At 38.4% G+C, this 120,286-nt stretch overlaps 1 protein-coding gene across 1 annotated transcript; it reads right to left on the bottom strand.

Moving 5' to 3' along the window:
- Positions 1 to 14,385: 14,385 nt before the first annotated feature.
- On the bottom strand, positions 14,386 to 82,388 carry spon1a (spondin 1a). Its single transcript, XM_053319127.1, has 16 exons — positions 82,157 to 82,388; positions 81,011 to 81,117; positions 76,396 to 76,529; positions 66,538 to 66,611; positions 65,943 to 66,065; positions 60,710 to 60,858; positions 30,520 to 30,584; positions 25,035 to 25,236; positions 22,352 to 22,492; positions 21,264 to 21,339; positions 20,984 to 21,166; positions 18,146 to 18,316; positions 17,852 to 18,019; positions 17,383 to 17,547; positions 14,651 to 14,917; positions 14,386 to 14,549 (listed from the first exon to the last, which is right to left on the bottom strand). The coding sequence occupies exons 1-16, from the start codon at positions 82,386 to 82,388 to the stop codon at positions 14,386 to 14,388; spliced, it is 2,421 nt and encodes an 806-aa protein (XP_053175102.1).
- Positions 82,389 to 120,286: the final 37,898 nt, after the last annotated feature.

The raw sequence follows: 120,286 nt of genomic DNA, 5'->3' as shown, positions 1-120,286 counted from the left end.
ATCCTGTCTGTGTGTGTTTTATTTCTGCACAAGAAGAACAGTTTATATTAGGGACTGCAGAAGACTAATTGCCTGTCATTTATCTCCACCTGTGTGATTGGCAGAATGCAAGGTGCTCAGGGAATAAGATGTGTTGCTCTGCTAGACTGTGTGTTTCTGCAGGAGGGAGCCTCCTAAAGAGAGGTTAACACCTGCTAAACCTGCTGAGGCTCATGGGAGGATGCTCCTATAAAAAGGATTTAGTTGAGGGAGAGAGTGAGAGATTGGACACACACACACACACACACACACACACACACACACACACACACACACACATTCTTCAGCTCCACTGATCTACTACTGTATTGGGCAAAGAAAAAATGAACTGGCACATCCATACGTGTGGTCGTAAGAAGGGGAGATACAAGGAGACCGGCCGTTACACAAGGAGATCTGGACAGGGCTGTAGAAGGGCATCAACCCAGCAGCGCGGTACTCTGATTGTTGTTAGGTACTGGCAATGATGGTAAATGGACTGCACTTAGAGCTTTTCTAGTCGTTATGACAACTCAAAGCACTTTTACTCTACGTCTCATTCACCCACACATTCATACACCGTTGGCAAAGCAACTGGAGAAATTTGGGGAAAACGTGTTGTAGACAGCTGTCATTCAATCTTGTTAATATCTGATCAAACACATGATGATGTTGTACCACCCCCATACTGAATCAGAAGGGCAATATTTTTTTAAATGGCTTGGGAATACAAAATTAAATACAAGTGTTACATTCAGTAGGAGGATGGTTACACCTTGTTAACAGGGAGCGTGACCACTTGTTTACCGTACATAACAATGTTGAAATGTTTTGTGGGTTGCAGTCTTCAATTGATTATCTATGAGTGATATCCATATCCTGAGAGCAGTTACTGGTGTGAGCAATGTGATAACTATCCTCTCTGTTAGTCTGACACATTCACAGAGCATCAGTGAGTTGACTGCATCTTAGTGAGAGAGCTCTGTAAGTAGACTCAGGGGAGCATGGAAGGGCTTAGGTTCACAGTTGTGTGTCTGTGTGTGCGTATGTGTGCAAGGATTCATCTGTGTGTACTTACATATACTGTATAATGCATATTTCTGGACTAATTTATATTGAATGTACAGTATGAAGCTAGGGAGAGTAAGTTATCTCATGTTTGTGAATATGTTTCCATGTCAGTAATAATTCATAGGCTAGAATCTGTAAAGCTGGATGTGTATGTTGCACATGTGTCCCTTGGGTTCATAACATACACAACATGCTTTACTGCCTGAATGTTCCAGACAGGTCAGCGCAGCAATTAGCAATTATACAAGTATATGCAGGATATTATAGACTTATAAATATTTAATCTATACATAGTCATGTATTAGAGGCAGTAGTACAATTATACATTTATTTGGTATGTCTCTGTGCCTAATCTAATATTTTTTTATTACAGCAAAATACAAACAGATTGTGACTGGTGCATAACACTAAATATAAATGGTTGAAACAGTTGAGATTTGTGATACAGAGAATGAACATTTCTTCAACGGCAAATTTTGACATGGCTATTATGTAATAAAATCATACATGTTTCTTTTCAGACTTTATGTGATTATATCAGTATTTAAGATGTCTGATATATAAAATCCCATCATTCCATCATAAATCTGCTCAGATTCCACGAGATCAACGTGGATTGAAGACCACTAAAACACTTTCTGTGTCTCTCAAAGAGCAGAACAACCAACCAAGCTGAACCATTGCACCAAACCACCAACAGCCAATCTCAGAGAGCTGATGATGATGCCCCCCCCCCACCCCCCCACCCCACCCCCCGCACAGCCTGTTGCCCTGGCAACAGTGCAGCAAGTACCTCCAGCTCTTATGTCTCTGGTTATGGCTGTCCATTTCCATTCTTAGATGGAGGGATTGATCACTATTCTGCTCACCGAGTGTCAAATCAGGGTGGCACTGGTGCAGAACAGTTGGGAATGGCCTGAATAGACACTACCTACCAAACCACATGAGAGAAAAAGCCTGATGAAACCACTCATTCCTTTTAGGCTGGAAAGCTGTGCTTTCCACATGGAAATGGGCCATGTGAATACTTGAGAGATATTACCAACCAGTGTCTCATCATATTTTGAATAAAACATCTCTAAGCTTTTCTATAGTTAACGGGAACAACTGGCATCCTCCATAGCCACACTATACACTATGTATTACTGAGGTGGAGTTATTGATTACAAATTATAATTTTCTGGCTCCTTCTGTAACTGCTGGTACAGTTGAGATTGCTTAGCAACACATAAGTAGGCTGAGCTAATTAAGAAATGGTGTGTTTGGGGCATGGCTGTGAAGCACAATGTTATCATATGATAACAGTGTTAGTCACAAGTCTGGATGCAAATAACCACAACAAAAGGCACCTACTGTGTCTTTCCTGACAGTAAAATAATAGCTGCTATAAAACATTATATCAGCATTACATAGCCATTTGTACTGTAATTACATTTTGTCAGTTGATTACATGATTTAAGAAATATGTTACTTGTTCCCCCAATTTCAGACTGCAAGCAAGTATTGTACATGCATTTCACAGCAGCATCTATACTGTATCAATGACATTCAAAGGCCACTTGCTGCTTGTGTTGTTTGCACTTGGAAAGGCTTCTTTTCAACAGACACAACAATGTATCATAAGATAGACCAATCTGTTGTTTGGAGTTGTGGTGCACGCTCACAGTGCGCTCAGAAGATGCTCCATGTCTGAATAATTCATTCCACCAATTCTATTGAAACCTTCTGGATCTGACACCATGGTCTGCAATTCCATTAAGTTCTCCTCATGCTTCATTTGCACCTGCACACTCTCATTAACATCATAAAATACCTCCACAACATGGAAGATTTAAAGAAAAAAGGAACATAAGCCACCATGTATTCATAAAGATAGATTAGCTTACATCCTAACTGCCAAAAGTAGAGCATTGAGATCCATCATTCTATTGATGCTTAAGATATTGTTCCACTTTATTGGATACTATGGGAAAGATGGAGTACACTGTGTGTATATAATGAAACAGAGCCGGAAGCTTGTTTGCTGATTAGTCTGCATCACCCAGCTGCTTTGTCCTTATGTCATATACTTCAGCATATGACATAAGCATACACATGCTAGCCAACATATCCAGTCACAGCCAAGAGAGAGAGAGAGAGAGAGAGAGAGAGAGAGAGAGAGAGCATAAAACATTTTCAAACAACACAACCATTGAATTGAAGGTTGATTCTATAAACCCACATCTCAGAAGATCCCGTACAGATCTCAAGATGTGATGTGCAGGATATTACGACAATGTTTACAGCTTTAGCAGTAGCAGTAGAGTAAAAGCCATTAGGTAAGTGTTATTTTAATAAACTCCTGGTGTACTTACAAACTTTCCAATGCATCAATTTATGAGTAAAGACCCTATTTGTACTATTGTAGAAGTTTGATAACAATCCAGGCATTATTAGTGGGTTAATTTACGAGATACACTGGTGGTCCCGTTAGCGCCTGTACTAAGACATTCGGCTGATGGCTCTAACTCCATTATTTTGCCACCAAATGAAAAAAAGGGCTGCTATGATGGTAGGTTGAAATTACACCGAAACATCGCTTTAAGTAAAAGTAAAATTACAGATTTCTAAAACTACTTTAAAAAGTACAAGTACACAAAAAACCTACTCAATTACAGTAACGCAAGTAAATGTAATTCGTTACTTTCCACCTCTGTAAACAGGTCATTCCTCCACTGAGCTCTACTCATTGATTTGCACATAATCTGTTTTAGCTCCTCCTGCTCACACCAAACTGAGTACACACTGGTCAGAGCTACACTACATGTGCTGCCAAAAATATCTACTCTGTCACTTGATTCAGCACTCAACTAATTCATTTCCTAGAGCAAGAGGATAGACATTAATGTGTATTTTAATTCATGCAGATTACAATGTATCATAGAAAATCAGATTTGACAATTAGCATCCCAGATGGTGAAGGGAGGAAAAAGCTCCTCTGCTGCTGCATCACACCATAACAGCTTTGGTATCCTGTCAGGTACAGTGTAGGGTAGCACAACTGCTAGGTGTGTGATGCCTTTGTGCTACCAGCCACATACACAGTAATGTAATCTGTCAGAAGACATGCTTTTATCTGTCTATCTCACACAAATCAGAAGAGCACAACAAACAGATAATACAGACTATTGGAGGTGTCACGTCTTCACTCTGAGATACAGCACTTCATCTGAGGCCATGACCTGAATGTTTACACCTTCAGGTGGGTTGATGTTGTACAGCCACAAATTACAAGAAAGTGAGTGCAAATACACCTATAAACATTTTCCCCTCTGCTGCCTACGTGAAACTATAGATGGGATTTAGTTTTTAAAAGTGCAACAGACAGTTAACACACACAAGAGAACAAAAGAAACATAATTGCTACTTTCTTGTCGTGGCTTACTAGATGTAGAACAACAGCAACAAATTCTCAGCAACACTCAGGTAGAGTGCTCATGACAGACACTACTGGAATTATGGCAAGATGACAATTTCTGTACTCCGGAGCAAAAGCTGCCAACCATCTCCCAGCATGGGGTCAACAAAGCCCTGCTTAAATGGAAAAAACCCTTTATTCCCACACTACAGCAGACACCACACACAAGCAACATGTAAACATCTCACACGCTGCTCACAAAGTCCTCAATTACTATCTACATCTTGTTTTAGGACCACAAAGTGTACACAGCTTTAAAGAACTTCTTCTTGACTAGAAACTAGTCTAGTCTAGTAACCTTAATACAACAAAATAATAAAATAATTTCTATAAACAAAGAATGGGGTAGGTGTAATCAGCAATTCATTGGCTGAACAAGGTGAGACTGTAGGGTGGCAGGCTAGATCCAGTCATAAAATGTTTTGTTTTGAAGTGGTACAAAGGAGAAAATATTCTATGGATTACCACAAAACAACTCCTGAGTTTATGAAACATTACATTGCTGGTGTACACAGTTATATATCCATCCCATCAGATGTTGCCAGACAGACATTCGCCTGAAATGCGTCCAATGTAGACACCCTGTAATATGCCTCCAAATCCACAGTGATCCCCTGCCATCCAACCTGGCTTCACAACCCTCTTTTATACCTGTGTTGGACTGTGCAGTGGTGAGCAGGCATTTCTGCAGGATAGGAATTGAACATTTATTCTGTGTAATTCTGTTGGTATTCTATATGAAAGTAACAACAGAGTCAGTGTATGTGACAACATGATCTTTAAATGAGGAAACAGGGCTTTGTCACAACCCTAGGGTCTCACAGCTTTTGGTGAGTCTTGGCAGCAGTGAATGGAATGAGAACTGTCAGCGGATTACCAGTTGAATACATTATCCCACAGTCAACTTATAACGTCACAAAATCCTTTAACATCCATTGCAAGAACCCATAAAAAATAATTAGCTCTGCAGTGGAGGTGATGTTTTTGTCTGAAAAACTTGTGTACAGACTTCCATGAAATTCAGTAGACAGATAGGCCTCAAGCCATGGAATAATTGATTCTGTTGTGGTGGTGAACTAGATCTGGGATATGTATCCTGAAATGATTACCTTATTTTTGCATGACTATCAAAAATGTTGTCGAATTAACAGATAAAGACATGATTCCAAATCCTACGGGTGTGTTTACTGGGTGAGAAAACTATTGAACCTAACATTTCAAAAAACAGTAGTGGCATTTGTTGGCTGCAGCCTCAAATTAAAGAATTGTCCAGTGTTGGCGGAGCTTTTTACTCATGTGGAGTCTTTTAATTAACCTGATTTTATGTTCTAATACTTTGGCTGACAGCAATAAGAAAAGAGATGAGAGCAGATGGATGTTTGATGCTGGTTTTCTCTGCATCTCTCTCTGATTCATTGTGACCCAGACCAATCTGGATGGAAGAAGGAATCAACAGCTCGAGCGAGAGAGAAAGGGGTCTGAGCTACTCTGAATGTAGCAATAGAAACATACTGTATACACACCCACATATGGACACACCAACAAACAAACAGCATAATCTCTGCTGGTTTAGAAGCTGTTGTGAGGAAAAGCCAAAACAAATGAGGTTTGTTTAATTATTATTACACAATAGTGGCTCATGGAAAAGGCTCTAAAGAAAACAGGGTTCTAAGACGAATAAGCAAAGACTTAATTACTGATGCAACATATACTACATATTTTAATAAACATTATACTACACAATGTCTGTGAATCATTAGTTCCAGGGCTGCAATTGTCTTTTTTTTCTCCATTAGCATAGTATACACATTATATGAATCCAAACTTTCAACCGTTTTTAATGTGCTTTGAGTGAAATGTTCATATTTAACTGTAGAGTTTGTTTAACAGTTGTTTAAATGTTAACCAATGCTGACAGCAACACTAACCCTGACATTAACTCCCCACTGATCTTATTTTGTGGAAGGTTATCTATTGGTGGTGGAGAAAATCTTGCTTTTGGCTTGAAGATGTCTGTGTCACTACTGATGAAATGCATTTTTTAAAGGCAGTAAAATCATTGAGAAACATGTGAGCTATCCCTTTAAAGATCATATGGTAATTTAAGAGGTCCAATTATTGTGATGGCTGTGTTGTCATGGTAACAATGAGACCCAAAAGCAACATTTTAACACTGAAAAGTGTTTTCCATCTTCTCCCCACTGATACCTGGTGTGGCAAAGGAGAACACAGTATCTGTATTCAATACAATATCAGGAACACACTGAATTTAAATTTAAGCAATTTGCATGTTAGTACTTTGCCACCACTTTACACACACAGGCCCACTGTTTGTGTTATCGTTATGTTTGGTGTATTGCGAAGTTCAAGGGCAGTATTTTGGACATCACTCAAGCGTGCCATCAATACAGAAAAAATCTGAAAAATCCACCACACTATGCCCTAAAGTTTATATGGATTATGGGTGGAAGACTATGAGCCTACCTACATTTTCAGCACATGCCATGGTGCATGAGGGCTGTTCTAAAATAGAGTTCTCTGTAAACCATAATCTTAACAAAATAAAGATCTCAAAGACAAAGTATTAGACTAAATTCAGAAGACTAATAAAGTAGTAAGAAAGACAGGTAATTTGGGATTATAAAACCTAATGTATCTACCAAAATCATATATCAATCAGTGTCCTGTTTTATTTGTGTTGTCACCCACTCAAGCTTTAATTTACAATGACAATCACACCTCATAGCGAGTCTGTAGTCTTGCTGTGGAATGCCAGTCAATTTCTTTTGCTGCTAACAGAGCAGCAGATTTGAGCTGGAAGGCCATTTCCACTGCCTTCGACAGCAGCAGTTTCTCCCGCAGTTTGGGGTCGGTCGTGTGCTCTGCTAGCTGGTCTCGAATCATCTCCTCTTCTAAATTGCCAAACTTACAGAGGCTCGCCAGACACCGGAGGTCGGTGATGTAGTGGTGGACCGACTCACCCGGCCGTTACCGCCGCTGGCGGAAGGCAATCCGCCGTACCATAACACTCTGTGGAGCAGCGAAATGTCCGGCTAGTAAGGTGACACAGTCCGCATAGGTTGGCATGGGTCCGAGAGTGCTGAAGATGCGCTGTCCCTCGCTGCCCAGGCTGTGGATCAACATAGCCTTTAGCCTCACATCGTCATCCCCGGCTAACCCGATAGCCGCTATGAATGTCTGGAAAGACTTATGCCAGCGGGACCACGGGATCGGTGGCTCACCAGGTAGAGCTAGGAACGAAGGCAGAGGTGAGAAAGGAGGCTCCATCCTTGTCATCAATGTTATGTCCAATAACACACGGACAACGACTGTATGCTCACTGTTACCCCTTTTCCACCAAGCTGGTGCTGGTTCGGAGCCAGAGCCTGACTAAGCACTAGTCTCCAGTCCCGAGCCTCAGAATGGGAGCCAGAGCAAGCACCAACTCTTTGCTGGTCTAAAGCAAGAACCAATTACGTCAGCGGACTGGGGGCGGGGCTAATGTTTATGAGCCTGCTAGCGAGGTTAACGTTTATTAGCCGGCCAGCGGGGCTAACGTTTATTAGCAGACTAGCAGGGTTACCATTCATTAGCTGACTAGCGTGGCATTTACAGAGGGTTAAAGATTTGTTGATTAAAAGATTGATTTTTTGCCAGAGCTGTCGTCTTCTTGTTCTTGTTCTTGTTCTTGTTCTTGTTCTTCTTCTTCTTCTTCGTTTCCGGCAGGCTAGATGCCTTGCGCCATGTTGCTGCCTCTCACTGGTGAATCATTGAAGTGCTTCAAAGGCGCACACTGGCTACGTTATACAGTGACGTAATCACGTGGCTCCTTGCCGGTGGAAAAGCAACAGGTTCGTAAGAGGTGCTTGGATTAGCACCAACTGAGCACTAGCTCCAGCTCGGTGGAAAAGGGGTATAAGTCTTTATTTACATCAGCGGCCATTCATACACTGAACTCAACTGCATTTACGCTTTACGGCAATGGCATCACACTGTCGTGACTTTCCTATGTTGTGGCATACAGCCGTATGCTACAGATACCTCCTGTTCCAAGTCTTAACAGGTTATAAACTCAGACCATTGATTGTTGAGGTGGTCTATAAATTTGTGGAAAAGAGCCTTTGCAGGGTTAGCCACCATATCGATTTTCCCTCTGAGGTTTATTAGTTTATGAAATCCTATATTTCCTCTGTCTCTCTGTTCAGCCTGAGGAACTGCTTGCGAGGCCAATAAAAAGGGAAGCTATTGTACATGTATTTCCTTCACCATTTTAAAAAAGTGAGCTGCTGAAATTGTATTTATTTCACCCTCCCTTTTGTTTTTCCAATGAATAGATTGATCCTGCCCCATTCAGAAATTGCTCACAGGCAAATCAAACCAAAGCATAATTTACCAACTCAATCCCCCATCATAGTTCCTTACAGCTTTTCTACTATGCATCACTGCCTTTGCAAAGCCAAAACCAAATGTCTGCTGTCAAAAGGAAAGAAAACAATAATATTAACACACTTTTTCTAAATTAACCCTACTCAGCTGAGGTTTTTAACTGTCACTCAAAATACTTTAAAAGGAGACAAATTATTATTTAAACTGCTCAAGCAAACAGAAATGAGAGCTTGTCACACTATGAGACAGATGTCACATTGGTATGGGGCATGCTTGCAGTAAGCCTATTCACCATGCAACAATGTCAACAACCAGGATTTGTTTATATGGACAATGTTTAATAAAAATGTATTATTAAAAACAACAACAAAAAACATTGTTGATATATTGAGCTTCATTAACATGTATATTATAATGTAAATTACACAAGGGGAAGGGGGCAATTATGTATCATTATTAAGAGCTATTAAGAGCTTAAATACTTAAATTGCTTCATGATGATATAAATTAAAGGTTACAGCCACATTCCCCCAGGTCATAGGGCTTTCATATACAAAACTTTACCTCTAGTTTATAATAGAAAATAAGATATACTTACAAACAAAATGGCAAATGATGATAAGAGTGCAAATAAGCAAATAAGTAATCATAACTCTGTGGTGGGTGTTTAAACCGTAGTAGTGTTTAAACATAGTGTTTTATTTCTTAACTCCTGGTTTCTTGGGAACTGTTTCAGTCTAACATTTCCATTAATCTAAAAAATGCTAAAAGGCATATTTGCCAAAAGGCAAGAGGTAATACAGCCAATACTGACCATTGAATATGACCATGAAACTATGACAAAAGCAGTAAATTGTTCACTTTTTATTATGTTTCATAAAGAAAATGTTAAATATCTATAATTTATCATTACTAAAATTGACCATTTCTTTGGGTAGTCTATAGCCTCCTACACATCTCCTACATTGCCAATTTTAACCTTTTCTGGGAATGCAGACAAATGTTCAGAGATGATGATCTAAATCCAAATATTATAGGGGCTAAAATGTTTTCTGCAAACATTTCATACAGTACTGTCCACCCATGTAAAGTGACCAGTACTTCTATATTAACATCCCCAGGACCCTAGCCCCTGAGAGCTGAGACAATGGTTCTCCCTGGAACTTGAGTCGCTGGATGATGTGCTCATTATAGTCAAAAAGTTGAGTGTGGAATGCTGGACACTTATTACACTCAATTAACCACCAACCTAACAGAGATTTTAAAACATGTACATTTGTCACTTTATTAAGTTTTAATATTTTTTTGTCAGGCAAGAAAGCAACCATGTAGATTTCTAATATGTGGTCAATTTATCCAAATAACGCCTGTTTATAAATCTGTTGCAGAGAGATGTTTCAGAGCCACTGGTCAAGTGAGACCAGTCAGTCATCTCAGCTGCTAGCAGCCTGACAATGTTTGTCATCTTCCCTTGGAGAAAATGATCTGATAAACTGATATACCATTGATTTACTGCTTGCTCTAATGCCTTCATAGCATTTTGATATATGCTATAATTTCTTTTGGAAGATAAATTGGTCTCACAGATAAAATCCAACTATTGTAGCTGCCACATTAGTTTGTCTGTATGTAAAGTGAAGCTCCACGTCTTTACTAGACAGAACAACAGTGCTGCATCTGGGACTCTATGCACAAATATCTCCCCATTTCAATTATAGTTAACAGTTTTTATAGAGGACTTATTGTGCTCATTTTCCAACTCTATATTTTTACTTTTGGACTCCACTAGAGTAGCTTTGCATGATTCATAGTTTGAAAAACGCATTTATCTTACACTGAACCATTATGCAGCCCCTAAGTTCAAACCCTGTCTCTCACAGGCAATCTTTGCTCCTATCTTTGTAAAGAAAATAAGGAAAAATACAGTAGGTCCTCCATAAATGTCATTTTATTTTATATAGCTATATAACAGTTTGGATTTTCATTATAACTACATTACAGACTAAATAACATAATTTTCTGCATCTCTCTGTCAATCTCTGTCTCTGTCTGTCAGTGGAGTTTTGAGTTGAGATTATTTTGTGACAGTACACTCAGGTAGTTGTGCTGAAGCTGGGCATGTCCATTTTTCATAAAATTCCAGTGGATAGAAGTCAAGTCATATTTTGGTGGATGGCAATCACAGTCTAATATTATATAACAGCATACTATTCCGTGTTAATGTTAAGAAACTGCATACTACATACTACATAGGCTACTACACACTTCTATAGCCTACTACTGCATACTTCCATCCTACACACTACACACTAAACAACCAGTTAGTAGGCAGACCGTTTACACCGTAGTAAACTACACAATAACCCACAATGCATTTCGTCCCTACCCGAGCTGAAGTCAGCAGGCTGAAGCTGATTTCATTTTAGCTCTAACTCTGTAAATATACCACTTTATCGACATTTCTTACCTTTAGATCCACAATGTGACGCTAATTTGTCCAAATAACACCTGTTTAAAGTTTTGCTCCTGCGAACTCGGAGCCACTCAAGTTAGCTGTAGCGCAGTTCCGGTCACTTTTACAAAAATAAAACACCCATTGTCTTTTATTATTAAGAATACCATAATGATAGAATTGGTGCTTTTATTTTGAAGACAGGAAGCGAACATACCCTCGCTGTAGTTAACTTGAAACCACCGAGGTGGTGATCTGTGACGTTTGTGTTTGTTTGTTTCTTCACAAGTTATGTTGCATCTTGGGTAATTTGAGTGTGAGTAGTCAGCTCTTGATGCATACTCCGCATTTCTGGCAAATCTAGTACACTTCTTGCATACTCTAAATCGTATACTACGCAGTTGAAACACACTACATAATTCACATGATGTCAGAGTTAGTATGAGTAGTAGGAAAGTATGCGGTTTCGAACAGACCCTTTGAGATTCCAAGTAATACCAAATAATCTACTCCACAACCAACACTAATTTCTTTGACGAACCCATTATCATATACAATGTGTCAGTTGGCATTACAACCCCACAACAGTAATTGTTCTTGTCTGAGCTCCTAAACATACTCCCCAAGAGAGGAGTAGAGGGAGAGCAGGGAGACATAAACAAAGGAGAAGGTTCTATTTTTATTCTCATTGATGTAAATGGGTTGGACAAAGTATAAGAAACACCTCTCAGTGCAATACAATACAACTCAGCAGAAAGCACAAACGGTATTCTTCGAAATCATTGAATCATGGAATCAACACCTATTTAAGAAAAGTTGAACAAGAACTGTATCTTCAAATTTTAAGTTAAGGTGTATTGTAGGGCTATTGTTCCACACTGGATTAGTTTGGTGTACCCAATGAACTTGCAACGGACTGCACACAGATAGCGCATATGTGTCATGAGAGCCATCTATTTGTCCACACAGCTCCAGTACATCATTGGATGTGCACACAGATGTTCACAGTTTGGAAAAGAAATGCTATGCAGGTCTTGAGGCTAGGATATGATCAAGATACAAAACCTGAAATCACTTCATATTCTACAGATTTAGAGACATAGAATGTTGAAGGTTTTATAGATAGCCTACTGTAAGACCTCTTACAGTATGTGTAAAGTGACTGTACATTGCTTTGACCAATATTATGCCTGAGGCAACAGAATACTGCAGTCGCTAACATGAAACTCACCTCACAAAATTGTCATGCCACAAAAGTAAAATCTATCACAAAGGTGATGGTTGAGCTGAGTGAAAAACATTAATGTTCATCAATGTAACCACAGAGGAAACTTATTAAAAATCATTCAGAAATCAAGGGTCTACATGCATAATTGCATCTTATTTCCTGTGCCAACAGCCTGCACATCACTAGACTGGATGAGCTCCAGAGGAGCTAAACACAAAGAAAAGCAAACACACATCCTTCGTCCATTTTTTTTAACTCATGCACCTTGCCACAGTTGTTTTGTTTCCATCTCCACAGCAATTTCTGTTTTATCTGGTCAATCACAGCTGTAATACTTCATCCTCCATGCTTCCATCGCCTGTAAAGTGTATAGGCTTCCCCCATGTGTGGTTGTGTTGGCATGGAAACAGGAATGGCATTGTGATGTGTGTATTGAATTTTTCACCCCGTCCCCAGAGTTTCACATGGAAAGCATGACACCATCCCTTCCCCCCACCTATTACACCAGAGGAGAGGGGGTGGAGGGATTCTTTCAAGATTTCAGCAGGCACATGCATGTGAAAGCTCCAACCTCTGTCTTCATTTAAAGTGAAAGTACACCCTTTTATATTATAGGAAGACTGGTTATTACTGTCCTATTTCTGCCTAGGCCATTACTGACAATTATTTTTTGTTGTTGTATTGCCTCTGACTAGAGGCTGTAAATTTCACAGTTTACTGATAAGGTGCCACATATTAATAGCTTGAATGTATCTTCCATTTACCGTGCTGCCCCCTTGTGGCTTCTATATACATTGTGACATAAGGGGGCAGAGCAAGAAAAGGAATCAGCTGGCCCAGCATTACATTCAAAAAGCAGCCTCACCAATGACCACTTTGCTGATAAATGGCAAAGGATCTAAGCTAGTTGTCACCATCTAGTGGCAGCAAAAGTGAACACCATTAACTGCTGACACTACACCCTCTTTGCCTTTGAATAAAAAGACAGATCCAAGTTGTCACATTCACTTTTATTGTAAAGGTGATATTATTCCAAAATATTAATATGTTAGAGGAACAGAGATAAAGAAAAGGAGGGGAAACATCTAGAAAACATCTACACAAGACTTTGGTAAGAATCCTGGGACACATTCTTATCAAAAAAATCCACAGCAAAAAAATAACAAAATCTTCTAATAATGCTCAAAATCATAAAGATCTCAATTGTGGTGCATCTACATGTACAACAATATAGACGGGTAAAAAGTCAACTGGGCATTTTGTGTCCTAGAAACAACTGAACTTTTATATGAAGGCATATAAAACACTGGAATGGCTGGGCACCTGTGCTTAAAATTCTGGAATTTAGTATACTACTAAGGATACCACAAGATATAACAAGTCTTTATCTTATTCAATCAATTCATATTTCATAATTATATTTTCAAGATATATTATACCACAACAAGTTTACAGTAATCTTGCAAAAGAGCTATACGTGTATTAGAGCTCACTCAGAAGAATCAGCCTGGTTCAAATCCAGAGTTTTCCAGAAATATTTGTACCCCTTAATGACCTGAAGGTGAGGGATGAGTGATGGAAACCTCAGAGATCCATAAACTTCCCCTTACCAGCAGGGCTCTGGATTAAACCAATACAGATTCAGGGAAGTGCCATTTCAGCCCTAAACGGAGTGCATTGGATCATTGTGTGACAGTGTGTATGCCCTGCCCTGTTCCCAAACCAACCATCATTCCTCACCGTCCCTCCCCTTCACACCTCCCCTACTCCTTCCTAGCAGGGGTGCACATTACAAGCTCTGATCTCCTTCCTGTCCTTGCAGCTGGACAGCTGGGCAGTCTTAAACCTCTGCTTCACTGTCATGAGCCGTTCTTGAATACCTCCACCGCACAGTTTGGTACAGTCTGTCCAACTTGACCACGGCCTCATTTTACATCCTAGAAGATTGAGGGGAAAGGGTAGTTACAGTATATGGTGTATAATTTGTGCTGCTCTCTGTGGACCTTTCATTCTGAATGTTACTTGTAGGGAAACCAACCTGGATGCTCAGAGGCGACCTCAGCCCTGCCCTGTTTGCTCCTCCTTTTTTCACGCTGCTCCTTGCGTCGTTTCTTCTCATCACTGTTTGCTTGTCCTCTACTGCACTTCCTGATCTTACATTTCTTCCTCTGGATGGCTTCAGGACAGTGGTCTCCACCAAACTGAGGCTCCAGCTTCACCATGCGCGTCCGGATTGTATGACCTTTCCCGCAGGACTTATTACACTCTGACCACTCGCTCCACTCGGACATGACACAGTCTATGGCTGAGACAAGTGGACAAAAAAACAAAATTGTGAAAGAGTAGAAAACTGGAGTGAGAGTGGTAACTGGTGAGATGGTAGGTCAGATAATGTAACACAACACAGAGAGTATTCCTTTGATTGGCTTTTCTCAGATAACCATAAAGCATCCTTAGAGGTTTTTGTTTTTACTTTTATTTTTGAATCATGGCAAAATTTGACCCATCCTACACAATAACATACTGTAGATTTACAAATTTAGATTTAGATTTATAAATTACAATTCTTCTGGGCGGACACAAAACATTTTGTGAACATCCTGCTTCTCCAGGAGTAGAAAAGTCTTCTTTAAGTTCTCATTTAAAAAAAAAAATCAAGGCTGAAGACTTTTAAGTTTGATGCTGCCTTTTATTAAATCTAATTTTAGGTTTTTGATTAATATCTTGAACTGTAGTCCACTGTAACTTTCATTCCTGTTTTACTTATTCTTACTTTTATTTCCAATTGACCACATTTTAATTGTATTTAAATGTATTTTTATATTGTCTTGTGTTGATTTTACATTCTGTCTTAATGCCTTTTAGGTTTTATGTAATGTGACACTGGGGATTTTTGCGACGGCCTATAATTAATAAAATGAAATGAAATGGTGTCCTGACCATAGTTTTTCAACTTTCACTAAACTTCATGACTCAATGGTCACCTCAATTTCATTTTATAGGAGAGGTTTGGCTGCTAAGACAGATAACTTTGTATCCATCTTAACAGGACATTTCTGCCATGTAAATTAAATGCTTACTAACTCATCAATTTGTGAAACTGTACATTACGATTTGTCATGTAGCCATCCTGGTTATTATTAAGTGTCTTGTAAGCCTGCATGGTTTCACCAGAAAGGTGCAGGACACTTAAATAATCAATCAATCAATCAGTCCAGTCTGTGCTTAGGTTTTCATGTGTTTTGTGTCCACTTCCTGCTTTATTTTGTAGAGATTTTTTTATGTATTTTTTAAGTTTGTAAGTTACTTCTGATCATATTTTCAGTTTCCTGCCAGTTTTCCTGACACACCTGTGCCTTGTTTGTAATTAGTGTGTGCCCACTTACCCTCTGTCTGATTGTCATGTTTGTGTGTACAGCGCTCCAGTTGTTTTCTTATCATGTTTGCTTGCCTGGTTTTTTTGTCTCTGCCTGGATTAATGGACTTTGATTTTTGTGCTTTTTGTGATTTTTATCATACAAATTGTTCTTGGTGTCCTATGTTTTCCTCTGTGTCTGAGTACCAGTTTTGTACTGAAACGTTACATGTAGAGCACTTTGAATTGCTTTGTTGTTGAAATGTGCTATGCAAATTGCCTTATTTCTCCCACGACAGTCAGATAAAGATGACAGCAAATTTCACATTCAAAGAATATGCTTCTGCATGGATTGTGTTTTGATGACCACACAGCTGGAGTATTGTTTACATAATCTAACAGTGAGTGTGATTATAAACCATAGCAATATTTATATTTGAGAGTAAAAAATCCTGTAAGAATATACTAACAGTTAACAGTTAGAAAATAAACTTGACTATTTAATGAAGGCACTGTTTCTAAATTACCTCCAACATATCTTGCATGCATGCATTTGTGTATATATGCTAGTTCCGATATATGACAATGACGTGACACTACTTTTTTTCTTTCCATGTGGTGTAGTCAAATATAAGGGGGTTTAAATGTGAAAATAAATGCATGAATACCTTACATTCTTTTCTTGTTGACTGAGTATAACATTTCTGCTTTTAATCCACTTTGAGACAATATATTATGGGATTATGGCAAAAATGTCTAAGTGGTGTACCCATAAAAACTTGAACCAAAGAACTGCACTTGTTTAAAAATGCTCAAATTCTCAATAAAACACCACACCAACTAGTTTGGCATAATCTTACATTATTACTGTTTCATATTAAGTAAAGGTTAATGGAATACAGTTATTCCATATATTAAATATGATTTGGGGAATTGTGTCAAGACATATATGAACCATTTATTTGCTGGGCTCTGATAAAAAGATATAATTCTGATTAGGTTGATAACACATTGCAATAGCTTACAACTCCAACTAACTTCATGTTCATGTTCTTTTTTCAGATTTTGATTATATTTCTTATAACCCCTTCCTAATGTTAAACCTGTCATTTAACTCTTTTCATATGTGACAAATCATTTTCTGCACTTCACTAGGAGTTTTAATTCCAGCAAACATATTCATCTTTTACCTCTTAAAAAAGCCAGGATGAAACAAACTAATGCAAATTTGGACAGAAGCTGTCGATTTCCTTTCTCTGGATTGTTTGCTGTTAGGTAACTTCCATTAGTAGTGTGTGTATTTGCATCAAGATGCCAGGTTGCAGAATAACAACATTATCATTAATTACCATAAATCACGTGTATGTGCATACATGATTGTGGAAGTATGTAGATATGTATGTTAAATTACTTACGACACTCTGGTAGCATGCACTTCTCCACCTGTTCTAACTCTTCTGTACACTCTCCCAGCTCCACTGGAGACTTGAGCGTGCGTTGGCGCGTCCTTAAACCCTTCCCACACGTCACACTGCAGTCACTCCAGTCAGACCATGGAGTCAGCATGCAGGGGATAGTGTCTACACACAATACAAATTACACAGTAACACATAGATACATTATTCAACGCATACACGTGACATATTCTAAACTAGTGTGAAACTGATTAACCGCATTTCTAAAAAGAAAAAATGTATGACAAGCCTGACTACAGCGAATAGACCATGTCAATTTAGTCATGTAGGTAAGAGGGTTAGAAGATTAAAAGTTTTAGTTTTCATTGAGAATGTATTATTTGGGTGTTAAATCTGATATCTTGTTTAAAGTTGAGTTTCTAGACAGTTCCTACAGGACAGTTGTGTTCCTGGTAATGCTACTACTCACGACATTCTGGCATCATGCATTTCTCCACTTCCAGCACCTCTGCTCCACAAACAGAGCCATCTGCAGGAGGCATCTTGACCATGCGCTCCCTCCTCTTCATGCCAAGACCGCAAGTGGCACTGCAGACATCCCATTCACCCCATTCTGTAACCAAGCAACTGCTGGGAGCTAAGGCCAAGAGGGAAATACAAGGTAAATTTAAAGTGCTCCTTAAATTAGATCTAACGTATAAACGGATACACTTGGGTGTCAAAAGAAATGTTTGATAAAAGGAGGGGAAAGAGGAGAGCTCACAGCATTCTTCGTTGACCACACAATTTTCGGTCTCCTCTGTAGGCAGGGTGCAGACTGAGCCATCATCTGGAAACTGCTTAACATAACGCTCTCGAGAACGGGTGCCCATCCCACAGGACAAACTGCATGGAGACCAGGTGATCCACTCTGACATCATACAGGTGGATGCATCTAAAGTGTTAAAGGACAGAGAAGTATATGTCAGCAAGCTACAAGAATGGATAACCCTAACCCTAACTATAGAATTTATTTTGTGTTTGTTGAAATTTTAGCTCAGTTTCAAATTAGCACTGACTGCATTGTATTCAACTAAATTATACCTAAGACATAAATTATTCTTGCACAATGGCTTGAGCTCATAATCACTAATCTAATTACATCTCATATTTGTGTATATGCATGTATATAGATATGTAGTATATGTTTATATGTTTATTAATATATGTGTACATGTATATTGATAATTGACATATTAGTATATAAATATATATATGTATTTTTAATGTATATTTAATTCACCGGGACTTGAGTATTGTATTTCGCTCTTTCATGTACAGTACCTATATGGCTGAATGACAAGTAAAATCCTTGAGTCCTTGAGTCCTTGAATCCTTGAATAGTGGTAAATCAATTGAAATCTGAGGTCCCAGTTTTTAGTCACTACAGTATCTAAGAAAATATAACCACTGCTGTCTCAGATACAAATAAATGTATCTATGCATTCATTACAAGTAAGCTTGATTAATGTAGTATACTGCACTCAGGTCTCCCAAACATGACTTTGAATCCATCAAAGCTTACATGAGATGGACAATTTCTGTTGTAGAGCTTGCACTGGCAACCGGTTAGGCTAAATTAATTGTTTATATACTACTATACTTTTTTTAAAGATATGCTCCCAGATAAGTCACTGGTAGAGTGTTCAGATTGGTCTCTCAAGTGCCCACTGTACCAGGAAATGAGAGACAGACAACAAAGATCACTGAAGCTGTCTTTGGGACCAGTTTCCCTCTGGATCTAAGGACAGCAGATCAAGACTGCTAAAAAAACTCACCTGCTTTAATTATTAATCACAATTTCTTTTTTCTTTTTTTAATATTATTCGCAGGTATATCTATTTTTATTTTATATCTGTATATTTTTCAAACTGTATTTTTCTCTCAGTGTAAATTACTTTCTTGTATCAAATCTAAATGATATTTGTGTGTATTTGATACAGCTCACTAGTTCATTTTGTTCATGATATGATCATGAACTATTGGGTAAAACTCAAAAGTTTTATACTGTCTTTTAATCATCATTGTATGGGCAGTCAGCCAGGCTTAACCAGAGATTGACATCAGTGAGCATAGTCACCCACAGTGGTAAGCAGGAGGCACTTTCTCAGCATACTGTATTGGAATAAATGGGCAGGGGACAACATCAACTATCTGTGATAGACTGAATCCACTTTTAGTATAATTCTTTTGCAGATTTAAATCACCCTGTTTATTCCACTCTCTTCTATCCTATTGCATTGTGGTGTATTTGATTATATTTATTTTTTCTGTTTCTGTACTTTAATTTGTCTGATTTTAATGAATGAAACTATTAAAATGTTGAAATCCCCCCCCCCTTCTAAAGCACTTCATTTTGTAAGGTTTTGTACAGATAAAGTTTATAATTAAGATATTGTTAGTGTTTCATATTTCTTCATCAGCATTCAAGATGTGTAATATGTCACCAATAATTAACATATAAGCATATAATCTGTCAACTATGAAACTGACAATAAAGTGTTCACTCACTCAAATAAAAAAATGTACCTCATCATAAAGCATAGGGGGCAGCTGTATTTGGATCCATCATTTAAATCTTTTAATCATCTATGTTAAACAATTAACATCATCAGTACTTGTCATGGACATGTTGGTCAATGGGAAAGTTTCACGTGATGGTGGTGCTAGGCGAAAGGTCAGGCAATCAGAGTCATTATGTTTTAATAGGATCTAGATTGTAACAAATAATAAGACACTCTGCTGCCTGTGGGGCAAAAATCATTTTAACAAGACAAGAATGTACAGTACATGATGAGTGAAGTTGACAATAAATCTTGAACAACCAGCTGACAGAGTTACCTGAGTGAACTTCTCTTAACGTCTTACAAAATACATTCAATGGCCTCATGCAATTTAACATGACTTTCTATAAAATTTTAAAAGCCTGCCTTATATACAAAGTGCTCTCTTGCACCTCTCTCCTCTTTAACTTAATTGCTGCTGTAGATGGTACCTTGGGTATTATCGATGGCCTTACACCATTAAAGTCTAGTTTTAAAACATACCCACGCGTCTTAGGCTGTCAAAACATTAATGGAAGTAATAATTTTAAAACTTTGATAACATTTTCAAAGTGATTAAATATGATCATAAACTTGTTTTAAATGGATCTGAACCTTGAAAACTCAATCTGAGGATAAAAAAAGATTGTTCTAGCTTTCTAATAATGTGAGTCCATGGTGTGGAGAGGCAATCTAAAAGACATCTGAGGCACCCTGATCATGAGTTAAAAATTGTTTATTGGAACATTTGACTGAGATGAGTCTTCGTCAGGGTGTTAAGTTCAATGAAGACAAGTGTTCATTTTGAAACTAATCAAGTGGTCATGTCTTGTTTATCCTCATGTGTTTACTTAGCCTGATTACTGAAGTGCACCTGATTTTTTTTACTTCAATACCAGTTGCCCAACCCAGTGCAGCACTCTTCTTTACCATTAAGATGTCAGTTCAAGGCTGGAATCGTTTGTTCTTTTCTTTTCCTATCCAGCATAGTGACCTGCAGTCTTTGTATACATACTTACCCTCATCACTGCATCCAGGTCCCATGCAAGGCTCAAAATCCTGTGTGTGCGGGCAGGGAACACTAAGGTCCAACTGGGCCTTTAGCATCCTCTGTCTCATTCGTTTGCCCTTTTCACAAGTGGCTGAGCTGCAGGCAGACCATGGAGACCAGTTGGAGTAGATGCATGTCTCAGGGGTATCATCTACAGGATGGAAAAAGACACTATAAAACCCATCCACTGTCACCTGCACTTTTAATCTTGTGTAAGGGAGAGAGAGAAATAGGAGCAGGATACAGACCTTCCTCTTTCTCCTCTTGGGCAATGTCTGCTACAATGTCATCTACATTGTCTGGTACAATGTTACACTGTTCACCCTGTGAACACACAGACACACTATGAGGTTGCATGGAAGTGTTCTTTTATTATGGTATTCTTTTTCATTTCACCAAGTCCTTCTCTTTGTCTCTGGTAGTTATCAGAAAGACTGAGGGCTGGTGAGTGGAAGGTCATCTTAAGCCTGCAGTTTACACATTCTATTAACTGTGACAGGCACACAGGCAAGAAGGAGATTACTGTATATATGTCCACACATTCTGACATTGTGTGTTGTTTGCATCTAGGGCAAGTTAAATAATAAGAAATGGGTTGTGACAAAAGAAAAGAAATCAAGCTGAAAATCTTCTAAAATCCCCACAACTGCCTCTAGATGCCACTGAAGGACTGCTAACCTTATATCCGTTTGCCTGAGTTTCCAAGGGAATATCTTTTCTCCTTCCCTCAAATCATAAGTATGGAAGTTGTTGAACTTACAGTAATAGTGACTGACATTTGATAACATAAATCACAACTGCATGTAGTACATTCCAGTATTATATTATTATTAGTACAGTCATTCACCTAATCTATGCCTTTTACACTTCCATACTTTGACTGCAAGGGGCCATGGACTTGCATAAAACACATTTCTAATTGCAGACATATAGACAGCTGATCAACTGCTTTATTGATGAACGGTAGTGATGTACTGTACCTGCTGCTACGCAGAGATAAAGACTAAGGAAAGGTCTCTCTCTCCCATTTCAAAGCATCTATATTTAACAATGATGGTGTGCAATGTATTAAAGGATTCCAATTTTGATTTCATGTAAATCTAATTTGGCTGTATTAATGTGGGATATAATCGATAAGTAACAACTAAGAGACAAGTGTATAACAAGGTACAAATATAGCAAGGATATCAAAAAAAGAAATCAAGGCTTGGTTATCAGTCACACACAGACTATGATGACCATCTGAATATATACTTTCAACTGAGGAAATTATCATTACCCCATCAAGACTATCTGATTTTGTAATTAGAACTGACTGATTTAGAAACAGACTAACCTTTCTAGCAATACGTTCCACCACAAGCCTGGCCACAGGAGTGATGGCACCCCCTTCAGGATCATAGAAAGGACTCTGTGGATGGTCCAGACTGGTCAGGGGCCGTATCTTTTCCTGGGGCACAGTGGGCTTGTTGGGAGACTAAAAGAAGTTACATAGAGACAGAAGAAGAATATTGGTAATGAAGCTGTGAGATCTGGGGATTTCAAAAATAACACGCTGTCAGGATTCATTTAAAAAATACATTTGCACAAGTACAATGAGCATGAAGTCACTCAAAGTTACACTAAGGACACATCACAAAGTCAGAGAGCAGCTGTGTGGAACACTGTACTGTAGTTTATATGGGAGATGCTCTTATTAGTCAACAGTAAAGGTCTGCCAGCATGGGGCTGATAGAAGCACCAGCGCCAGAGGCAGTCTGGAGGCAGAAGACCTGTTCATCCTTCACCTCCCACTGAGGCCATCCAGAAAAAACAGGGAAAGAGCAGTGGTTTTTGTGTTTGTGAGAGAGAGAGAGAGAGAGAGAGAGAGAGAGAGAGAGAGAGAGAGAGAGAGAGAGAGAGAGAGAGAGAGAGAGAGAGAGAGAGAGAGAGAGAGAGAGAGAGAGAGAGAGAGAGAGAGAGAAGAGAGAGCGATAGGAGAGGGGGAAAGAGTGGCCACTAATTAAAAGATACAGTAAAAGTAATGGGACACATGATGCATCTCATTACTCTGTTTCAGACTTTTGGCTTTAACATTTTTCGCAATAGGGAGCCAAAGTCCCACCCAAATTCCAGAATAACACCTGTTGTACATTATTCTTGGTTGAGAGTTTCTGTACTTGATCTTTCTATAACGCTGAAATGTGATACTAGTAGGTTCTGTCCATATTCCTGGCCAAAAAGGATATTAACATTTAAGTAGCTTTCGAGTCGAGTGGTTAGAGCGCAACCCTGGTTCGAATCCTGAATCCTGATCGGAGGTCCTTTGCTGCATTTCACACCCCCCTCTCTCTCTCATGTTTCCTGTCGGTCTACTGCTAAATAAAGGCGTCTATGCCAACAAAATCTTTAAAAAAAAATCTTAGCAAAGGTAAAGCAGTATTTAGTTTGTTGGTATTTTAACAAGTATACCTTTCTTGTGATTTTATCAAAATGTTATGTTTTTTTGTCGTTGTTGTCACCTGAGACTCAGATTAGTCCGCACTTTCATTTTTTCAAAAAGGTTTTATAAATTGTTCCTGTTTCCTGCTTTTCTTGTTATTAATAGAGATGGCAGCTGTTTGCTTGCTAAAAACATAAACAGAGAGGATCAGTAATTCCTTTCAGTCTCCAAACATAGGACATGTTGCAGTGAGTCTAGTCATTGTAATCAGTACTAAGCAGAACACAAACTTGAGTTTTACTTACAGAGTCTTATTTAGTGTGTGTGAGCTGACACTAAGCCTCCTTTGTGGACACATTTCAGACTAAAGACCAGTTATTGGAGATGTCTTGTCTTTGTGGGGACAAAGCTGTATACCCAATTGGGAAAAGGCTGATTTTCAGATCAGTGGTATGGTAAGGGTTAGGGTAAGGGTTAGGGAGTCTCCAGGAAATGAATGTAAGTCCATGTAATGTCCCCAGAGGTGACCTAAGTAAATGTGTGTGTGTGGGTGCCTAAGAGAGTGAAAGAGATCAAGTGAGAGAGGAAGAAGAGGAGGAAGAGTGAAATTATTATTGAAACTGGTTAAAACAAGCAAGAGAGCCCAGTTCAGTGGGTTAATCTGTGAGTTTTGTGATATCTGCCAAAGGTTTCACACATGTGGTCATAGAGTTTGGTCAAACAGGCACACACACAGCCTAATCTATTAGTGCTGAATGGAGACACTGAGCACGCAGCAGACAGCACCTTGGGGTGAGGGCGGGAGGGAAAGACGTTCAAGGCTGTTAAAGGAGAATTGGATGGGTGATGACACTTGAATTGTTGCAGACTGGCAGTATGTGAAGAGGTGAGAGAGGGAGTGACTGTGAATGTGAGCAGACAGGCAGATGAAGAAGAAGATGTTGGCATAATGACAAGGTCACAGTGTGAGTATGACGGGAAAACTCTGCTGGTGATCAGAGAGAGGAGGAAGGTTATCCAGGGGTTAAAGGTGGAGAGAACAATGGTTTGAAAAAAGACTGTGATTGCTGTGGGACTTTGGGGTTGTAACATGAGTTGAGACACATATTCATTACATGTGGACATTTCTGTTTTTGTTGCAGAGTTAGTAATCTCAACAAAAATAAGATACAGTCTAAGATACAGACTTTATTTTTAAGTATTTTAAAATAAAATATGAAATTTAATCTTGGGGAACAGGGGACAACACAGTATCAAAATATACTGATATAGGCCTATCCTGTCTATTTGGCTATAGGATGAGATTAGTGTAGGTAGATCAATCTCTAGTTTATGATTTGTTAGTTGTTGTTTGTTGTTAGTAGGGAAGAGCCTTGCACCCTACTACCGGCCATTCAAAATACAGAACACCAAAGTTGCCCTGTCGCAGACGCAGTGATAACTGATATATGAAAAAATTGTTCAGCCACTGCAGCTTTGCATTTCATACATTTTACTACCTAACAGAGTGTAAGTATGCTGTTAGAGTAAAAACTGGGATGATCTAATGCTTTAATAAACTACAATCTTTCATAATATTCAGAATGTTCTCATTGACCTCATATGTCACTCCACTGTCAGTGCCTGCATCCCAGGGGATAAGGTCCTGGACTACCCTCTGCGCCCAGCCACACTCCTTGGTGCACAAGTCCTCAGCAGACAGACCCACATTCCAATCTGGACTGGGCCCCAACATGGTCAGGAAGGACATGAGGTGACGGTTGCGGTCCACTGAGAATTCAGCTGAGGGTGCAGCCCGCCTGAGGAGGAGAGTGAGAGTTAATTAAGCTTTATATATTATGGATACCTCATTGAGATCAATCTCTTTTGTATGAGAGACCTCAGAAAAAAACACACCCACAAAAGACCTCAATAAGAGAGTTCATATTCATATAGTAAATATTTATATTTGACAAGCTACACATTTTTGATACTTTTTCTAGAAAAGGACTTAATCATCAAATTTGCTGCCGCTTAACTCTGTGTTGATTCACTAATTTATTAATCAAGTTAAAATTTCAGAGAGTGCATCTATGTCAAAGGCTCATGAAAGTTGTAAACCATGTTGCAGCTTTTCAGAATGATCAATGGAAAAAGACGAAAATTAACATAGTGAATTGGATGCTACACTAAAAGAGAAGCTTGCTTTACTAGTGGGGCAGAACTCTGGCTCTCGTTTTGACACAGACAAAGTGAAACTGCTTGGAGTGCTTACAATTTATATCGATAGTCAAGTATTTAGGTTTCTTGTCTGACTTTGTCAGACTACATCTGTCTCCACATTGCATTTTCTCTGTTCTAGCACAGGAGAAAAACACATGTCTGGCCATCTGTCTTGACCAATGATTGACAGCTAAACTTATTACAAGGATTTTCCCAGCCAATACAAGATTCATTAGTAGTGGGGAGATCCTTGTTGTAACCAGAATCCTCCCACTCCTAATTAATTAGCCAGTGATTCCTTTTCACCACTCATCATGCCAATATAAATCCAATTGACTTCAGTCAAGTCAACTCCTGCCCTTGCACACTCTGCTCTAATGAAGGCCTCTGAGGATGTGAAAAAGCCTTTTTCCCCTGGGAACGAAGAGCTTTGGTTGACTCTCCTGGATCTTTGCTCAGTGATCGCTGGAGGTCTGACGTTTATCTCACACAACCACCTGGGCTCTACGAAAAATGCAAGTGATAGAAAAGAAAAGAGCAGGCTGGTAGCAAATGAGGAAGGAATTAATCACTCCATATAACCTCATTTAAAATAATGTCATTCCAAATGTTTCCTGTGTGTTTTAGAGTGGTACTAATGATTTCACTATTTACTCACTCACATCTGACTGTTCCATAACAGACTCAAAACAAATATGCTCTGATTTGATTTTACTTGATGGGTGAGCTTTGGTTAATTTTAGGCAATAAAAACTACTTGGTAAAGGGTAAGAGAAATACTGCCTTCATGGTTTAACTTGCACAGTTAAGGGCAGGAATTTGTTCCGACTAGTTGAGTAAATACCTCCTGCTACAAAACATTAACAATAAAAAAAATTACTGCACCTAAAGTTTGACTGGATTAGAATAGCATTTTCAGTGCATTCTTGCTAGTTTCAGTTTAACACCTGCCGCTGGTGTAGCACCTTTCTGTAGCTAGTGATACATCTGTAAGTGTAGCATACTTTACTATCTTGTGGTCAGTAAATTAACTGACTGTGGAGTAATCATGGCATCCACTGAAATTATTCAATGATCAAGTAAAAAAAAATGAAACTAAAAACTAAATAGTATAAACATTTGTGTTAAATTATTTTGTTGAAAGGTGCAACATTTACTTTCCAGTCAATAGATACACTAAATACCACATGAAGTCATTGTTGTAGTGAGTGGATGGATACAACAAAGAAAGGTGCAGGTAGTTTTTCTAAGACTTGAGAATGATTTATTTGAACATGTTCTAAAGGAAGATGAACTGAGTAATTGGTGTGAAGATTATTTTCAGTCCAAAATCTGTTGTCTTTGTGTGAGTGACGAGCTGTGTGATGAAATGAGATTAACAAGTGTGTTTGAATTGTGAGTTTGGACAGTAAGAATCTGCCAAAACACCACCTTGAGTAAGTTTTGCTATTTAACAAAAAAAAGCAAACGAAAACCAAAAACAGCACTTGACAAACATTGTGCAATGTATCTAAAGAAGTGAAAGTCTGTGTCAGTGGTAAGGATGGGACTCAAGAACCAGTTCCAGATGAGGACGGTTTCCAAAATGACCAATCCATTGTAATCATATGCCTCCAGCGTAATCAATTCCTTTTATCAATACCAGTGTGTTTTTCTGATAGTTGCGCATTGCAAACTAATGACGTCAAACTTGTGTGTCTACACTGCTGGAGACTTGCAACAAGGAGTCATGGCAGAGGGGAAGAAAGGGTTTAAAACATGGCTTCATTTCATGAAGAAAGATGACAACAATGCTAGTTATATTGTCTGTTAAATGATCATTTCAAGTAAAGATAGAAACATCTTATTACACAACATGGGTTTAAATTCCAGGAATGCCATGTATTTGCGACTGCTTCCCAACCGAACAGCACATTCATTACCAAGGGTAATTGTTATACAATAATAGCGTTGACACTGACGCTGTAGGCCTACTTTTTTCCATACAGAAAATTGATTATTATCTGCCTGATAACAGAATTAATAATAACAGTAGCAGCATCTAATTGTGACATATGTGCATTCCTGCAACCTCACTGCCCTTTCTGTCCTTCTCTGTGTAGGCAGTCAGCGACATAACTGTAATTTAAATGTCAAGCTCTGAATAAAATTACCATCCCAACTTCACACTTCACACACCCCTACACTGTGGACAAGTATAAGTTCATCTGAAAGAAAAGGGCATTTTCTATGGGCTGAAATATGTGCCACCAGAAACTGAATTTGAATCATTTATATTTTAATTTGAATTGCTTAACTTGAATAATTGCATAATTACATAATTTGAATTTGTATTGTTCAATTTGAATCATTGCATCGAAAAAATGAATCTGAATTGTATAATTTGAAATTGAATTTATTAGTTTGGAACTGAACATTCAGTTCTCACAATTCCAATTCAGTTCTCAAAATTCTATTTCAATTATTTCAATTACACAGGATACCAATCAGCACCTACGTTTTTGAGCACATCACATAGTGGTCATTTGTTGCCACCCGCCATGAAGAACTACTTGACAAATAGACTGGCTTGACCATAGACCACGGATGAGAATGGGACAAATATGGAAGTTTACCATATATTTTAACAATCTTTTGTTTAACTGTTGTCAATGTTGAAGCTATTAGGTTTGGATCATGTGAATGGACCAACTCTCTCCTCTAACGTTATCGGTAAATCCGATCAGCATTGACATAGCTTGAATCTCACCATGGACTCTGATTAGTTGTTATTTATATTCGGACATGTTATGGCTGACAAGCTAGCCCCCTTTTTTTTAATCAAAGATACAGTCATGTTGGCTTGTCGCAAACGTTTGATTTTAATTCAAAAATAACTGGACAGTTTCATAAGCATAAAGTTAATAGTCTAATGTTCACCCCATATGCTACTTGTCATGCACAGCACCAACACTCAGCTGAAACAATGCTAACGTTATATGTTAGTGTAGTCCGAAGCTTAATTTAATGATCTTAATGTTTGCTGCCTTCCTTTCTGCTGCTTCATTCTCTTCTCGTCTCATCCTCATATTAGTTGGAAGCATTGAACATCACCCTTAAAAATTATACTCCCTGTTGTTAAATGAAAGCAAAATTCTTTCTTTATATTCTCTCTTCATAAGCAACAACAAACACTGAGCATTGAGCCACACAAATACATGCACAGTTATAACACCAAAACCACAAAAATCAAACTACAAAATATGCTGACATACTGTAAAGGTACATCTATGCATTTTTCATGCAGCGCATATAGTTCTCGACTCTTGTAAGGGTTAACAAGGTGCATTTTCCAGTCGGTTTAGTCAAATACATAATGAACTCTTCCTCTTCCTTCACTCTACCTTCATGGTGAGGACATTTCCATATAGTTAGCAACCAAAACGTCCTTTCCTTTCCTTTCTTTCTCATGTGTACGCAACTGCTGTGTTTAACAATTAATTGGCTGCTTATACAGCACAGAGTAAGATACAGTAATTAGCCCTGGTGCATATCATTGCTTCTATTCCTGGCTGTGCTCTTCCCTTTGGAAATTAAACTTGTGGCCCTCACAGAGGCTCTTTGGTTGAGGAAGGAGCGCTGCATAGGCCTTAACCACCAAAGTTCTTCTGAGCAAGCTGAGCCAACAAGCTTCTTGTTTTTCTCATGAATAAGAGATTAAATAGCTCTTGTGAATTTTGGAATACATGAGCATGCACACTGTATATATGTGGTAGCTGGCAGTTTCAGGGCACCTTTGAGCTGGGTTTTCATTGATCAGCAACCTTTGGGTCCAACTTAGGATACTAACTTCAGCAAAAAACCTAAGACCTATTATTTATTCCTATTAGGTGGTCCCACCACTCGTTGAGTTTTAGCCTCAACAACCAATTGAAGATGCTTTATAAAACTGTTAACCATTAGCAAGAGCCATAATATTTTTTATATTGATTTTCTACCCTGAAGCACATGTTGCTTTAATATGGTATGACAATCAATTTACAGAGACTTCAAAACTGCTTAGTAATTCATCAAAGCAGAAACATCTAAGGAGGATGCTGAATGTTTTCGGTGTTTTGCATGAAGCGAAAACTGTAATTCAAATCACATCAATCACAACTATCAAATTACAATAGTAGAAATAGTTGTAGATGACGATGATCTTAAACTTTGACTGTGAAACTTGCTGAAGTTTCTTCCTCATTTTTAATTTTTTTGGAAATGTGTGCAGGATTCGGATCCTTTACAGTATGAAGCTGTGGTGTTGTTTCCTGTGTGGGCTGGGGCATAGGTATACGCATGACACAATAATAAAAATGTAATTCATTCTACTGATCCATTACAGACCCATCAGATTTACTGATGCATTGTGGTCAAGACAGCTGAAAAAATATACCTTTGTAATCCCAGACTACACCTATATCAGGTCTACTTTGAACCAACATTTAAGCAACTCAAGTTGTGGTCAACAAACAACTTTTAGTCGTAGGGTTACTTACTGCATTTGACTCAAAATACAACATCAGAAGAGCCTGACTTTTAGCAATTTCTATTACTCCTGATGTGTGACTCTTACCTCCACGATACCAAAGACTAGAGGTGGGAGTTAAAGAGGAACTCATAATACAATAGCTTATAGCTTCTTTGTTATGGAAATTCTTGTGAAGACAACACAAGATGTTTAATACTTTTTAAGTAGCTCAAATTTAGAGGGTTGTCTCTAGTGATTGGGTGATTAGTTCTATATGGTCTTGAATGTCATGGACATGATAGTCATGATTGGTTTGATAAAATCAGCAATCAGTTTTTTTCTCAGAAAACTCAGAAAACCAATAATATATAGATACAGATATTATACTTACACATTAAGTGGTTGCCAGGCTGGCCATTGTGCTTTCATTTTGATGACTGTCAGTACATCATCACCCTACAGAAGAGAGACAGAGAGAAGACACAAAAATCTCAGTTGACATTTCACTCTTGAACCATCACTCTTCACAGGTGAATGTGTGAAGAGGATCCATTAAAGACTTGTTTTTCCTTTTCCACACTTTAAACTGCAAAATCATTATTGTGTGTGGCTGAAGATATGTGGTGTGAAAGCTGTAAAACCATCCTTAACTAGATAGGAAAAGTGACTAGGAAGACAGCTAAAACCCATACATGAAACTAAAGTATCTGGTTTGTATAATACTTTGATAAATTCAGAAAAAAACCTATTCTAACAAACTATGACAAGGAAATGTACATTTAAAGAAAGAGTCAATATTTGGCATTAAACTACAATAAACATACTCTAACTCTTATTGATTAATATCTTAGGCGCTGCATCTTCCAGTGGACTTCACAGATGTTAAAACATAACATGGAAGCAATGTTGACTTTTGTGATCAGATGAATACCCTTGATGCTAGACAGTGATAAGAAAAATATAACTACCGGTATTTGCTTGACAGATCATTGACACTTGCATTCCTGTGTGAAAGATTCCATTTGAAACAACTATACAGATAAACAAGTCTATCTTGAAGATAGTTTAAAGATCTTCAGGTACATGCTGAGCTTAATTAATTAATCATAGCCTGCTACACGTGCTCTGCTGAAGTTCACTCACTTCAACATGTATTATCACAGTGAAATGGTAATTATCAAATTAAATAAAAAAGATGTGCTTGCAAAGTTAACCCCTTGTCATTAAAGGATTTAATTAACTTAATTTTTGAGTTTGAGTTTTATGAAAATGTAACAACTCCAAAACACTGAATGCTTATAGTTGCCTGCTTACAAATAGAGAAATAAAGGAGGAATGTTTTAACTCTAATAACCCAACCTTGAAACAATTCTAGTGTCTCTCATCTGCCATTTCCATTGATGCTGACTGCAATAAGCTCTGTAAATGGCTCTAATCCCTTTGCAACTCATGACCTTCCCTGACAGCCTTTAGAGAATTACACATGAATACATTTTAGTGTCATGTTTTGGGAGATAGACAACATAATACCGTAGTATAAAGAAAGTGTTTCAACCATGATCCATTTGTGCTGTGTGTTTGGTTGCTTTCTGTGGTCCTCCAAATAAAAGTAATTGAGTGGACAAGTGAATATAATTGAACAACAACAACAACAGTACAGTATCATTAATTCAATCAAATATACCACGGCAACAGAAAGTGAATATAAACATTACAATGTAAACTTCACAAAAATAGGGTTTTTTGGATCGGTTTTGTAAAGGACCACATCATTTAGTATACATCTAGTGCCTAGTGTTCATCTTGTTGCACCAAAACCCTGCTGGCGGTATTTAGTTTTTTATAATTGTGGAAAACATAAAATAATTCCTCCTTTTGAGCAAGGCATGTGTAAACAGTGAAACATTAAACTGCAGTCACCATCAGGAACAGAGATAATATTAAGTAATAATTAAGTAATTTCTTTTCATGCAAATTACAACTTTTCATTAATAAGGTGTGTAAATATGCTCTTGATGTGTTCAATTGTTGTAATGATATCTATTACCATTCTTCCTTTGGCCAGTATGTGGTCAGAAAATAATTTTTGTTTCAAAGCAAAATGACAGCACCCCCATCTTTTTTGCCCATTATTGAATTTCATTACGCAAATCTGACCGGCATAGCAGACTAATGCTAGTTCAGACTCAAAGATGTTACTGATGGGCTGTGCCTGTCCTAAAGATTCAAATAGTGTATACTCATCCCTTCTGCGTGTTTCTCAAAATTGTGTTTAGGGTAGCCTTACGCTTTTGAGTAAACACTTCAGATGTATTACTTAGTAAGGCACTCTCAAACATAAAATGAATAGCTGAGAATACGTTGACACATTAAAATGAAAAAAATAGTCCTCAGGTGAATTTAAATAGTGAAAAACTGTTTGGTTTGTTCATTTGCACAAGGAAACAAATGTATCTTTTGTGAAGATTACGAGGAGGAGAAGCCACGGTGGTTGCAAAACTCATGACAAACATGAATGGCCCTCTCTAGAGACAGTGTCCGCTCTGGGCTACACTAGACAATTGGTGATGCAACATGGCAGGCTCCATAGAAGAGGACACGCTCACTACTGTATGTAGATATAAAGGGCTTATTCTAAGGTAACAAAAACACAACACAACAGTTCTTATTTTCAAGGGATTACACACTAATTAAAACATTGTTATGAATTTTATATTCCATGTCTGCCAAGTTTGTAATGTTAGGTGTCACTAAATCTTACACACTGGTCCATTAAATGTAACTTCAAACAGAGGCATGATCCAATTCCCAGTAGAAAAGTGAAGATAGAGAAGCTTAGGAATACAGTTCTGATGAAAATACAGTATATTTGCTATACATTTAGAGAGGCATATCTCACAATCAGCAGCCTCTACGACAGGGACAAGGATCACCACTGATCCAAAACAAGAGCTATACTCACAATTTAGTCTTTTGGCAGCCTTTTGCAGAACAAAATTGAACTGCTGAGATGTGACTCATAACTGCTGAAAAGGACACATTTCATATACTGCACCTGCAACCCCTGAAATGACATCACAGTATTCTCCCTTTCTCTTTCCCCCTATCTCCCTTTTAATTTTGCTGTTGAACACCCCATAATAACTGTCTGAATATGACTATACAATGGACATATTTCTTGGAAAAATACCCCTTTTGAATCAGCCTAGCCGTCAAACATTTTGTAAAATGAGCATGGCTCTGCTTTGAAAGTGAGAAAAGATGAGAAAAAATCCATTTCTCCAAGAGTGTGGCTGTTAAAGTAGTGCAACTCTCTCTGTACCTTTGGGATAAGAATATTTGTTTCTTCTTACTTGAGGACACTCTGGACTCTCCACTCCATTACCAACTGTCAGCAAGTCATGCTGGTGAGGGCACTGCATTAAAAGGTTATCAAAAGCGTGATATGCGTGAATGGATGTAATTGATGCCAACTTCTAACCATTTAAGTGATCAGCTAGCATGCTGTGTGCCTCTGATCATAAGTATACCACAAAAACGCTACTACTCCCCTGCAATATGGCCAAAAAAACTCATTTGCAAAGTGCACTAAAGTAAAACTAGAAAATGACTTGAAAATATTGATGATGGATTTATAATGAAGATGTAACGCATGTTTTTCTTAATCCTTCCAACTTTTTTGAGTTTAATGTGTTAGACTGTCATGCTCGTTAGCTACATCACACCCCCATCTTCAACGAGTCCTCCAGATTAAATGAGAAAAATACGTAATTTGTAACTGCTCTTTAGAACAACACATGCCAGACAGGCACAACATTTTGAAAATGTGTGTGCTGTAAGCTTTTAAACCTGAGGGGGTTTCATATTTAGAATTAAAACATAATGGCATTTTATTGTTGGTTGTAGGACATAATATATCAGTGTAAATGAAAAGCTAAAATTGAGTCTTCAGTCAACTGTAGAGTCTTTGTTGTATCCATACAAAGGATGTGATCCATTATTTTGCATCATAACTCACTAATTACCAGAAGCCTATCACTTAGAAACTCCCTCGACAATAGATAGGTAGACACAATAAATAATGAATTGCAGACTTGTCAGTACAGTGTCCACAGGCTGTGCTGCAGTCAAAGACTACCTCGTACATAGTTATATATATTTTTTATTTCCTTAAAATTCACATTATTAATGACTATATCTTTTGGTGGATTGGCAGCACCAAAAAGATAACTTTTAAATTGTTCATCCAAATTTATTAAATTTGTGTTGTAAGGTACAGAAATACCATAATCCTGGGAGAAGTGAGGGAGTGAGAAAAATCAAGGAGATCAAAAGCAGTTGAGCTAGGCTTGCCATGGTTTTAGACTACGTGGTAGCCAACAAAGAGGAAAGTAACATGCAGATTGAATGAAATTAGAACCTTTCTGTGTCTCATTACTACTGTGGTCAGTGTGTGACCCTCTTCTCTCACCAGACACCTGCACACATGGGGGCTGATGGACAACATATCCTCATAATTAAACCTCATATAAAATTACCTGTAATATTTTGCTTTCCAAATCTGTTACAAATCACTGTTTAAAAAATGATGATGTTCTATGGTGTGACAGCACCCTGGCTAAGATCTGGTTAGGTTTCAAAAGAAGCACTCATTTGTGTTCATTTGTGATCACTTGAAACATGGTTTCTACTTGCTTGAAGTTATGCAGCCTTCACCATTATGGCAACAGTTAACACCATGACAGTCTTTATTACTTTTTTTTTTTTTAAAGTCCTGACTCATGGTTGAAGACATGACACACACTGCTGTGCACTTACTGGAAACAGTAAGTGCACAGCAGTCTCCTGCAGCTAAGTCCACTCTTGCCATCTAGCCATCCACTCAACCAGCCTCCTCCTGATAAGGCAAATTGTTACCTTAAACTCATGTCATTTGAACTGTGTCACTTCCCGGGGTCATAATTACTTTGTTTTTTAAAATGTTAGAATGTCCTTAGTAACATTTTCTGTATTGCTCACCTCTAATTTGTATGCAACTGTGAATCCACTATTGGAATCAAGAGAAAGAAGCAATCTCTTACTGGGTCCATCATCATTAAATAAATATTAAAGGATGCTGCCATAAATAAAATCACTTTTAATGCTTCACACAACTTTGTCATTTGGTTTAATGACTGATATCACAGAGATGTATTGGCTTAATGGCAAAATGTGCAACAGATCATTACTTTTCCACAAAATCTCAAGCCTCTGAATGCATTTCTCAATTAACAAGTCTAATGTATTCATTCATTCAGTTAAAAAATAAGTCAGACTAACATGTCAGCTTGTTTTGACTGACTTTACTGACAGCAAGACAAAAAAAGAAACTCGAGGAGTAGAAAACTGAGAAACCTATGGGTGCAGCATCTCGAAAAATCAACAAGGCTGTTTTTCTATATGTGTACTTTTTATTGTTCAGTATTGACACCATACATGTTTTTTTGTTTGTATGTTTTTTGTTTGTTTTTTTACAAAAATGAATAAGCAAAAAACTCTGGAGATCAACAGTTAAGCTACAGAAACAGGACATTCATGTTCATGTTTTTGTTTTATCATGTCATGTGTCAATAAAATGTGTGATCTGTTAATTATTTTTTTCACTCAAGTTTTCAATTTTGTTAAAGCTTGTTCTGATTTGTGTTTTCTAGTAACCTTTTTTTAAACATGTGTGTTTTGTGTGTTTTCTATGTTTTTAATTAATTTGTTTTCTGAACTGTTTTGCACATCAGAATCACCATATTTTAGCATTTTCTCAAACAATAACTGTGAATAGATTGGTTAGATGATGTTAATTGGACAACTTATACAACTAATTAAAGTCTTACCACAGGAAGAATTATTTCTAAATCCATCCCCTGCTTACGTCAAAAGCAGGCAGAGGAGGGATAGAATTTCAAAGATTATGTGTAAGCAGACCTTCTGCTGCTCAAATGGAGTGTATTTCCACTAATGACAGAGATGTCTAAAGCTGAACCCTATTAGCAGTGAGCTTGTCCCTTGCTTCTCCTGCCAATCGCACACAGTAGTTAACTTTTCAGAGAGTCTGTCATTTCCTACTTTCTCCTTCTTCTAATTTAACATGGAGCAAAAGCAAATCTATAATTCTGGTGTATCCACTAAGATGGCAGCTAGGGGACAACCTCTCAGGAACTCATTAGATTGGACTTCAAGATGTGTTCTCAGTTTATATGTTTTAATACAGAAAGCCATTAGTTACTAATAAACCCAAATATTGCCTCTCACTGCTCTCACATTTCAAGGTTCTGATTTTAGTGCCTTCTCAATTTATTTGAATTACGAATCTGTATTATTGTTTAGGCTGACTAAGTTTCAGAGTCCCATCAACTTTCTTCAAAAATCATGCTGCTTCAAAACATATCACAGTCAATCAGTCTTGCATATACAGTATGTATTTAGGAAATATGGTAAGCTAAAACAAACATTTCACTATTTTGTTCAAAACTTTTCAACTTTTTTGTCATCTATACAAAACTGACCATTGCTCTTGTGCCTCTATCCTAGAAGAATGCAAATCTGTTTCTGCAATCAATCATACTGTAGTGGTGCATCATGTTGTGAATCACAATCCAACTGTTATTAATCACTGTCAGACCACAGCAGCCAGACACATCTGCCCAACTGGTCAAATGCCTTGGCTAAAAGAATGAAGCTGTGACTTATTAAAATATTCTATACAATAATACAACATCTGCTCCAAGTCAATTATCTTACAAGCATCCAGTGAAGCAGCAGCTCATTTGTCAATGTCAGGCATGTAATTTACTCCTTATGCATTTTTTAATCTTTGTAAAGCACTCCAATAAATCGAATGTTGTGTGGCAGTAAATTTAAAGATAATCCTATTTCATATACCAAAATTTGGTTTGAGTCCATGTGGCCAAGAATTATGCCAGTATGTATTACCCAAAGGTTATGAAATATAAAGTCACTAAAAAGCAGAAATTCTTGATGTTAATATCATTGCTGATATTTTATTTCTGATGAATGTTGTTAAGTTAGACAAACCACAGAATCATGCTGTTTAGTGGCTATATCAAACTAACATCTACTTAAAATTAAACATATATGTACCATGCAGAGGTTATGGTGGTGGGTTATAGTCAATACTACTTCTGTGTGATCAAGAGAATAAAGTGTCACTGTGTATTCAACTAGAGAAATATTGGGATTGATCAGATTTTGGTTGGATCATCTTGTAGTATCTCAGCAGAGCCTTTATTATAGTGATACATTAGACTTTATGTTAGGCAATGATAATATCATGACTTATCTCAACATTCCCATCTATATGGAGCCTCTAAAAGAACTCATTCAGGTTTCATCCCAACTTCAGCTCCTGTTAATTTAATTACATTTTTCTTTTCTTATCTTCTGATATAAGCCCCCTTCTTGCGGTCGGCACACTGCGGATGGCGGGCACGGCGCATGTGTCTTTGTTAGTTTCCACCAACGCAGTTGTCATTTTCTCACCCTGCACCCACGTTGTCTAAATAGCAAATGTACTTGCAACAGTCTGTGCGCCCATGGGCATGTTGGTCTCAAAATGAGTAGGCGTGTTGCTATTTTGAGGCAGAGGAAAGCGATTGCACTACTGACCAAAAAAAACTTGTCTGAAGTCACTGGCACATATTTCACTGTTATTTCAAGGGCGCATTATCAAGATTTTAATAGGGGGGTGCACAATGCAGGTACACTCTGCCTGTTACACACACAGGGATAGGCAGTGGCACAACATACAAACAAAAAGAAATACAAGTATGACATCAACATGTTAAAAAGTACATGTCATATTGGTTAGTCATAATATTTATCACATTTAATTAATTGTGAAAATAACAGATTCAATGAGAATGAGCCTTCCACTACTGTGTATGTTTGTTTGGACGGAGGGATCAGCACCTTGGAGAGTGCCACTGCAGACAGTCATAACAACTGTATGAAAGGTTAACATCACTAAAACAGTTTATGAACAATTTTTAACACTCATTCTTGAGATAACATTGATCAGGTTTACATACTTTCAACAATTAAAACCTTGCTGAGTTTACCTTTTACTCCATGACTGAACAAAACGATTTTTTAAAAGATTTAGAATTGTAATTAAAAGATAAGTAAATAAAAAAACAAAGCGCCACGGCGTCTGTGTGGTGCACTGCTGTATGCACAGTGACTTGACAGGAGGAGACGCGAAAATATGCAGCACAAAGTCAGTAGTTGGTGTTTTTGTGGAAAATGGATCTCAGAACCACGTCTGCTTCTGGAAGAAAGCTGCTCCACTGCCATTTAGTCATTTTATCAACAAGAAAAGCATCTGAACATCTGTTGAAACTGTGTTTAAAACATCTGTAATAATCTGTTCATGAATGTGGGTGATTCTTACAGAGTCTGTTATCCACAGCCTGTTATACTGTAGGACTGATGCTGCACAGAGCATAGTGCCATTACGCACAGCCACTCACTGTTTATTAAATCAGCTGATGACACCAGACTGCTGCAATATAACCACACACACCTCTACACTCATCAGACTGGTCAGTTATAACTTTTAAAGGGAATGGGAGATGACACTCCGATTGGTTTACTGCGTGTTACGCTCAAAACACGTCTATTATTAATGAGCGGACTTAAGTCCAACCCTTTTAGACCATGCGCCTGGCGCAGTGACCATTTTTACGCTGTTAAAATAGCAAAAGTGGATTTGGACATACGGATTCACGCCATGCGCAATAGATCGTTAAAATCTGGCCCTTAATCTTCAAGACTAGATCAGAAATCAATATATGCTTTTGAAGTATACAAACTGATGGATATTAACACTAGTCTTACCATTAACATTAATTTGCATTTGAATTTGCTCTTGACCCATAAAATAGCAACAATATGTACTGAAAGTGAGCCCGCTGTCAGAGGCCTCCTAACCCCAGAGAACAATTCTATCCTGCTGGGGAGGAATTGACCTGTTGCAGTCCCTTACACTGAGGAGATCAGCCATGAAATTGGCTCAAGGCGAGCTGATGGTGTACTCTTTAAATACTGCCTCAGTGAGATTATACCCAAGTAGTGCATGATTGTGCCAATAGCACAGAACACTTCAGCAACCTCCACGTCTTTTACTTTTCTTCCATTACCTGGACAACTGTGCAGGGAGGTTGTTCTCCATGCCTATAGGAACCTTTGTGCTTCTCAGACATTACCTTACTTTACAGTAATGTGCCAAGTAACAAGCAAGAGCATCTTAATGTAAGATTAATAAGAGGAAAAATTTAGTGCAAATATTTTTACCCTTTATTCACATTCCTTGTATGGCCCTCTAGTCTGACTATGGCAGTATTAATTTACTTGTAAGTTGTCTGTGATATTTTGAGCTTCTTTAGTAATCTCTAATTATCACAGCTGAGAAACATGCAGCAACATTATTGTAAGTGTTTAACATGTATAATTTTTGAATGTTTGGCTCATCTAGAAACATTTCTGTTTATATTCTTACATTCTTCTTTTATGAGTCTGCATGAAATTAAAGGATGAACTTTTTGAAATATCTGCCCACATAGTATAGAAGACTTTACTGTGAACATTTGTGGATGTAATGCTCCTTCTCAGGTGCCACATGTCAGAGTCTGGGCTATCAAAAATAAATTGCAAGACAACACTAATACATGTGTTGTCTCTGGTGCAGGACAGGTGTTCTCTCTTGAAAAAAGGCTGGGAAACATATTCTTGTCTGTTTGCATGTACAGTAATGTGCTTGCATGCATTGCCATATGTGTGCGTATGTGCGTGCATGCGTGTGTCTGTGTGTGTTTGCATGTGTGTATGCATTCTGATCTGCACCTGAGCCTTTTATTGTCAGGGTGGTGTGATTACATGCTTGCTCATGCATTCATTGGCTTTCATATGCCAACCTGGTCACACACTGTTAGTGATTCTGAACATCTGCGTGTCTGTCTGTGTGTCCACATGTGTGTTTGTGGCCTGTACTGACACCAATGCAAAGCACTACTTGCAGTGTCAATAATTACAGTGGATCACAGAAAGATGATGTGCTGCTGTCAGGCAAATAGACTCATCTCAACCATATTTTCAGGCAAGGCAGAAGCAATGTTTGCATTTGCCTCTGTAATTTTGACCTAACTATTTGGTACTGTATGACCATGTGCTTTTTAGTGGTTTATGCTAAAATGTATAAAGTACAACATCACTCCAAATATGCAGAGTTGCTACAGTAGCTGTTTGATCTGACATTAAAACTGTGTAACAGAAGTCATTTTTAAGAAGGTAGTCAGTGACAGTTTTTTATTCTGACATTATATTGTTTTGTCCAAATAAATCACACACAAGTGAGATGGAATATTGGAAATACCATGGTGATAAACCTACTCGCAACTTAATTTTACACAAAAGGGGTTCACACACCCATATAAATTACATATTCTCTCTTTATTTTATTTAAATTGTCAATATGTAAAATAAATAGAAAGTATCTAACTGAATGTGTGTGAATCCATGTTTTATGCTTTAGGCTTTGACTGTTTACTTGCCCTGTGTCTTTTGGTTGAATGAAATGCCTTTTCTTTTGAGCATTGTTAAGTTCAACAACAAGACAATACTGTAACACACTGAATAAAAAGATAAGTAATAAAAACAATATGTGCTGAAGTGAAAAACTGCTTTTAAATTTTTCCCTATGTTCCATTTAGTAAAACTCCTCCAAACACCCAGAAGAACTTCAGAAGATCAGTAGAAATCAGTACTGACTGTACCAGGCAGCTCTCAGTATGTGTAAATGTATAGGGACTACTACTAAGTTTGATACAAAAAAACCCCAAAACAAACAAGCTCATTGCTGCCATCATATCACAGCTACAAGACTAGACTAATTTCTTTGAGGAGATGACTCCATATGGTGATTTATCACTTCTACTCACCACATCTTGATTAAGAACACAGAAAAAGTGTGAGAAAATGTGTGATGTGCAGTGAAGATTGTGAGAAGCTGCATTGGTTGATATAAGAGGGTTGTTCAGTTTTGTTTATTTCTATAAGCTTAAAAATCTTAAAATAAATTCTCTGTGACCTCAAAATTATTATTAAACAGTCAGACAGACATCTGGCTGACACAAAGAAAAATGAATACTGCCAACTCATTAAACTTGAAGCTATAACAAGTAAAACAAGAGGGAAGCTCCCATTCTGAAAAGAGAGGTCAACGCTGTCAACGTGTCTCAAATCTGGATTCTTTATAATGGCTAGCAGGGGGCGACACCACCGGTTGCATAAGTCTAATTGTATGGAAGTCTATGAGAAAACGTTTCACACAGATTCACAGAGTATAGGGATAGCTGTGGCTATATTTCATGTGTTTTCAGTTCATGAAAGATAATGGTAATAAGCTGTTCAGTTTTTCCAGAAAGTACATTTTGTTTTGATGGTTTAGCATTAGCATTAGCAATAGCTATTAACCATAGACTGTAAATGCAAAGCGCAAACTAAGCCAGCAGCTCATGCTAGGGTCAGCTCCACCCTCTCATCCAAATATGATGACTTCTGGCTCCAAAATCAAGGATGGCAACAGTCCAATCGCTTCAAAACACAGTCCACAAACCAACGGGTCACATTATGGTCCAGTTTTTTACAGCCTATGGTTTAAAATCTGAAATTGTTCAACTTTGGTGCCCCCAGTGCAAGCATCCAAAAAGACGCAGTGGATAGTTTTTTAATGGATCCAAGGACATTAAGCTAAATGGACTGAAAACAAATTGTAAATTGTACAACTTAAATTTTTCAACAAAAACTTGCAATGATTTCAAAGATGATACAAAACATCTCCCTATTCAAATGCATCAACAGATATAGTTTGTCATATCTCCATATGGGAAGTAGATTCCATTAACTGTTTAATAGCCATTGGAATCCATATTTTTAACCCTCTAAAATGCCGTCTATATCACAGTTCTAATTTAAAATTTTCTTTAAAGTTCCACGTAAACGCCCAGTCTTTCAGTGACCAGTTTTGGAGACGGTCTGTCAAATCAACTGCAAATTGACTTTTCTGAATTAGATGGTGAGGGACATTGGGAATTTAAATAAAAAAGCATAGACAGAGATGTGAAAAGAGTGGACTATTGAAATATTTTGTGCCTTAGGCAGCAAAAGATGACAGTTTTCTTTCATGCGTCTGTCTTCTTAGACAGCCATTACCATCACAAGTCTAGGATGAAAAGGCAGAAAAGTCATTCTGAATTCTAATATCAAGCCACAGGTTTTCTATTCCAATACAAATACGTTTTAATTTTGTGCATGTGTGAGATGAGCACAGCCAATATCCCTGCAGATGAGCATGCATATGGAAGAGCAAACAATAATTCAGGTACAGACCATGATTACTTTTATTGACAACTTGACAGCCTCCACAGACTGATGTGTCTTAAAGCCTGTGGGCGTCAATCAATTGGACATAAGAGGAGAAGAGGCGGACATATAAATCATACGTATTATTCAAATATAGGCACCTACATGCACATTAAAAATGTTATTGATGATGTTTGATGAATTTTGAAGATAAAAGACTAAATATAATTCTTACTCTTATGATTTGCAGCCACTGATATGAACATTACATTCATTCAAGTGCAATTTTTTTTAATTAGGACTATTGAGAGGGACGATAATGATATTGTATAAAAGTCCGACTGTACATACTTACATATTAATTTAGCTCAAAAGGGCAAACGAAACTGCAGTCTGTGATATTAAATACAGTGACTTTTCACCACAAAATAATTGAATTGGTGACTCCATTTTTTAATGCTCATGAGAAAGAATCCACTTTAAAGGCTGCTTCCCCTCTTCTCCAACAATCATAACTGAAACTGGTCCCCAAGTAGCTCTTTATGTGGTTATATATGGCTTATGAGACTTGTTAAGTGCCTTACAAATTGGCAGACAAAAGGAGACTAACCATAACTATTAAAGCAACAATTAAAGTGCAAGGTCAAAAAAAGAGAAATAAAAGTTCAAAATAAGGCCTCATAAAAGATTATTAATTTCAGACAATGAACATTCCATGATTAAGCATGCTATTTTTTATAGTGTTAACAAAGGTGCAGCCACATAAAAGTCCAATCACACTTTACCTGGAACTTTTAATCACTAAAAACCTGAGGGACCATAAGGTATTGTGGAGGATCAGGAAATGAGAGACATGCATCTGGCAACACTACATCATCTGTGTAAAATAAATAAATAAATAAATAAATATTTTATAATGAGAGTTACACTGACTGCAGTGTTGTAGACAAGCTAGAAAAGGAAAATATGATGTCTGATTATGTTAGGGAATCTGCATTGTCTCTCCTCTCCTTTGTGTTTGGGTGTGGCCTCCCTGGTTCCTCTCTTGCCTGTTTTTCTCCACACCTGGCTTCAATCATCTCATCCACTCAACAAGCTGCTGCAGTAGTTAATACCGGTTCTTCACCCCATTCATCCCAAGATCGTCAGTTTACCTATGTGGTACATGGCTTGGTTGAAGCTAAAAAATACGTGCCTTAGTATTTCTGTGTTTTGGAAGACATCTGTTTAACTCGTGTTTGTCTCTACTCCAGATCCACCTTACCTTCCCGGTTGCTCTCCTGCTACACCCAGCCAGCCCTCAAATCCTGTTCAAGATTCCTGGTCCTGTTCTCCAACATCCACTCCAGCCCAAATCTGAATCTACACTCAACCCCAAACTCTGTTTGTACTGAGTTGGCTTATCTGTGGCTGTGTTCTGCTTAGTTGGTCCGAAGAGCGAAACCTTAACAGTTTTTATATCAGACAAGTAAAATAATGACTTTTCTCTGAATGGCTCTATATTTATAATAGTCATTTTCTACTTATACAGTAAATCACTTTGTAAACCCTCACTGAATGCATAATTGATACATGTGTCACTTCTGCTGACACAATTAACAAAGCTGTCATTTTTGAGAGGTAAATATTAAGATTTCAAGGTTATAAGGGGGAGAAAAGCTGTTTCTATTCAACTAGTAATCCTTTTGTCAGTGATTTTCCATTTAAATTGCCTGCAAAATAGATAAAGCTTCTGTTTTGTGCCAATTGTCCAATAACAAAGGCCCATTTATCGAAAATTTACAGCAGATGAACACAGAATGATGCAAGGAACTACACCATAAAGCAGGTTCAATGTCCACATTATGGACTGCTGGTCATTATGTGGACATTCAGAAAGGATACCTGTTGGCATCAAGGTGTTTTATGGTGCTGTTGTGCATCAGCCATCATCACCTCCAAGCTTTACCGGAACACAAAACACATTATGCTAAAATCACACATAAGAGAAATGGGTCCTTGTGACAAAAGTGTACACAAATATGAGTTGATGACCAGCGAGCATGAATGTACTTTCTTTAAAGGGATGTGACCTGTTTAATCAATTAAATGAAGTAGACAGGGCAAACAAAACATGACTGATAAACAGCACTTTGAAAAAATCATTTCGTTAAACATTATACAGAGTTTCAACATGACCTTCCCAAACATACTGCTCTGCCATTTCTGATGCATTCTTGCATTCATTAAATTAGATTATACAACCTCGTAACGGGATGGACATTTAGAGAAGGTAAAGGTTTATTTACCACCTGTGAGTTCTGAAAATCAGTGATTTCAAGTAAAGCATCAATGTACATTAGGCTATATGAAAATACTTTATTTGTAGGTATCTACTCTGTAGCCTAGCTTGAACATGTTTCTATTTCTCAGTGTGTTTGCTCACTCAAACAAACAGGCTTATGCCATAAAAAGCTCAGCAGAATCATTTTCAGAACAGAGAACTGCTTGTTTCCATTAGAGAAGACACATCATGCGGTGCAGATGACATACTCTCTCATCTTGGAGGGAAAAGATTCATATTGGATGAATAATTTCCATCTAGTACTGACAAGCGCAGTGAACCTTCATTTGCAATGCTTGATTTAGCTTTTGTAATTCCCTGTTAGGCAAGAAGCGGCATTTAAACTGTTATCATCACAAATAAGAAATGGTTAGTAACAGAGTCACAGTGTTAATATGGTTTAATGTTGCCTGCTTGCTCCACTGGCGCTTGTAATGGTTTAATATTAATATGGGCAGGAAGGATGCCATGGTTTATGTGCTTTCACACTGAGGCAAATAGATGAGCAGCTGGAAATATGGTGCCATCAATAAACCATCTTAAAACTGCACGTTTTTAAGTAGAGTAAAAGTACAAAATTCACTTAGTCATGTTAATTTGTTTCCAAAAACCTATGCCAAAAAGAAAAAAAAATCTACATGCATGTAAGTTAAGACTGGGACATGAGTACAGCTTTGGCTATTGTTACATTTAAGGAGCTCAAAATGGAGTTGCCTTACTAAGGATCTTCCAACTAATCTGCAAGAGGGGAATCGAGGCAAATAATGGCATCTTGCCTAAAATCAAAATCCATTTTAGATTATTTGTAATCAAATACCCGGTTGCAAACCATTTCAACATTAACTCACTGACTCAATGAATAGTGTAGTGGCATAACTTTAACCTCCGTTTTTTTTAAAGTGCACCAGACACTCCCTGTACACTTTACAAGTCAATAAAAACAACAACAGAAAAAAAGAAGCTCATCGTATGTAAATGTAAAAGTACACACAGAGGATACAATGTTGAGGTTAGTCATTTTAGAAATAGAGATCATGTGCAGGGTTTCTCCCAGAAAATGTTTATGGCCAGTGTCTTATTTTGACAGAGGCCCAGCGTGGGTCAGCGACTGGCTGATAGCAGCATTAAGGTAGGGCCATATAATTTAACAGAATTATGGACAAAATCTCAGTATTGAGACTTTAAAGAGCAATTACACAGATTGCACAGGAAATTAAAAAAAATATGACTACATAATGTTTTGTTTTAAATAAGTAATTTATTCAACACACATTTACAAAATTAACAGCTATAGCTTAAAATGTACAGTCTTAGAATGTTGTGTTTTCACAGTTAATTAAGTTTTTGCACTTTACAAAAAAATTGAAAAATCTGTCCTGATCAGCTACTCATACAGACAGCCATGGAATGCTGGGGACATTTTTTGCATGATAAATTAAAATAAATAGTATCCTAACATAGCTGACTGAAAAGCTCTATTACACCTATACCACTCCATGGAATAAATTGCAGCTCTTTTGTGTCACTAATATCAGCTAAATGTATCTACACAAAATTCAGGAACTCTGCTTTGCTTGAAGGGCTGCATAATCTATTTTGATCACAAAATGTGGATCTATATATACATAATATTACATTTTCAAGGTAGCAGCATACTGACATACCAGTGCATAACTGAAATAACTGCTGTCATTTTTCAATAGGCAGTTATACATATTATCGCCACAAAGAGCACTGCCATCAGGGCAAGCTGTGTAGCTCTGTGTGACCTTCTTATTAACTGTTGCAACTTTATAACACAACAATTAATAACTCACAGCTAATTCTCTTTAATGGGGCAAAACACCATGGCACACAACACTTTGTGACTTGTAAACAATTTGTAACACTAACAATTGTACATTTACAACATCACTTCCTCAAATGGCATGTTGGGTACAGCTCACTATCTAGCAATTCCACATTCCAGAGATTCAGATTGTGACTTGGGCAAATGAGACCTCACATGTAATGATGGTTATCAGGATGACCTATGTCAGCTTCTGAAAGTTTCATAAGGCTGTGATTATCCTAGAGGTCATTTATGATGACATGGCTATTATGGGTACTGACATCATCACACATCACACAACTGGGTTCAATGAATCCACAAGAGTCTTAACTTTCAAGTCATGGCTTGATTCCACCGGGCTTGGATGTGCCACGTTCCAGCTCTTACACTGCCTCCGAAGCTGATCGCTGCCACTCTAGTAAATGTTTGTGATCCCACCAGGCGCGCCACGGTATGTTTAAGAAGCATCCCAGAAGCGGGTCACCGCTCTGCTGCGTTATAAATACGCACCCAATCAACCAAAGCAGCTTCAAAGCCGCAAGCCGTTTTATTACTCAGGCATAAATGGAACCAAGAAAGTGCTGCCCTTGAGACCAATAAGGTTTTCAGGACATAGGAGGCTGTTGTGTACGGAAGAGGATTAGAGCCCCTTGAGGGAAAAAAGTGAGTTCTGACTTTTGTCTCAGAATTCTGAGTTTAAAGTCAGAATTCTGACTTTCTGAGAAAAAAGTCAGAATTCTGAGAAAAAAGTCAGAACTCACTTTTTTTCCCCCCACAGTGGTCCTAATCCTCTTCCGTAGTTGTGGTCCACAGTGTCAAACGCTAATAAATTATTTCATTTTGACAGTAGGGCCTAGGTGTGGTACATTGCAAACAACTGATGGATTTTAGACTATCACTCATGATTAGTCTAAAAATGGCATGGACATCTGTGCTAAAAGGACCCCCCAAAAAAAGATTGAGAATCGAATCGTCACACCCCTAATCCTTACTTATACATTCATTCAACCATATACCAAGCACCAGCAAGCAATGCATAAGAGAGCCTTTTCTCATAGGGCTTCATATCTAAATTGCTGTTGTTAATTATATGTAGATGTAGACATTGCATTTGATAGAGTATTAAAAGAAGCTGTACGTAAAAATATAAATGTTAAATTGAAAAAACAAAACAAATAAAAACAAAAAACAATAGCTCTCTGCAACAATTTTGACTTTTTTGTTTTTAATTACAATGTCCAACTTCAGTCCAATAGTGTTATATGAGTACAATGCAACATTAGTGGAGTTCTCTTCTATTGTGACAGACAGTAAAAACAGAAATGGTAGTCCAGTACGTATGATATAGATGTTGAACAGACTGAATGAAAATGAGAAGAGCACCCCTAAAATGAATGTGATGTATTGACTGGATAATAGCATTTGTCAGTAACATTACTGAACTTTGCGTATAAACATCTGGAAACACATACATGCATATTCTCTTTGCTTTGTTTTAATCAGCTTTTGACACTAATCCTGTTAAGAGGCTACAAAACATGAATATCAACAAGCAGCTGACTCTAAGGATTAAGAATTTCTCATCCTACATAAAACGGGCCAATCCTCATCTCAACCCATTATTATTTGTACTCTACATAACTGATTTTAACAGTACTCTGAATAATTGCTTGTCATCAAATTTGCAGATAATGCAGCACTGGTTGAAATGATACAAAACAACAATAAAACTATTTACAGATCTCCAATCCACACTGTCTCACTCTGGTGTGAAGACAATATGTTGATCTTAAACAGCAAGAAGACAAAATAACATACACTTTGCATCAGAAAACAACTTGGGAAGACTACTAAACTGACACTGACACCATGCAGCAAAAGTTCAAATGGTCCTCAATATCACACATCTTTCAGAACACCACATTGCACCTCTGGTGAGGGAAATCATTGCTGATCCATCTCATCCCTCACACAGAGAAGGCATCATCTTGCCCTCAGGCCACCACTAGCAGCTTCCACTATTGAAAACAAAGAGAGCTGTCACATCATTTATTCCTAAAAGTACCCACTTGCTTAACAGTGAGTGAATGGGCTGATGAACAAATGATTGGGAATTCTGTGTTTTGTATGATTTGTTAATTTATTGTTTGACTACTCTACATTGTATATCTTCCAATTGCATTTCAATTGTTTGCTGACACTTGTATGTGCAAGACTAGTGGCCCCAGACCTAAATATATCTATTCTATTCTATATAATTGTATGCAAATGAATTGAAATAAGAAGGATAAAAAGGGTTCTGTGTGTGTGTGTGTGTGTGTGTGTGTGTGTGTGTGTGTGTGTGTGTGTGTGTGTGTGTGTGTGTGTGTGTGTGTGTGTGTGCACGCGTGTGTCAGTGATGAGGAAAACTGATGAGGTAGTACAGATGACCAAGTTCCAAATGCAAATAAAACTGTATTAGTATCTTTCATGCCTACAAAGCCAGTCTGACAGTGAAGCAGAGAGGATTGTTCAAAGACCACCATGGAAATTGCCTATATCATTCACACAGTTACTGGTGAAAAATGATACTAATGGCTATCCACAGTTCCTGGTGGATATGCTAACAACACAAGGGAGGCAACATCCCCTCGCTCATTGCAATAGAAAAGACACAAAAAGACACATCCACATGAAGCAGTAACAGCTGGAGCTTCTGCCTGTTCAGATCCCTTTGGAATCTGAACAGGCACGTACTCATATGATCATCATGCTAAAAAGATCATTAGTGCTAATTACCATGATGCAAATTCCTCAGTTATTTTTTTAGCCTATTAATATTAGTGGGCAAGCTTATTTCCTCTGAGTGCAGAACTATGCAGACAAGTCACTCATATGCTTTGTCACCACTATAATATGTTAAAGTAACCTGACATTGAACATTGTGGCATGCGAGGTAGAGAGTGAATGAAGAGAGGGAGTGCTGACAGTGAAAGAAAGCCGCTGAATCAGATTAATAACACGTTATTTTCTGTTTCATAGCAGTTACGTTCAAAAGCACAAATAAACTTCCCCACATACCTCCACCCAACCCTGCAGCTCAACCTCAAACCTCTGAATCTGAAATGTTGGTGTGCTGTTTAAAAGTACAGGGCATCTGGTTTTGGTTGGTTCACTGTAAATAAGCAAAGGCTTAATGAGAGATCTTCTTTATGGCTATGATGATGATCTCTATATTGAAGAGCTGTATGTTTCACCTCTGGTGGAGCTGAGCCCTCAGTGCGTGCTGCTCACACAGAGACAGTGACCAGGTGAAGAACTGGAGGTGACAACTACACGCGTTATGTTACTGTAAGTGCAATAAAATCTACCAGGGTAAAAAAAACAACAAGAGTAATTTCATTTAATCCACCCAAAAAACAAGTGTCGCTACAATGGTCTGATGGACAGTTTGAGTTTTTATAATGTTAATAACTATTTTCCGAAGCCCATAAGGTGCAAAATAAAACACAAATGATTTCTGAACATTTATACCTCTGACCCCCACTGTGGTTATACAGACGGCAGTAATGCCTTATTATTGCCTGTACGCTTTTCCATTTCATTTAGAAAAGAGCAGCAATGGTTAGTGGGTGAAATATAATCTTGTTCAGCAGAACAATTTGCCATTTTCTCAGCTGTTTCCACCTTGTTTTACCTTTCTATGAAAAAGGGCTTCTATGAAAAAGTAGATGGTGAAGAAGCTATGACTTGGCCGGAAAAACAAATTTCAGTTAAAAAAATGTTTTCGCTTTAATCTCTGGGCATGGAAGCACCCAAGATGTACAAGAAGAATGACCACAGCATCCATTTCTAATGTGTTTATTGATGACTTCATGTGAAAGTGTAATTTCTGATGCTGAACAAAAAATCAATTTCCTAAACAGATATAATAAACAAGTTAAAAAATTGAATAAACTAAATGCTGATTTGCTTTTAACTTTGCTTTGCAGGATAACTTTGTTTGTATTTTGTTGTGTGCCAGAAGCACCTTGTACAACCTAGAGATGGCACAATACTTCATTCTGTATTCAAAGTGGTCAAACTATTCCCTGGGACACCACAATTATGTGAAATTAAGAGCTGTTTTCTGCCTGCATGCCCCACTTGGTCTAAAAGAGCCTTTTCCCTTGGTGAGATAGGAGCTCCTCTGATGTTGTAATCAAAGTTCTGCTCAGGCATCTCTGATCTGTCTGTCCCAGCACGTACTCCAAACTATTAATAGACATAAAAAAATTGCTTCGAAATTCCAATGGGATGCAAGCTGGCTGTTATCAGTGCATAGCGTAAAGACTTACACAGCCTTCAGGTGTTAATTAAATCTCCACTGACATTCGCTCATCCTGCCCTCCAGAATAAGCTGCAGTTCAGAAACTGCGTAGGTGAAGTTACTTCAGTCACACCAATCTTGCTCAAAACAGGACAGGCAGAACATCCTGCAGGCTAGGGAGGAAACATGGTGACAAAAGAATCGCCCATGCTTAAGGCAGATGCGTTTGTAAGCGACTATTTCACTAGAGAGCTGTGAATTGATTTGCTGACCGTGGTTGTCCTCGGTGGCAATCTCTGAGCCTTGGAGCACAGACTGGAAGCCCATAGTGCTGCCTGGCACACTCATTCATCAAGCAGCCTGAGCCATCATACAGGCAACTCCAGCAGACCTGGGCCCAGGGCTGGGGGATATTATTAGAGATGAATTGAGGTAACTGCCTTTGATGACCCAGTTCAGACTGTCTGTCCCTCTCTAAGCTTTTCTTCCAATTTACTATCTTCCATTCTTACTTCCAGAATGCTTGTTCTGTAAGGAGGTCAGCAGTCACTAAGGCTAGATGTACTGCACTGCAGAGTGTGTGGTGATCATGAAACTAAGAAAAAAACCTACCAACTGAGCTCTGACATTTCAGCTTTAAGCCTCATCTTATCCATCTAGAAACTGCCAGACCGCTAGTTAATGTGTGTGTCAATTTGCACTAACTATAACTATAACTATAAGGGAACATTTGCTGCTGTATATGGATATTGAAATTGAAATACATCAAAAACACCACCATTAAATGAAAAGAAACCTAGGTGATATGGAGATGTAATGCTACATAAAAGTATATACATTTAAGTGCTCAGACCACTGTTACCATGAGCCTTTACATGCTGGTACTGGTAAGTAACTCACATTCAAATGTTCTGTTTGGACTTCTGGGAAACCACAAAACAAATATGATTGAGATTGTAATAATACCCTTGTAAACACTGATAAATCAAAAAGAAGCCAAAATGCAACATCTACAACTGACAGGTAAACCTTTCAATACATTGCCACAATGACTGGTGAATTCACTGTCCTTAAAGTCCATCAACCAATATGAATTTAGCCTTAGCTGATAACATAAATGTTAACTTATTCTCTCTGCAGGCACAGAAGAATCGTGTCCACAGAGTAACTATTATTACTGTTTATGTGCAGTCCCCCCACCCCACACACACAGAGTAATGATACAAACAATAGAAATGAAATATGCTGCACTAAAAATAATGGAATAAGCAATAACCTGGAATTAGCAAAAGCTGTAGAAGTAGAAAAACAGTGTTTCTGGATATTAAATGTCTGTCATCTTCCTCATTCTTATGAAATTCTTATAAAACTATTGTAGACTAATAATAGTGTTGGTAACAGATGATAATACTGTATATAAAGGACAGTTGCCATGTTAGTTAGGTTGTGCTTACATACTCTATCATACATCAGACCTCATATAGTACAATGGCACTTGTGTTTGATTTGTGTGTCAGAATCAGAAAATACATGTGGTCGTGACTAAATGCTCTACGATGTCCTTAACTGCCAATCACATTCTTTCTCCTTCATCTATTTGACCCATCGCTGGGAAGATAGACACTCCAGATCCTCAACCAACCAAATAATATGGAGATTGCAGTGAATGGAGGACCTCAGAGCCACGGTCTCATTTACATAGGGACAACATAACAGGTAGAGCCATTGCTGCAAATAGATTTATCAAAGCCACCTTATGAATAAAACATCACATAGATCTATAATGGAGGTTTACTGTATTTTGCTGGCCTTGATCTTTATAAAGATCTAAAAATAAATCAAATTGGTAAGTCTCTATTCCATATCCCAAAAGCTTGTCATCAGAGAGCACTTTATGCAGGTATGTTGTTAAATCTCTCTCTCTCTCTCTCTCTCTTCATCACCTTAAATTGTCTCTTTAAAAACCTTTAGAGGGAGTATTTATCATGCTACAATTTGCAATGGACACACCAAATGTCAACTAGCATTAATGTACAAAGAACCACAGCAGCTTCAGTTCCTAACAGATGGGATAGAAATGAAATGCAGTGCAGGGGCATGCACGTGAAAGGCATATGGTCTCAAACATATGTCTCTTTAACCATGTCTACACCTTCTCTGCTACTCAGTTATTTTCATATATGCTGAACTAAAGCACTTTCTCTCACTCTTTTCCAATCCGTGTCCATTACTTATGAGATGTGTAGCAGTTTTGGCAATGACAAACACATTCATAAACATCAAATATGACATCTGCAATTAATTTCACGAATAAATAACTCAAAAGCAATCATGCATATTAAAAGATAAACACATGAAACACCAACAGATGAATTAATAGCTTTGATTAATAACTGATAAAAGAGGGAAAGATTTCCCTTGGAGACACAACACTAACTCAAAACATTCCAATGTTTAGCATAAATTAGAATTTTAATTGCCCTAAACTATGTCATCTCACACTCACAGAAACTGACAAATATTCAGAGTAAAATTTAGACATATCAGGATACAACAAGCCAAGCAAATGTCTAATCCTTGGATGGTATGATGCACAAACAGAAGGGACAGGAACAGGAGTCCTCACTCCTTTGCTTGCTGCTCTCTCAATCCATTCAGTTCTCTGGACACTGGGATGGTTTTATCAAAGCTGCCTCTGGCCAAGATGTTTGAGATTCCAGAATAATCCAGATTTTAGCCCTGTGACTGTGTATATAGCCCTGAGTCCTGAGCCAGATGCACCAAGGACCAGTTAAGTCAACATTAAGATCTGCACACACACACATGCACAAATAGAGGTAAGACACATGGAAATGGCACCCAAATTGTACATTAACCTGTGATACATGCAAACACCTGAATGGAAAGCTAGTAACAAATCCCTTTGACGTCTTCATTGTGAGAGAAATAAAGAAACCACTCACGTGCCCACACTATGTGTATGCATATACTCAGACACACACATGCACGTACACAAAGAACATATTGGCCATCTCTACCCCACTGCATTTCAAAAATGGGTTCTGCCTCTGGCTGTACTGCTCGATTTCGGCAATCATAATAACAGTCCAGGAAACCAAGGCAGGCATTAAGGTTTTTGAATTTTCCTAAACAGGAATATCTCTGCTTGACTCATAAAGTAAGCTGACAGGCCAAGAGAAACCTGCCAGCTGAAATTAAAGGATGATTTCCTCCTAAACAGTGGTGTTTTTTCAACAGGCAGAAGATTACAAGAAGACAGAACATTCAGCAAACAGAGGAGAGGTGTAGCAAAGGGAGAAGAGGCCATGGGTGGTTGGTGGTAACACCCACCCACAGGCTTGCTGGGATTAAGACTGTGGTGCAGAGCTGGGGAATGTCTGCTTGCTCCTTCACCCACTGTGATTTGGCATGGTCCGCCATGGCTTGGCAAAGTTGGATGCAAAGCTGGGGTCAGGACTTCACCCTGTGGGAGGCCCCTTTATAGCTAATTGCTATCCCACTGTGGCAAACGTGACCTCATGCAGCAGCATGCGCACAGAAAGATAGTGGAGGAACAAGACGTTGGCATGGCATGCTGAGAAGGAAAGTGAAGTGAGTGAAGAAAATAACAGAAATATAGAGACCGAAAACGAGCCTGCAGATTACGTGTGCGTTGTCCTGTTAACATTGCCTGCATACCACGTTGTGTCCAGACGGGGCTGAAGTAGTATTTTAGAGAGAGTACAGTCCTCACCATTGCATGGTAACAAACGGCACAATTTCACATACACCTGTATCATTTATCACTTCAAACTAAACTAAAAATCTTCTGCTGGCATATATGCACAAAAAAACGTGAAAAGATTAGAGATGATTGGCTGCGATATAAAATATAGCCATCAGTGTATCAACTTTACACAATTGATTCTAGACATTTAATTTGATAAATAAATTACAGCAAAGGAAAACTGCCTTAATTGCCTTCCCAAAAATTGACATATTTTGCAAAAGTATTGAAGATTTTTTTATCCTCATTAAAATTGAATGATAGTTATGCCTCTGGCAAAGACTCAGTACATGGCTTCCTTTGAGAGTGTTTGATGGGTGAGTTTCCCCTTTCCGTGCTTCATTATATTATAACATGGTTGAGAAAGGATTTAGCTTAGAGCCACTCAAGAGGAAAAATCCAAACCACTGTGAATCCTAATAGCATTTAAACCCCCAGCCCCTACATGACTTGACCTCTTTTAGCAAGCCACTTGTGTTTTTGTGTTGGTGATTTCATGCAATAGAGAATAGGGCACAACACCTTCTATACAAATACATTGTCTCATACATTTCAGTGGTTATTCTGAAATCATGATCTCGACCCTTTCATAGAAGATAAAAGGAAAGCATTTCATTGATGTATCATACATGCTTGCATGCTGAATGGACCACTTGTAAACCCAGGCGCAAGATAATTAGTGGCCAAGGAATTAATCAAATGTGGGAGTTGAATCACCAATTCTGAATGACATCAAGGTGAAGGTTTGATCTCACACTGTTTGATGGGAGATTGGATCTCAAAAAGACATTAAAAAACTTAATGATGCAAGAAAATAGCTTGGCCCTCGTCATTCAGGCTTCTCTAATCTGTTGGCCGTAAACAGGTCATATAGGAGGCATACACAGGGGGAAAAGATGGAAATTCACCATAGCTTGTCATGAAAATATCAACTATTGAGTTAAAACTTAAAAGGAAGTGTTTTCTTGGGGAAAGTATGCTTCTGTCATGTACAATATGTCTTGTGACACATGTGTTGTGCTCATGTCACATAACTATGACTCAGTTGTACACTCATGGAAATGAACTTTGTGCAAGCACTGCATTGCACACTTTAGAGCAATAATATAACCACTTCTTTCCATGACATTATGCTGAGTGTGCAATCGTACTGACAATGAGAAGAATGAAACCCAGCTATGTCACAAGTATCATTATCCTAGCACTCTGTGGTGCATTCTTCAGACAAACAATAAAAATAACATGTGTGTGATTTTTGAATGCAAAAGTCAGACAAAAGATATGCACACTGCATTGATAGCTCCCAGAATGTTTTATTTAACAGGGCAACATTTTGATCTGAGTGAGATCTTTGCCAGCCGTTGTCAAACAATCCCTTAATTCAATTTTATCCTTCCCACAAACCTCCTCAATCTGGACAAAACAGATTCTGACTAGAATTATGATTGGTCAATCCTACCCTGAGAGGTAAATTGAAAGAGGACCAAAAGACACATGGGGAAAACAGATTTCATTGCAGTAACAAGTGGTTGTAAAGTAATTCTCTGTATACAAGCAGAAGAAACGCACATACCTGCTCATTCAGAGAGAGTCAAGGACCCAAAGGAACCTGCATATTTATTATTCTCTGCCCACGCTCCTGACTGCAGGCCTCCCACTTACAGATGGCAGACCTTACTGTTCTCACAACAACTGAACTGCAAAGTTATCATTTAAATCCTTGTAAGGTGCATAGAAAGAGGAGAACAGGGAGACAGATTAACAACAGGCTTCTATTTATTTCCATAATACCTATTGTTCTTTTGCTCATCCTTCAAAATAAATGTGTGAGTCCATTCTAATACTTCTTGTATACAGTGAAAGAATTTCCATCAACCTGGTAATTTGATTGCAATAAAATAGATACAATCAGCCTTTAACAGATTTCCCGCTCAAAAATATTCTGTATTGACCTCGTACATTCATCTAGGAGTCATTCAGAATACCTATGAAGTTAGCGCATCATTCTGTATCATATGCACATGAATTCTTATGAAATGAAAATATGCCAGACGATGTAATAAGCACCATAACACAGTTGTATCAAGTGACAAGCATCTGTATTTCCTGTTAATCTGGAGTGTCTCTTTTTGGCTCCAGCCTGAGTTGTGTTGTCTCTGCTCTGTGGCACAGCTGTGGAGCTGAGGATAATAGAGGATTCCGTAAGCGTCCGTACTGTGCAATAATGAAAAACGCCCCATGCTGTGAGAGGAAATAGGAGATTTCATAATCCGTCTGAGGCCTTGGCCCTGGTCGCTGGTCCATGGAGAGCGTCTCATTAAACTTCTCATTAGTGACACACTGAGATTCTGTAATGACTAAATGCATATACAAATCACCTCAGACATGAACAGAGGGACAACAACAGACCCAGGCTGCATCCCTATGCTGCCAAGTGCTTTGATAAGAACATTTGTACTTGGCAAATGGAGCTGTATTGCACATCTGTTTACAGTCTGAGAACAATTTGTAAAAAATAGTTCCCCCATTGCCTTCTGTAACTCACCTAAGTAACTGTATGCATGACACCTCAAGACATATCACCTAGTTAACATAATGAACTTACGAACTGAGTGACATATTAATACCATCTGCATCCCCAGTGGCAAGCTATCATAGATCCAATCAAAGCACCCTCTCATCTACTGTGTATTGTAATTTTCTGCAGTTTGTTTCAATCATTGACTGTATAGATGAAGTGTCTGCACATCCTACTGCTATGCAAAGGTGAAGCCAAAACATCTCCTTTCTGGGAGCTGCTATCTTGCTTGGGTGATGTCATTTGGAGCCAGAATCTGCGCAGTTGACAGCAGAATGGCAGACATGCACCCTTAGCCATCCAGTCATGTGACGGACGCTTGGGAGCGGATGTAACAGCTGTCAATCATGACATTACAAATTTTGGCTTCACTTTAGGGGAGCTGTCATGACGTCCATCTTTATATACAGTGGTGCAATGGTTTTAAAATTGAAATTCTTAAAAAGGCAATAATGGTTAAAACTTGAATCTCTGCTCATTTCAATATGATTAGTGGCTCCACCCTGACATGCAATTACAGTTTTATTACCAGTCAGTCATATTATTTTTAAGGACTGAAACAAGCAGGTCTAGCAGCAGCAAAGAACTACTTGATCAACCAGAATTTTTGCATCTGATGGACAAATTTAATTTAGCAAAGTGTGCAAAATATTTGCTTTCTGGGAGCTGCCATCTTTCTCGTGTGACATCATTTGGAGCTTCGCCTTTAAGTACAGTATATGTAAACAAAAAGGAAATTCTAAACACAAATATACATCTGTTGTATGTATGTATTTTTGCAGTTTAATAAGGCTCCAATCGAAAGCTATATTTATTTTCAGAAGACAGGCACATGAGAAAAATAATAAAATAAAATTCCACCACACATCTAATGAGCAGTAGGAGCAAGACACATGGTACAATACACTCTTGTCCCAGCTCTGAAACAAACTCAGATATAAAATAAAGCCATCACATTTTGAATTGAAGTAAGAAGGATAAAGAGGGTTCTGTGTGTGTGTGTGTGTGTGTGTGAGTGTGAGTGTGAGTGTGAGTGTGAGTGTGAGTGTGAGTGAGAGAGAGAGAGAGAGAGAGAGAGAGAGAGAGAGAGAGAGAGAGAGAGAGAGAGAGAGAGAGAGAGAGAGAACATGTTTGCGTGGTCTCCATGCCTGCTTGGCTCTGCAAATGAAACTTTGTATGAACACTCTGATCAGTGCACCCCTTGGCTAGAGTGGAGCCTGGCTATGAATATCAATTTTGCATTCATCGCTAGTTGCTCCCCCTGACGCCCCACCTGACACAAAAGTGAATCAGCTTTCTGTTAGTGTCAGCGTTTCCCATGAAGCTGCACAGCTCAAACGAGGGAGCCTCCTTACCTCAAGGGCATTGACAGACTCTATGTGTTGAATGGGTTGTATAAAACTGGAGACAATGAACATGTGCGATAATTGTCAAAGACAACAAAACATTTTTTTTTGCTTTAAGGTGTCAAAGCAGGTGTAAATGTCAACCAGTGGGAACCCATACAGTATGTCATGTGAGGTAAAATGACATGATAAAAGGTCAGAGCAAAAGTTTGTATGTAAGTATGTCCACTTACAAACACACTAACACAAACACAAATGACACTCCTTAAACCATATAACGAGTATTGAAATATGTCAATTATTCATCGGCTTTCTTTCAGGCTGTGAATAATAGCATGCAGCTTGCTAGTAACAGACCAATCAGCGTTTTTATTGATCGCTTGTGTAATCATCATCCAGCATTCATGTGTCAGCCAATCCCACATCACTACTGAGCAATTATTCTTGACAACCACAGCATGCCATACTTGATATGACCAGGGGTGGTGAGGAAATTGCTTCATTTCTTCCTGTTCAATCATCCTATTTTCTGTTATAAGACAGGCCATATACTGTACAATACAAATGTTGTCTGTTCTGTACATAATTCTCAGCCTACCTATAGAAAGCTAAGGTATGGGTTTTTGCTTTATGTGCCTGATCTCTGCAAAGGTATGATCAATTGTGTAAATGGATTCTGCTATGACTGTAAACATAACAACAATCAATCATGATGAATAACTAATAAATATATAAATAATAAATAAATAAATTATACTTTTCAGCACACCGGTCAATTAAACCTAGAATTATTTCACTCACACCTCTAAGCTTACAGAAAACACAGGTGATGATCCAGGCTGAGAGATAAGAACAATAGAAAAAGAGGAGCGTGCTGTTACAGCAGTGGGAAGGCAGCAATGACACAGAGACCCCATTGCTCACACTACGCTCTCATTATCTGCTGTGACTCCAGGTCTTCAATATTAGCCAACAATAAGTACTCTGCAGGACCATCTGCTCTGCCTATTTTAAGACTGAGAGAGACAGCCACAGAGAAGAAGGAAAGAAGAAAGATATGGCATGCTATTTGTGGAAATAATAAAGAGAAGCTAGGCCAAGGAGGGAGAGAGAACATGAGAAACGGAGTACACAAATAAATATCAAAAATATAACTTAATATGTAAGTTGAAAGCTCTGAAAGGCAGTCAAACCAGACAGAAAGAAAGCTCAGTAGTGGAGATGTAACTCTACTAATTTAAGAGGTACTACACACTGTTTTTTGAGCTGTAAACTAACTTAGATGACTGTATTGTGATGAAACACATCAGTGCTAGTGTTAATATTGACAATGACGGCAAATTGATCAAAACCAGCATTTCATGGGTTGAAAATGAGTTAACCTATCATCTGTTGTTTAAAATCAGGCCTGAAAAGGTACGGCCAATGCTAACGTAGAGTCGTTCATTTGGGAGTTTTCTACATCATGACATTTTTATAAATGGTTGAATGTTAATACTCACCTGCTCAAGTCCCCACCCTTGAGTGAGAATATGTGAAACCACGCAGCCCACCCACAATCACTTTTAAAGGAAAAAAATAGCCATTTCCTGTATCTCCTGTCACCTCCAAAGCACCTCCTGAGTGTCAATAATGTATATAGGCCTAATGTCATGATACACTACAAAGTGACATACCGTTCAAACCTTTTCTTTTAATGTCCAAATCAGGTTCTTACAGAGGTACTCCCCTCTGATCTGGTGTGTTGGTTAGGTGTAGCCAGTGCATGTAGAGGCAGGCTAAGAATAGCGTAGACGCTTGAAAGCACTAATCAATCTGGACAACAATGTCAAAGCAATTCATCCCATACTGATCTCAGGTGTGCACACACTGGAAAATCCTTTGTGGCCCCTGCAGTGTTATGCAACTCGTCTCGTATCAGTTTAAGTCAAGGCAAAATATTCCTAGAAAGCAAGCTGAATATTTCTGACAGCAATTTTACAGACAACATGCATTATTCTGTGCTGTAGAATCTTACCTTCTGTCTGATCTCCTCCTCCATCTTGACTGGGGAGCCCAGTTCAGCGACCTGCTTGACCCCGTCACTTGCAAAGCCTCCATATTCCCACAGCACATAGTTCCTAGAGTGAGATGAACCAATAATTGCTGACCAGTGATTGGCACGACCTGTGAAGTCAGACAATAAAATATGTCATTGGTTGGACACTCAACATCTAGCACATAATACTTTTCCCCTGTAGCACTAAACTCTAGAGAGGGCCATGATGATCCATCAGATTGGATCAGTCTACTGATTGATAGATAAAGCACCTCTTTTGGTGCAACATAATTTTTATGATAAAAAGGGATTTGTTTCAGTCTAAAAATGATTCCTTGTTGCTGCAAAAACACCTACAGTGTATTACTTAAATTTTATGCTTCCTCATAATCCTCTCACTCTCTATCTCTCTTGCTCAGGACAAATCCATATATGCTCAAGTGACATATGAAAAGAAGAGATAGTGGAGCTCTATATCTGCCCCCATATCTGTAAGCATATGGAGAGTGCAGCCCTGGTGGTGATGATCTCAGAGAGGACAGCACAGGCTAAGGCAAACTTGAGCCTTACAAAATGAATATAGAATCAGTGGAGTGAAGTCTCGCCCTGCAATAGGATACATTGCGGAGTAAGGCATAATGGGGCATGGAGTACAACATTTCATTTAATATCGATGGGCTGGTATATCCTTATTATCTCACTTTAGAGACCTCAGTGATCCTTCATGAATATATCATCTGTTCATGGTAACTGTTTGTCTAGCTTGTTATCATATATAATACGTTATGTTATTACATCAGTGAGAAGCACAATGATGATGACAGACCTGATAAACATATAATATATGCTTGAGTCCATGTGATACGGTGGCCCAGAAGGGCAAACGACACCAACAAAAAGAAAAACACAACGACAAAAAGAAAAATACAACGACATTAACAAAAACACGACGACAATTGCTGATTAGAAGAAAGCACATCTGTCTTTTTAACAGGTGGGAAAGGCTGCTTTACACCTCATATGTTGGATGTTAACGTGTTAGATGAAGAAGCTCTAATACTGAGAGGAGCTTTCTGTGCAGACTGCTGGGTCCCAAAGTTCAGCACCATGCAGCACGGAGCCCTCATCATCCACAGATGATGTGTGTTTCACTACGTTTCTTCATAAGAAGCATGTTCTTACATTCAGTTAGATATGCTGAAAATCTGAATAAAAGGTACTCTATCAGATTTGGTAGGCTGTTGAAATCACCGGTGCCCGTCTTCAACACCTTCCCTGGCCACACCCTCGAAGTAATTAATTAATTCACGAGAGAGAGAGAGAGAGAGAGAGAGAGAGAGAGAGAGAGAGAGAGAGAGAGAGAGAGAGAGAGAGAGAGAGAGAGAGAGAGAGAGAGAGAGAGAGAGAGAGAGAGAGAGAGAGAGAGAGAGAGAGAGAGAGAGAGAGATTTGCGCATATGGTTGATAAATGTTTGTAATTATCTTTATGGTAATTATCCTAAATAACATTAACTTCCACCGCTCACTTTTAAGGCAAAATGTAAAATGTTCATTGTGAAAATGACAGTAACTCCTTAAATTGTAATTATGACGGTTTCAGTGGAGCAGTGGTTATTAAATGTATATGGACTACTTACACATTCAGTGTGTGCAGTTATTGGCAGGCTTTTTCTCTCAGTTTAATTACATTTCTCTTTGAACATATAGCTATGTTTCAGCCCTCAGGTATAGTGTAAAGCAGCTTTTCCCACCTGTTAAAAAGACAGACGTGCCTTCTTCCAATCAGCAATGATCCTTGTCATAGCAGGTACCTACCCTTTCCGTTAGGAGTTAATATTGTTGTGTTTTCATTTTTGTCATTGTGTTTTTGTTAATGTCGTGTTTTTCTTTTTGTCTTTAGACTTAACAGTAAGCAACATAATCATTTTTTCTTCTTCTAAGGAACAACAATTAGATCAATACAATATTTCTATGGCACCAAGGGGCTTATAATAACACCATTTCACATTGCTGTGATGTCTGTAATGTCTGTTTTCTGTCCTAAATAAAGAGAGATACAATAACTCAAGTGTTTTCAGAATGCTGCAGCAAATATTTTAATTTGATTATTCTGAAATAATGTATTTTATTTCAGAATAATTTCATTGATCGGTTACTTGATTACTTTTAAGACTTCCACTTAACTTTCTAAAAAATTGTATTATACTTGAAGCCTGCACACAGACTTCTAACTACTGTATTCCTGTGTCCTGGTTTAAGAGTAGTTTAATGATAACCAGGATTTAGAATGACCTTCCAGAGGAATTCGGACTAGCAGTGTCAAAATAATCTCTTAGGACCTGGTCTGAATGTGTTTTTAGCAGTGAAAGGTGCCCTTTTCTAATTGCTGTCCCAGGGTTTGAAGCTTTTTGTTCAACATGTTTGAGCTTCAGATGTACAGTATGTACCTGCCTTGAACCATATGGGAAAATGCCTTTAGGGTTTTAGGTATCATGGCCCAAATGCATGGTTTTGTTTTTCATTAGTTAGTGTTGTCTAGTTGCATTACCTACATAAGCTAAGAGACTGATAGTAGGGTCCTGTGTCTTTGCCCTAGTAACAATAAAAGTTAACAGTGATGTAAAAGCTTCTCCAAATCATAGTTTTTCCAAGTACCTGAAAATGTATATGAAGCATGAGACATGGGATATCAAACAAAATGATGTTTGCTTGTAACTGATTGGGAAATTGCATGATTGGAGACTGAAAAAGTGAAGACTGTATCTGTTGGTGCCCCTGTGCAGGTGGACCAAGATAAGAAATCAATTTTTCTTTTCCCTCTATTTTATCTCTAAAGGCGTTTCAGTCCTGCTCTATCTCTACAAAAGGATTACATTAGCAAAGGATGACATTTCCCCAATTTACTTGCATAAATCTAATCCATTTTTGTCTTCAACAATCAGGATTTTTAAAAAACTAGATTTTTTAATTTCTATTTTTGTTGATGCAGCCCTTTGAAATTTAAAGGAAATGTTTCTATCCTTTTATACATTTCTGACCCTGACAGACAGGGACTCATTTCCATCATCAAAACTTTTGTGTGAGGTTGAGGCAGCATTAGTTCACTTCTGAAATGAGTATCACTGGGAGCCAGTGAGAGAGACAGACAGAGACAGACAGACAGACAGACAGACAGACAGACAGACAGACAGACAGACAGACAGACAGACAGACAGACAGACAGACAGACAGACAGACAGACAGAGTGAATGCAACTAGTTCCTAACTGATATCATAAGTGACAGCAGATTTTTGGAGCATGCAATATTTCATTGATCTGGATTGTTTTAAATAATAATAAACATATATTTGCATAAAGCATATGAATCCACTCCCATGTTAATAAGAGTATTAAAAACATGATTAATCATGAGACAATCATGCAATAAATTGCAATTAAATGTTTTAATTGATTGACAGCCCTAGTAATCAATGGTGTGGCTAGTTTCCATCCTTATTTTTAAAATATATATTTTCACTGAATACATAAAAGGAAAATAGTGCAGTGAGAGGACATATGTTAGTCAAGTGTCAATTAATGACTTGCGAAAATCTTATCCTGCACCTTTTGGCCTCCCTCTACAGGTTAATAGGATTCCCTAATTCATGGTGCATTATTGGACCCCAGAACAATACTTTTAGATTCAACACTGACATTGCTTGGACAACATTTTATTCCAATCAACTACCATTTTGTTCTTTGTATTGGTATTGTCTGTCAATAAACAGATAATCTTTTGGACATGATTTTCATCATTAGACCAATAAGGATGTAGCTCTGGTGTTCAAGAACTTTGATAGACTTTGGCAACAGTGGATTTTGTCTAGAGCAAAGCACAGACAAATCTTTGTATGGCTGAGAATTTGAAGGCCTTATGAAACCATATAAAACCACACAGGGCTCTAGAGTGCAACCAATTTGGTGCGACCTAATTTCTCAATGTTGTGACAAAAAAAAATCTGAGGTCGCACCGGTGCGACTCTGAAAGTCTCCCTGTGGTTCAACCTTCAACAACAGATACACATTAAGCCCATATCGTGGTCTAAACCAATCAGAGATAGTGAAGGGCGGGACCCCCCTCTGATTGGCTGTGGTCCAGATATTCCTGTGTGTAATGCATGTGCTGCAGCCAGGTTGAGTAGACAGGAAATGGAAGACAGCTGCTGTTTTGGTGTATAGTGTGTTTTCAGCCTGCTTCCCTTGGGGAAATTGACTATTACTGGATATTACTTTATTTGGTCATTAAAGAAATGTTAAACTTTCAGTTTTTCTTTCTTTTTTCTCTCTCTGACTCTACACCCATAAAAACGTTAGTTTACAACCAGCGTCCAAATGAGTTGGCATTGCTTGGGGTTGAATAGCCATGCATTGCTACATGACTAACAATGACAAAAAAGGGAGAAAAAAAGTAGAACTATCAAGGTTATCATGTTGTCACTGGGAGAAAAAAAAAGTTGGCCTGTTTTATAGTAAATTTCTGGTCTCAGAATGTGTGTCACCACAGTGGTCACTTGAAGGACATATGTTAAAAATAGTGAAATGGCATGTGACACAATATCTCACAGTATCTCAGGTACCATACTGCAGCAAATGAAGCCTGCTGCTACAAAAACACAATCTCACACATAGCTTACTTGAAGCAAGATTTTTCTTGGGTTTTGATTGCAAAGTATTGCAAGGACAGATTATTATGTGCTTATTGTAGTCAGAGAATAATATTGTCCAGTGAAATATGTGTCTATGTGTTACTATTACATGGTTACCTAGGATATGACAAGGAGAAATTTGACTGGCCTAGTATAAAATGGAAACCACACCATGTCCTATCTTCTTTTTAGTTGATCTACTGTATCTGTGAACTTTGTGTTTGCATCCAGTATATGCGTGAGCATATGATCTGACCAGCGAGCGTCTGATTTAAACAAGAGAGCCCAGTGTAATCCTCGAGTCCATTCACATCCTGATAATGTGGCACAAGGTTATACACACAGGGATAGTATTGTGCCTTAACTCACCACCCACATCACCACTAAGAGGCACAAACCAAGGCTAAACCACCCACTAATGGGGAACACATTGTACAGGAGAAGTTGGGACTGCAGTGCTACAATCAAGATTAAATGTGTGATAGAGCAGAGGTGACACGACAAAGAGCAGAGCAGTTCGTGCTTACGTGGATAGTCTTTGGGATGAATCTTCTCTGACCAGTTCCCATAGAAGGTTACTCTGTACTTGGCAGTTCCACAGGCACAACAGTCGAGCACAGGTTTATCTGTAGTGTCTCCATAGAGGGATTCTGTACATAAATGAGGAGAAGGGAGATAAGAAAGACAAAGAAAAAGAGATAGAGAGACAAAAACAGAAGACGATGAGATAGGCATAGAGAGATGGCTCATTAGTATAAGGAGCAGATGAGTCTGGTGCCCATTATACTGGAGATAGATGTTTTAAGTAAGTGGGGAGCTAATAGGAGGAAAAGAGGAAGGGCATGAAGAAAGGGGAGGATGTGCAGCACAATCTTCTGATCTGTTGCTTAGTGTGGCATCCAATGTCATGCACAGCCAGGGGGTCACACTCATTTACAATGATTCACATGCCAGAGCATAATAGCAGAGGAATGTCTCTACTTCAAAAGTTCAAGAAAATAGAGTAAAAGAAGACATACAAAAAAGACACAGTAAGGAGCAAAATAAAGAACCAGCAGGGAGATTTAAGGAACCGAAAATTCATGGTAAATTATTTATTTGATGTCTATAATAGAAGCCTACCTTTCTCACACATTCGCTTGGTGAGCAAGCCTTCATCTTGGAAATAGATTATCCTCTTCTGCACAATGCTCGCTCTACACAGAGAACAACAAGAGGTGGAGACAGTGAGAAGGTACATTTGTTGGAGGCAGCATCAAGTACAAATGGGCACAAGGGGCAAAAGTAAAAGTGAAAGGCACAAACATGTAAAGTACTGGTATTTCTGAGAGATATTTGGGGAAACTGTGTGTTTAAAATGAAGGCAAGAGAAGACAACCCAGCAGGAAACATAGAAAATCACAGCTTTTAAGATCTGATAGAGTCTGAACAGTGGACTGTGGCAGATGGAACAGATGCAGAATTATTCACAATCATTTTCCTGTTTATTTCAAAGACTCCTAAAAACAGGCATCAGAGCCTACAGGGAAATTGCTAAATCAGGCTGACGTTCAGAGTGAAGAATTCAATGTCTCATACAAAGAAAGCATGCATCAACATTAAGTTTCACACATACATAGAAATGAGAGGTTGAAAGAAATAAGAAAAAAACTGAGAAAGTCAGAAAGATACTTAACTCCTAAAAAATGTGACACACAGAAATGCACACTATACACCGTGTCAATAGGAACTGACTGAAATGGCAGAGGGGAGCCTCTCTAGATTGAGCTGTCTAAGAGGCTTGTTCCACTGGATGGTGGGGAACACAGGTCTGAGAGGGGTCTTGGCATGTAAATCAGCCACAAACAAATCTTTTCAGAGCAGACTTGAGAAATCTACAACAGAAAACAAGCCTCCAGGCACCTAACTTCCTCTCAAACACCAGCCTTTTACACCAGCCATGACTGCAGGAAGGTTTCCATGGGAATAAAACCAAACAATGAGGCGCTGGATGGAGATGCTGTGCTAAGGTCTGATCCAGGTGGGTACAGTCCAGCTGGACTGTTAGCATACCATTTATTCTGGAGCTGAGCTGTGCTGCACTCTGTTGTGCTGAGCTGGTCCCAGCAATGATCATTCCCCAGGAAGAAAAACACATTTGGAACATGTAAATTCAACTAAAGGATGAGAGAAAAAATAGACTTGTTTATGATCTTGTAAAAGCTGCATTCCTCTCTTAACTTAATTCCCAATTTGAAAGGGAAATGTTATACTTACATACTATTCAAACAGTCCATACCTTCACAGTAACAGTGAATGACAGTTACATACACCTATTAAAATTAGCATTTTCTTTTCCCTTCTTTTTTCTAAGATTCATTTGCCCCTCTTATGTAAGCACAGAGTATTGGAGAGATAGACAAAAAGAAAAATGACAAAAGAACAGAGTTCAGTCTTCTCCAAAATGCAAGAAAAAAGAGAACCATTGTGAAACTACAATTTCATTTATAGATGGTCAAGGCAGGACACTTACTGCACAGTGAGTGGAGGAACATGATGGATATTTACTGTAGCAGGTCATTTTTAGTGTATGAGAGGCTGTTCAGGCCATAAATCACATGTTGTCTTATACACACCAATGTATCCCAATCATGCTCTTTTATACACATGAACATACTTTCAGTCTTTAAACCACTTGGAAATACAGTTTTGCTTGGCACTGGTGGCTGTAATCTAAAATCCTGGATTAGCCAGTAGCATGCTAAACTAAAACGGGGAGCGCAATGCAGAAATCCCCGGTGTACAAGAGTGGGCCCAAGGCAAGACACTGAAATCCAGTTTGACCTTTGGACTCTGAACCAGAAAGGTGGTGGCTGGAGTGGTTCAAGGCAAAGCTTTTCCACCATCAGCGTGAGAGGCATCATTGATGTAGCAGGGATCGGTGTAGGAGGGGGTAATATTTAAATGGACCGCCTTGTTGTGAGAATGGCTGTGATTGGCGTGTGACTGATAAGGAATGCTGATTCAATCAACGGGCTGTATGTCTTCCGTGTCCTGCATGAACTATATCATTTTCTACGGTACTTGAACTACTAACCTAACACAGACAGCTATACTGAATACACTCACATTATACTTTCATGATAGTATACTGTATGTATGAGAGAGTGACAGTATAAGTGACAGAGAATAGTGGTGCGTTAAATTCAATTTTCTGATTGGCTTACATCCTTTTACATTGAGAGGAAGTGCAGGATCATTAGAAAAGATGGTGACCTTGCTATCACCCTAACAAAACGTGCTGAATTTTAAGCACTATCTTGAGTTAAATGCTCGTCTGTTTAGCCTTATCAGCAGTTTCACAGAGCTGATACAGGATTTGATTTCAAGAGGGTGTAAGCTGCAACTGCCCAGTCAAACTGCTTTTTTTACTCAAACACATACAATATCATTTCTTCTCACAAAAGATCATTCTGTCACACAAACATAATTATTCTCTTTTACAAACAGTTAGCCCTCCCTTATACATTATACTAATTCACACACAAACTACTACTCTTCTCTGACAAATACTATCTAATTTCTCTTAATGACCCAGTGTATCTTTACTCTGACTAAACTACAGCCTAATTCACTCACCTTCCCACTGTTTTGTCTCACATGCATTATACGGGGTGTATAGGTGTCTACGTGAGGTAATGATATTGCATGTGAGGGCAGAGAGCATGATTATGGCCAAAATGGCCCCACATATGTGGATGAAATGATAAGCAACAGCACCAGCACATCTGTAATTGTTCATGCTTTAATTCAATCTCACTCCAATTTCACATATCTCCCTGAGAGAGAGCAGCACACTCTGCCTCACTGCTTGCCCACTTTCCTGGGCTGGCCAGACAATCAAGCAGAGTAATGCTTATTTAACATCCAATTTAAATTCTATCTCACTTTGCCGGATCCACACCACGGCCGATCCCAATCACCCCAAATGTGCACTGATTTGAATGTGTGTGAGCGAAAGTGTGTGTGCGCGTGTGTGGGAGCTTAATAAAAATAGAGAAACAGAGAGAAAATGGTGAGAGAGGAAAAAGCAAAAATAGATTTTGTCTTTCTACGACTACATTTGCATTTGTATGCCCAATGTACAGTACTAGTCAAAAGTTTGGACACCCTTTCTCGTTCAAGGGAACTTATAAAATAAATAATAAATTCTTTTTTTGTTCTATCTGCTCCTGCTACAACCAGAGATTAAATTAATCCTATTTTTTGTCTGCTCATGCTGCAAACAAAATTTAGGGAAAAAAATAAACAATTCAGAGGCAATACTTAGAACCAGTGCACAAAACGCAAATATTTGTGGGTCTGCTTGACTATACTGAAGTGCCTGAGGTCTGTCTTGTCATTGTGTTAAAGGAGATAAACTGGTTCTGACAGATGCATGTGGTTGTGACATTCATCTGATCACTGATATACTGTCTCACTCAGACAGCTATCAGTACTAACGCACTACCCTTCATATCATATGCCAGAGGGAGACTACAAATAAATTGCTTCCCAACTACAAATGGGAAGATAAAAGATTTTGGCGACTTCAATGGTGACTGCAATATATTGACTATATTCTGATGTGACTTACTCTGGCTCTGTTTAACAAGCAGGATGAAGTCAACAGATTCAGCTGTGACAGTAGCTCCTGTCTAGGGTTCTACTTTTTTGTCATCGGACAAAGTCATGATTTCATCAATAAGTGTGCCCTGATGAGCAGAATGGAAGCCAATTTATTTTTAATCCAATTACACATTAAATTAACCATTTGATTTCAAAGCGGCAGTAGAATATAATTCCATTACAAACAGAATATAACTGAGAAATCATCACACTGAAAAGTAACTTTTTCAATAACTTTCATCTGACTGAAAATTGTCTGTTGCTGTTCGGAAGGGTTGCCTTCTGATGGTTGGTTCCATTTTGGATATGGTTCCCAGGTGATGAAATACCTTTATTAATTGAATTATGCACACTGAAAGCAGCACTCCAGTATTTGAGGCGAATAAATAAATAAGGTTTGAAACTTCTACTATTACAATGTAACGCTACATCTCATACTAGGAGCTTGGAGGACTGTGCAGGAGTCTTAGTGTAGTGTTGCACCTGAATCCCAACCCAGTCTCACAACAGTTCGGGAAATAGTTAGGAAATTTAAACTATTGTTTTGTGTACATGGACATGAACTTTCCAATTTAACATTTCAAGTCTATATAATGTGAAAATGTCCATGTTTGGAAGTGGCAGGTTGGGTGGATGGGTAGATACATAAGTGGCAAAAGGTGGATATATTCAAAGTTGTGCTGAATGGTACAAAAATGGAAAACTCATGTTTCCATTTGAATGTTTGACTATTTCACAAACTGCTGTTGAGATTTTAAATTGTACTGAGCAAACCCTGAGTCACCTTACAGCAGTGACGGTGTGTTTTTTGTTGATGTTACTTTAAGCTGTGTAATGGTTAGTTTCACAACACCGCAGCAAACCATCAACGTGTCTATAGAATATAGAGTGTAATACCAGCAATAGACACACAGTGAATCAAATCTTGGCATGACTTGATACTAGTATGTAAGAATGCTAAAAATAACTGGACTCCATGGTAAGACTTTCAAACGTCAGTGCTCTGAGTTCAGAATTTTGAATGAGCATCCTGGTCTGACCCTGTCATCACAGACCAACCTTAGACTAAACCAAACCACCAATCTCAGTCTTTCCATCTAGAAGACAGCAACTGCCTATCAATTATATTGCATCAAACCACTTGGGAGGAGCAAGATTACTGGTACAACATATGAGTCACAGGGGCTTTCTAACAGAAACACACACATGCCACACAGGCACATACACCTTGAATTTCATAGACATAGGTTATTGTTTTCTAATATATAAATAGCCATGATATTTTACAGACAGGTAAACTGACAGGCCGAACTCTTCTGAGATACAAAGTGAAATTAAAAAACAAACATTTACCCTGCCTGTGATGGTAATGAAATTGTCCTATCTAAGATAATCTACAATATGAGCAACCATTTAATGTTTATGTTGTTTCCTCCTTTCGCTGAGCATAAAATATGTGTCTATTTATGTCTCCATGCTTCCTTGTTGGTATGGACTATGTGATAACACAGTAAGGTATGAGCGTCTCCCTACTGAACAGTTTTCATATTTTAAAAAAAGGCCTGCACTTGTTAGTTACAGGAGTTGTACCTCTTCAATCAAAAATACTTTATTAAAACTTTTGTGGTGTGGCAGCACAGAGGCACACAAAAAACTTTGTCATCATTATGACTGCCGGCTAAGGGAAAGTGCAGTGACAAATACCCACTGCCAGCCTGTAATCGTGATTTTCAGAGCCATCTCTTTTGAACTGTAAGCTTCTCACTCTCACCCTCTCTACTACACCCTGGTATTTCATCCACAAGTCTTTCCAGGCTGTGAACTCTGTCGCACTTTCAACTTTGTCCTCATCTACACTATAAAAAGAAACCTATTACCACCACTTAATTTAATGCATGGTACAAGTTACAAGGTTACATATACATGTGTGTGTGTGTGTATATTTAAATATGGTGTATACAAATACATACACACACCAACACACACACACACACACACACACACACACACACACACACACACACACACACACACACACACACACACACACACACACACACACACACACACACACACACACACACACAGATATAAATAATTTAATGATTTAGATCAAAATTTGAAGTTGCAAACACTATTTTAATAATAATAATAAACATAATAATGTTGGTAATTATATCAACGTAATATTGTGTCATTTGAACTCAAATTACTTTGGGCATGCTCCCAATTGTGATATGACTAATAGTCGGACCCATGTACAGAGTTTAGGCTCTGCCTGTTACACACAACTTCATGGAATCTGTTGTACTATTACATATCCTTTATGCTAATCATATTTAGCAGTATAATCTGGCCATCCTGCCCTTAGCAGTTCTCATTTGAGTTGTGGAAAGGAACAGCATGTTTCAAATTCTGCTTATTCATTCATCACTAAGGATAGTTTTGATAATTGTCTGTGCTTGCAACTTCAGTTTTATATACATATATTGACATATAATGATTAAGATGTAACTGTAAACATTTAACTTAATCTCAACTGTGATGGATTATCTATCTGCTGCAAGTTTTAAGTTTTAATTCTCTGCAAAACCTCTGCTTGAGGTATCTTTGAAATGCATGTTGTTGGCAGTCACCCATGCTCTTGATCCTTTCCCCCTTTTTGTTAAATAGCACAATACAATTTAAGTATGCAGAGAAGTAGCCACCCCCTGCCTTTTTGTTTACTTTGAAGAGAAGAAGGAGGACACTGGGCAAAGTGTAAACTGCTCCTGCACTGTTCCCTGTGGGTTCAAATTTCAAATTCTAAAAAATATTGCACTTGTGGCTACATGCCAATCAGTCATGTCAACGATATGAGCGATTGTCAGTTCAGTAATGGTATTGGAAAACCCATACCCTAACCCTAACATTTGACAAGTGGCCCCTGCTCCTAACTTAACCAGTTCACTTTAACATAGATGATGATGATAGATAAATGTGATATGTTATCTTACTATTCAGTATAATTTATCTGGCAGTAATTTGTTAAGCTTATTGATACAACCTGTTTATTGAGCTTTTTGATTATTTATGTGTGTGTAAGGGTTTGAATATGATAAGGGATGGCTCTATTGATTAATTCACTATCCTCATAAGATATATATAAAGACAGTTGAAAAAGTCAGCAGTAATGATCCAAATCTTTAACCTATCATTTATTAGGCCTTGATACCAATTTTCATTACTAGCCTGGTAACCGGTCTACCCCAGGATCTGGACAATTTACATTTGTGTTGTTGTTGATTTAAACATCATGTTGTCAAATACACTGCAGTGCCAAATAAAGCTAAACACTACTGAATAAAATCAAATTTTTAAGTTGCCACTTTACACAACTTGTTCATAATATAGTAACTAAGTATATGATACATGAAAATTCCTAATTGGAACAACTTAATATTTATGAATAATCGACTTAAAAACATGTGTTTACTGTATGCAGCCAATTATTAAGTACATGGAAATTAAAAACACCTTTGATTGCAGAGGAAAATTCCCATAACTCAATATAGTGTTTTGGTTCAACATAATTTCTTTAGAAGTTACCACTACTGAAAAGGTTGGTGCAAATTCTTGCATTCCTTTTTTGTGGACACAAAACATGTGCCTAACAATACTATTCTGCCGTCATCCTGCTGGTCTCTATGAGGAGAATAGATATGCCATATAGCACTACCTCCTGTGACAAGACTGATGAGATCATAGTGAAGATGAAAACAAAGAGGACCGCAAGAGGGGAAGAAAGAAAGAATGACAGACAAAGTAAAGCTCAGAGGTTGTTGAGAGAGCAGGTCATGAAGATACTCTACATAAGAGATAGTAGAAGGGAATGGAAAGCACAGGGACGTAGGAAAGAGAAACATTCTGTAGCAGTCACATAATAAAATAAATTACTAAGAAAAGTAACCCTTTTGTCACCCCTTTGTGCATAAGAACAGCATACAGTAGATGTAAGCCATGCAGCAGAGAAACCAATTGAAAATAAACAATTACAAGATAAGAGGACTTTCTCTTTTACAGTACCTCAGTATCTTTCCAGCTTCTGTACTCTCATTATTTCCCCACAGTCCTGGATTGATAAACGGATTTCTGCCATGATCTGTCTTCAGCTGAACATGACTACTCTTCTGTATCCAAGCAAGCCCAGAGGACACACAACAGCAGAATTGATCGGTGTCAATCAGCCATGTAAGTAATAAAGGTAATGAATAGTTTAAGAAGCCAAATGGGAATGAAAATGTGATATGCCATTCTGCATTTAACTTAGCTTGGGGGAAGGGATGTAATGAAAGAGTGTTACTGTACATGCAGACTTGATATATGCTGGTAACACAGCTCACAATCCCAGAGTGCAGTAGCACCATACATTACATGATTGAAACTCATATTTAATTCTGGATGACAGAATTTCTACAAATATGAGCTAGATAACTAATCTTAAAACATGTTTATCAACAATTCTGATATGAAATATATGGTAAGAATGTACTTAAAAAGTAAAAACCAAAGACCTGAGATCATCTGACTACTGTTACCACTATCAATTTACATAAAACTTTGAAATATCAGCATAAAATTGAAAATATATTATATAAAGTTTTCCAGGATTTTCCTTAACAAAAAAAGTAGACATACAAAAGTAATCCCTCTCAGTCATCACTTACGACTAAGAAGTGTGTGGTGGTGTATTTATCTGCAGAGACTCTGCCTGTATTTTCTTATTATTACTGTGTTCAGGATATTTCTGGGTGTCAACCTTTGGGTAGTGGGTGTGGAGTCCCAGCCAATAACAGCACACCGGATGTGAGATTGGGCTGGTAGTGAAGCGGCCAGGTTGCATTGCTGCCTATATTTCACTCCTCCACTCCACTCTGCTCTCTGTCTTTGTGTCATAGATGTATAAAGATCTGCATGTCTGCTTGACAGAGGATGGGCTGAGCTACACACACACAGAGCAGAGAGGCCACAGCAGACAAGATGAAGCTTTGTGTTCACACACAATCTGGCAATGTGGCACCTTTCCGCAGGGTTGTGCAGAGGTGTGGACATGTTTATTTGTGCTTTTCGAACATAACCACCATGAAAAACCAAGAATCACATCTTTGTTCTTACCAGCATCGTTCACTTCCTTCATTCACTCTAGCTCGCTCGACCACTACTGCTCTCTCTCTCTCTCTCTTTTGCTTACTCTTTGAGCGGGAGAAGAGGGGTCAACTTTGAATGCTATGAGTTTGCAAACACTAGACCCACAGTCTATTAAACACTTTGCTCATAGAGACTAAGGAAAATCTCCCAGGTTTTGTTGTTAAAATTGCATGGAAAGAATAAGACAGTTTAAAAGAAACCCTGTTTAAAGAACCCATCAAAAGTCTTTAAGGCCACTGTTCATACTGGGGCAGTGACATGCAGTTCACTATGGAGGAAAATGTAAGGGATGTAGGTTTGTTACAGTTAATATACTGCATAAAATCAACGTTTGCATTGAAAATCCAACAAAAATCCTACTCACTAACTAAACAACCTTTAAAAGCTCTCTTGACTGCATAATGTAGCTAGAATCCCACTGTCATGAACCACTGTCACTGCTATTTGATGGAATTACGTGATTTACGAAAATCGGACCTGGCCATGATCATGGCAGGAAATTCAGACAAGACAAGAACATGGTCGCTACAGAAAATGGTATCAGAAGGTAGATATCAAGCTAAACACATCATTACAACTACACTACATACAACTACACTGCAACTGCAACTAATGTGCAGAAAGTACACACAATTACACACATCATTTAATCTTGTATCACAACTGACTGCACACCATGCCTCATGCCATCTTTCACATGGCAATTATTGTTCTCCAAGAGAAGAACTGCAGGAAACTAAATGACCTACAGAACAATGAAAGGACATCTTCCTCTTTATTTGACCACTACAGCAATTTGGACTACAATGTCATCCTAACAAAGTCAAATCAACTTTACTGTGGGTTGAAAATCACCAAAGTTAGAGCTGCAGACTGCCAAATTGGAATAGACCATTTCCAAAATATACCATATATTTTTTTTAAGGATAAACCATTTTTACCTTCTCAAAAAGGGAAAAAAAGCCATTTGAGAGTTTGACTGGGACTGACAATTCAGCTGGGGTCTCTTATGGAGGGTAGGCAGCCTTCTTCTTCACATTATCTGACCTCTTACCACATTTAATTTAATTCACCACATACAAGGAATCTAACTTCAAATATAACTGAACATGTTTTGTATGAGTTAAACCACTGCTGTATACATACTTGATGAAGACACAACCGGAGCCACTAGGGGGTGCAGTCCAAAACACCTGGATGCTGGTGCGTCTGCGAGGAGTGCTCTCTGTCACTGCAGAAGGGCAGTTAGTCATAAACTGTGTTTCTTCCTCATCAATTATCTGTAGAGCAAGCACACACACAGACAAACACACACACACGCAACGCACAAGTAGAGAGAGAGACATAAAAAGAGATTAGTAATTAGTAATGAATATAAATATCCTCAGACAAGATTTGCTTTAGAAGTACTTCAAACATCCGCATATGACTTTACTCATTAGTTCTTGGATCACTTCAAATTAATTTCCTCTCTCACTGTCAGTTCAAGCGCCTATAAAAAACATAATTAGTCACTGAAACTGACATTAATTACACATTTTCAGGACACCTGAAGTGATTTCATCCAAAAAAACAACACCACACAAACAAACAAGAATAAACAACCTAGTAGTTGGGCAATTATTATAAAGCCAGATGTGGGCACAAACACATCTGGCTTTTCCACCTGTTATGTTGAACTGAACTAAATTCAGATTCAAACACCTGTTCATATGTGTGCGTGTGTGTATGTGTGTGCGTGTGTACTTGCGTACATGTATGCATGTGTGCATGCATTGAAACCCATCCTGGGGTTTGGGACCCCTCCAACTCATCACAAAGTAAAGTGAAATTGACTGAATTTGACAGGATAGCAGAGACAACATGAGAGGTTTGGGCATAAAATCACTCCTTACTGGAACTGCTCACAATTCATAGATATATGGGGTTGCAAGTAGACACTGCTTAATTTTAAGAAGTGTAAACCACTGTATCAGAGTGACAGGGAAAGGGGAGTTGATGTTTGTGGCAAAATAATTTGAAGATGTCCTGATTAATTGTCATTGTGTTGGAGAGATTAGCTCAAGCTTCTAAACCAATCTAGCGGATGGTTGAAACATTGCACTTTCCTCATCTTGAATGAGAAGACACTTTACTTTTAAAAGATAAAAATGCATTTCCAATTTTTTCCAAACTTACAAATACATCAGTTACATCTGTAACATTTGCACCTGCTGACATACAGTATCGCCCCTCTTAGTGGGATACCTTGGAAAGCAGTATTGACATTGAGTGGATTATCCTGGTGAAATAAAATTAATTAAATTGAATTGAACACATCAGTACTAACACAGATCAGATCTATCAATGTAAGCAACATTAAAAAAAGCAAGTCCTGAAACTCTTTGGGTTAAACTGAGGTGTCCAAATACACGCTGCCCTCTCTACTCGGGTGCACACCTGAGATACTCAGGATTCATTGATTTTAACTGGATAGAAAATTTGTAGAGCAAATTGTATGTGGGAGCGCAGCCAGCAGGCTAAAATTCACTGACCAAAAACCAAGTATCTGCTTTATAGGAAGTGACATCAGGGCATCAGGGCAGTAAAGACAGGGAACTTTCTCACTCCATAAAGCTGTCAGCAGAGAATTTTCTTTGTCATGCCATGTTATGAATGAGTTCCCTCTGAAAGTGGATTGTGTGAGGGTGTGCGTGTGTGTGTCTGTCTGTATGTGTATGTGTGTAAGAGCCAGTGAGCGGGAGAGAGGGGAGCCTGTTTGTGTGTGTGTGTGTGTGTGTGTGTGTGTGTGTGTAGACTGATGGATTATACCCCCACCCCACCCCCCAGCCCCCATGTTCCCATGGTTTCTTACAGGCATCCTGGGCTGGCCTGACTGGACAGCAACACATGTTAAAATCAGTGAAGCCTCATGGAGATGCATTAAACACCATCTGCAAAAAGAACCAACTAATTTGCTGAAAAATGACCTATGACCCACTTCATCTTGTACAAGTTTGCATCCCTCCACTGACACCTCACAAATTACTGGAGAAAGGATGTAGGCATTTGGATTTATGGAAAAAATGTGTGTATCAGATATCAGAAGTGTTTGGCTTTAGCTACTATACTATACCCAGATAATAATAAATAAATAATAACATTTCATGAAATATTTGAAAAAGTGAATGCAACTGTCACATTGTAAACAGAGGTCATATGCCACGTCTCTCTGTTGCCTCATTGTCAAATCCTTTGGGATGTGAAGATGATGCACCCATGATATATGTTATGATCATGCACTCAAAAAGGCACAGATTTCATCCCTCACATGGCCATTTGCCTTTTCTTGTACTATCATCCTACCCTGCTGAGAACCATTGTCTCATCTTATATCACCAGCATTGCCCACTGGATTACACTCTTGCCAACAAACACACACACACAAACATACACACACAGTGGCTAGCTGACCTCCCCAGAGAGCTCAATAAAAGTGCTTTTCATCAAGTCGGGAGCTGTCCTGAGACGGCTGAGATGGGGCACACCAGCAGATTTCAAATGAGCTGTATGTTAAATAAAGCCTGACGTCTTCTGTTGCAGCTTTTCCTTTTCTTTTCTCTCAATGCCTGGAGGCTGGCCCACCCAGAGCTCTTTCAGAATGGAGGAATGGTGTGTGTGTGTGTGTGTGTGTGTGTGTGTGTGTGTGTGTGTGTGTGTGTGTGTGTGTGTGTGTGTGTGTGTATTTTGGACATAAAAGACATCAAACATGAAAGACTAACTGAACAGGTGATGATAGAGGAATATCTCCTTGGACAGCAGTATATTTTTACTGTTGTGTCACATGGTGCCTGTAACAAGACAGGTGATCATCTGCAGCTGTGAAAGAGACCTTCGACATCTTTAAACCTAGCTGTAGTCTAATCAAAGGCAGGTCCCAGTAATGACATAGCCATTCTTTTTACTTTTGATGCTAACATCAGAAGGCTATGGTCAGACATCTATCTATCACATCTATCATTGTGCACCCCGCAGTATAACATTCAGTCTCATCCATGTGTGGAGAAAAGTGACTGAATATGACTAAATGATGTAGTGTTTCCCCTTTTTACACTTGACGTTTAGCGCCTTGTCACACCACGCTGCATTCTGCAATATGGCTGAGGAGCATGCTCAAGGCTGGCACTAAACAACAACAGCATGAAATCAATTGCAAGGACAAATAAAACAGAGGGGGAAAAACTTGCTGGCATTAACGCTGGGCAATGAGATGTGAGGTGCACACAGGACAAAAATAAATGTTCCAGTTTTTGATGTCCTCCCATATTCAAGGCTCAGGTTCACAGAGAGTGCCACAGCATGGCAGTAACTGTGATCAGTGCAGCCTGAGGGCTGCTGTGCAGACCTCCCCATGTATTGTACTACAGATTCAATAAAACAATGTGGGAAGAGACTGAAGCCGACAGGTTCACAAGAGTCTGAAAAAGAACTCCACATGCACTGTTAAATCTGTTTAACAACTGCCCCTTTACAAGGACATCTAAGAAAACATACAGGATGATTTCAAGTTCTGGGTAAGGACAAAGAATAAAATTGAATGCCTGTGAGTGTGTCTTTATTTTGTAATCAGAACATTGTACCATATTGTATCTCTATCAGAACTATTCTATTATCCAGTATTTATCCAACACTTTGGTACTTGATATAACTAGAACCAGTTCCTCGGTTGCTCAGTTCTTTTCAAATCCTTTTGAAAACAGAATGTCATCTCACACACTGTAAGCTCTATGAATTTCTTGAAACTGCAGCTCTGACTTGGATGAAATAAACATTGAGAGGTCATAGTAAGCTAAAAGGCATAAGAGCAGAACAAGAACCAGTGAAGAAGGATGAATTGAAAGTGTATGACTGTAATCCTATACACTATGAATGTGTTGTTAAGGCATCTACAGACATGATATTACGCTGTATGGATGGAATTATACTTATTTTGTGTAACATTTTAGGAATTGTTTTTTGCTTATCATTGTAACTTGATTATATTCCAGTCCTTACTCTCTAAATTCACACACCCATACACCATCAACCAATGTTCTCCTTCTCTCTTCCACACTACTGCTCACACTACATTCACATATTTAGCCATGATCACATGTGCGGAACAGAACCAGTTTGCCTTCTCTCTCTTTCTTTCTCACTCTTGGCGGTCCAACTCTGTTTTCTGCCTTTTTTCCCAACATTACTCCAACTGGAACTGCCTGTATAAAAAGCTAATTAGCCTACTACAGAAATTGCACACTCCCTACGTACATGTAGACCTGCTTGTGCTCACACAGCTCCTCAAATTCCCCATACATGTACTTCACAGCATGGGGGAAAAAAACTGTATGCTCTTTTCATATGCTATATCAAGCTCATTAGAGGAGGTGAGGTGAGAATAATCACACTCTGACATGTGAAGACAGGAAGGCTGTGCAAAGAAAATCTGTCAAACTCGGCCCCCTCATCTACAGTAAGATGAGTCTATTTTTTTCCTGTTTTCTTCACACGTTGTGCGCCATGCTTGTGCTTGAGTCCAGAGAAAAGATAGTGTTGATGTTACGGTTAAGTCAAATGTGGTTTACTGTGCTGCTTTTCCATGTTTCTTCTGACATACTGTGAGCGGACTGTGGAGGGGTGGTTAGTTAGTTACCATGTAACAGCATGATGATGATAAAAGAGGAAAATCCATATTATTTGATTCTGACTATACCGGCTATAATATCTTTAGCTGCTACCTTACCTGGAAATTTCCGATGTAGTCCTCGTCCTTGTCTCCTTCTGCACCTTCCCTCAAGGCAATGAGGGTGAACCCTCTAAAGTAGGAGGGACTTGATGCAATCAGAGTTACTGGATGTAGGCAAACAAGAATGACAGCAAGCATTAATTGTCAGAGAATTAAGTGCAACTATAATACTCAGTCCAACACAGAAGTGGACATAATTAACCACCTGCCTGAGTAATGTTATATTTAGAAATAGCAACAGAAGATTTGTTGAGCTTTGATGTTTAAAGCCTGATATATTCTGATATAACTGTAATTATTATTTTTTGCACAATAAAATGTTCCACCTGTTCTTGAGGGTACGGTTCAGATAACAGTTATATAGTGGCTCAGTCTAGACCTGGCAGTATTATCAAAAAAAATGTTCAAGATAATGTTGTTGTGCTTTTTTCAATCTAGCAGGGCAGAAGTTCATTTACTTCTAGGAAAATGTTATTTGCTGTACTTGACAACTTTATCAGTAAGTTGAGATAAGTCGTTTAGACTTCAAAATGACTCATTTCTACTGCACGTGATAGCATTTAATTGCAAAAATGTAATTTCCGACTCCCCAATTAGAGGTAATTGAATTATGTGATTTGGATTATATGAAACTGTTAATGATTAAATCAGGAAAGAATGAACCAAATGCAGTGCAACGGGAACGGGATAGCATGAGCCTTTGAGATTCACAGCAGATGGCACATGCACTAACTTTCCCTTTAGACAAAAGCAAGGCACTGCTGGCTTCACGAAATCATTTTTAACTACGAGAACACCCAAGAGCATGAAAGGAGATCGAAGAAGGACTATCAAAAAAAAATGTTTACATATTTTTGACAAAGGTCATTTTAAGGTGTACCATTTACTAATTGGTGCTCAAATTTTAGAGAAGACTGACATCAATCATGATTTATTAGGGCTATATAATTTCCCATTTCATCATAATGGATGCAGGGTTGTCTGTAACAGAAATATTACCTTTGACTCACCAAATATTGTTTACTGTCAGGGATACAGAAAAGACGCATCAAAAGTAGACTCAACAAACTTATTGTAAGTTGCATATCCCGCTATGTTTGTTTGACAGTGCGCACATCGAGCTCTTATATCTGGCGGACAAACCTCTGTATGTGCTCCCTGGCTGATAGCTCTCCGGGTCTCCCTCAACACGGAGGCGAAACTCGGTGTTGCTATCCTTCCGATTGATCTGAGCCCGTACTATTCGATTACAATAGCCGTCTCCCTTCCCGACTCTCTCAGAGGGCTCCTCGGTGAATGCAAACATATTACACGCTGCGGTGGAGAGGAAGCAGAGCAGGAGCATAACGCGTGGATGTAGCCCGGTTGCCATCATCATAAAGGCTGCAAGCTGATGCGCGGAGATGGAATAAAACCTTGTCTTCAGGATGAGAAAGGTTTTGCTTTCTCCCGAATGTGAAAAAAAACTTGCCAAGAAGACTTCTGCTCTGCTAGGAGGGTAGATCCATACTGGTGTGTATGATAGAGAGAGAGAGAGAGAGAGAGAGAGAGAGAGAGAGAGAGGACTTGGATATGCTGTGCACTCGCTCTAGGAGAAGTGCACACTGCGCGCCGCTATAGTTAAGCAGGATTGCAGGGGTCCGGGGAAATAGCCAAGCAAGAAATGAGCGTTGCGTCTCTACGGCCACAGCTATTTACAAACCTACTAGCGAAGAACACTGTGAACCAACAAACTGGGGACAAAGACAAACATTCCTACCAATGTGTGCTGGGAAGGGGCAACACGTTTGACTTACTTGGACTGAATTCATCTCTCTCTCTCTCTCTCTCTCTCTCTCTCTCTCTGTGTGTGTGTGTGTGTGTCATCACTCAAGAGCCGTAAGTAGGCTCTAATAAGGGAGACACGGATACGCAGACACAAGCAAAGAAATTCATAAAGCTTGCTAAACGGTTGTCATGGAGACAAATTGGACAAGCGTTTAGTCACCTGTAGTGCTGAATTCATTGGCTGATTGGTGAATGCATTCATTGCTGTATTCCTGGTACGCAAAAGTGAATTGATGCCTTTTAGAGACGTCCACAACATTTCACAAATAATTCAGATCAGCCAAAATGAGAAGCCTATGGAGGGTAGCCTATTCATTATGTCCCAGCAAAGTTGCGTTTTGAATATTTAGGGCTAAAAGGAACTCCTCTGTCATTTGTCACCACAAGATTTGAGCTATTTTATTATAAACGTTGTCCTGCAAACTGTGCACTGTGGTGTTGTAGATACATGGCCGGTGTTGTGCCGTATTAAGCACCCCTGCCGGGAAACGCACTCCCTCGCGGGAGCGCGCACGAACCACTCAGTTGTTCGGAAAGTGAAGCAATTCGCCTTTATATCGCAAACAAACGCAGGGGAAAATAACATTTTATGATTTTAATTATTTATGAAGGAGATAGAAGAGAAGCACATCGGTTACTTACAGTCTTTAGACTCTTTTAAAGAGTGTAAATAACCGATATTCTTCTCAACACAAAATCGCATAATAGTATGTTCTGTGGAAATATACCCCAGCCATAATTACAAAATGAATGTTTTTTTTGAGCCAGTTGAATGTATTTGACATGGCGTTTCATAAGGCTAAATATAATCTCAGCTTTTCTTGCAATTCATAGGTTCAAAAGTATGTGCTTTTAATTGGGTTACCTGTAAGCGACTCATATAGGTCCAAACAATAGCCTTCTGATCCAGAATATCACCTATAATGAAAACGTAATGTGGTCTATATGCCTATAGACTGATAGACAAGTCATAACCTATGTGTTTCTCACCATTAAAGGACATGTTCTCTCCATCAAATACTCTTGTTTTTAAGATATTCAATTTTCTTGCTGCTTTATGAAATAAAGTACAATAAATAAATCCCCCATCCACCATTGACTGTTCTGTTGTCAGACCTATCAAGCTCATACATATATTGGCACCAAATGTATGCTGTTACCTGATGCAGGGGTAAAAAGGAACAAAATTATGCAGGTGTGGGTGCATTTCATGGCAGGCCTTGTTTTCCATTTCCTCTCTGACTGTGAAGTTGTCACATGCACTAAACTGACTCTGGTTACAGATACTAGTCCCATCTGTATACTGTGAACAGTATTTGATGTTGGGATCAACAGAAAAAAAAGTAAGGGGGGGGGGGGTGCTTTTCACGGCAGGGCTGCTTTTGCACCTGCCGTCATATGCACCCCCTGTTAACTTTTAGTATGAAGGTGTCTCATGCACTAAACCGACTGTGGTTACACATACTAGTCCCATCTATATACTGTGAACAGTATTTGATGTTTGGATCAACAGAAAAAAAGCAAGGGGGCGCTTTTCACAGCAGGGCTCCTTTTGCACCTGCCGTGAAATGCACCCTCTGTTAACTTTTACTAGGAAGGTGTCACAAGCATGAAACTGACTCCACTTATCAGCATCAGTCCTATGACTATACTCTCAAAAGTATTTGATGTTGGGAGAAACAGAAACAATTCTCCCACTAGGATAGTCTAATTTATACCTAGTGGTTATACATATTCACCCCAACTCCTCTTTTGGGAAATGCATACACAAAATCATTGGGAGCATTTACAGACAACAGAACAGTCAATGGTGGATGGGGGAAGAGTATTTGATGGAGAGAACATGTCCGTTAATGGTGAGAAACACACAGAGGTTATGACTTGTCTATCAGTCTATAGGCATATAGACCACAGTACATTTTTATTACAGGTGATATTCTGGATCAGAAGGCTATTGTTTCGACCTATATGAGTAGCTTATAGGTAACCCAATTAAAAGCACATACTTTTGAACCTATGAATTGCAAGAAAAGCTGGGATTATATTTAGCCTTATGAAACGCCATGTCAAATACATTCAACTTGCTGAAAAAAATCCATTTAATTCATTTTGTAATTATGGCTGGGGTATATTTCCACAGAACATACAAAAAGGTGTTGTTTTGCGTTCGCTATTATCCTATTTTGTGTTGAGAAGAACATTGGTTACTTACAGTCTTTAAAAGAGTTTAAAGAGTGTAAGTAACTGATGTTCTTCTCTTCTATCTCCTTCATAAATAATGAAATTCATAAAATGGTATTTTCCCCTGTGTTTGTTTGCGATATAAAGGCGAATTGCTTCACTTTCCAAACAACTGAGTGGTTCGTGCGCAGTCCCGCGAGGGGGTGCATTTAACAGCAGGGGTGCTTAATACGGCACAACACCGGATTCACAAACAAGCATTTTGGTGACATGCTTAGGGCCTCGTTGCCACTGGGGGGGGGGGGGGGGGGGGGGCAGAAATATAGGTAAAGAACATCAACTGCCTAGCGTATAATAACAACAATAGCATAATTTAAATATAAATATATATTTTAAATATTTTTAAAAATATGATCCAAAACTTTATTTCAATGTTTCTACATTCATTTTATTTTTTTAAAGCACACAACGTTAGCCAATGTGCAAAAAAATTATATTTCGGGTTTACTTATATGTTAGCAGCAGCAACATATAGGTTAGCAGCTTTTCAGTATGCTCTCAGTCGCAGCGAAGCACAGAGAAAAAGAAAATGAAGAGGAAGAAAGAAAACAAGAAAGAGGGGCTTTACATACATTTCTCTTTAGGCCCTTCAATTTCAAAGCCCACAAGCCAGCCCCCATTACCAGTTTCAAGACTTTGACCTTGTGAGGCAGCTGTGTTCGCAATATCACACCATCACAGGATCACTTGAGAATCCATCTTGTCAGGCTTCAAGTTATGCGCTTATGGCCAAATTACCAGGGGTTTGGACCAATCACTGTTACGAATCCAGCTGCCTCACAAGGTAAGACTGTGATAGACATTTCATCGTTTTTGTTTTTTTGGAAAATGCCTGCCTCTTTCCAAACAGTTTCCATAGATGACTTCACAGATGGTTCTGCGTAACAAACCATCTGCATGTCAGATTAACAAGACCTTCGGCACCAAGACCAAGCAGCAAAGGCAGGTGATTTTAGTCCCAATGTTACATTAACAGTATAACAGCAGTGGGTCATAACTTTGACAGATACAAAGTATCTGTATGATTCCTCGACAACGACACAAAAACACCATCACAAGCAAGAAGGGTGGACAACAGATGAAGACAATGCATTAACACCAACATCAACATCACAGTGCAAAATGATGGAAATAGAACAGGCCAGAGAAATGTTTTCACAGAACTACTGGACCCAGACCATGGATGTATTATAAGAGCTGCATAGGGCTCCAACACTCAGCTATAGAGCCAGTTGTTACAAGTGGCCACTTGTGGTATTGCAGTGAAAAATACACCAGAATAACAGGACACGTTGAATTACCAAGGTAATTTGTGATTTTTTTGTTTTATGCATTTTTGATCCATGGAGATTTAATATTTGAAAAACTTTCCTTGAGCCACAATGTAAAGTCTATGGGCCAATCGGGAACTCGTGGATGGAGCATTCAGGGGAAACACCACTGCACATATTCAGAGGGCTGTACAATGTGGAAGTAAAGCTCGAATATAGAAACTTTTTTTGGTGTATGCGCTAGCCAAGCAATTCTTATTGGACTGAATGGGCGCCATTTTCAGTCCAGTATCCAGCTCTTATAACAGATCCATAACCCGGACAAGGTGATGGCAAGCTAATGTTATTGATCTGCAAAGTGGAATCAAATGAACATAATGCTTGACTACTTTGCATCAAACAAACACTGTCAAAATATTGGATTCTTCTACATTAATTAATGAGGAAAATATAGAGACAATAAAAAAACTGAATGCTTTTGCCCTTTTTGAGAAAGTATTAATGACCTCCCTGGACTTTGATGACATCATCAAGGACTTTATCGTAAGTCAAAAGAAAGCATCTGTAAATGTAAAAGTTTCCCATTTAAATATCTAAACCTGAAGAAGTAAAGACACTAATTTAAATCAAATATAAAATGTATCTAAATTAAATGTATAATATATACACTTTTCACTATAAATACGATTTTCAAAAAATTGTGCATGATTACTGAATATAAATAATACTGACTGAAATATAGGTAAGCTAAAATATACAGCAAACTGAGTTAAATAAGTTAAAAGTTAAAAATGAATGAACAAATTAATAAGCATAATAATCAGTTAAGTCGTTTTGTATGTTTACCAGATATCAAAATGTGCACGTAGGTGCACTGATAAATACAGTCTGCCTAGTCTTATCTGCAGTATTCATTTAATTTGGTTCTCTGTAGACTTATAGGCGTTACACAATGTAGTATAAATGTAACTTTTGTCATATAAATGTCCCCAGATTAATTGCTTTTTAAAATGATTAATCCGAGGCTTTAAAGATATAAGGAGAACAATGTCAGTGTCACTTTTTTAATCACAGTGTTGTCATATTTAACTTATATCAATTTATCTGTTAATAAGTTAAGAATTGCTCCATATAGCCTACTGCTCAATGCTAACTGACACTTATGTTCTTGCACTTCAGTTTACCTTACTGGACCAATGTCTTTTAATAGGAAGCATAATATAGTTTGCTGTAGAAGTTATATAGCCTAGTTAAGTGATGATAAGCAAAACTGGTACATTATGATTTCCATCAAAACCTCAGCTGAAACTGATATGCCTTAAAGTGATGGTTCGGCGTCATTTTGACCTAGCATCATATACACCATTACATCTATCTAAACGCTGCCTCAGCCCTCTTTTTAAATTTGGTCGCAGATTGGTCGAGTTAGAGCCATCAGCCAAATTGCTTAGTACAGGCGCTAATGGACCCAAAAGTGTATCTCGTAAATTACCCCACTAATAATGTCTGGATTGTTATCAAACTTCTACAGTAGTACAAATACGGCCTTTACTCATAATTTGGTGCATTGGAAAACTAAAAAAATAACACTTACCTGATGGCTTTTACTCTGCTGCTACTGCTAAAGCTGTAAAAATTGTCGAAATCCTGCACATGATATTTCGCTCCTGGTGTACTTACAAACTTTCCAATGCATCAATTTATGAGTGAAGACCCTATTTATACTACTGTAGAAGTTTGATAACAATCCAGGCATTATTAGTGGGGTAATTTACGAGATACACTTTTGGGTCCATTAGCGCCTGTACTAAGCAATTCGGCTGATGTCTCTAAAAAAAAGGGCTGAGGGGGTGTTTAGATAGACGTAATGGTGCATATGACGCTAGGTCAAAATTATGCCGAACCATCGCTTTAATGATCCCTTACTCTGCTGTGATGGCCTCTTTGTGAATTGCTTAAAGGATATCAAGAGATTTATTGGATATATTGGTATGTTTTGACAAGCATAATAAAACTTTTTTCAGGTGAATTTGAATTATTGTTATTCAGCAGTCCTTGGAAAGTAAAGTTGGCTAAATACTTACCATGAATCGGCTTTCTGTGATTCTTGGATCAAATGTAGGCTCTAGTTTCCTCTTTATTGTCTAATTGTATTGTTTTCTTTGGAGGCTTTGTGTCTCTGTCTTGTTAACATATTTGCACACATGTTGCCCAAAATGTTGTTGGATTTTTTTTTTCTTCCTCTAATCAGAATTTTAATAGAGTTCAACTACTAGTCATGATCATGTTCAATTGCTCTACATCAGAGAAAGATTTTTTTGTGTCCTGGCATGATGTCATTTATTGTATTGTGGTGAATACATGAGTGTTTTAGAGTAACATTTAAGACATTAATGCACATGGTTTGCCAATGTCTGTTGCTTTCCATTTAATATTATCAAATAATGATTTATTGATTGATTGATTGATTGATTGGTTGACCAACCATGCATTGTTTAGCTCAGTGACCAAAGCAAGGGTATTTAGGGCCCCATTTTAACGATCTATTGCGCATGGCATGAAGCATGTGGCGCAAGTGCCTTTTGGGCATATCCAAATGCACTTTTGCTATTTTAACGACGGAAAAATGGTCACTGCACCAGGCACATGGTCTAAAAGGGATGGACCTAAGACTCCTCATTAATTATAGGTGTGTTTTGGGCATAACACGCAGTAAACCAATCAGAGTGTCATCTCTCATTCCCTTTAATATATCACCTTGGCGGATTGTAAGTTTAATGACGGATTTACCAGGATTGGTCACATGACAACATTGACAATTTCATTGATCATAACTGCGATTGACTGATTCTGATACATATTGGCGTCATTGTGACTTTTTTTAATATGTTGGTGTACATCATAATACAAATTCACATTGTGGTCCTTTTATTAGTGATGTTTTGCATGTTTGTGTGTTGCTGCCCGCCCATGTGTGTGTAACAGGCACACACCCGCCTATCCATGAGCATATTAGACTGTTGATGATGCACCCCTTAAATAACAGTGACATATGCACCAGTGACTTTAGACCTGGGTTTTCTTTGTCAGTAGCGCAATTGCTTTCCTCTGCCTCAAAATAGCAACGCGCCACCAATGCGCCTGACCACACCTCATTTTGAGACCAACACGCCCATAGGTGGACAGACTGGTGCAAGTGCATTTGCTATTTAGACAACGTGCGCGCAGGGGGAAACTAACAAAGACACATGCGGCATGCCCACCATCTGCTGTGCACCAACCGCAAGATGGGGCCTTTAGTGTTGGTTGGACAGCAACTCCCTGCATATATAGAACTTTACTTAGTGAAATCCTTGTCTGGAAAACATGTGGGTTGTTTGGACTAAACCATGGTTAAAAATTACCTTACAGAAGATCACTTTTATATCTATCATCAGGTTTGCTTTATTTTGACCTTCTGTGTGTTATTGTCAGGCAAAGAAATCAAATATTCTCCACTGATTGCGTGTTGCCACTCTCTCTTGTTATCTCTCTCACCTTCTTTTCTGCTTTTCCTCTCTCATTTCCTTTTTCTTCCGAAGCATATCGTGTTTGACAGTTGTCTGTTCACCACGAGTTCTCCAGTCACTGGAATAAAAATATGACGCCTTACACAACAAGAACACAATACTGGGTGTGAAGCAATAAACAGAAAATTGTTGATTTAACCCCTCCCATTTAATCTTGCTCAGGAGGTAGACTACATTTTATCCTTTGTGACATTTTCTTGCAACACCCCCAGAGTTTATTTCAGTCTTCAAAAGGGTCAGCAGGCAAGTAATGAGAATGTAACCAGTTCTGATGAGCACTGACAAATGGAGAGTGGCTATGCTCTGTAGAACTACTGCTGGGTTGATAGATGGATGATGGGGGAGGAAAGGGAAGGAGTCTGGATAGCAGAACACTAGACCAGCAGGTGTCATGAAAGCATTTTGTCTCACAGCCCTACTGAGCTAAATCTCTTCTCATCCTTCAGTCCTAAGGTTACTCCCTGCCTTGAACAAAATACACTGTATATCAGAAAAACATCTGTATGGTCCTCACATTCCAATTAACCAATCTGGGTAGAATAGCTGAACACAATTGTTGATTTGTGTAACTACACTCAGCCTCATATATTATGTAGGGGCTGGTCACTCTCTCCATTTTCTATGTTGACCTACTGCATATCAGAAAAAATGATAGCATGGTTAAACATACTTATAACACATATAAACGTAATGCATTCCTCTAGAGGGATGACAATATATAGTTTTATTGCTTGATAATGTTAGAGAAGCATCCTCTGACCAGGGATTTCTGCTTTGAATTCCCAGTTGATTAAATCTGAGTGGCGAAGTTGAATGAGTTATGAGCTGTCATTCCCTCAACAACTATTCTTGAGTTGCCCTTGAGTGGGGCACTTAGCCCCCAACAGATCCAGGGGTGCTACTCAGAGGCAACAGTAAGAGACTGGTATGTGTGTGTGTGTGTGTGTTTGTGCAACTAGGGATGTGGAATACAGCAATGCTGAAAATAGCTGTCACTTTTAGACAACCTTTTTCTGGTAAAATACACATTACTTAAACGTTATGATATTAAAACAGTTTTCTACGGTGGCCGAGACCCGCCATAGCTGCAAATAAAAGTAACGCTGCAAACAAAAACAAACGCTGCTGCAAATAAAAAGAAACGCTGCTGCAAATAAAAGAAACGCTGCAAATAAAAAGACACACCGCAGCAAACAAAAAAAAAAACGCTGCAAATAAAAACAAACGCCGCTGCAAATAAAAGAAACACCGCAGCAAACAAAAAAAAAACACCGCAGCATATAATAAAAAAAACGATGCAAATAAAAAAAGACACAACAGAAGTGGATTACCGGGGACTGTTTTTGCCGAAACACCGGAAGAAGAAACAACAACAACAGGACTACGAATTGGAAAACGAACTAGAAAGTAAGTGAAAATGGTAGTGTTTGAGGGTGACTTGTCTGTTTGTCAGCCAACATGGGGATGAGAATCGGAACTGCAGACACTTAAAACACGCTGTTCCGCCTACGGGACGGGTCGTAGGTTGGGAGGTAACCACAAGTCCTTCTGAATGTTTTAAACACCAACCCTTAACCATATTTATTCATGCCGTACATTGTTAGAAAGCATAGGTTGCCCTGATTCATTCAAGACCACTCACGAATTATATTGGTTGCTCACAGCCGTAATAGTATTCAGCCACTCAGCTAAAGTAAAAACAGTTATAATCTCTACATACCTTCAAAGTCTTCCCTTTATCCACAACGATCATCTTATGACTCAGGACTTTCTGTACAGCTCGCCAAGTATCCATTCTTGTGAAATATGAAATCCGTTTCCATAACATCGAAATACTTTCCTCAATATGTCCATGTATTTAGTCCAACACGTAACGTAATAACACAAATAACAAACCATATACGGTCCCTTTTACGTCTTTTCCTGACCTACACGTACAAGCAACAACTTCTTCCGGTGTTTCGGCAAAAACAGTCCCCGGTAATCCACTTTCGTTGTGTCTTTTTTTATTTGCATCGTTTTTTTTATTATATGCTGCGGTGTTTTTTTTTTGTTTGCTGCGGTGTTTCTTTTATTTGCAGCGGCGTTTGTTTTTATTTGCAGCGTTTTTTTTGTTTGCTGCGGTGTGTCTTTTTATTTGCAGCGTTTCTTTTATATGCAGCAGCGTTTGTTTTTGTTTGCAGCGTTACTTTTATTTGCAACTATGGCGGGTCTCGGCCACCGTAGTTTTCCATTCACAACACAAGTAATAATGAAAAGTGAAAAGCATAGACATATATACGTATATATGTCTATGGTGAAAAGTATGATAATCTGACAAGGGCTGCGGCGGTGTTTAGCTCAGTGGGTAAAGCACCCGCCCCATGTGTTGAGGCTACAATCCTCACTGCAGGCAAAGTCCTTCTAAGGCAAGTCATCTCACTCGGCGGCAAAATTGGCCACGCCTCCGGGCAGCTATTTGGCCATAGGAAGACCAACCGCCTATCTAAATGAATAGGGGAGAGAGCTGTGTCTCCATTTTCCGAGGTCTAAGGGACATAAAAAAACATATGTTTTGAAATCACGATGAAAATCAAACTATAATCGCTGAAAGGGTTTGATGGTTTGGTATCAAATTAACGTTTTAAAAGCCTTTTTCCTTACAGGCATCTTGGACTGCGCATGCGCAATACTTCACGACAGTCTTCATATACGGCAGGCACTGACAGCAAGACGTCATCTTACGCTCACAGCAGAGACAGGAGTTTGCTCACAGTCAACTTTCCCAGATCATGCCACAATTTTGGATAAAGCATTACAAAATATATGTACACAAAGTAGTATAAACTGCTGATCATGTGTTTTAAAATGTCGCTGTTGAAAATGACTTCCAAGTGTCGCAAAAACGTGACCGCGTAGGACCAGCAAAATGATTGGAGCAACGGCACCAGAAGAGGCGGGACATGTGCAAACACCGGCCATCTTGGCGTTACGTAGTTTCCCTATGCATTTCAATGGGAGTGATATGTCTCCTCTTATTATAATGTCTCTGCTGCAGGCGACCCCGTTTCAAATCCCGCGCCGAGTGGTCCTGTCCTGTGTGTCATTGCCCCCCTCTCTGCCTCCCATTTCCTGTCTCTCTCTCTCTACTAACCTGTACATTAAAGGCAAAAAGCCCCCCAAAATATACTTTAAAATAAAAAAGATAATCTCACAAGGGATAAAATGAATGAAAAGTAACAGTTGTTTGCTGATACAATTATGTAGAACTAAAACAACACAAGAGGCAATACACACTCAGTTTGGCTGAAATGACATTTGTAGATGCATGTCTCAGGTTGAAAAACAGTCTTTCACTCCGCTGGCATCAGTTGAACAGAGCACATGTGGTCTGTGGTTGTGGTGGTATCAGCACATGAAGTTGTTACTGATGGTCTAAACACCCACTGTGTGTTTTCCTCCATGGTGACGCCATGGTCTGCTGGTTGCCTCTGAAGTGGTCTCTTCCACTGCCACATCTAAAGGATCAAATCATAGGACACGTTTCCAACAAAAGTCCTACAAAAACAGACATATACTGGTTTTAATCCTTCTCTGCTGCCCCCTTAAAGTATTTTGGCATCATTTAAAATAACATTTTGAGTTATCTAATCTACATTATATTTTTATGACATTCATGATGAACCACAGTAGAAAACACAATTTATACTTCCGCTTACACTTCAAACCGGTTTGTGCATTAATGTGAAAATGCATATATGTGTGCATTATACACTGCATGTGTATGTTAGCCATTGTATAATATACAGTATTTTATATCCTCATGCACAAAATCTGATTATTCTCTCTCTGTCTCTGTCTCTCTGTCTCTCTCTCACCTCTGAATTAATCTACTCCTGCACAAGCCTTTAGAAAATTCCCTGTGCTTTGTTGTTTTCTGAGAGGAATAGAGGTCAAGAGGGAAAATCAAATTAGGCACTCATTTGATCGTGGTGTAGCAGGAGAGCCTGCTCATTAATCGGCGGAGCCCCCCGCTGCTGAGTCATTAAGGCCATATTTACCATGTAATGGTGCTATATGAAGGGAACCTGGGATCTACCATGTTGTTTCCACATAGTTTGAAGGTGAGAGAGAAGTAGAGTATACAGATAGGAAAGAAGGAAGAAAACTTACTTGACTGTTACAAACTGAGATCACTGAGCATTAATCCCAGTGTGATATCTTATTATGTACATGATGTATAGTTTATACATGTCAGTTATACATTTCAGATTAGTTGGCTGAAACTGAAGTATACTGATATATCCTCAATTTAAGCACATTAATGGTCCTTGATGTATATGTGTAATAGGCACTGATGTCACTCAGCACAGTCCAGCAACCTTGGCCTGCAGACAGAGTTAATGTCTTTATTTCCACCCTGGATACATGCATCCAGGCCCCCATCTACTGCTTTGGAGGTAATGCATTTTGATGTCCGTCTAAAAGCCTGAGTGAAACATGTGCTGTTGGGAGGCCAGCAAGCGTACGGGGGCTATCACAAATGATTACACTCAGCCAGAAGGTGACGGGAATCGCCAGGTGCTGAGGCCTGCTGAGGCATTACTTATTGAATCCTGTCTTTAGCTCTTAGGAGACTGGGCCATATCTAAATGGCTTTGAGGAAATCACACATCCTGTCAGAAACTATTAAGTTTCTGACTGAGAAACAGACTGCTTCAGCCGAAGTTTGCAGTGTTTAGATGCTGAAGAAGCTCAGTGAGGCCTTGGCATGAATATGTTTGGACAATGATATTCAAAATATGGACAGTACAAAAAAACAAAAAGAGTCTATTTTGAAATTATTTTAATACCCCCAAATAGTTATGACAGCCATCTATAGGCTCTGGTCAGGTTCTATAGACAAACTTCTCCTCTTTAAACAAACAAAGGTGTATTCTTGAGATAGGCACATTGTGGGGGGAAAAAGGCATTTGGGTGTTTCACCAGATTTATTAAAAAATAGTAGAAAGTATCAATACAGACACTGAAACTCAACAATGAGGCACTGTTGACAAGGACAATGTATGCTTGTCTGTATTGTTATTTGCTTGCATCTATATGCAATGCATGCATCAAGTTACACTCATAGTTTAATGATAACAATTTGCCAGCAATTTAATTTAAAAAGGAATATAGTTTATTGTAGGTGCTGATTGTAGTACTGGCAAAAGTACATGGTAAAACTTAGTTTACATATGTCAATTAACATCTGGTTTTTAATAATGAAATAACTGTCAATTTTATTTCTGACAGGCATCCTTCTCAAACATATTAATGTAAAGACTGGAACTGAAACTGAATCTTTGATCATATGTGAATTGTGACCATGTGAGGTCATGCTTGTGACAGCAGACATTTAGTTTATATCTCTTAGAGGACTGTAGGACACTGTCCATATAAACTTGAAGGCCAAGACATCCAACTGTTTAAATGTCACATTACATTAACATCTATGCTGTCTGTGCCATAAGGGCCATGACATTCTCCAACACTGGCCTGGGCAACAAACATTGCATGGCACATCATTCAAAATCTCTTTTGTAGACTCTATTGTACAATAGGTCTGCTATTGGATCACTCCAATTCCTGGTCTATCATATTTCCTGGTATATATTTCCTGTTATTATTTGTATTATCAAGAGTTAAGGGACCAGGCATGTTCCACTTGTTTATGATAGTTTATTATTTTGTTACCAGCATTTTGAAAGAGGCTTTGACCTTTTCTTAATCTCAGCCCTCCACTCGCCGCTGACCTTTAGCTAGGAAGCTGCACGTGCTAGCTGAAGAAACACTTGTGATCTCGCTTCTCGAATGTCATGCCCAAAAGCACTACAGGTCCTGTATCTCTCGTCTAAACACATCCCACTCTCTATTATCACTCAAACGATACCAGAACGCCAACTAATTTAGCCCACAAAACCCTTATAAAATGAGCTTATAAACACAATACATAATACCTAACAATATAGGTTTTTACATCAAATAGAGATGTGAATGCTACAGTCAATGGCTACAATGCACACACAGATACATACATCATACAATATGTGCAGATAATACATCATTGTTTCTTTGCAGCAGAATTACATGTATTATCTTCTGATTTCCATTCTCACTACATCTCACACAACACTGAGCAAAAAGAATATACTGTTGAAAGTGCACATGACCTGTACGTAATAGGTCACAGACATTACACAAGGGTAATATTATACATGGCTGAAGCTCTGAAGAGGTTTCATACAGAATTTAGTCCTGTCTGACAGTACAACCTCTAAAACATAGCAGTTATTGCAGGGTTATTGTACTGGACTGGATTATATTCAATATCTCACAATTGAGAAATGGTACATCTACTGCCACCTAGAACATTAGGCTGCACACATAAAATACAATCTGTAAAGGAAATCTGCACACAGGGAATATATGGCTGCTTTCAAGGATGTTGGAAATGCACTTTTAGAACACGAATGTCCATTGCTCAGTCCCACCAGGGTCTTATGGAGTTATTACAATTTTAAAAAGACTATTTTTTCCTCTTTCTAAATAATACCTTGCTTTTTGTGACATTTTATGATGTAAAAAACTTGGAATCTTGCAAAAAGGATAAATTGTTTACAAAATCCACAAAATTATCCTCCTTGTTTTTTTATTCTAAATGTTAGCAGCTGAGACTCATTTTGGTAGTAATCAGTAGTCTGTGTACTCTATGATACAAACTTAGAAGTAAGGGGAATGATAGTAATTCACTGCTGGTTACCACACACATCTGCAGATGCAAAATATCAGTTAGGGACATGTGCTGCCTGTAACCCTTAAAAATGTATTTTGGTTGCAAGCACACCTGTCTCAACAGGACTTCAAACTGGTGGACACTCTTGTTATGCTGATATGGCCACTCCAGGCATCAGCTTGGGCAACAAGCTTTATTTTGGTGACCCACTACTAAGGGAAATGGGGATAGCTTCACATCCATTGACCCTGGGATCCTCATAGCACAAATCAATGGTTACTTCAATGGTTTTGTGAAGGAATTTCATGCTTTTGATGAAAAAGTAAAAATTTTAGTGAAAGTGTACCTTTTTTGAAATCTTTAAACCTTTAAATCTCATCTGATGTCACTGACAGCACTTCACTGCTCATTCACAAGTCAACCTAAAAGTCAACTGCATTTCTCACATTTAGACGTCAGACATAATAAGGTTTGATATCTTCACTTTTCTCTAAAATATGACATGTAGTATCATCTTCATTTTAAAAGATATTAAAGCTCACTCCTGGAGTTGAGTGTTTTGCGGAGGATGCAGAGCAAGAAAGAGGGCTAAAAGCCAAATAATTGCATGTATCTAAGTGAAGTGTCTTTGAAATAGGCCTATTTCTGACAAGGCAGTTTCCTCTGGAGCAAGAACATTTCCATTAATCACACATATATATCCAGCTCATGCACTGCATTATATTCAGTGGGCAGAGTTGTAAGAAAAAAGGTGTGAGACGGAATGAGAGACAGGAGAAATGAAATGACACAAATTTTAGAGGATCAGCTGAATGACACTCAAGAACTTTTATGTTGGTTCCTTAAAGCTTCATTCAGACATGACAGGACATTTATGCCAAGAAACAGTGCTTGCATGAAATGAGAGAAAAAAAGGGGGGGCAGTGAGAGAAAGAGAGAGAGAGAGAGAGAGAGAGAGAGAGAGAGAGAGAGAGAGAGAGAGAGAGAGAGAGAGAGAGAGAGAGAGAACAGTGACTTTAAAATATGATAGCAAAGGAGGACACTTTTTTTTCGTTCTTTCACAGGCTGCATCACTCAACTTATTTTGCTGTTGAAGCATTACTCAAAGGATAATTACCGTTTTTTACAACCTGGACCTTATTTCTAGCATAAAATACGACCATTTACTCACCCAGACAACTTTGGTGTCATTTGGTGTCATTTGGAGTCGTTCGGACGAAATTAGCTTGAGTGGAGCACCGCGTATATCCGTATAATGCGAGCACACAGGGCACCAAAGCGCAGCCTCTATATAACGCATTATCTGCTGCGAAACTAGTTCATTTCACCAATATTTTGTTATGATACGTTAGTGCTATAACCCTAACCCTCCAAGCCTGTATTTTGCTATATGAGCTAAAATAAGTTCATCTTTATATTTTGAGTTGAACCATCCATAGTGTGACGCTAGGGTAAAAGGAAGAGACCTTAACACTGCCTACTTTGCTTTTACTTCTTCTTTTATCTTCCAGTCTATGTCTTCATGTTGGAATCCATGACATTTTATCAGTCCCCTCTTTCTCTTCTGTTGAAAGCTCCATATAGAAATGCAGCAGTATGGGACCCAGGTCATACACTTTGCAGTGCTGGCAGAATATTGGCTCAAGTCACAGTGCAGATTGGATACCCAAATCATATTTTTCAGGCCAATCAGGCAAATATTCTGTGAAGCGTGTGACTCCATCTAGATGTAGTAAAATGACAGCAGACAGAATTAATGGACTGAATAAAAGACATATTTTCTTTCCTGGAAATGCAAAGAGGCGACATATTGATCTTCCCAACTTTCACTTATCAAGTTATTAATTAAATAATTGAAAAACAGCAATACAGTTTTTCTGATTTCTGGTTTCTCTAATGAAATGCAGTCCAGTACATTTGCAGGTATTGTATATGATAATAATCAGATCATTTCTTCCACACTCTGCATAACACCTGGTTACCCAGCACAGCAGAAACACATTATTTCATTTACAAGTCTATTTCTGCCGATGTGAAGTATGAAGGGATGGATTTATACTTCTTGCAGGGAAATATGGATTATCTGGAACCATGTCAACAAAGATTTAGTCCTTAATGTTTCTAGTTTGCAGGGTTGAGTTCACAAATCCCATCCCTTCAATACTGTCCTAAAAGACAGCTTTGAAATATAATCTCTTCACTTTAACAACGACTATAATGTGTGGCTGTTGAGAAGGGAGGGGCAGGCACAATGCACAATCACAGTCAAATATATAACTGTTTAGACAGAAAAGAAAGGAAAAAAGGTATACAGATAAAGATTGTTGCTGTTTTAAACGTTTGACTGCAATTGTCAGAAGACCTGTGAAATGGAAATGAGATGATAATCTATTAAGGATGACAAGTCATCATTTTGAAGTCCCCTTAACGCTTTGAATGAAGACAGGTACAAATCCTCAAACAACAGGACCAGCTCTTTCTTCAGTTCTCCAGGAATGCGCCGAGGAGAGCTGTGCCCCAGTCTAGGGTTACCTAGGGCATAACTTGAATAGGCCCCATCTTCCCCAATTCCCAAGTAGCCACAATCGAAATTAGGTTGTGTATAAAGAAAATTTAGTTACACAAATCAATACATTAATTTATAGATATAAACAAAATACAAGACCGAAACTTCAGGGTGTCCCAAGGCCAAAATAACAAATAAAACAATCCTATCTAGAAAATAAGAAGCTTGAACTCTCCAAAATGGTCATTTTGGCACACATTCATATCCAAAGTTTGTTTGTATGACGTCCTGCCATTTTTGTTCAAATAAATGACCAAAAATATTGACAAACTCTCAAAAAACTCTCTCAAAGTTTTCTACACTCATGCGTAAAGGAAGCTATCGCCGGATTTAGCTCCGGAGGATACGCAGGCTAATAGCTCGGCAGGGGATTGGCCGATTTGGATGATTGACACCACGTAGCCCCATTTAGGTAGATCAGAAGTTGTGATGAAATCAGGTTTACACAACTGTAGCTTTGGAGTTGTGTGTGTGTGTGTGTGTGTGTGTGTGTGTATATGTTCATTGTGCTGGAAAGAATTGTAGAGAGAGGGCTGGTCAGGAGGTAGGCTGGCAAAGGTAAATTCTGTTAGTAACAATTTGAGTAATTCAAATAGTCCGTATAAATACAACTAATATAAACAGAGAGGTTAATAGATTGAGGTTGGCTAAATAGAAATGCCTGATATTAGAATTAGAAAAGATTATATCAATCTGGTATTTTTAGACTGATGTACATCATTGGAAGATAAGTAAATTATATAATGTGATCTTTTACTGATTGTTTTACAATCTGTTGATTGATGTAGCCTACATGATATTTTGTAATTGATAAATAAAATGACAGTCACTCACTTTTCCATTCCTTAGCATTCTGCTAGACCATTCTCTTAACAGGTTTCCGTTACTAGTGTTATAAACGGTGACAAACCTATTTATTATTAGTAAAAACACAATATGTCGCTGAAAAAGACATTGCAATGTCTATTGAAAACAGTTTTAATGTTCATCGAATTTTTTGAAATCAGCCTTCTGTCAAATAGTAGACTTTACATTGTTGCCATGGTGGAATAATGTGTCCTCACATCAATAATCATCTCAAGTAATTCAACATGTCTATTTATCTTTAAGCGTTCGTGTAGCAAGTGTTTATGTAGTAGAGGGAATAACAACATGAATCCGACAGTCATTTTGCGCTGTTTCGACTGAGTTTCTGAATTCCCGACATTCCCTGAACACACCATAATTACGTAACACCAGACCCACCTCCCTGCAGGCCGCAGCCTCTTGCAGCCGTTAGTAGTTGGAAAGCCCCACCCCCCCCAAAAAAAAGAAGTTAGGTTGAAGTTCCATTGGTTGTAAACAAACACGGCCTTGTTGGACTTACTACAACCAGCGTTTTTTGCTCTCAAGTATAACTTTTCATCACAAAACTGCAAAGGTAAGACAGAATTTCTGGTAGTCACTGTAAATAAGTGGGCAATAATAGTGGTACTGTTGAACTCCCCAGGGTCTTAACTTTCATATGAGATGCTTGTTTGTGTACCATGAAGTATCAGAGCGGTGGCTATGGAAATGTGGAGAGTGGGTTGACTTTCTGACGCTATTCAGATTTTGATATTTGCTAATTAATATGCTGGGTGTTTGAGTTTTGAAAAAATAACTTATGTGCTTGTAGCAGAGTTTCTCCTGTATAATTTGATGTGCAGTATGACTATATTTCTACATAATTAGGGCAGCGTTTTATGCCTTTTGCTGCAGAGAGTCTTCAGAGTCCCCCAATTGGGGGTCCTTTCTTCACCCGCTCACAAATTTGCTGGCTGCCGCCACACACTGTTTTTAACATTAGACCATAAATGAGACTACCAGTAACTTCGACAGCTGTTTTGTGATTCTCATGAACCCAACCTTTGATATGTCTTAGAAGATTTTAGGGCCATACTCGTGAAAACTAGAAATAATTCACTTTTATTTGAACATTATCATTATGTCTATTATGTGGCACAGTTCATTGTTGGTTACCAAAATAGTATTTTTTATGTGTTTTACCTGATCTTGGAGTCAAAAATTCATTACCGTAATGCTTCCAAAGAAAAATATTATGCTTTCACCTCAATTTAGAATTATAAATATTCAAGCAAGTTCATAAAAATACATGTATGAATTAGTTTGAAACTAAATAATTTAAGAGATTTTTATAATATATAATGACTTGCTATTATGCAATTATAATTTTTTATTTATTTTATTTTATTTTATTTTTTTATTATTAATTATTATATATTTGAGGAAAATGGAGTCTCCGAATGTTCAGCTTCATTACCGTTGCACTGTGTTCACAGTCCTCTCAAAATCACAGCGTTTTTTAAAATAAAGTTATTTTGACCCATAATGCACCACAAAGAAGAGAAGACAAAAGATGGCTACAAGGTAAGATTGTTTTTGATCATGATAATTGTTAAGTTTCTCCTTGCATATGCCTATTTCCACAACATAGGTGAACATTACCGTAATGTGTAATAGATCATGTTCTTAAAACGTTAGCAATTAGATAGTTTACTGTAAAGAAGATATTAGGGAGCTCAAACTGTTGGTGAAAATATTTTAGCTGAGTCATCATAGCATGCTAGCATTTTAAGCTAGCTTAGGTAGAAGTCATTCAGCTGCGTAATGCGCAGCTTTCATTACCACGTAATGTGAGGCCTGTTACAGTAATGAAAGATAAGATTACAGTGATGAATAGTTTCTTCTTTTTTTTTTAAAATAACATAACTTTTTAGTACATATAAACTTTATATCTACTAAACTTTTTTACTTTATTTTATTGTTTATTATACCTTAATTAACCCATTTTTATATTGTTTTTTTCTTACTAAATTGCTATGCTAATTTATGCTAACTAATATTCCCTAATATGAAGGGCAAAAGGAAGTATGAACAGAAGAGGGCTGCATCAAGAGCTAGGGTGGAGAAACATAGGCAGAAGATTTATAGCCAACGAGACATTCTAGAGGAGTATAGGAGAAAGGTAGGCCTAAATAAGGAAAGATAATAGCAGATTCTATTACGGAACACACACACTATACTCACACTACACTGATGTTGCATTTAAGTGAAAGCAAGAGGCATAATACTGTAACTATTACAGTTTTAGGTCAGGAAAGGTCCTTCCAGCGCCAGTAAAGTATGTAGTAAGCTGAAGAAATTGCTGTCTCAGAAGTAATTCAGTTGTAGAAGTAATTTCATAGCAGTTTTCCTACTGATAATCTCATATTTTAACAGGTATCAGAAGCGCAAGGAAAAGGGGTTGCTAAAGGCATCTGCAGACCTGACACCCAGGCAGCTGCAGAAACAAAGAAAAAAATGGAGGGGAAATTCAAACAGATATAACCAAAAGAAACACGCAGTCCGAAATATATTGAATGAAACCCCTCCCTCAGATGACAATGTGGATGCAAACCCCAACCCTCAACCTCAACCACGAGGTCTAAAAGGATCGCCCAATCAGTGGACATAAACCATAATCAGCCACCCGCAACATCAACACCAAAGCGTATGCTGTCACCACATGGGCACATTTGGAGCCAGTCTTGGAACACATTCGATCAAGCCATCCCCTGGCAAAAAATATCCACTTTCTATCGGATGGACGAACATCTCAGTATCGGAATAAGTTGGCATTCTACCTAGCATCCACAGTGCCTTTTATGAAAGGCTTTAAGGTTGTAACGTGGAACTTCACTGAGGCCTCTCATTGGAAGGGAGCTCCTGACGGAGTAGGAGGTGCTCTTAAAAACTTGGCAGATCGTTTGGTGGCCTATGGCACAGACATCCCAAATGCTTCTGCTGTGTTGGAGAATCTGTCAAAGCAATCATCCGTGAGGCTTTTTGAGGTGACAGAGGAGAACATTGAAAAATGTGGGGAACAGGTTCCTCCATCCCTAAAACTGAACTTAACTAATGTCTCCACAGGTTGTTGCTACTGAGCCAAGGAGAATCAGGTTTCCAGAGGTCTCATGCTTCTGTAGCCACTCTTGTGACTGCTTCTCCCCAAAGGAGTTTGTTTTCACCGACAGGGATCCAGAGGAGTCTGAAGAGACCATCAAAGTAGGAACATGGGTCCTTGTGGACTACGACGGAGACCTCTATCCTGGCACTGTAACACTGGTAGGTTAAAGACTCCGAGTTAAAAGCAGAGTCAAGTGTGTAAATATTGAATTCAGATTGTCAACATGTAATAACAAAGGTGGAGGTCATAATCACGTAATAATAATCAAAACAAAAAGTGTTGGACAAGTTGTTACACTTAATGCTGTTGATGTTCAACTTTCTGCTGTTTTAATGTATCTTTTTTTTTCATTAATCCAGATTGCCAGTGGTCAGCACGAGGTTGATGCAATGAGCTGTGCTGGTGACAACTGCTTCTACATCCCATCAATAAGATTTGCTGGTGAGAAGGTTTGGTATTATTTGGAGGACGTCAAAGCAATTATCCCCGAACCACTGCCTTCCTCTTCAACTGCAAGACACTTCTGTGTGGTGCCAGAGATCCACAAAAGTACAAAAAGAAATCTAAATTAATTGTCACCTGGCAGTGTTGTTGTCAAAACTGTCTGTTCGTGTTTCCTAAGATTGTTTGGGTCCGCATTTCCCTCACACCCTGACACATTCACAGATGATCTGGTTTAAAGGAGTGGACCGATGACTGTAATTTGTGATATCATAGTCAATATTGGTCCAATATTCAATTTGCAGATGTATGGTTTGTTAGTTAAGGAGTATATGGCATTTTATTGTTTATGTGTATTTAAATATAGTGAAGTTATGAAGTGTTCACTACCGAAACATTGTTATTCATTACCGATATACTTTTTTCATTACCGCTATGGTGAGTATTTGATGATTTATTGAAATTAGATGAACTAATTACTTCCCTTCATAAAATGTGTCAGACCCTTTATACTGTGGTTGTGTTGTTTTTTCAATTTAATGATTTGACACAAAAACACATCAAAATTGATGGAAAAAATTGTTAAAATGTTACAGTGATGAAATAATTGTTTGCCTTAAAATAATATTTTTTGTTAATAATGCTTATTTTTGTTGATACTTATTTTTGGTTTCTTTGTGTACATTGAAGTCCTTGGTGTCCAAAAAAAGGTGGAAAAAAAGGTTTTGCGGTTTCATATTTCTTAATTAAAAATGTGTTACGGTAATGAATTTATTTCCTCAAAGTGAGAATAAAAATGTCTGAAAATACCTAAAAAATGTGCATATAGGTTATAATTTCACACTGAAAATTTAAATTACTGGGACTGTGCTTTTCATTTAACACAGCACCAATTTTACTTTTTATACTTGAACACAGCTTTTTTAAAGGCACTTGGCAGGTCAGCTGTTCCAAGCATCTTGGATAATTTGCCACAGCTCTTCTGTAGATTTAGGCGCATCAGCTGCTTCTCTCTTCATGTAAACCCAGACTGACTTGGTGATGTTGAGATCAGGGCTCTTTGGAGGCCATACCATCTGTTGCAGGACTCCTTGTTCTTCTCATAACTGAAGTTAGTTCTTTATGACTGGCTGAATGTTTGGGGCTGTTGTCATGCCGCAGAATAAATGATAGTATTGCATAATAGATAAGAATTTATAGAGTGCCTAAAACTTTTGCACAGTAGTGCATATACAATTAGAGTCAATGGTACCATTAAAAACTGTTTGATGGACTGCATTCATTTCATTAAATACAATTCTGCAGTCTGCCATTCTTCATCATACAGCTCATATTCATACAGGTTTGAGAAGGCTTGTCAATGGATTAATAATAATAATTGGCATTTGGCAATCTTGCCTGTCTTCTAAAATGTATAAAAACATAATCAATTGGATTCAATGAATGCACAAACTTAATAGTTTACAGTCTTTCTCAGTGGTACACATTGTAGGCAGCTGCTACATTAACCTATGTGTATTTTCTTTGCATTTGGAACATACCTTTTTATATTGGGCATTAACCCAGATGAAGATAAATTTACATTTTTATCCACAATACTCTGCTAATGAAAATTAAGTACAATAATAGTTATATCAAGCAGATTGCTCCACTCTGTCCCCTTCTTCCTTAGCAGACACTGAACCAACTAATCTCAAGTTTTGAAACTAGTCTGTATTCATTTGAAAATTGTTAATTCTTAAAAACATATTTACAACTCTCTGGTAATGAACTGAAAAGTGCATTACCACCAGTAACCTTTTAAGAAAATAGACAGTTCAGCTAGAATGTTATTTTTATTGCCGAGCAGAGCGTAGATGAAAATAATATCCTTGTGCATCAACAATCAGATTTCTCCTCTGCACTTCACCTTCCTTCTTTCCATCCCGATATAGTAGACATTGACTACATCTCACAATCAAACATGTTTTCATTTCACAGAGCACCCACTCTAGTCAATTTCCAATATCTGTGTTCATAAACATAAAAGCTATGGAGCTGTAAGCGCTTTCTGCTCTGAGATAAGCCCACACATACACGGACACACAGGCTTTTACATCAACATCCAGGCAATAAACAGATGTATTTCTCTCTAAGTCCTATTATCTGTGGGGATAGCTCTTAGTCTCAGAGATCATCACAACAGAGGTGCATTATCTTCCTCTGTCTCTCTATCACACCATCCACTCCCCCAAAATCCCACTACCATCACATGAAACTATTCTTCATGTACCCTCTTTCACAATAAAATCTCTGCTTGGGGCATTACTCATCTCTGGCCAGCATGTTGGGAGGTGTGTTTCAATAGATTATGGACAAAGGAAATGTGTGTGTCTGATACTGAACTGCAGTAGACGTGTGAGGCCTATAGCATCAATGCTCTCAGCAGTGTGTCAACAACCTTGTAGCTTTTCCCTTTTATGTTTACTTCAAAAACAGATTCATGCTGATGATCCTGACAGTTTGTTGAATCAGATTAGGGAGTGTGTAGCAATTATGGATATTATAAGATATTATAATCTAAACACGTTATCAGCGGCACCACCGGAAAGTTTCCAGAAATTACGGAATTGATTGGACAATTAATACTGTGTAACAATTTAATAAACTTGGATAAAGTCAATCAATTACTGATTCAGTCAAACATCTGAAGTTATGAATTCTCCGGCGTCAGGGACCGTCTTGATAATCACTCCAAATCAATACACACACGCACGACCGACTATTATTATATGGGTTTTATTAACTAACAGTGATAAACAATCAATAAAGACAAATTGTGAATAATTAACAAAACAAAAGGGATAAACAAATGATATATATGGTATATGTTCTAATGAATGAAAGATGATGATGAATGGTGGAATCAAATGGAGGTTTTAGGTCCTACTGTAATGATATTAAAAGGGGATTAAAGGTAATGAATACTGTACTTTAAATTTAATTCAGTTAAGCTCTTAACCCTACACCAGCCCGATTAAAATGAGAGATGGTTTAGTCAGCCTACTTTTCAGAAGATGAACTGTCAGCTATCCGTGGTTCGAGTTCAGCGGGATGCGGTCTCGTTGGACTCTGGGTTGTCTCGAACTCCGTCTGGGCCGCGAGACCGGTCAGCTAGCCTGAGCGGCTGCTTGTTCCGGATGGTCTCTGGAGGCTGTTTCTCAGGCGGTGAACACCTGAGATGGTTCGTTGCTTTTGGTGGTGCAGAGTGCAACTGAATTGACTTAATTCGTTGCTCAATAAAGCTTCAAAAGTCGGAGCTGGCCAAGTGTCTAACTCTCAAAGTCCGTCAAACAAAACGAAACTTATCAAAAATCGAAAAAAAGGTATTAAATGTCTTTGGTTGACTTTAGCAAAAGGGCATCAAAAGAAGATATTGAGCTTCAGCTTGAAGGTACAAAACTTGCGGATTACAAAATTCTAGTTCGTGACTAAGTTTTTGAACTATGCCACGTAAAAATTACAAAAATAAAGGTAGTTATGAAGGAATAAAAATAAAAGAAGAGTTAAAGAGTGAAGTGGAAGAGAAGTGTTGAAAAAGTGAAGTGACAAAAAAAGGTGAAGTAGAAGAGAAGAAATTGCGTCTCCGGCCGTTTTTGTGCCAAGGGGCTTGAGCCGCATTTCCACTACAGGAACTGTCCTCTCACTCGGCCCTCTCAGTGGCCGTGTCTCCACTGCAGAGTAGAACCCCTCGGCGACGTCATGAGTTTCAATTGCCACGTAATCGTTGTGCGACAGTTCCTACCCTGGAGTAGGTACTCCGTTGGCCCCCGTAAAAGCTCCTGTAAATGGCCCTGTGGGGGAGGTTCCTGCAGTGGAGACACGCACCAACGGGGCTGGCCCTGTAAAATTAGTAGTAAGTGTTGTGTCGGTCGCAAACGTGTCGGTCGAACGAACGAATCTTTTGAGTGAACGAACTGAACAGAATCAATTCATGAACTGATTCGTTCCTTTCTCAGTTCAGTTGAGCTCAGCCGCGAGCATGCCGGTCGGGAGTGGAACTGCCGCGACTCACTCGTGAATCTTCGGCGAATGACGCAGCCAGCGTGCGGGCGGGGAGGGACAGTTGTCGTTCACTGAGTGATTCGCGTCGCTCAGTTCGTTCATTGAACGACCTGCTGAGGACGTGATTCTCGTTCACGTACTGTGCTGAAAGTGGCGCTGTGTCAGTCACTCACTGACTCAGGGCAGAGGAGTTGATTCACGTTCAGTAACTGTACTGCTAACATTAGCGCTGTGTTGCTAACATCTGTGTAGCATCATGTTATGTTATTTTACTGTGCACAGAGGACACTTTCACCGTGTAATAATTTTAGTGCATGTATAAGCAGCGCTGCGTCTCCCGCGATTGATTGTATACTATAGTCCGTGAACGCACCGTCCCTCAGTAAGTGAACGTGAACCTCAGGGCTGAATCATGAACTGAATGACGGATCATTTGGCTGAGCACTGAACGATTCGGTGAACAAATCTTTTGAACGAATCATTTTAATGAACGGATTCTAGAGATTCAGTACAGCAAAAAGAACTGCCGTTCCCATCACTACCCCGAAGTTCCTGCAGTGGAAGCGCGCCTTTGGTCTGGTGTTCAGGGTGGAACCCTACCCTAACCAATCAAATGGCTCCTTCTCCTAAAGTGAATTAATTTAAGAGGGGAATACGTAATTAATGGATTAATCAATTCTTTAGTCAGTTGACGCAATCCATTCAACATCATCGTTCACATTGTGTATGTGTATAGCATATCATTCATTTTAATACAAACAAAAACACATAATATTAGATGACATACTTGAGTTTTATCAGTATTACTTGTGGATCAGATAAAAACCAACAGGAGTAAACAATGAACCAACTTGTTGAAAGAATGTAAAAAGGCTGTTATGGTCTTTTCAGCAAAAAAAGTAATGACAGTATCAGTGTTTTTCTCATTTACTCATGTACTTCGTGTAGTATATATCATGATCAACCTGAGAATTGTTTTAAACACGCTTTTAATTAAAGAGTCAGAAAAACACTTTTGTTGTTTGGAATGGCAGACAAAAAGGGGGTACTTATAAATTAAGTTATTGGGGACTTCTGCCATTCATCAACAAAGCAGGGGTTGAGGTGAGAGTTCAGTCAATAGTGAATAAGTTGTAAATTCTACTAGATTGTTATTCAGAGACGACAGTAAGTGGTTTCTTCTTTGATATCTCAGTGATTTCACAACCCCAGTATCAGTCTTTTATGGGGGTGTGAAGCTTTAATCCTCTGAGTTGGATCTGCAGACGCTTACCAGATGTTGATTCAGTCCTGTGGTCAGAATGTCCTTTGATCTGCCGTGAACCAACAGGTAGGGGGCTTACTCTGAAAAACAGACCCCCATGTCCGGCTACAAGTGTGATAAGGCACTAAGGCTGCTCAATTAATCGAAATTTGATCGTGATTACGATTTATGGGCCAAACGATCTCAAAACTAAGGAAGATAGCGCTCAATAACAAAGGTTTTATTTTGAAAAGCTTAGACCGGAAGCCACCGCCTGCTCCGTTAGTTTGACAGAAGCAGAAACACACGGCGAAATGTTTTAACTGTAAATAAAAGTGCACAGTTTCCAGCCTGCGTCAGACAATGCTGAGTTTACTGACTAATTATTAAAAACCAGGATGTGTTGTGTGAACTATCGTCATCTTAACCCACTCAGCACTAATATCCCTGCACATTTTCTGCTGTGTGTTGCGTTAAGCGGCAGATAAAAGGCTGCTGCTGGAAGAGAAAATGAATTAAGCCGAATGGACAAGAAATGTCCAATAAATGCAGCATGTTTCTAAAGTAAAAAAAAAAAAATCATTTTGATAATCGTGATTTCAATTTTGACCCAAATAATCGTGATTATGCACTGGGTACTTTAAAGTAACATATTCTGTTTCTTTCAATCAACAAAGCCTTAAATTTACAAGTAAAAGCTTTGAAGACCAAATGTACAAAATTTTCCCCTGAAACATGTTAAATTAGGCTGTCACTTAAGTGGCACTTGGAGAAGGGAGACGGTGACTGCTCAACCTGGTGCCACATGAAGAAAGACAATACAGGTTTTTCATCCTAATATGTTGCATTAAACAGCTCTTTAAATCCTATTGTACACTCCTCAGTGCCTGAAAATATGCAAGTTGTTGCTCTTGAGGAGTCTTGAAGCAAGACTATTTCGGGACCACTCTGATTTCAGTCTGAGTCAGAGAGCCATAGAGGGAGAGGGATAAAGAAAAAAGTAACAAAGACGGAAAGAAAGTCAGACTAAATTCCTATTCCAGGCATCATTAGTTTGAAATGACTATCCTGGGCACAGATGTGGTTCAGACTGTGGAGAGAATCAGTGTGTGGGATGTAGGGAATAAAAAGAAAGTGGTGATGAAAAACCTCTGAGATGGCAGCAGATGTTAGAGTCCACAGTAAGGATTTATGTGTCAATACAGTGTGGATCTCTTCTCTCGACTGCCCCACCAAATAGGGACAGAGGAACGGGAAAGAAAAATGATATACAATAAGACATATAATGAAAACCTAATATGAGGTCAATATCAGGATGAAATGGAGACATTGAAACAAATAGAGTTTGGGAAGTGGGATAAACTGATCCTGATATAATGAGATTTGCACAGCTACCATACTGAACTTGTGCTTTGGCTAACTATACATATACAGTGCTGTGAAAAAGTATTTGCCCCTTACGGATTACCTATTTTTTTGCACATTTGGCACACTTAAATGTTCCAGATCATCAAACAAATTCTAATATCAGACAAAGACAACCCAAGTAAATACAAAATACTGTTTTTAAATGATGATTTCATTTATTAAGGGAAAAAAAAACTATCCAAATCAACCTGGTGAAAAAGTAATTGCCCCCCCTTGTCAAATCATGAATTAACTGTGATTAACCACATTTTTTGGAAAGCTGAGTTCAATTTCACTAGCCACATCCAGGCCTGATTACTGCCAGGCCTGTACAATCAAGAAATCACTTAAATAGAACCTGTCTGACAACATGAAGTAGGCTAAAAGATCTCAAAAAGCCACACATCATGCCGCAATCTGAAGAAATCCAAGAACAGATGAGAAACAAAGTAATTGACATCTATCAGTCTGGAAAGGGTTACAAAAATATTCTGTGGACTGATGAGACAAAAGTGGAATTTTTTGGAAGGTGTGTGTCCCGTTACATCTGGCGCAAAACTAACACAGCATTTGATAAAAAGAACATCATACCATCAGTCAAACATGGTGGTGGTAGTGTGATGTCATAGATCGAGTGGCTATGACATGTGGAGTTCCTCAGGGGTCAGTTCTTGGACCCCTTCTGTTCAGTCTATATATACAGTCAAGCCCGAAATTATTCATAGCCCGAAATGGGCTATATAAGTAAAACTGCCTTGCCTTGCAAAAATTCAAAAATATTGCACACTGGCATTGATGTAAATAAAGTGTGGGGATGCATGTTTCTTCCCCGTTCTCAATAGCTTTTTATTTCAGCCAGACTTTGGCCACAAGTTGAGGCCCACTCAGCTCAAAAGAGCTCTCCTACACCTGAATACTAATGAAGAGCTTGTGATCTTACCCTGACTTTGGCTTCAGCATGGAGGAGACAATGTCAAGCACTTTGCTAGTCTGAGATAGAGACATGCTGAGGGCTGTCCATGACTGGGCTGTGGAAGATCAACAAGAGAAATAGTGGAGGACAAAGCAAAGTGAGGTGATGGAGCAAGTGGAGAATGTCAACGTGTGACACCGGCTTGTGTGTTGCATCTGTTCTATTATTAATGTACTGATCATGCAATCACTCTGAACCACTCACTTTTTCCTACTGTTCAATTTCATTATCTTTATCTCAATGTTGACTCCAGCTCTTGATCCCCTTTATACTCCAACAGCAATTAAACTTCATGTGTTCCATTTCAACTGCAATAAAAGTAAGTGGGAGAGAGGGGAGTTTGGAAAGTGCTAGATGCTGAACTGAAAATGTGTAGGGTTGACTGATCCCCCTGAGACTGGAGGCGTAGGGCTCTGTGGGGAGCATTAGATATGTTTTGTTGCTGGAAACAGAAAAATGGAGGACTATCAGGGATCAGAGGAGGCTGAAGTACACTATTAGAAAAACATCTCCCACTCCTGGCTAGATCTGTGTTTGAGCGTTGTGCGTTGCTTAGAAACATGCCAGCATCTCTTTTAGCATGGTCTTTTGATGTGGATGTCGATTGTTGGTCATACTGACTCCCACTCTCTCTCACTGCACTCCAAAGCAGTGGTTCCCAAACTTTTTTAGACCACAGCACCGTTTCAAACACATTTTTTTCTTATGGCATCCCGAGCCACCCAATTCCCAATCTTGCATTGCGTATACGTACACAGAAGCTTATCAGACTTATTCTTGATCAATCAGAATAAAAACCAATAAGCGTTGTGCAGATTTACAGATAAATAATTTTGCTAAAAATAATTAATACAATTAAATATGTTAATAAGTTCAATATATATATTTTGCTTTTGTCAAATGAGACATGTGCAAGTCTGACTCCACTGACGGGACATCGCTTGACTGGTTGTCATTTACACTAGTGATGAGAGAGCCACATAACACAGATATGTAATGTGTAACATCACAGTAAATGCACATGGACAAACAGCCAAACCCTGTCTGTTAAGCAGTTAAGTAGTTATGTTAGTCGGCTCAGATTCAGTTGTCTCTGTCGAGAGCTGAGATGTTTCAGAGTTTCTTTGAGCTGATTCTCTGACACTCACTTTTTTCTGTTCTGAGGTCCTGCAGAACTCCTGGGCCACAAAGCATATTGTGTTACTATGACAACCGGAAACAGTGTCTTTATTGTCATTATATTGTGAACAATACAACGAAATTAAAAGTGCTGCTCTGTTACAGTAGGTGCCACAAATAGCGGATTCACATCACAGTCAATCACAGATCATACATAAATAAATAAATGAATAGAATAAAATCAATCAATAAAAACAAGAATATTGCACATGGAGAAGAAGAGTCAATTAAATTATTGTATTGCACTGAAGGAGCATTACTTGTGTTACTTGAGTCCGTTCAGGGTGCGTATTGCTGTAGGAAAAAAGCTGTGATTGAATCTGATAGTCTGGGTTTTGAGTGATCTGTAGCGCCTCCCAGAGGGAAGAAGGTGGAACAGATGGTGACCAGGATGCGTACAGTCTGTGATGATGGCTGAGGCTCTGCTGAGATAGCGGCTACTGACAATGTCATCAAGGGAGGGGAGAGAACAGCAGATGATTTTTTGGGCAGTTTTTATTACCCTCTGCAGAGCCTTCTTGTCCATCGCAGAACAGCCAGCATGCCAGACTGTGATGCAGTACACCAGTATGCTTTCAATGGCAGAACGGTAGAATACCATCAGCAGCTGTGTATTCAGACCGTCCCTGCTCAGAAGCCTCAGGAAATGCAGGTGTTGTTGAGCCCTTTTTACCGCAGCCGTGGTATTGACAGACCAGTTGAGGTTATTGGAGATGTGGATGCCAAGAAATCTGAAATTCTGAACCCTTTCCACACATTCACCCCTTATGAATATTGGAAGATGTTCCTTGCTGCGCTTCCTGAAATCAATTATAAGTTCCTTCGTTTTTTTTTTTGTGTTTAGTATTAGGTTATTGGCTGAGCACCACCTCACTAGCCCCTGGACCTCATCCCGGTATGCAGACTCATCTTCTCCTGATATTAGGCCCACTGCTGTCGTGTCATCTGCAAATTTGATAATAGTATTTGTGGAATGAGCAGGTGTGCAGTCGTGGGTGTACAGTGAGAACAGAGTTGGGCTCAGCACACAACCTTGTGGTGAGCCGGTGTTGAGCGTGATGGTGGAGGAGAGATGGGGTCCAAGCTTGACAGTCTATGTGTGGTTTGTTAGAAAGTCTTTAATCCAGGTGCAGGTGTGTGTGCAGGATTTTTTTCATGTGGTGAAAGGTTTTGAAAAATGGATGAACAATGATATAATTAATCTCACCACCCTGTTGGTCAGTCCTCATGGCACCCACTTTAGGAATGACTGCTCTGGAGTTTATTTTATACAGGTTATATGACTGAGCAGATCAAATCTCAATTGCTATATTACTTATGATGAATGAAAGAGTTTCCCACTTTTCTTGGCTTTATCTGACTTTGTGAAGATGGGACGTGTTTTACGGGACAATGACAAACTCGATATAATGAACAATGAATGATTTATTGAGTCATTCTACTTTTTAAAAATATGTATAAAACCTCTATTTTTCAGGGAGCAGCAGAAGTAAACACATGAGCAATGGTGCGTGTTGAGAGGTCAGAGTTCTTGACATCAGCCAAATAGAGAATAACTTGAATACAAAAGGATATCCTTTTTTCTCTCATCTTGACAGCTACATCTTTAAAAACAGTGACTCAATGTGGTAAGATGAGGAAATAGTAAGGTACAAGTTTGTTTATTGATTTTCATATAGCAATGATGATTAAAGAACCTGCATTTTTCTACATTTGGCACCTGACTTGTCTATTAACTATTTTCAAAAATGGTTACATTAAAGTAGAGGGACTGGCTGAAACAACACAGTTCAGAGAGATATGATGGTACCAGGTTGTGAAGGATCTTGAACGTGAGGAGTAGAATCTTAAAGTCAATGCACAGGGCAGGTGTGATGATTTTTTTTAATTGAACACACAAACAACAAAACACAGCAGCACTAATCAATTTGTTAGTACATTTATTATCATTTAAGTTACAATCATTAGTCATCAATTTTGGTAGTACTGATTCAACATTAGAATATAATATAAGTATTCTGGATTAACTGAATCAGTGGTAAGGGGGTTGCTTACCACTGATTCCTATTATACTCTCTCTGGGTACAATTTAATTCATATTCTTCTAACCAAACCCTATAATCCAAAAGACGACCATCAGAGTGCATTATATCCTTTACCATACCAATCTCTTCTGAATATCGATTTCCTGTTTACTGTGATCACTCTGTTATTCCATAGAACAGATCCATGAGGGGAGAAATTATGAGTAAATATCATTTTCCAGTATTGAAGAATCTGCTTGTGGAAATTAGATAGCTTAATAGGGACCTTGTGTACCTCAAAATCACATTGTAGTAGGAATTCAAGCCCTCCTATTTTTTTAAACAAGGTTCTCGGAATATGAAACCACATGGACTTTGGCTGTGAGAAATATATTTGTTTTCAGCCATTTAATCTTTAGAGTTCCAACCATTGAATCAAATTCTAAAGCTTTAATACCCCCATTTTCATATGTTTTTAACTAACTGTGATCTTTCAATATAATGGGTTTTATTTTTCCATAAAAACTGAAAAATAATAGAATTGGCTTTTTTATATTATTTGAAGAGACAGAAAAACTGGTCTGAACCGACAGCCTGTAGACTACTGACACAGAATCCAGTTGCATGTCAATAGTCAGTAAATTATTGCACTAGTTTCGCAGCCAAAGCCAGTGCCGATTTTGTAATCAGTAGTTGACAAAGCCTGTACTCAGCCAATCAGTGGACTGGCTCTCAGACAGTATCACTTGATCTACCTCATGTCCTATATAACACCTACTGTTCTGATTCTCAGCCACTCAGTTCACTATGAATGATCTGACTCCCCATTTTAACCAATTGAGATGTTTAAAACCTCAGGCAAACAATGATATTCCTGCATTCCTTATTTGTATGCAGCTAGAGTCCTTGAACATGTAAAAATAAATTTTAGTGAAATAAGGATCATTTACTTTACTTTACTTACAGATTCGTTAAAGTAAGTTATTTGGCGGCTTCTAAGTCATTCAGTTAAACTAAGTCTATTCCTGTGAGCATGAATGATCACTCGAAGTGATCAAACTTTCTTTCTTTTACTGGAGTAAAGAGTTGAATCAGTACTTCTGCTTTTACTAGAGTCCTTTTTACACAAATATCTGTGGTACTTTTGCCACCTCTGCATACTACACAGGCATGACTCAGAAGATCATAGTGCGTTGTGTTAATTGATCGGCTGTGTTGTGTTTTACCGACTCGCAGCATGCCAACACACACCTGTGCATTTTTTTTGAGAGTGAACTGTCCACCTATGTTTTAGTGAATATATTTCACTAATGTTCTGTGTTTTTTCCATTTTTAAATAATAAAATTTGTTCCCTGGTCCCATCATTAAATTTCCCGGGAATCGGAAAATTTGATTTTCCCGGGATTAAACCCTGATGAGCACACGGTTATGTACACAACACGCAATTTATGTGTCGGAGGCAACCGTGCTTGAGTGCACTTAGGTTTGAGGTAATGTGAGTGCAGGCCAATGGGGGACATTCGTGCTTCAGCATGGTACGGAAAAACTGGCCCTAGTGTGAGTGCACCCTCAGTCCACCACTGCACTGTCTGCTGAGATGCAGAAATCTGCTCTGGTGCTGACCTTTCACTCTGCTATATTACTGACTGCACTGACAAACTACAGCTGCTAACATAGCAAACATGTGAAAAACATGTTGTCAGGGATGGACTTATTCTTATATTAGTTATACTGAAAAGGGGAAATGATGGGGTCATTGTTTATTTACTTCTCAGTATTCACAAACTGGTTGGCAACTTACTGTGGAGACACTGCTTTACTCCAAGTATGCACTACCTGAGTTCTGATGCCATGCTGCCAGAGCTGACAATATTGTGACCAATGAAGTCGAAACACGTTCTGCTTGACAAACTACGTAATGAAACCATGTTTAAATCACCCCAAGCATCAATTTCTGCATTATAAGTTCAGTAAGAAAGTTTTCATATCGGCGCATATTGGAAAACATGTACGCCAATACCAATATATCTGTGAAAGGCTCATATTGGCCGATAATATCAGCCGACTGATAAATCGGTCTGTCACTAAAACCAATTTGACTGAGGCCAAAATTGAAAAAAAAAAAACAAACAAAACAATGCAAATAATCAGCTAGATTTAAACTACTGCAACAGTGGGCAAGCTGCATTTATGGTAAAATTTACATTTTTACATAATTATTTCAGGCAAAAAACTACAAAAGAAAATCATCTTTAGATATTCACAGAAAGGTTGCAAACGTTTGTTTGTTTATGCCACAATACAGGCCACTGTAGATAACTGCTCCCAAACTGAAACACAGTCACTCTCTCACAATGCAAAGGAAAGCTGTAAAGGAATATCCTTTTTTTTTTTTTTTTTTTTACAAAAATGGATCTTGTTCTCATAGCTTTGGTCATAATTGCTATGAGTTATTTAAGCCAAGCATATTTTTAGGCTTTAGGTCTATTTTCCCAAAGTCATTGTGTATTAGGTTCTGAGCGATTCCAAAAGATGGGTGACTTACACTCAACACTGAGTATTGCATTTCAGCATCATCATTAGCTTTTTGAACTGGATGGAAGTTTCAGGAAAAATGTAATAGCAAACATTCTTGTGTGGCACTTCCATTCTTAAATGTACACACAAGACATTTTGATGACTTCCAGAGACCTCACATGACGCTACATTGGCATTATACATTTTCAATGTCTCAGAACACGCTCTCCTTCTCGGCCAACAATTCCCACCTCTGATTGGTTCTCCTGAATAATTCAAGGTGAAACTAATTACTTTCAACAAATTTACTGGAGGTGCAACTTATTTAAAATGAGTAATGAGTTTCAAAGCATGCATTACCAAGACATTCATCAAGACCAAGAAACTGACTACATTGAGTTTTGCAATTTTTGCACCTTTGATCCTATCGAAAGAATAGCCATTACTTGTGATGAACTGATTACTATTTAACCTTGGTATAAAGTAGAAATGATTCAGCCAGTGACCAGAATTTTGGTTAACCTTTTATCTTTTTTAAACATGACTTTATTAATTCACTTTGGTTGCAGACTTATATAATTTCCCTTTTACCTTCGAGCAATCTGTACTATTACTTCCATCAATAACCTTTTATGCTTTCCTCTCATTTAAAAAACATGGAAATACACATTTATTATTGACAGCGTATTCAATTTTTCCAAAAATATGGCTGATGGCTGTAGGGCATAATATTAGTTGAACAGAACAGTGCTCATGGAGGAAGGTTTACCCTTGCAGAGTCAAAGAAGTGGTCACTATGATCTGATCACTGCAGAATTCACAAAGAAATTCAAAACACAGCAATGTATGCATTTTGTCACAGATTAATGATTCTATTACAGTGGTGTATTAATAATTGGTCACAACCTGTACTTACTGGGGATTTCCATCAGGTCCATCAGCGGCGCGGAACGGTTGTGCTACGATTTAGCTCCATCCTCTGCCCGGCGTCAACTCACACCGGGAGCGTTACAGCAGCGGAGCGGAGCATGCTCTGGTAGAGAAAGCTGCCTTTTAAAATGAAGTTGCACTGTTAATACAGTAATTACGGCAGCCCAATCAAATCCGAACGAGTGCCTTTAGTCTACAGTAATTACTATATTAGCAGCACAACTAAACGGCCCGATTTTGTTTGCTCAATTTTGGTTGATTTGGTTATTTTCTTTGATTTTTGTGCATATCCCATCTGTCAGTAGGCTACGTAGCTAGATGGTGTCTTTATCTGTCTGTTTTATTCAGACAGATAGTTGGTTTGTTGCTGAAATACGATCGGGAGGCTGCACGGGTTGTTTTATTTTGAAAAACGGAAGTTTTATTATGCCGATTCAGTGTCTGACTTCCTGTCAGGTGCAATCTGCTCTGTTGAGCTTGTTGTGAGTTGGAAACGGCTCCGTCAAAAATAGAAATGCTACCTATTGATAGCGCTGTGGCACGAGAGCCGCTGCTGGGACGTTGCTGACACGCTGCTGAAACGTTCCCGGTGGAGACACTCTCATTGATTATAGTGGTACCTATCAGCTCCGGTGACGCGGCGCAGCTGTAACGTGCCGCTGCCGGACCCAGTGGAAATTGGGCTTTAGAGGTATCCTATACAGTTTTCTTGAAACAACATAAGGTTATATTCACATAAATGCATTGCACCTACTTGAGGACTCACAAATATCATCAAAACATCCTTTAAAATGTAGAGGGGCATTTCATTGTGGTTTACTGATTATCATTTAGAATAATTCATCTTTTTATATGCTGCTAATTCTCATGTTCATTCTCAGTATCTTGCACATTATTACTACAAGCAGGAGAGGAAAGAGGTAACTCTGATATGTCCAAATCTCTTCTTCATTTTCCTGTGGGAAGTTTTGTCCTTCGGATCACCTTAGTTAATTTGAAAGCAGCTTCTTCAAAGGCAGTTGCCTTACACTTGAGGTGGGTGATAATGAAAGAAATTACAGGGAAATTACAGTACACTTTCCTCTCTTAATGTGGAAGCTACTGTGACACCATGAAAGAATCGATAACCTCTTTGTTGTGGAGGTGAGTCCAATAATGAGATGCATGAGAAGATATCGTATTCACTGCTTGACAAGTTTGCACCAAGGTTATTACTACTTTTGAAATTTTCTTTAGTTTTTCACACGCTTTTTTATTTCAGTTTAGTTTTAGTTAGTTCAACAAGTGATTTAGTAGTTTAGTTTAGTTTTTATTTAGTTTTAGTCTTAATTTTAGTTTTTCCCGGTATTAAGAGAAAGCCTTGACTTGTAGAAGCTGAAAAGGATGAAAGAATGTGTGACAACAAATATGGTTTATAAAGTCCTTTTTAATTTCATTCTTTAACCACGGCTGCTGCAGGACAGGAAGTAATCGAGGGAGAAAACAAAACAACAACGAAAATTAAGCAGAATTTATCTGCAATTCAGTTTAGTTTTACATTGTTCATTATAGTTTTTTAGTTTTTTTTATTGTAGTTTTTATTTTAATTTCAGTTAACTAAATTATTTTTCATTGCTAGTTTTAGTCTTAGTTTTCGTTAACTATAATAACCTTGGTTTGCACTCAATGTCACATCCAGACATATACCGTATTTTTCGGATTATAAATCGCAGTTTTTTTTCATAGTTTGGCTAGGGCTGCGATTTATACTCTGGAGCGACTTATGTGTGAAATTATTAACACATAACCGTAAAATATCAAATAACAGCCCGGGCTATTAAGTTGATCTCAATAGCCCGGGCTATTATTTATGTCATTCACGTAAGAGACTAGGCGTGTATTTGAATCCAGGGTATTTGGGACAGGCGATTAATTACTTCCTCGCCAAAAAAAAATCTTGTCCAGCAATACTAGTGAAATAGGGTCTACATTCTACAACGTAGTTTTATTTATTTATTTATGTTATTCAAGTATGGCTTTGCATTGTTAAAACATCATGCGAAACCAGGCGGGGAGTTCCTGTCCTCTGAAAAGAAGCCAATGCGGAAGTAACTTAGAGCTGCATTCTATCAAAAGGCCACCAGGGGGCGACCGTTTTGTGTTCAAAAAGACATCCGGCTCTATACAAGTCAATGGAGAATTCACCCAACTTCTCACTTGATTTCTAACCTCAGTAAACGTTTTCAAAATGTGTTTATGGTCTCAATCGCTAGTTTAAAGCCTTCTTCAATGCAGTATGATGTTCATTTGGGACATTTT

This window comes from Scomber japonicus, chromosome 1 (genome assembly GCF_027409825.1).
Source record: "Scomber japonicus isolate fScoJap1 chromosome 1, fScoJap1.pri, whole genome shotgun sequence".
In the NCBI taxonomy this organism is placed as follows: Eukaryota; Metazoa; Chordata; class Actinopteri; order Scombriformes; family Scombridae; genus Scomber; species Scomber japonicus.
Note: the sequence above shows the minus strand (reverse complement) of the source record. Positions and strands in the feature narration are given on the sequence as shown.

Coding starts and splice junctions, on each gene's coding strand:
- spon1a (XM_053319127.1), bottom strand. CDS start 82,388: ATGATGGCAACCGGGCTACATCCACGCGTTATGCTCCTGCTCTGCTTC. Junction 66,612..76,395: donor TCCGGTTGTGTCTTCATCAA/GTATGTATACAG, acceptor TTCTCTGTGTAG/AGCGAGCATTGTGCAGAAGA. Junction 25,237..30,519: donor GCCTGGCAACCACTTAATGT/GTAAGTATAATA, acceptor TCTCCTCCTCAG/GCGGGCTGCACCCTCAGCTG.